Raw genomic sequence first — 141,464 nt, 5'->3', positions numbered from 1 at the left:
CTCTGTTTTTTCCCATGAAAGAATCAAGGCCATTAAATGATGCTTTTATGAGGTCCAGGGCCAGATCAAAAAGATTGGGGGACAGGAGTAAAGGAGGTGGCACTTTACAGGGATGGGAGATGAACCAAGGACCTCCTCAGCAGAGCTGTGGATACATAAAACTCACAGGGATTCAAGTGGAGACTGGGGAAGTTCTCAGAAGGGAGATTCAGGAATCAGTAACACACAGGGAAATTAATAGAAATTAAAATAGTTGTGAAGTCTTCAATACAGATCTTCCTGAAGTCCTGCAGTCCCCCAACCTGTCCTCTTTCTTCCATTAAAGTCCTTCCTGGTGCTTGGGAGGTGTTATGGATGCTGAAGATTTGTCCCACAGACTACACAAGCCTCTGGACTGAGCCAGTGCAGGTGCCCCATGGCTTCAACATGGCACCAGTCACGGATGGGGACCTCCAGCACACCCCTGCCAACCACATTCATGTATCCGAGAGGTCTTTAATTTGGGTTTCTTTTGCTTTTTCCTTTCTTTATGTGTTTTGATTCTGTCTATAGAGCTGAGAATGCCAAGAGACAGCTGCTGTGCTGGTGCTGGGCTGGGGCTTCAGCAGGGCCTTTGGTGGAGGGCACTGGTGAGGAGGAGGAGGGGAACAGCAGGCACCTGAGTTAGTGCTCTGGGTCCTCCAACCCTGGGGCCACAGCAGCACAGGAGCTTCCAGCCTTGAGATATGGAGGCAAGGATGTGCCAGGCTGGCTCTGTGTTGAATGCATTGCTCAGCAAGAATACTGGAGAGGAAATAAATCAGCCCCTGATTTACCTGGGAGGACAGATACTTCTTCCCAACTGGTTTTTAATTTGGACTCAATTTCCAGACCCGGCTGTTCAGATGTCTCTGAGATAAGTGATCTGTGTAACATTTGAGTCAAACAGGATTTTCCTTCTTCACAGACACCAAAGCTGTGCTCTCTAAGTGGATGTTCCAGCTAATGAGGTGTTAAGTGTAGAGAGAATCACAAGTACTTGAGGGCAGATCCAGCTGGTAGTAAAACCAACAACCAGCACAAAGATTGTCCTCAACTTCCAAGAACAGCTTCAAAGACATTGTCGTAAGGGCAGAATCGAGGGAAAACTTGGGAAATAGAATCACAAAAATATGTCCTTATGTTATGTGTAGCTGCATCGTGTTGCTACACATGCTCCCTCTCCTTGGGCCAAAGGAGGAGACTGATGACAAGGGACAGGCAGAAACAGTGGCTTTTAGCATGCAACAAGGGGACAAGTGGGAATGGCCCCAGAGTCCTGAAATACCAAAGTTTGCTGAAGAAATATTCACAGAAGATGCAGTGGATTCTGTCAGGGAGGTTTAGCACAGGTATCTGCTCCCAGGAGCAGGGATGCTGTCTGGGTCTGAGCTACATGCCTTGGCTCATCATCAATCAGGCACCCTCAGCAGTGTCCTCTGTGCTGCAAAGGGACAGGGTGAGCCTTGAAGCCAAATTTATCATCTGCCCACTTTGTTTGCCTTTGGAACAGCCCAAAAGCCCAGCTGCACCCACACTCAATAGCCCTGGTCTCCATCCCTCTGCAGTGGAGGGCCCTGCCAGTTCCATCTATCCTCTTGCTCTGTGCACAATGGGCAGTCCAGGAGCAGCAGGACCATCTGGTACAAGGATAGAGGGGATGCACAGTCTCCTCAGTGACCTGGTCATCTGGACACTTCCACACCACAGAACCAAAAAATCATGATGGTATTCTCTGAAAGGCACTTTCTTAGTGTTACAGTGTGGACACAGGGCTCTGCTGGCACATCAGATGGACATCAGGGTTAGGCAGGAAGCCCTTTAAGGAGCTGGAAGAGACCAGAGGCAGAGCAGCATGAATGTCCCACAAATGCAATGTCAGGACACACACAGATGTCTTATGAAGGAATCAGCATGCAGGATGGAGGATGAAAAACATGTAGGAGAAACAGCAGGTTACCTCAAAGAGCAGCCTGTGGCAGATGACCTGCTGGTGGACATTCCAAGTGGTGCTGACAGGTCCACAGTGCCTCAGGGTGGGTGTACTGCCACTGCCAGCTCCAAGACTCACCCAAGGTAAGGAAATGCGGGATTGCAGGAAATCCCTTGGAGGGTTTCCAGGATCTGGCCAGACACAGCCATATCCATCCCAACCTAGTGGTTCACAGAGGTTCTTATCACCACCTCCAGGATTTATCAGTATCTCCTGAACTAACCTTCTCTGGGACACACGTTATGCAGCAGCAAAAGGAACAACTAACTATTCCTCAAGTGCCTGAAACCATATGGATATGGATATGGATATGGATATGGATATGGATATGGATATGGATATGGATATGGATATGGATATGGATATGGATATGGTTTGGTGGCCATGGTATTTGGTGGAAGTTTGGCCTTGATCTTGGAAGTCTTTTCCAACTTTAATGATCCTGTCATTCTATGATTTTGTTGCTGTCCCACTGCTACAGGTGGGTAAAGACATACCTGGAGCAGGACAGACCTCAGGATCAGGGATGGGAGAGCTGGGAGAAAGGCTTCAGCACCAGGACTCTCACTGCCACTCAGCATGGGACAGCACTTGGTATCGGCTCAGCGAGGTCACCAGTGAATGGAGCTCTGGGAATAACACAGGACTGGCAGATTGCCAGCATCTCTCACAACACCGGGGCTTATCTTTAATAATAACAAGGACAGCACCCCCACTTTGCTGGAAAATACCTGCGTGGTGCTGGGATCCTGCATCCTTAGGACTAGGCATCCCGCGGGAGCTAAGCTGTGTTATCTGCTGGAGGGGGATTACGCTGGGAAAACGGCTCGTTGGGGATTGTATATTAACAGGATATGCTCGGCTAGTTGACAGGAAGCAATAAAGTAATTTGAAGGAGACTGGGAGAGAGTGTGTGAGTTCCTGCGTCTGTGTTAAATCACGGCACTAGATAAGCAAACAGCGCGGCCCCGGAGCGGGGGAAGCGCTGCCAACAGGGACAGCGCCGGTGCCAGAAACCTCCAGGAGCTGCCGGGAGTCCAGCTCGAAGGCGGTGTGGAAAGCAGTGGGATTGCAATTACAGCTCTCCCATCCCTGCTCAGGGCTCCAGTTCTGCAGGATCCTGTCTCTGTCACCGCAGCACCGCACGGATGCAGGAATGGAAGGAGAGCATCACTCAGCAGCCCAGAGCCCTCCGTGGCTGCTGCCTGCAGGAGCCCAGCCCACTCGCCTTTAGCGGCTCCGGGAAAGAGCTGCTCCTCCCAGCAGATCCAGGCCTGCCGGAGGAAGGGGAGGAGAGCCAAGACAAGAAATATGTGCACCAGCAAGGAGCGACGCGGCGCGAGCTGCTGAGTGAAGGGCGAGCCAGAGGCTGCTGTGAGGATGAGGGGAGAAGGGGTTGTTGGAAAACATCAGGCACTTTGCATTTGGCAACTGGCGTGGCTCTAAGCGCCCTGCGCGGATCCTGCCCGGGGGAAGCAGAGCCTGCTGCGTGTGTCAGCCAGCACAGCACCTGGCGCTCAGCCTCCCACGTCCTGCTGCACTCACACACAGCAAAATGTCAGCAGCGTTTCTCGCTCTCCTAGAGGCTTTGCTGGCCTCCAGGAGGGGATGTTCGATGCCTTCTGATGCAATCTCCGATCCTTTTCATCAGGGATACACTTTCACACGGCGGGTGATTGCCCAGGAGCTCGCTGCCTGCCACAGGATATGAGCTCCATGGCACCAACAGCAGTATGTCTGCCTTTGGTGGAGGCTCAACACACTCAAAGTGTTCTCTTCAGAATAAGAGATGTAAAAAGTCACATGTGCCACCTTCCACCAGAGGCAAAAAAATCCAGCCCTGAATCTGGATCAGTGTCAGACCTTTTCTCCCATGTCAAGGGCTCCTAGCCAGGCTGATGGGCAGGAAGTGGGATGGGGCTCGGAGCAACCTGGTGTAGTGGAACGTGTCCCTGTTCATGGCAGGTGGGTTGGAACAAGATGACCTTTAAGGTCGCTTCCAACCCAAACCATTCTTTTATTCTGTGAAAGTTCCCTTGGCAACAGTTTATGCCAAAACCTGCATCTCACCCTGAAGTGTGTCATGCTGCCCTTCTCAGAGCAGGTCTCCTGGTGTATGAAGCACTGTCCACTGTGCATCAGGCATCCTGAGCCTGGACAGGATGTTTTTCAGGGGATGAACACTGGAAGCTGAGGGCATGTTTCAGGTGGACACCTGCAGGCACTGGAAGATAAGTCCATGACAGCACTTTCCATGAGCATGTTGGTTGCATTACATGGGCATCATAAGCCCTTCCTGCTGAGGAGGCAGTGGTGACTGGGACAAGCGTGGGGATCACTGGTACAGATTGTCAGTCAGACACAGTGAGGTAGGGCCATGACCACATGTTCTTCATCTGCTTTTTCAACATTCCCTTCCTGATCCCTGCACTGATGTTGGATCACCAGTGGAAGGAGTCATGATGTTCTTGTACCCCTCCTTGCTCCCATGCACCTCACAAAATTTTTGGAATAGCCCAGCAGGACAAACCCAACTTGTTTCCCTGCCTGTGGAAGAACTGCTCCAGCTGGCTCTTCCAAATGCAGCCAGGCCAGCCACAGCTTAAAGTTATCTGATGGTCACACTCAGCAGCCAAACCCCCAAGTCCTTCCCACAGACCTTTCCTGTCACAATCTGGATGGCCCAGGCTGTGCTGAGCCAGCTGGCTCGTTGGGTGGGTGTGTTGGTAGACTCCATAGCCTGAGATGACACCAGGAGCTCAGGTGATGTGCTGTGCAGACCTTCCCATCCATGTCACTCAGCAAAATGATGTGGGTGGCCTGTGGTGCCCTCTGGAGAGGTGGTGCCTCCACCCTCCCCATCTCTCTCAGTCTGTCACTGTTTGTGTCTCACACTGTCTCACCCTGGAGAGCCTGCCTCGCACACACTATCCAACCTTCATCACCAGCTTGGCACCAGGAGTTACCCAACCTGCTCCTGAGTCATCTCTGCATGCAGCAGAGAATAGAAGCCTTCAGATAATGGACACAGCCATTGTTATCCACCCCCATCAGAGGGCTTGGGAGCTGCTTTGGAGCTCCCCAGGTGGGAATTACCTGCACTCCTGCACTCCTGCTTCACTCCTGCATGCTTTCCTCAGCCACATTCTTGGAAGCTTGAGGTATCCTGATGGGATGGCCCAAAGCAGCCACATCCAAACCTCAGTCCCACTCCTGCCTCCTGAAGAGACCTGAGGCATCCTGATCCTCTTTGCTTCTCCAGCACTTTGTCCTCATTCCCTGACATCCCCACCCAGCTGCAGGAAAGAGATGTTCTCCCACTGCATGACCCAACCACCTCACGGCAGAATTGGAAGGGCTCCTGGAGCACTGGCTCCAGGCCACCAGAGAGGAAGGACCACTCCCTGGACTGGACTGGTGCCATGCTGGAAGAAGAGACAAACTGCCTTGGCTGCAGTAATTAAATCCTTCGCCCAAAAGAGAGAGAACATCCCATCCTTCCCACTCTCCCTACAGAGCTGCAGTGTGCAAGTTTCTGGCATCACTAGACGAAGACATCAGTCCTGTCCCAGGAGACTTCAGCTGGATTTAAGTTGCTTGGGCTCTGTCCTTGCTGTGTCCAAGCCTAGGCAGAACTACCAGCTTCTCTGAGTCAGCTGTCCAAAACCACCTACCATGCTGGCCTAACCTTTTGGATCTGCTCACCCATGTCTGAGCACCTCAGCGTGGCTGCCCTGAACCTGGAGGAGCATGGAGTGATTTCCTGCTGTAGGCTGACTTGATTTAGACACATAATTGTGCTCACCAATCACAAAGGCTGCAGGATGGGCAAGAAAAAGAACAGGCAAACCCATGGGAGACAGGACATTTGCTGTCCTGTAGCATCAAGAAGTGGATATCAATGTGTGCTATTTATTGAGTCAGCCCTGCTTCCAGAAAGGGACAGGTGTTTTCTCCAGACCAGACTAAAAGTATCCCTTGGCTTTCCCCTGTATTGGGAAGAAACCCAAGTCCTGTTGGCCTGGCTCAGCTTCTGTGGGATCAAGCACCATTATGAGCCTGGTGGCTGCCCACCTGGACAGGTCATCTCCATGCTCTTGCAGCCCCACCAGTTCCTAGCAAGTCTCCACTTGTCAAGGCACCACGAAACCCATGTAGGGTGTTTCTCTGTGCTCAGGGAGCCAGCATGGCTCTTCTGCCCAGTGGCACCAGAATCTCTCCCTGCCCATTTCACTCCCATCTCATCCCTGGGGGCCAAGACGGGGGGCGGTGTCAGCACTCCCACAGTCCCCAGCAAATCCATCTCCCCCTCCCCTGTAAACCCACCCCCCTCCCCGGCAGGGCTGTATTTCCCGCCCGCCTCTGCACTGGCGTGGCTTGGCCTTTCTTCCTTTTCATCCCTTTCTGCCTCCCTGAATGCGCTTTGGTTGCTTTGGCGGCGCGGGGCAGGGAGAGCCGCGCTCCCCCCTCGCTCCCGGGGATCCCCCCGGCAGATGGGGCCGCGATATGAATGTGCACACAGTGAAGCCCCTAAGAGGATTTGCTGGCGCCCCTTTCATTGCGAGCCTTTGTGTGCTGCTCCGCTGCGGTGGGACGCCCCCGAGTTCTCCCCCGGCTCCTCTCTCTTCCACTCCAGAAGAAAAGAAAGTGCCTATAAAGGCCTTGTTTGTCCGACTTGTTTCAGGGGACCATATTGCTGTAGGTGCCGCGGGTCCGGCGTGACAGCGTCGCCCCTTTGAGAGCGGGTGACGTGCGGCTCCCTCCTGGGAGGGTCCGAGCGGCGGCTTAGCGAGGCGCTGGGAAAAAAAGGTTTCAGTTGCATTTCAATGTCCATTGAACCCTGAATCCCCGGCAATGGTTTTTCCAGAGGCTCCGCAGACAGACGAAGCCATGGAGGAGGAGGCTGGGAAGATGTTTCGTGGCCAGCGGTGGGCGAAGGACCTGCTAACCCCCCAAAATGCCATCCCGGAGACCCGAACAGGACTGGCAATGTTGCTTTTCCAATGACACCTAGTGGTAAAGACAGGAAAGGAGGAAAACGTCGGCTGGATTTTCCTGGCTCAAGCACGGCATCTCCCGCTGCGGCATTTTGCCCTTTGTATGGCAGCAGACAGCCCCCAGTGAAGAGGGAAGCAAAAACAAGCTGCACAATAGCCGCGGCAGCCCCGAGATGTCAAACAGCCCACCCTGAAACGTGCGCTGCTCCCTGGGCCTTGTCTCGGATTTGCAGGGGCCCCGGAGCAGATGTCTGGGCTGGAAATGGAAGCACACACAAGCTCAGCTATTGCCTCCTCACTCGGTCTGTGCTCCAACATGTCCCCACCAGCTGCTCAGAGGCAGGTACGTGACAGAGATGTCAGGCCTGGGAGTATTTCCAGTGCAAGCAGAGCGCTCCCACTGTGTTTTCCATGAGCCACAGGTGAAGTGACCCTGCACCACAGAACGTGGCTTCCAAGGATGCTCACAGGGCATCTCACCCAGCTAAGGTGGTCCTGGCAGGGGGGTGATGGGGTGGCTAAGGCTAAATAACAGCCTGGGCTGCTCACTGTTTAACCAAAGTGTGTTAAGGTGTTGGCAAGAGCTTCCACAGCTCACCACTGGAAAATCCACTCTGGAGAGCACATATGGGAGAACTTGGCCATAAGGGTCTCCACTACAGGCTTTCAGAGCAATTTCTTACTGTTTACTGCACAGAGCATCCACACTGCTGGACCACGAGCTGCTGACAGCTGATGGATGCTGCCCCAAGCCAAACGAGCCCATGGAGCCTAAATCCCCTCTGGCACAGCCTGCCTTCTGCAACAGATAACCGTGGCTTAACTCAAACAGGTTGCCCAGAGCAGCTGTGGCTGCCCCGTCCCTGGAAGTGTTCAAGGCCAGGTTGAACAGGGCTTGGAGCAACCTGGGATAGTGGAAGGTGTCCCTGCCCATGGCAGGGAGGTGGAATAAGATGGATTTTAAAGTCCCCCCAACCCAAACCCTTCTAGGATTCCATGACTTGGCACACAGGGCATGCAGGAAGGATGCACCTGTGGATGCATCAGGGAATGAGGACTTCAGGACCACATTGACAGCAGGAAAAAGAGACCAGGAGTACAGACATGGAAGGTGGTTTTGGTGCTCCTGAACAGAGACAGAGCAGCTCTAAACTCCACCAAATTTCACAGCCCATGCCAAATGGTTGTGCCAAGTGATTGTGCCACACTGTGAGCAGCCAGATGTGCAGCTGAACCTGATGCACTGGGCTGGAAGTTGATCTTCAGCTGGAGGCTGAAAATTGCAAGAGGAAACCGAGGACAACATTCCCTGTCTCCTGTGACAATAACTTCAGTCCCTTGGAGCACTCCTAGATAGAAGCAATGTTGCAGCAAAACCATGATCAAGGGAAAGCCCATCCACATTTTAATGCTGGCAGGGAAAAACTGAGCAAAACTCAGCACACAAACTGTGTTTAAATATGAAATACTTTGAATCCAGAGTCACAGAGATAAAACGTGTCAGTAATAAACTGGAGATGTTTTCTTCTGCCAGGACTCGGGGTGCTCAGATGCTCTTTGTAGAGGTCCTTGGAATCTCCAATGCACAATGTTCAGGCTTATCCAATGTTCCTGTAATGAATTTTACTAGGAATAAAAGAAAACAAAGGAAAAGGTTGACAAAATGGAGATAGAGCCACACAGAATATATGAGAACACAACGTATGGGAGCCATAGGATGATGAAGAAGCCTGTCCAAAGGAGGAGGACAAGCCTCCTGGATAACCCTCAGCTCACCTTTTTCTTCACACTCATGCTTTGTATCCTCCCCTGAGGTCCCAGCCTGGCAAATGCCAGGAGCATTCATCTCCACTGCCTTCCGGGACAGTCATTGGTGGCTGCATGTTGGAGCTGGGAAGGCAGAAGGTGCTACAGCATTTCCCAAACTCTCACGGCGTTTGTTTCTCCAAAAAGGCTTTTCTTTCCCCTCTTCCCCTGCCCAGTGAGGATTCAGGCATGAACTGCTGTTATCAAAATACCTACAGCTTCAGCTCCTTGCTTTCCACAAGGCTGAAGGACACATGTGTGATGGAGGTGGAGACTGAAGGACTGAGGCAGAACAGTCTGGCCTTGTCCTGAGCCTGAGGACAGAGTTGGAGCAGTTGTGGTAGATCCACACAGATGATAAAAAGAGAAGACCACCTACTCCTGGCCACCCAGTCTGCCCTAGGAGACTATCCAGGGCCAGGAAGGGCCAGTTGATCCTTGCCTTTCTCCAGGGAGGAGGCACCAGGATGGCCCATGCTCATCCTGAGGGACCATACTCCACTGCAGAGAGCTGGTGACACCAGTGGCAGGATCACCCTGGTGCTCTGCAGAGCTCAGATATTGTGACAGGAGCAGAGTCCAGGTCTCAGTGGGTGCTGGGGGCTTCCCACTGGTGGTGCCTGGGGCCATGCACAGCCTGGGGGCAAAACTCTGCACAAATCCCTCATGTTCCCAGAGCCTGATCCTCTGCCCAGCCCTCGTGGACGCCCCCAGGCTGCAGGGCTGGATGTGTGACACAAGGTTACCTCGCACAGCAGAGAACACCAAGCCATGCAGTCTGTGGTGGGGTTACATCCCTAAGAGTCACTCACTCAGGGACATGTAGGGCTGTCCAGCTGTCTCCCAGGATAAGCAGGGTTGTCCAGCTCCTTTTCAGGACTTGCAGGGTTGTCCACCTCCCTCCCAGCTCCTGTGGAAGTGCTGCCAGTGACCTACTGCTGTTCCCATTGCCTTGGTGACTACACATGCCAACATCACCAGACAAAAGCTGTCCTGGCACATAACGGGAACAGAAGAGAGCACTGGACAGCATCACACAGCCCCTGGGGAGTTGCCACCCAAGCACTCATACTGGAGCTCCAGTCCCTGCTCTTTCCCTGTGAAGGTTCACAGATAATCCTTGTTCACAAGCCAGATGGGAATTCCAGGTATGTGTCCATGCATGCTACATGCATTTCCTCAGGGACCCTTCTTCTGCACATGGCCATGTCTTGCTGTGCTGTGGGTTTCAAGCAGCCATACTTGATTTTCCCCCCTCTGTATGTAAGTGCAAGATTTTAGGGCAGCATGAGGTTATTGAGAGCAATCCTGGCCTCTTCCCTCTGTCCTGCCTGCCCATCCTGTGCATGGCTCTGCCCCTGCATGCTGGAAGTGTGTTGTGCTCTGCATGGTGCTTGCGTGGTTTGTGTTGGTGCCTGTGCCTGCCCTGCATGATAATTCGTGCAAACCTCACTTTTTGTGAGGCACATGGGTCATGTGTGACAGGATGGGGCTGGGGGCTTGTCTCAGCCTCACAGGGGTCTCAGCCTGCACAGCAAATCAAGGGCTGAAGCCCACACAGCCTTACAGTGAGGAGGGTAGGACAGGGCTGTCCTCCCCACGGGGAAACTGAGGCATTTGGGATGGGGGGGTCACCGAGTCTCAGTTAGTGCCAGGAGCCAGTAGTGAAAGAAAGAAAAAAATGCTTTCCTTTCCTTTTTCTTGCAGGACAGAGAAAACTGCTGGAGAGCAGAGCAGGACTGTGTGGGGCTCTCCCAGACCGGCACTGTCACATCTTCAGCACTGGTTGGAGGATTTTGTCAAGAGCCTGGTCCTGTATCACAGCAGAGGATCCCCAGCACGGCAGAACAACCCCAGCACGGCAGAGGATCCCCAGCACGGCAGAACAACCCCAGCATGGCAGAGGATCCCCAGCATGGCAGAATAACCCCAGCATGGCAGAGGATCCCCAGCACGGCAGAACAACCCCAGCATGGCAGAGGATCCCCAGCACGGCAGAACAACCCCAGCATGGCAGAGGATCCCCAGCACGGCAGAACAACCCCAGCATGGCAGAGGATCCCCAGCACGGCAGAACAACCCCAGCATGGCAGAGGATCCCCAGCACGGCAGAACAACCCCAGCATGGCAGAGGATCCCCAGCACGGCAGAACAACCCCAGCATGGCAGAGGATCTCCAACATGGCAGAATAACCCCAGCATGGCAGAGCATCTCTGGCACAGCAGAGCATTCTCGCGAGCACCCAGTGTCAATGGGTGGGAGGAAAATCACTGTTTGGATGAAGCACTGAACTGACTTCATAGCGGTGCATCCCCCAAGGGGTTAAGGACATGCAGTGGGCCAGGCAGGGCCAAGCCGCGCTCCCACCGGTCCCTCCCGATCCCCTCCCACCGCTCCGCCGGGCGCAGGAGGGCGGGAGGCAGCGGGAAGCGGAGCGGAAGGAGCTGAGTCCCGACGTCCAGGCGAGCTGTGCCTGGAGCTGCACCAGGCCAAGCTTCCCATCCCGCATATCCCCATGGAAACCCCGGCCCCGCCCGATTGTGGGTCACTGATGGCCGCGCAGATCCAGAGGGGCGAGGGGGGTTGTCGGGGGCCGCTCCCCGACACCCAGGGGCTCCTGCCGAGGTTGCCCAAGCTGCGAATGGGCGAGGGACGGATCCCTTCCCCCCACCCCCGCCCACATCCACCCCGCTGCGGAGCATTAGCGCTCCCCGGCAGCATCCCCGGCCCCCTGCCCAGCCCCGGCACCATCCCAGCCCCTCCATCGAGCCCGAGGTGCGTGGGGTGCCCCACCCGGGGGTTTGCAGCCGCAGGACCGCCCGCACTCCACACTCGGTTCTGCTGGTCGTTCCCCTCCTGCGCTCCCCTCCCAGCACGAGCCCCCTGAATGTTCCATTTGAAGCTAATTCCGGCTGAAATCTGGTTTGCTTTCCAACGTTGCTGCTTTAAATTGGAGAGATTGACCTTGTAGCAGGAGGTGACATGCAGATGCACATCAGCCGCCCGTCAGCGCGGCGGCGGGGGCTCGGGGGTGCGGAGCCGCCTCGGGGACAGGCCAACTATTTTATGAGTAATTTAATATCTGGAACACAGACTTTTCATTCCCAGAGATCTGCTGGGAAAGAAAGAGCCTTTCTGCAGCCCAGCGAAGGCTGTTCCTCATAAGGAGGCAGAGCAGAAAAAATAGGGCTGGGATTTAACCCCTTGGTGGCCAGTCCAGTGCAGAGGTTCCCAGCTCCCCGTCCCTGCAGAGGGGCCAGGAAAACCAGGAATTCCCTGCACAGCTCAGAATGGGAGACAAGCCAGGCTTCTTTTGCTCAGGGCAAAAGAAAAAATTGCTGCTTTCCATTCAAATTCAAATCCAAGCCTGAGTGAAGATAGGGGTAAATAAACAATGGCACTGAGGTGAGATTTGGGGTAAGAGCTGGTGTCTGAACTCTTCCCTGTCCCAGCCTGGTTCCTGCTGAACCAAACTCCACAGGAGTCCTGCTGGGGATGGGATCACCTCCAGTGGAACCAGTGCACCTAGAGGATCCATGCAGGGAGCTCCTGCCCTGCTGACAGTGAAATCACTGCATGTGACCTCAGTAACCACCAAACTTGAGTTGGTGCTGCTGCATCCCGTTGGTGTCTGCAACATCCCAGCGAGCACAGTCCAGTGCCTGTCCCAGTAATGCCTCTGCCAAGAGCATTCCAGCATCCTGGTACAGCACTGAAACCACACTAATCTTCCCATACAGCTTTTGCTTGAGACTATGGTTTGGAGAACGGGAGGGAAGGAAGAACATAACAGCCCCAGCACCTGTATTTCACTACACAACCTGGCCCAAGGGCAGAGGAGGTGGTGGTTGGGAGCAGCAGTGACTGTGCCTCAGAGCCATGAGGCTGAAGGGAAGGAAACCTCAGGCTGTTCAGGAGGAAGCTGCTGGCAAGGGAAAAGCCTCCCTGCACCTGGGAGCAGTCTTGAGCTCCGGGGGAGAAGGGCTGTTTGCAGAGACTTGCATGCAAGGCTGCTCCAGGAGGCCATGCTGGGCAGCCTGGCTGTGGCTGAGGCTGCCAGCAAGGACCAAGACCAAACAAGGATGGTTTGGGAAGGGCTTTTCCTTTGGCAGCACGTACTGGAAACTCATGGATTCAGTGCAAGCAGATAACACCTTTGCAGGCTCCCCAGCATCTGCCGGCGATGTTTGACCAGACCGTGGAACTGACATCACTGACTCGACCTCACTGACAAACAGCAAGGTCGTGCTTTCGTGTCTCCAGCTCAGCTTCATTTCCACCAATACTGACAAGCACAAGCATTCTCCATTGCACTAGATCCTGCCAAAGTCCTGCTTATGCCAGGAGAGGAGCTTTGGCACAGAGAAAACTTTCAAACCCCAAGTTAGATGATGCAGGAGAAACCTCCATGTTGTTTTCTTGCTGATCCCTGTTGCTGATCCTTGTTACTCTGTGCCTGGAAACAGAAAGACTTAGTTTTAAAACCCTGACAGGTCTACCAGTATTTGCCTACATCTTTCCCTCTCTGTCCCCCTCAGCGACCTCCAGCACCAACAGACCAAAGCACCCTACAGCTGCTTGGCAACCCTGAGACTCCTGAAGTCACCTTGAAACACCTCCTACCCCAACTTCAGCATCTGCTGAACATCTGGCGGCCTCGTCCTGGGCACAGTCCAGCCCTTGGTGGAGGCCTGATGCCACAGGTGAGGGTGACAGCACCACCTGGTGAAGGGCTGTGGCTGGGCCATGGGGAGGCACCGCAGCCACCCTGAAAATAAACTCCAAAGGGAGCGAAGGGGAGCAGAACAGGCATGTCAGGACAGAGCTGCAGAGCAGACACGGCATGTGCGGGCAGGGGGAGTGTGCACAGAGTGGGGGGAGTTTGCACAGTGTGAGCACACATAGAGCAACATGGATGTGCATGAACATGTGTGCAGGGCAAGGGTGTGCCGGGCAGTGAGTACATGCACAGAGCAGGGTGAGTGTGCACAGCGGGGGCATGCACAGAGCAACATGTATGTGCATGTGCACTCGTGCAGAGTGCACAGAGCAGCCAGGTATTTGCACAGAGCAGAGTGAGTGAGTCTGTGTGCACAGTGCAAGTGTGCCCAGAGCAGTGAGTGCATGCACAGAGCAGGGTGAGTGTGCAGGTGTGCACAGGGTGAGTGTGCAGAGACTGCTGTGAGTGAGCACACACAGCATACACAGGAGTGTGCCCAGAGTGCTGGGCCACATCCGTCTGTCCTGGGTAAGAACAGACCCTGCAGGTCTTTTCCTGGGGTGCAGTCATGCAGGGTTGAAGCATGCTGGGCTCAGGTGCTTGTGGGGAAGGTGTAAGGAATTAATTAAATATGCAAATTGGTCCCTTCCTGAGTGACAGTGACCATGACACTGCCCTGACCCACCCTTATCACCCACTACACTGACCCTAACCACGTTTCTCTCCAGCCCTCCTGATAATGGTTGTGTTGTTCCAAGATTGCTCTGTATTCTACAAATGAATCTTGGACCTCAGAGCAAAATGAGGAGGTTTGGGAACAGGGCTGGATCAAAGCTTTGGTGTCCAGCAACATCCCAGATGAAGCTTCCTGATGCCTACACTGGTCCTAACACATGGGGTTATCCTATGTCAGAAGAAGGACATTGCATTTGTCTCCATTCAGTGTCAGTGGGCTCCTGCCAGCTCATTTTCCAGCCTGTCAGGGCTCTTGGAATGGCAGCCCTCGTCTCCAGTGCATCCAATGCTCCTTGGTTTGGTGTCTCCTGGCAGGAGATGTAGCTTGTGTTTAGTGTAGTGCAGCTCTGTTTTTGGGGTTGCTCTTGTCCTTCCCCTGTCCTGCTGTTCCCAGTTTTTATGGGATGCTTCATCTCCAGCTGTGAAACAACATCAGTGTTGTGGCTGCGTTTTAAAAGCCACCCAGGGAGACCTTCAGGTCATGACACCCAACACCTCTGCCTCAGCCTTCTTGGAGGAGCAGAGGTCTAGGGACATGGGTGGCTGCACACCAGGGACAAAAGCCACAGATTTTGCTGCAGGAAGGATGAAGCTCTGAAGCGGCGAGGAGGAGGAGGAGGTATGGACTGGGCTGGAAATGAGACTTCCTAATCCTGCCCGCTGCGTCCTTCCAGATCTTATGGGCAGAACTGAGCCTCTCGCTGCCGCTCGGCCCCTGGGGCTGTGCCCGCCCAGCCGGTGGGACGAGGATAGTCCCTCTGCCAGGTGAGGGCTGAACCAGTCTCCAGTGCCACCTGCCGGCAAATCACCCCGAATAGGAGCGGAAGCCTCCAAGCTGGTCACAACAGCTTCAGTCACTGTCCTGCGCTGGGACAGGGACACCTGAGCAGCCCAGAGCTGCCGTGGGGCCCTGGACCTACAAGCAGAGCCGGGCAACTCAGTGGCAATGCTCCATAAAGTCCAGTGCATATAGGACCCATCTCCCTAAGACCCTTTTATCATCGTCCTCGCCATCCAGCCCCTTTCAAATCTCAGACTCACACAAAAATTCTCTTTTCTACATCCTGAGTGCCCTGTGTCCACCCCTATGGACTGGGTTGTGGTCTTCAGACAACCCACCCACCCAGGTAACAATGCTGGGTTGTCACCTGTTAGAGATGTCCTTGGGCTGCTCAGCTTTAATTCATCTGAATGTCTTTGGGACCATCAGCTCTACTGTTAATAAGGAGATCTCTGGAAGGGCTTGGCTGTGTGATGGGACATGCATGTGCCAGTTCTCTGCTGCGGTTTTGGGGCTGTATGGGGGTAGCTGTGTGCTCCACACCACTCCCATCATAGCATCAAGCTGCATTCCCCACACACACTTTGTCACAAGCTTTGACAAATTTCTGTAGATCTTTTTGTCACCACCACACCAAAAAAAAAAGTCTCAGAGAAGCTGGGTCCCCAGACTGTGCCACTGTCAGGACCCTCCAGACCAGCACCATCTGCAGAATCTCCCCATCTACCACAAGTACCCAGTGGCCCCAGTCATGTCATATGTCCTGCCTGCCTCTAGAGGCCAGGCTGCCTCTCCATGTTTTCCTAACCCTGAGCTGGGACTCTCTGGGTGGCTCTAGGAGATACTCAGCCTGGTGTGCTGCAGGAACTGCATGAGTTGTCTGGCTCTGCTCAGCAGTAATGAGATCCTAGTGAGCCTGGGCTGCACCAAGGAACTGGGAAGCAAGGCCCTGGGTTATATGTTATATGGGAGGGGAGAAAGGCAAATCCTAGGCAGAAAGGGATCAACAATGCAAAAAGCTATCATTTAATGTGTGAGAACAGCAGCAGTGCACTTAGGGCACTGATTCAGGAGCAAAGAGTCATTTCCAGGGGAGGCCTCAGCCCTACAGGGACTGTAGAGGTGGGCTGCAGAGACACCTCCAGTGGGCTAAGCCTCAGGGAAGATGAGGAAGCCAGAGAAGATGCTGTCAGACCCCTCGATCCCCACCAGGGAGTTCTTCTCCGTTGGCTCCAGCCAGACAGACTCATTCATTGCCATCTTGAGGACCACTCCACCCGTGGTGACCTGGAAACTGTTGTTCACATAGTCACAGAAGGTCACCACATTCTCACCCCTGCTGCCACCTCGGCCCTTTTTGACATTGAGGCACAGGTTGCCCCTGGAGGTGGCATGGTAGGTGAAGTAGTAGATGCCGGGGACGCGGCAGATGAAGCGGCCGTAGCGGTTCTCGTAGCCGCTCTTCTCGTTAGTGATGGTGCGATCGAAGCGGACGGGCTGCTCCCGGCGGGGGTAGGAGCTGATGCTCCTGGAAGCGGAGAAGGCAGACTTCAGGGTGGCCTTGTAGTCACCGGAGTCCCCCGGAGGACCAGGTAATCCAGTGAGACCTGGTAAACCCTTTGCACCCGGGGGGCCCCTGGGGCCGACCTTCCCAGGGTACCCTGGTGCTCCCGGGTCTCCCTTCGGCCCGATGTCTCCTTCATGCTCTGCCTGGCCAGGGAGTCCTAGGAAGCAGGAGGAAGAGTCACCCACAGGTCTGCAGAGGGGGGCCAAGGAGGGAAACCTGCCCTGGGGTGTGGGTCAGTGGAGACCCCACCAACTGGCAGCTGTGACACACTTTGCTGTTGTACACCCTCCCTCCCCAGGTTGCTCCAGGTGCTCCTGTCTTCCTGGTCCCTTCTGTCCCTGAGCATCACCCCCACCAGACAGCACCTCAAAAGAACTGGTGGAAATGGATTGCTTTCCCAGGACCATGTGCCTGACACTGCCTTTTTCTGCTCTCAGCATTCACAAGACCATTGTCTTCCCCACCTGCAGCCTCCTCCTTACCTTGCTCGCCCTTTGGGCCATTCTCCCCATCTCTGCCATTGCTGCCAGGCTGTCCTGGTGACCCTGGGATGCCTGGAATGGTGCCGTAGGTCTTGCAGAGCGTGGCACTAGCAAGCTGCCCTCCAGCCAAGCAGATCAGCATCACCTGCACGATCCACATCTGCATGGGCACAGAAGGGTGTGGAGGGGCTTGCCTGGGTGGTGGGGGCTTGGGAAAGGCATTCTGTGCTGTTCTGAAAGATGGTGGCTGGAGGAACATCTGGGTAATATGATCAGGAAGGGAAAACACCTTACTGCAGAGCCAAATCTGCTCTCCTGTTGGCCTTGGAGGGAAGGACCAGTCCCTTTGGGCAAGGCAGGGCTTGTCAGTCTCTTGCTGTCTTAAATCCCCAGTTCACAAGTCCCCACACCTTCAACTACATGAATATCTGGGACAGGTTATACCAGAGGTCTGATGTCCAGCCTGACCATGCTGCTCCCCTGGGGGAGAAATTCCCTGTCCCATCTCAGGACCACACCTTCAGGGTAGAATCTTCCCCCAGCCAGGGCATTTTCATCATCTGTAAGGGGATGGCTCTTGCCTTCCACCAGGTCTGAGGGACAGTGTTAGTCCTTCAAGATGCCAAACCTCTCCCTACACTTGGCAGGTTCCCCTATGTCCTGCCACATGGCTGCTCCATCCCAGAGATGTTTCTATATCTAATCAGTGTTACTGGGACAGTCATCTGTGATTCCAGTCCCTGTGGTCACACATTTCTTCTGCTCTCCCTGCACCCTGCAGCTCAACTCCTTCCCCCAGCTCCTGCTCTGGGTGCATGTGGATAAGCATTTGGGCATTTGGGGCCTGTATCTGGATATCACATCACCCCAACCATACTCTCTGGCCTTAGGTGGACTTTCCCAGCACTGAAATTTGGGTACTGGCAGGACAAGAGGTTGGTGAATTGGATCCTCCAGCTGCAGCAGCTCTGATTTGAATGTGGCAGAAACAACGACCAAACCACAGGCTCCCAGTCCAGGTCCACCAGAGGACAAGAGCGGGAGGGCACCCCCAGGGAACATTTCAGACTGGTGGCCAGTCCCTCATCACTCCTCTGGGACTTTGCTATCTCCCCTTTCATGTCTCCTTTCTCCCTGGCAGAGCCAGAGGGGTCGAGGTCCCATCAGGGATCTCCACCCCCAGCCCAGCAACCCCACCACTCTCTTCTGCCACAAGCCCCAGGGAAGTGCTACGGATGCAGATGACTGTCACCCTGCTGGGGCCAGGTTCTCCATGTGCTCCTGCCTCTGTGGGGTGCTGGAGGCTCAGTGTTATTCTTACCTTGAGCTCCTTGTTGCTTGGGTGGGGAGATGGAGTGGGACACACCAGCGTCCTGCCTGGAAATGCCTGTGAGAAGAAGCAGAAGTTTGCTGCAAGGGTTGTTGTGAAAGGATCTGGGACACATCCCTTTTTTATCTTTAGCTCCTACCCTTTTTTCTGTGACAGTTTCATATCCTCCACAAATGCTGTTGTCAGCTCAGCAGAACAAGCCATGCCCAAACAGCCCCTGGGTGCCCCTGAGTACAGCTCTGTCCTGCAGAGTCCCTGAGTCCTGCTCAGGTGTGTGTCCCCTCCTTGCTCAGGACGTGAGCTCCAGACAGGTCTGGGGTAATCCATCGGTGCTGCAGGAATGTGCGTGCATTCAGCCAACCTCCCCCTGGCTGCTCTGCACATTCCCAGCTCTGCTGGGAGGTTCCAGCAGGCCCAGGGGATGCTGCAGGGCTTCAGCATCCATCACCTTGAATTCGTGCCCCAGGCTCTCCTAAATGTTGTGCAAGGGGAGTGATTTACCTTGTAGGAAAAGCTTTCCCAGCCCTGCTTTCTGCTGCTGCCTTGCAGAGGTGAAGCACAGGACATCTGAGGAGGTGCCCTCCTGTTCCACCCTACAGTGTGTGCCACCAGGAGGAAACCCTGCTGGGTTTCGTTGGGCTCTGCAGCATCCACAGCCTCCAGGAACATCTTTGGTTTGGGTCACGAAGCAGGGCTGGGACCCTAGGGATGTCCCACCCTCAGTGGTGTGTAAGTGGGGTTTGCTGCATGGTCCGTGCCCATTTGCAGCTGGATTGCATCCACTTTTGGAGAAAAGGGAGTATCAGGGGCCTTACTTGGAGGACTCTTGGTCCCCCCTTGGTGGGGGCTGTGTGGGGGCACAGGAACCATCCCCTTCCTGCAGGCAGTGCAACCAGTGCTCCTACCCCCCACCCCAAGCAAGGCCAGACTGTGGATGGTGTGTGATGTCACTGATGCTGAGCATGGCTGAGCCAGTGAGGCCTCAGGGACTTGCTGATGCCTTGCAGGTGTCCAGATGTCAAACACACGCACATGTGCACACCACATCCACTGGGCTCCACCTGCAGAAAGGTAAGTCATGGAGGAAACAACACACTACATCAGGCACATGGGGGAAGGTTTTATTGACACTTTCCACAGCCAGATCATGGCTGAACCTGGGGCAGCCCAGCTGGGGAGAGGAGAGAGGCAGAGAGACCCTTGAGGTAATGTGGGGTTATCAAGGGGATACACATGGCAGTGCCAGCAGGATGGGGGACTTGGCACCATCACTCTGGGTACAGATGGATGCAGATGTGTCTGTTACTGCCCCATTTAGTGGCTGACAGTGCTCGGTACCCAGACTGAGGGGTTGTGTCTGGCTGCTGGGCCTTCTCACCCTGCAGAGAAACTGGGAGCAGCAGCAACAGCTTGGCAATGAGCAATGTGTTCAGGGCAGGATGTATCAGGCAGGGTGCTGCGGTGGGCCCTGGGGATCCTTTAGTCTGGGAAGAGCAGGAACCCTGAGAAGACGCTGTCGGAGTTGGCGATGCCCACCATGCCGTTGTAGTCATTCACTTCCAACCAGACCTGGTCCTCAGCAGCCAGGCGGAGCAGGGTCCCCCCCGAGCTGACCTGCATGGTGTTGGTCTTGTGGTCACAGAAGCTGGCCATCCTCCTCTGGTTCTTGTGCAGGATGACACAGAGGTTGGCTGTCTGTGAGGTGTGGAAGACAAAGTAGTAGAGCCCAGGGAGTCTGCAGGTGAACTTGCCCGTGGTGGTGTTATAGTCATGGTTGGTGTTGGTGATGACGTGGTTGAAAATCACAGGGATATTCTTTAAGGGGTGCTCCTTGGTCTGCCTAGTCACTGAGAATGCTGACTGGTGCTTCTGCTTGTAGCTGCCTGGCATTCCTGGCTCTCCAGCCAAACCCATCATCCCAGGTTCTCCAGGGGCACCAGGAGGGCCACTGGGACCCTTCTTGCCTGGCAGCCCAGGGCTACCTAGTTCCCCTTTCATGCCCTTGGGCCCTCGTGTTGCAGGAGGAGCTGGGATACCTGTGGGGTGGTGGAAAGTGAAAGGGAGTCAGTGGCAGTGGCAGGATGCGGGGCGGGGCTTTTTCTCCAGCTCCCCCCCCTCCCTCCGCCCCCCCCCTCCCCCGACTTGGGAGAATGCTGTTGCCTCTCTCCAGCCTGACCACAGAGGATGCTCTCCCCAGCCTGCAAAACAAGGCAGACAGCCATGACAGACTCAATGCCCCCTCTGCAACCTCCTCAAATGTGGTTTCCCTCCTCCTCACTCACCTGGCTCCCCTTTGGCTCCCTTCAGCCCATCCCGGCCATCCTTGCCCGGCATTCCCGGCATGCCTGGCAGGCCTGGAGCACCATAGCAGTTGTGAGGGGCATCTCCAGTCACAGCAGAGCCCAGATTCAGGAGGAGGAGGGTGAGAGCCAGATGGAGCTGCTCCCAGAGTCTCAGCTCCATTTTGGTGTTCTGTAATAAGGAAAGGGAAAGAAAGTGCTGGAGTGAGGGGCCATGTCAGGGTGGCTCCCAGGGCAAGGAGAAAAGGAGGCTGGCTGCTCCAGGAGCACCTGGCTGCCATGGGTGTGCCCTCAGTCTTCCACCTATACCAGCTGCCAGGCAGTGGGGAGGTGGATTTGTGGAGATGAACCCTGTGTCCATCACCAACCCCAGGGCAGTCCCTGATGGCAAAAGATGGGTTGGACTTTCAGTCTGGATGGAGCCATAAGGTCTGTGGTACACATTGCCAGCTCCAAGCCCTCTCAAGCCCCTGGTAATGCACACACCACCATGAACTATCACACTCTACTGCACAGAGGTTGAAGCTCCCTGGACCCAGCTGATCTCACCCCTCCTTCAGCAGCAGCCTCACTGTCCTGGCTCTGCCCCTCAGGATGAATCCTGTCAGCTGGTGCATCCCACCTCAATGAACTGTGTGCAGCCTGGCAGTGCCTTCTCCTCCTCCTCCTCCTCCTCCTCTCACATTGACCTCCTCACATTCTCCTCTGCTCCAGCATTGGGCCGTATGCTGCTGGACCCCCAGCCCCCTGCAGCCCATCCTCCATGCATGGGCCCTGCAGCTCCTCTTACCTCTGGTGGGGAGCAGGGGATGGGACCCTGTGCTGCTGGTCCCTCTGGCCACTGCAGTTGGTGCCTGCCACCACAGCACGCGGGGATGGTGCCCTGACACCCTCACGGAGGAAGTCAGAGTTAGGAAAGGGCCCTTGGGGACCCAGAACCCGTAACTGTCCCCAGCCAAGTTTCACATCCTTCTGCCTGATTGTTTTTGCTGAGCGAGCACTTTCTTGGCTGTCCTGTGAAACCCGCACTCATCCCACTGCAACAGGAAGGGCTGGGAGGACAGTGGGAGGACAAAGCTCTACCAAGAGATGTGTGACAACCATCCCAAGCCACCTAGCCCTCCCCAAATCACCTGCTTTCCCCCTTGCTTCACTTGTTTCTGAATGGAAGGGCAGCATGGGGAGCAGAGCCTCTGGCCAGCTCCATAGAGATGCCTGAGGCACAGAAAGCCTGGTGCAAGGCCTGGCTCTGAGGGAAGATGCTGTATCCCTAAATGGGACTGGAGAGTGTTGTCTGCTTGAGAGTTTCTGACCTGCACCTTTTCCTGTGCTTCACCAGTACTGCTGGGTTCTGGACTCGGTGAGGCCCCAATATCCCTCATCAGGGTGTTGCTTTTCACAAGTGGCCTGGCCTTCTTGCTGCTCCAGGAATGGTGACATTTGAGTGCCCAATGTGTGTGTAGCAGCTCCTCTGAGGAGCATTCCCAGGGTATGGCACCTGTGTGTCTTCCCTGATGCTTCCCAGCTGCCTGATTCCTGCCCAGCTTATTATACCTCCCACTCATCTTACCTCAAGACCCTCACAACTCCACCATCATCATCCCACAACTCCATCAATTACCCTGATACCCCTGTCCCTCCTTGCTGTAAGGCTGGAGGACCATTGCTTCCTTTCACCTTCCTGGGAGAGTCTGGTTACAAACAGGGGTCACTTGAGCTAGGTACATGATCTACTCCTGGGTTTTCCCTTGCAGGACAGCTACCTTGGGCTCAGCAGAGAAGGACATACATAGCCTAATCCGAGCTTTCTCATGCCTTTCAGTAAATGTCAACTCTGATTGGACACTCTATTACCTCCTGTTCTCCCTTTGCAGTGCCAGGGACAAGGTGGGATTGCTTCTTTCCCGGGACAGCTTGGGAATGAGTCCAGGATATTCACGGTTTGGGGAAGATGCATGAGTAGAAAAGAAAACTCAGTGATCTGTGGTGAAAGCAGGTTTTATTTATACTGTTGGGGAGGATGTCACAGAATGTGTCCCAGTGCCAGGAAGGCATTTGCAGTGGTTAGTGGAGCAGAAGCAGTGGCAGGCAGTGATTTCCCACTCCGGAGCAAAGTTCCACAGCTGGTGACAACTGGGACCCTCCAGGGTGGGGTTTAAAAGCCCAGGAGGAGAAAGAGATGAGAGTCCACTGCCTCTAGGATAGAGTGGGCAGGCTCAGCACAGAGGTGACTGCTATGGTGGTGACCTGCAGCCAGCTGTGACATTGGTGGGAGCACAGGACCCATCTGGACACTCAGTCTGGGCCATCCCCATGTGCTATGGCATTAAACCATCCCAACCCATAGAGGGAACACCCACGCAGACAGACAGCCCATGATGCCCTGAGGGTCTGTCAGCCTGTCTGTGGGAAGAGCATGAAGCCGCTGAAGACGCTGTCTGCCTCAGAGCTGCCATAGGTTGTGCTGCCCTGGGCAGGGTCAGTGGTCACGGACACCTGGTCGCCCCCCGCCAGGCTCAGCACGCTGCTGCCCGAGTTCAGCTGCAGGATGCCATGGCTGTTGGTGTTGCAGAAGCTGACGATGCGCTCCCTGTTCTTGGTGATGCTCAGGCACAGGTCGCCACTGGAGACCACCTGGTAGGCAAAGTAGTAGAGCCCAGGGGTGCGGCAGGTGAACTCCCCGGTCTGGGGGTTGTAGGAGTTCTCCTGGTTGGTGATGATGTTGTCAAACACCACTGTCCTGCCCGTGGATCTTGGGGACCTCCGTGAGGCAGAGAAGGCAGGGCGTGGCTGCTCCGAGATATTGCCAGCTCTGCCCTTGTGCCCCTTGGGCCCTGGCTGCCCTGGGAAACCGATGAGACCAGGCAGGCCATGAGAGCCACGGTTCCCTGGAATGCCAGGAGGTCCCGGTTCACCTGCATCCCCTTTGGGTCCCTGGATGCCCGTCCTTGGCGCTGGTTTCCCTGGGGAGAGGTGGTGAAGAGGAGCACTTCATGCACATCTGGCATCTCCCAAGCTGCTCCCACAGCCCAAGATGCTCCCACCAAGAGACTTCCAGGCTCCCCATGCTGGACATCCCAGGGTTTCCCTTACCTGGGTCTCCTCTGTCACCCTTCTGTCCTGGCCTCCCATTGAGGCCAGGGACTCCAGGGAAGCCATCCTTGCCATCTGGTGCCCGGCACACTCCGTCCTCCAGCAGGGCCATGCCCAGCACTGCCGCCAGGGTGCTGGTCACCAGCCAAAATCCAGGTGGCATCCTGCCTCCTACAAGCACAGGGTGGGGAGTGGGGGATGGAGGCAAACACACAGACCTTGGACACACACGTGCAAGTGCTCTCAGCAGATGCATCCACAGATCTACCACACTGCCCAATACAGATCACCAAACACCACATGCAATGGTGGAAATAGCTTCCTGGAAGGATTCTGAGGCTGTTTCCTTGTGTGATCTGAAATAACTGATGTCACTGAAAATCTCTGGCACATCCATGGCTGAGCTGTGGGATTGGAAAGCCCAGGATGTAGAACATGGCACAAAGCCTGTGCTGCATGTCTTGGGGATGGGTGGTGGCACCACCGATGCACATAGAGGATGTTTATTCCAGTTTTGGGGGAGAGGCACAGATCTACAGGGCTGTGTTTCTGTGGGAGAGCACAAGGGAGGAAAGGATGCACAGAGACACATCAGGGATAAACAGGAAAGGGAAAACAGGCAAATGGGATTCAAACCTACAACACATGGAGCTGGGAGGAGAGATGTCCTGAGCACACAGACCTATCCCCAAGCCTGAGGTACTCTGCCCGGGACAAGCCTGCAAAGCCCAGTGGTATCCACAACCACATGGAGCAAGGACAGATTCTTGCAGCTCCCTCCACCCCTGCATCGTCTTCTCCCCCTTTTTCTATTTTAAACCCTTGTGGAGGTGGAAAGTGAAGAAAGAATGAGGCCAGGGAGCAAGGTCAGGAGAGTGGTGGCAGATGAGGAGTGTGTCCCCAGCTGTTTGGGGTGACTTACCTGGGTGCAGGGTGTGAATACAGACCAGAGTGAGCAGCAGCTCAGTTTGCTGAAAGCTCTTCCCTGGGAGCAGGGAGGAAGAGAAGCAGGGTGGGAGAATGTGCTTGCATGCACAGTGGTTTGCCTGGTTGGGGAAGGGATGTGCTAAGTTTTACTTTCTCTATACAAGAAAGAAACTTGTTCCCCTTTCCGTGCTCCACTCTGGCTGTGCTGAAAACAGCTTGGTCAGCAAGAGTGCGGGACTGCTGGGTGCCCACCCTGGCCCAGCAGCACAGCTCCCACAGCAGGGACTGGTGGGGACTGGCCACAAAGCTACAGGACAGTGGAGGATGCCCAGAGGCTGCCCAGAGTGATGCCACAGTTCTGCCCCTGCAGGAGGGGACAGGTGATGTGAGCACCAGGTGTCACAGCCAGCCAAGGGATGCTCAGGGAGCCCCAGGGATAACCCTTGAATGCTCCTGGTCTGGGTGATGGGCAGAGTGTGTCTGTCACTGGTACTCAACCTTGTCATGGTGGCTGCTGGGGACTGACCCCTCCAGATACCCACCTGGGCACTGCAGCCTGATAAAGCAGGGATTGTCAGTGCTCGTGTGGCTCAGCAGGACCTTGAGCACTTGGGTTGGATATTAGGAATATGTTCTTCCCTCAGAGGGTGGTGGGCACTGAACAGGCTCCCCAGGGCAGTGGGCACAGCCCTGAGGCTGCCAGAGCTCAAGGAATATTTGGACAACGCTCTGAGGGACAGGGTGGGATTGTTGGGGTGCCTGTGCAGGGCTCAGAGGCTGGACTCAATGGTCCTTGTGGGTCCCTTGCAACTCAGGATATTCCATGATTCTATGATCTCCTTCCCACTGCCCTCTCTTCAGTGCTTTGGGGACCTTGTGTCTGTAGTAGAGTGGGAGAAGATGGGGCTCTCTGACACCAGTATTGCTCCCAGTCTCCTTCAAGAGGCTGTGCCTTGAACCAGACAGATCTGGGTAACCCCAGGAGCTGTATGGCCCCATGAGACTGGACAAATGAAACACCAACACCTCATAATACAGAGCACAAGGAATTAGTCAAGTGATGTGCATTCAGCTCTGCTAGAAATAAGCCCCAAAATGCCACCAGTGTCAAAGCCCCATAATGTCAGGGAGTGAAGGGTTCCACGATGATCCCAGCAGGTGAGCATCCTTGGGATCCTGGGGACCAGCCAGGACATCCCATGGGGGACACAGTGGGTGGTGAGGAGGGGCTTTCTGATCCATACCCACCCGGAGTGTCCTTTCAGGTGTCCTGTGGCAGCTGCTCTGACCTTCATGAGAAAGAGGCATTGTGGTCCCTGAGGCAGATAGAGCAGCATAGGGTTCCCAGGCTGGAGCTGGGGCTCAGGAGAGGATGTCCAAGGAAAGAAGGTGGTGAGCAGGCCTGGGATTAGGGTGACTCCAAAGTCCAGAGGCGCTGACAAGTCCCCCTTTCCCCCCTTCTTGCCACCTCTATCAGTCCCAAGTAAGGTGTTGCATCATCCAAAACAGCTGAAAAAGGGAATGACCAAAACAACCCTGAGTCCATTGCCACTGGCAATCTGCCACTGAGCTGGTCATTAATTCATTGAAAAGGTGCCTTTTTAATGTAATATAATACACATTTTTAATCAAAATGTCATCCCATAATAAATCAGATGCCCAGAAGAAATGCAATTTTATTTTATCAGTAGAGTTCCTCTATCAACCAGACCTGTAACCGTGTCAAGACAAGATGACAGGTGAGTTTGAAAGGACCTACCTTCACCAAACGGTGCTTCTGGACAGTAATTGTATTTCTGCCCTGTTGCCCTTTCCTAATATACAGCCCAAATGAGACCACTCCATCATTTCATCCAGGATTGATTGATGGCAGTGTCCTTGTGCTCCTGTGTCTTTTGTCTCCTGCTGTCCCTTTAACCCCATTTAAATGCTGAATTATAGGCGCTGCTTTTGGGTTTCCAGTGTCTCATGGAAGCTGGTGTTGGTCCAGGTGTTCCCTGCTCTGGTTCCTTCAGACTCCTGGGCAGTGTTTACCCACTCACTTGACCTTCAGAGTTGCTGTGGTGAAGTCAAGCTTTCCTCTCACAACCCCTGAGTATCTGCTCCTCCTCCTCCTCCAGATCTGCAGCTGGGACATCACAGGCTGGTTTGTGTTGGAAGGGACCTAAAGCTCATCTTGTTCCATTCCCTGACATGGGCAGGGACAACTTGCACTATCCCAGGCTGCTCCAAGCCCCGTCCAATCTGGCCTTGGACACTTCCAGGGATGGGACAGCCACAGCTTCTCTGGGAAATCTGTGCCAGGGCCTCCCCACCCTCACAGGGAAGGATTTATTCCCAATATCCCTTTTAGCCCTGCCCTCTGGAGTGGGAAGCCATTTAAACTGGCGTCCGTGGCTCCAGTGGTGCCGACTGCAAGGACCCATGGATGAGCACTGCGCGGTGCCATCCGGGAAGCTCCTGCAGACCACAACTGGCAGCCCAACAATGCCTCCAACCTGGCACCCTCGTCCTTGCCGTTCCCACCGGGTGTTAGTGGGAGCCGAAGGTTGCCGGCACGGCAGCGAGGGGACACGCCACGAGATGGCACTGCTGCCTCAGCCGTGCTCCGTGTCACCTGCTCCTCTGCCCAGAGAAGGCACGGGGAGACCCCTTCGGGGTCTGTGTGTTCGCAGGTGTCCCGCAGGATGTGCAGGGGCAGAGTGAGCACACGGACACACCTGCCCCAGCACCGCCGATCGCACGTCGGGAACCAGGATGATCGACCTCCCTCCACACAGCCACAAACACTCCTTCGCCGAGGTGGGGGCAGTTTGGCACCCCCGGAACCTGGGGGAGGGGTTTTTCTCAGTGAGGAAAGGACCCCCATGGTGGGAGGTGCGAGGGGTCGTACAGCCCTGCCAGGTTCTCCCTGCTGAGGTGGATTCAGCAGTGTCCATCCAGCAGCACCACCACTGGCAGGCTCCAGCATGGAGAAGGGGCCAGGCGAATGCAGGGGAGCCCCAGGGGACAAGGAATGGGGCTAAGCCCAAGTCAGAGTAGAGTGGGTGCACCTGAAGTAGCCAGAGGATGTAGATGCCCTTTAGAGCCCCAGGTGTCACAAAATGATCCCCAAAGAAGATGGTGCCCTGGATTTTGGAGAACCCAACCACTCACATGATTTAGGGCACTATCATGGCCTCCTGGCTCTGCTGTACACCAAGAACTTTGCTCCAGAGGATTTTTACCCTGAGCAACCCTTCTCCTTTCAGTATGGGTTCAGGATGAGCCATGGGGCAGCACATTCACATTCTGCTGCCCTCCCAGCTGGTGCTGCCAGGCAAGATCAGTCAGTGCCATCCCAGCCTTGCAGACATTCATGGAAGAGCAGTGACCCCGTGAAGCCTCCCGCCATGTCCCCAGTGCCTGCAGGCACACACGAGCTGCCTGACAGCAGACAACAGGGAGAGAGATGCTGCTGTGCTGCCTTCCCTGCTGGGGCTCCCCAGGGCGCTGAGCGCTGACAGGCAGGCGCTGCCAGAGGAGGAGAAATCAGGGAGCTGGCACCTCCCTGTCATCGTGCAGGAGGCAGCACGGAGATCAACAGTGCTGGCAGGTACCACATACATCCCTGCTGGCAGTCACCAGCACCCCTGTCAGCCCCCTGCACCCACTGGAGGTCAGGGCAGCTCAGAGCACCCACCTTTCTGCAGCCACGGGTGGCTGAATGGTGCCTGAATAACCACACAGGGATGTTGGAGCTGTTGAACTGGGCTGTCCCAAAACAGAATCATAGAATCACGGAATCATTAGGGTTGGAAAAACCCTCTAAGCTCATGGAGTTCAATCATTAACTCAGCCCTGCCAGGGCCATGTCTCCAAGTGTCACATCCACATGTTTTTTGAACTCTCCCAGTGATTGTGACTCCAACACTGCCCTGGGCGGCCTGTTCCAATGCCTGACAGCCCTTTCAGTGAAGGAATTGTTCCCAGTATCCAATCTAAACCTCCCTGCTGCAACTTGAGGCTGTTTCCTCTTGTTCTGTCACTTGTTAACTGGGAGAAGAGACCTACCCTCACCTGGCTCCACCCTCCTGTCAGGGAATTGTGGAGAGGGATGGTGCCCTGGAAAGATTTCCTGAGATGTCAAGTGAAAATCAGGCTGCAAGGCCACTTGCCACACTGTGTAACTGCCACACGTCTAAAATGTTTGAATTGCTGTCCCATGGGATGTGTTATTCCTATGATGAATCCTTGCACAGAGCAGGTGTGAGGAAGAAAGACAGGTATGTGGTTTAAAAGCCAGGACTTCAGGCTCCAGCCCTTGCTCACTGTCTCCTGTCATTGCTGCACATCCCTGTCTGTTCATGGGATCAGAGGGGATAGATGAGTACTAAGCAGCCCTGGGCAATGCTGGGAAAGCTTGTCCCATCCCTCCCTCTCTCGTTCCCTGTTTCGGATGTCAGGGCTTGTCATTATTCAACATCTATTGGTTAATTTGGCTGATTGTTACCCTTTCTTTAATGTACCCGTTATTTATTTATTCTCTGGTGTAACAAGCAGTTCCAGATTGATCACTTTGGCATGTAAATGAGCTGCTCTAGTGCTTGTCACTGAAATTTGTAGATTGGGAAAGTTTGCAATCAAACACAGCCAGAATCTAAATTACAACATTTCAGGCAATAATAGCAGGGAGAAGACAGGAAGGATGTGCCATAAATAAAATGGGATCAGATTAGGGTGCCCAGAGCTGTGCTGACAACACACCAGAAGTCCCAGGGTGAGCAACAGCAGTCCTTACTCTGCAGAGATGTGGTGTCCTGGCAGGGCTGGCTGGTTCCCCCAATAGAGAAGAGCAAACAGAGGAAGCTGGAGAAAGGACTTCAGGGATCTCCAATCCAGGTCTTTGTACATGGCACGACTATTCCCAACCATAGACGAGGGTGGAAGTAGCTTTGCCTACCTGAGTCTTGAAACTCCACAAGGACAGAGATCGCCCATCCCTCTGGTGACCTGTCTTAGGGCTGGACCACACTCAGCTAAGGAAGCATTTCCTAATGTCCATCCCAAATCTCTGAAGGTTCACTCTGTAACCACCATCCTGTGTTACGTCACTTGGTATTTGTGAGATGTGTTTGACTCTATTTCCTTGCAGTTGCTCCCAAGCAGCTGCAGCAGTGATCAGCTCCCACCACAGCCCAGCGGGGTGACTTCCCCACTGTTGATCATAAGGATGAATTATTTCCTTGGCTTGGCTACAATCCTGCTGGTGTAGCAGTTTAGCTTGTCTGTATTTTGCTCAAATTCAGCCTGGTGCCCACTGATTCCTACCCCAGCCTTCCCTTACTCCAGCAGGGAGTCCCCAGCCTATTCACCCCAGGAGGAGAGTCCACAGTATCTTCAAAACATCCCCAAGGGTTTAAAAAATGGTTTTAAAGGCCATTTCTACAAGGCAACTGAAAAAAAAAAACAAAACCAGGCAAATTCTGGTCCTGCCTTCCTTCTCCTCCTGGCTTTATGATGGGCTCAGGAGATGAGGCTCTGAGATAGACCCTCGACATGGCTGAGATTCCCTTCCAATCCCAAGTGATGGCCATACTGAGGGGAGGCACAAGGTCCCTCTGTCTGGGCTGTGTGTTTTGATGTGTCACTTCTGGGTATGTGAGGTTTGCACTCTTTGGGTGCAAGATCATCAGGAATCCCTCTGCTAGAGAGAGTGCTCGTTCCAGTGGAGTGGGAAGGGCCATGCACCGGTTTGCAGCAACGTTGTGCTTCCCACTGGGCTGAGATAACCAGCACAGATCCTTCCTGCACCCTGCACACTGCACACAGCCAGACCCTGATGGCTGCCAGGGCATCATGTTCCCTTCCCAGACTGATCTGCATACCATGGCCTGGTTTCCCTGACGTTAAGGCCTTGAAAATGGAGTAGAAGTTTCCTTCAGGTGAGTGTCAGTGTTAACTGGGTCATGGCAGCTGGAGGTCTGTGTCGGCTGCAGCCTATTACACCTCATTTCTATTACAATGGGCTTTCCACAGTGCCTTCTCCGGGATCTCAGCTTCCCTCGGACTGACCTTGGCTGCTGGATCGATCCCAGCTCCCTTGTCACGTCTCCCCAGTCTGAGGGTGGCTGATTGCTGCTCCTGAGGCTCCAATTCCAGTGCTCCATCAGCCAACCTTCCGCTCATCATATTCCCGAGGAACATTCCGGCCGTGCTGTGCAGAGCCAGGCCGGATGTTTTCAAGGTATTCAGCCTGTGTTAGGTTGGAGGTCACGATGCCTCTGTGTCCCTGTGGTGTGAAAGCTGAACATCTCTAGTGGAAGGTGTCCCTGCCCATGGCAGGTGCTTGGAATGAGGTGGTCTTTACGGTCCCTTGCAATCCAAACAATTCTGGGATTTGATGATCTGGGTCTAGTGAGCACAACTTCAGCAGCTCTGATTTTCTCAGCTCTTTGGGCTCTGGTTCCTCAGGCAGAGGGCAGCAGAACCTGGTGTGGTCCACACGCATCCAACATGCTCTCAGGAACTTCCATCAGCTCAACACCTCACTATCCTCCATGGACAGGTCCCAGGCTCTGCTTCCACTGTGCTCCCTGTGAGTTCACCCTCCTCAGCCACCTCCATTGCTTTCTCAGAAGGACTGAGCCTCTTCCCAGCCTGGATGAACCCTTTTCCACTTGCAGTGGCATGAGCTCCTCAGGGTCCCCTCTTGCTGAAGTCCTCTCTGCAGACAGAGGTCCAACCCATGTCCTTGCTGCCAACTCAGAAGCAAATAGATCAACATCTCAGAGGCAATTGCAGCCCTCACCGAGTCTCCATGTGGGGGCAATGGTGTGGCAGGCCCAGCACTGACCCTCTGGCCTGGAGTTACTCTTCACTCAAACTTTTAATTTCAAAGCTGCACTGAGGAATGGGAAGAATCCCAGCTTCTAATTAATTACTGAGTTCCCTGTAATTGATGCAATTTACTGCCAGTGTGTCTGGTTTATTACACTGTGGAGAAGGTCACTCTGAACACAATTTTGCCAAACACCCCAGTGAGTGACCGTAAGCCCTGAAACAGCTCCACTCTTCAGATCCAGAGAGGTTTGCACTGGGTGGCAGAAGAAGACTGTGGTCCTGTGCCCCATGTATGAGAGCACAGTGGGGACCCACGGTGGAAGACACAGAATGCTGGAAGGTGGCTCCCTCTGGAGAGTGGGTCCTTGTCCTCTGGATGTGTAGGAAGAAATTGTTCCCTGTGAGGGTGGGGAGGCCCTGGCACAGGTTGCCCACAGAAGCTGTGGCTGCCCCATCCCTGGAAATGTCCAAGGCCAGGTTGGATGGAGCTTGGAGCAACCTGGGCTAGTGGAAGGTGTCCCTGCCCATGGCAGGGTCTGGAACTGTATCGGTTTTGAGGTCCTTTCCGACCCAGTTCATTCTGGGATTCTGTGATTCCATGATCTTACCTGCTGAACATAGAGGTCCCAGCAGGAGAACAAGCACATGCAGGACCCTGCAGCTGGGCTTCTTATGATGTTTCACAGGACAAATAGGAGGCATTTTTATTTCCAGTTCAGATTCACCCTTTAATGGGACACATTTGTTTGCATTAGCCTTCACAAGCAGGTTTCAGGAGGCTCAGGATGGGCAGTGGGATTTCTAAGGAATTCTAATCCTTCCAGTAATCCCTGAATTTTTCAGCTTAATTTATTTGGGGAAATAAATGAAACTTCTCACAATGGTACAAGGAGATTACAGTTTATGCCTCCCATTTTAAGTCCTGAGCTGGATAGATCTCCCTAATACCCTAAAAGCCCATATTGTTGGCATTTGTGTCTCTTCTCAAGTGTCTTCTGTACAGCTCTAATGTATCATCCCCTGGGCAGGGCCATGTCCTTCCCCTTGGAGCTCTGCTGATGGGCCTAGCCCAGGCTTAGGAGGGGATTTACTGAGCCCTTGAAATTGTCTCACTCACTAATTAATGATCAGGTTTCAGATCCAAAACATACACTGCAAAAGTGCATTTCATTAATCTTAATTAATGATTTAAATACTTGGAAGCCTGTGTGATTGATGGCAACTCTATCAACTTGCTTTGGTCCCTTGGCATCCCTGTCTCTACAGTGGGGATATGGGCACAGACCTTCCCTGCTTTCCCTTTGCCTGCTGCCCCCAGATCCAGGCTGGGCACCATTCTGGAAGGTTTTAGATGCTTGATCACAAAGTGAATGAGTGACAATTCTTGTGCTAGACAGGACATCTTCCCTGCATTTAAACTCTCCGTGTCCGGGTGTGCAGCCACAGCAGCAGAGCACATCAGTATCCAGGGCTGGTGAATAACAGGCCTTGCAGGCCACTGCTGGGAACAACTGGGCAAACTGGGCAAGAAATTGTCCTTCAGACCCCTACAAAGCACCATCCACATCCCTGCAGGGCTTGGACAACCCATGGGGCACAAAGGGAGCTGTGTGCCACCGCACTGGAGATAGCACCAGGAGCATTTCCCTGTGCTGAGATGCTGAGGAAAGACTGCCCATGAGATGCACACATACAGCTCTTAAACTGCTCATGGAAACGTGAATTAAGGGGTAAGGACCCTCCTGCATTGCCAAGAACTGCTGCTGGGTGTGAACTTGGAACCTGCATCCTGGACCTGCACCCTTCCTGCTGGAAGGGCTCTGCCAAAATGTGCTCTCCCCTACCCCTGGCTCCAGATGGGGTTAGGATAGAAGTAACTATCACTTAAACATCAGAGGGTGTGACAAAAGCTCATTTGCACATCCACAGAGGAGCACCAAGAGACAATAGCGGGAGGAGGAACCCAAAAAGCACTCTGGGGCTACTCTGAGACTCATCACAGGAGAGCTATCAGGCCATCAAGTATCAGTCTCCAGAAGCCCAGAGGAGCACAGTGCCGGGTAGGAACCCAGATTACAGACTCCCTAAGAACAACCACCTTGTCCAGGGCCCCTTCAAGATCTGTCCCAGCAGAATCATCAGCTCCTGTGTCGAGGTGGGAAAATCATCAGTGGGAGCAGCTCCGCAGGTCACCTCTTGGACCAAGAGAGTTGATGCCTTGGGGCATGAGACCCATCATGGGATGCAGGGGAAGAGCAGTTTTGGAGTTTTTATAGGTAAACTGGGTGTCTGAGTTTCTGGAGGATCCGCATTGCGTGTGTGTGTGTGTCTGTGTGTCTGTGTGTAAAATACATATATATATATGTATACATTATCTCTAGTTGACCTCTCTCCTGCTCAGCCAGAGAGAGGGACAGGATGTGGCTGTTTGGTGCTGTTGATGTTCATGTGGATGCTCTGAGTGTCTCTCTCTGACTTCTGTGGCCAGACAGGGACAGGTATCCAGTTCTACAGGTATACAGGTATAGATGAAGTACATGTGTGTGCCTGCTGGGAACAGACACCTCCAGCCTCACTGCTGGCTGGACCTGAGAACAGGCAGCTGGAGCACCTCATGTCATTCAGCTGATGGATTCAGCCTAATATGTTCCCACTAACCAAAAATACTGAAACCAACAATTTAAGGAATAAGAGTTTGGAAATCAGCACAGGAACCACCCACACTTGTCTCTGCTGTGGTTACAGTGATCCTGCTGTGGACTCTGAAGCATTGCATCTCTGGATATACAGACAGGGAGAGAAAAAACTTTTTTGGACAGAAGACCAAGCAATTCTGCCTGTGATGTTGTTCTTCCAGGAGATGAGCATCCTGCTGCTCCTCTGGGATCCCACCAGCTCAGTGCGTGACACGCAAGCCTCTCTCTCAGCATCCAGTTCTTTCGTGGTTTGGATCTGGAGATGAGACACTGTTGTCTGCAGCCCTGCACTGGTACCTGCTTGATTTTTCATTGAGATCTGGCTCCTCAACAGCAAAATCCTTGTTCGCTCTCTGGGCTTTACCTTCTCCCAGAGGAGAATCAGGAAGGTGTGATCCCTTGCTTCCAGGAACTCTGATAAAAATGTATTTATTAAAGCCCTACTTCCCTGAGTGATCAGATTAAACATACTACTCTGTTTCTGTCTAAAACAAGCACATTTTTGCCCATCTGGTGAAGGAAGAGCCTCAAAACCATTATCCAAAGGCTGCTGTCAGTTTGGACATCAAAAGCTCAGGGTGACAATCCCAAATCAATAACATTTTCTAAGTCAGGCCAAATTTGAAGTCTGTAACAGTTTTGGAGCAGAGCAAGGGCTTTACCAGGGTGCCACTGGGAAGCATTTTTAAATTTCTGGGAGATTTAGGGACACTTGACTATAGATGTCATGTAGGATGGCAGCATTTCCCCTGTGCCTCTGAGGTGTCCTGAGCAGCAGCTACAGCCTTCTGCCAGCCCTGTGTGCTGCAGCTGTGCAGGGATGGGGACCTTTCCCTCGTGTTGTGCCTCAGGGCTGTGAATCTGACAGCCTGGGCCTTGGGCTGTGCTGCATCTCCTCACCCTTTATTAAATATCACACTTGGCTTTTGGGGCTGATTAATTTCTAATCAAACTGTGTTTGCCAGTGGCTGTCTCCAAACCCCCACGGCTGCACTGCTGAGGACTCCTGTGTTTCTGGAACCTCTGAAGCAGCATTTGTGTGCCTGTCTGTCTCAGCTGTGCTCTCAGCAGAGCTGATCACAGAGACATAGAATCCCAGAACAGTTTGGGCTGGAAGAGACCAATAATCAATCAGTCAATCAATCAATCAATCAACCAATCAATCAATCAACCAATCAATCAATCAATCAATCTCATTTCATTCTATCCCCTGCTATTGGCAGGGACATCTTCAACTGGACCTGGTCCAAGCTCTGTCTAACCTGGCCTCGAACACTTCCAGGGATGGGGCAGCCACAGTTTCTCTGGGCAACCTTTGCCAGGCCCCACCACCCCTCCCAAGGAAGCAATTCCTTCCCATTATCTAACCCAGGCAGTGGGAAGCCACTCCTCCTTGTCTTGTAACTCCAGGTCCTCTCCAGCTCTTGAGGCTTCTTTAGACACTGGAAGGGGCTCTAAGGTCTCCCTTCTCTTCTCCAGGCTGAACAACCTTAGCCTGATCATGACGATCCCATGATCCTCTAAAGGGATCATCCCATGAAGGTCCTTTTAGGACCACAGCCTTCTTCCAGGGTTCTCTGGGCCCCATGCCTAGAAGTGTTCCAGGCCAGGCTGGACAGGACTTGGAGCAACCTGTTGTAATAGAAGGTGTCCCTGCCCATGGCAGGCAGTGGAATGGGATGAGCTTTCACACCTCTTCCAACCCAAAGCATCCCAGGATTCCACGATTCTGCTGAGTGCAAACTCTCACTCCAGTGTCTTAGAGCCAGGCTCCAGGAGGAGGAGCTGCTGTTGCCTGATTGTGCTCAGGGAGTTATTTGGATCAGACTGAGGACAGATTAATCATCTGCATGCAAAATGGTTTCCTTGTGCACAGCTGGCTCACATGACAGATAAGGGAATCAGGGAGCTGGGGAGGTTTATTATACCTGAGATTATAGAAGTGTCTGACAAGTGTTTACGGGTAAGTCAGGCAGAAGTAACGGACCCTGCGTGAGCAGCCACAGCAGGGAAAGGCACTGCTGGGATGTGATTCCCTTGGTGACCTCAGGACTTGGCAGCATCAATGGGCCACTGGCCAGGGAGGAACACAGGAGGTTTCTGAGGATGAGGATGGTGCCCAAACAGAGCTCCCATCCTGGATGGGCTGTGCTGGTGATGCTGTTTCGTGGCACAAGTGACAGGGCTATGTCTCCTTTCTGTACCTGGTGCAGGAACATTGAGCTCCTTTTCTGGTAGTCCCAAACCTTCTCACCTGCTGCCTGCACCCCTTCCTGCCTCCCTTCCCTGCACAGCAACTCCTGTGACAGATGCAGGCGGCACTAGCCAGGGAGAAGAGCCAGCTCCAGCTGGGCGGAGGAGCTGGAAATAGCCTTTTGTGAACCATTTTTAGCAGTTCATTTGGAGATGTGTTTTGCCAGCAGAAACTTCAGCATGCTGTTTATCCCTCTTAGGGGAAGGCTGTTATTACTGCAAAATGAAGCAGTGTGGATGTGGCTCCTCAGCAGCTCTGAGCTGGTGATGCAGCAGGAGGGATGCAGCAAGCACAGAGAGAGGCTTCAAAGTGCCATTATTAATTCATGTTCACATTCATTGAAATAACACCTTCAATTGTGGCTAATTCAGCTGGGTTAGCCACTTGGTGCAAGCAAGGGGCTTACCAGGGACAGGGGCTTGTGGGAAGGAGCACACTGGCTTTGTGAGTGCAGGTCCAGGCTTGGTGAGCAAAGCCAGAGTGAAATAATACTGGTTTGGGACCCTGGCAGTGCTGGTGGCTTTGTAGCCTTCACATCCCAGTTTCCAGTTAGTGTGCACAGTGGTGGAGTCATTGTGACCCTGTAGAGATGCCCATGGACATGGATATTCACAGAACATCTGTCCTGTTTCAGCAGGTGGGACCAGTTTATCACTCTGTGGGTGTGACCAAAGCTGTGCACTCTACACCCTCTATTCATTTCCCAGGAACTGTTACCAATGGACCATTTGCAGCAGCTGCTCAGGGCACATCTGACCCCTCAGGGCGTGAGCTGGGTGTGAAAGACACCTGTGAGATAAGAGCCATGATAAGTCCCTTCCAGGAAGTCATTAGCACCTCCACACCCAGCCTGATGTGTCATGTCTGCTAATGGGCTATCAGTGATTCTAAATACCCCCTGACTCACAGAGTGAGATTATTCATTGCCTAATTCCCTGCCCTGGGGGAGGGACTGGGTACTCCCACCTGGACCTGAAGGGACATAATCTTGGGGTTTGGGGCTTAGGGAACCACTCATTGGGTCCAGAGGAGGAGCAGAACCTCAATGGGAGACCACCACTCTCCACCAGACTGTGACTTCATCTGCACCAACAAGTTTCTCGCTTCCTTTTACTTTGGACTTGGGGGAACCACGTGGGGTTCAGCACAGGGGCTACAAACCCCTTTGTGTTTGTGCCCCAGGGTGCTGGGTTACATTTCTGGGTTTTGTGGCTTAAAAGCAATTTCTTTTTGTGCTATTGCATTTATTGTAATACTGTTATTAAATTGTAACTCTGACCTACAATCTCTTTTGTGTTGGGTTCGTTTCTCCTGCCGGTTTACCTTTAAACCAGCACAACATCTCAGATCATCTCTTCCACCCTTTCAGCCTCCCTCAGCTCTTGTTTCGCAGATTGCACCATAGGCACAGTTTTCTTTTTTTGCAAGAAAAGGGTTATTTAACCTTCAACCCAGTCCCCCATCCTATGGAGGCTACAAGGAGATTCCCACTCCATAGATAGGGTGTCCCTGGTACCACGGGTGGGTCCTGGTCCTGTGCTGGCCCAAACCCCTTGTCCTCTGACTAAGGGACTAGTGCAGGGCACAGCAGGGAGGTTGCATATGTGTGCCTTGTGTGTTTGCACATGTGTGATGGGAACATGACGTGTGGGAGGAGCTGTGGCATCCAGACACACAGGGTGCCCAAACATGCTGTATAAATACAGGTCCAGAAAGGACAGGCACACACTCCCATGTGTATATACACCACATACTTTCCTCTAGATCTGTCACTGAGGATTATAACTCAAAACAGAGTGGCTTTTTATTTCTAAAGTATTAAAACCAGTGGAAAATGTGCCCGTGACAGTGGATGTGTTTAGCACAGGTGTTTCTGCAGCTGACCCACAGGTCATCTCCCTGCCTGATTCCTGGCTGTTCTGCCAACAGGGCAGAGTGAGGAGAACTGGTCTTGATGAACAAGTCTTAGGAGAGAAAATTTCATGGCAGCCCTGGGATGCAGACTTCATGGCACCCAGTATGCCTCCTGCATGCAGCAGGGGCAGGATTTTGGATACTAGCAGCAGGATGCTCGTGCCCACCCTCTCCCGGCCAGCCATGGAAGACACCTCCCATGTGCTCCATTGCTTTGCTCTTTTTGCCTGCAGTATCACCCTGACAGCACCAGGGATGACCCAACCTGGTCTCCCATTGCCAGCAGCAACATCAGCATTGGACATGGAAAGGGAGCAGTTTCTGGAAGACTTTCCAAAGTTGTGGTGCCCAACAGGAGCAGGGTTTGTGATCTGACACCAGTGCTGTCACAGGGGAGGGACAGGACAGTCCAGCCATGAGCAGTGATGCAGCTAAAGAGGGAGGGAGGAGAAGGAGGAGGGAGGGGGAAGCATCCTGCATTCCCTGAGGGGTTAAACATCCAGCCCCATAGACAGAGGGGATTGGGAACATGCATAAGCCACACTAGGGAAGAGTTCAAAGAGGGCAGTTTGTCAGACTGCCCCGGGAAGGCTCAGATCCACAGCTGCAGCAGAGCTGGGCACAAGGCGCTGCTCTGGACCCAGCACAGCCAGGTGGGGACAGCAAATCGTTCCAAAAGCACTGACTGACAGCATATTTGCATTGTATTCCTGGCCTTTTCTGGTGTACTAATGAAGGGCTTTGAGGCATAGCAGGAGCAAAAGCACAGCAATGGCTGTTGGAGGAAGCCAGTGCTGAGTGCTCAGTTATTGAATACATTATTTACAGGAGAGAGCAAGAACTGTGCTCAGTGATGTCAGTGCAATGCTGGCGAAAGGGGGCTCATTTCACAAACATGCATTTTAACAAGGCCAGAGGCAAGGTCACACTTATCAGAGGGGCTGCATCCTAGACAGCAGAACCCTTGGAGGGGGATTGAAGGTTGCAGAAGGCCAAAGGTGCTGTTCACTGTGGTTAATGGGGCAATTGAGGTGCTTGACTGAGCAAGAGGTGCCATGGAGGGGGATCTGTCCTCATTCCTGAGCCCTTGCTAAGATGTAAGGTGGCCACTGGCTGTGGCAGTGTCAAGGAGAGGATATTTATGGTGCCTGTGCTGGGTTCAGCAGGTAAATGGGCTGGTGAAGGCCAAGCATGACCAACTTTGTCAAAGGAGGCCAAAGACAGACCCTCCAGACCCATACTTGTATTACCTGAAGTGTCACTTCGACACCAGGGCCACAGAGGTGTTATCTGAAACCCCGCACAGTCCCATCTTCCCCATCACCTCGTCCCACAGCACAGCCAGAGCACTCCATGGAAGGCAAAGCAGGAGCTCATTCATAAAGTGGTGGCAAAACGTAGTCAGGAAGAGGCACAAGAACCTGGAAATAAAATGTCCCCAGGGGAACAAAGCTTACAGTGCAAATATGGATATTCCTGTCTTCAAATACATCTGTTCCTACAAACCACTGTGTGTTACTCACATATTACCACAGGTGGATGTGCACTCCTCCTGATCCCATTCCTCCTGATCCATGTGCATGGTAATAAGAGTTCTGAGGGCTCTGGGACCCCAACAAAAGTAGGACATGGACCTGTTGAAGTGAGTCCAGAGAAAGGCCATGAAGGTGTTCCAAGGACTGGAGCCCCTCTGCTCTGGAGACAGGCTGGGAGAGCTGGGGGTGTTCAGCCTGGAGAAGAGAAGGCTCCAGGGAGACCTGAGAGCCCCTTCCAGTGCCTAAAGGGGCTCCAAGAGAGATGGAGAGGGACTTTGGACAAGAGTCTGGAGTAACAGGATGCTGCCAGAGGGCAGGGTTAGGGTTAAGGTTAGGTGAGGATGGGGAGGCCCTGGCACAGGTTACCCTGCGAAGCTGTGGCTGCCCCATCCCTGGGAGTGTCCAAGGCCAGGTTAAATGGAGCTTGGAGCAACATGTCCCTGCCCATGGCATGGAAGGTGGAATGAGATGAGTTTAAGATCTCTCACAACTCAAACCATTCTGTGAGTCTGTGATTCCTGCTCCAGATCAAAGCATAGGGTGGACAGGATAAGTGAGGGGAGGCCAAAGCAGAAGGAGTGAGGGCAGGGAACGAGGGCAGGGGACAGCATCCCTTGATCCCTATGGCTGGATGGATGCAGGGATGCAGGAGATTATCCTTTATCTTCCCTCTGCAGCTGGAGGCCACGTGCTGTGCAGTTTGGAGGGGAAACCATCAATGTGGCCATTTGAGCATGGAGGTAGGACTCATGATCAGGATGTCACCTCCAGGGAGATGTGGGTGATGCTGATCAGTGACTGGGAAGCTCTGGCTTGGCTCAAGTGTCAGCTTGAGGCACCTGGAGCACCAAGGACCTGTTCATATAGAGGTGCTTTGCTGTGGTGGAGTCCCTCTGGCACCATGGAGGTTCTGCATCCCTTCCCTCATGTGATACCTCTCCTCTCTCAGACCTCCATTTCTTGCTGCCCAAGCTCTGAAGAGCTCCAGATCTCACTTCCCAGAGATACAGCAGAGCTCTGCTGCTGCAGAAATGGCAGCTTTCATGGCAAGCTAATTCCGGAGTCACTAATTTAATGATGATTAATGACAGGTATACCACCCTTTCCTTCCTCCTTTTATCGATTGGGAAAAAAAACCTGGAGCAGAGCCGGAGATTAATTAATTCTCTCAAGTGGAGGGGAAAGTAATCAGACTGAAATCAGATCGAATTTAGGACTTGCGGGTGAGCAGGGGGATGTGATGAGTGCCATGTAAAGGAGAGATGCCCCAGCCTGTCGGGTTGGCACAGACAGGGTTGCTGAGCAGATTCCCCTGGAAAGGAATTCAGTGCCAAGACTGACATTAGCTTGGCCACGATGCTCAGGGATCCTTTTCTCTGCCCTATCTCTACTTTGACTCCAGAGCTGTGTTTCTCTTTGCTATAAGGCTGCATTGCAACATCACATTTGCATCTCCCTGGAAGTGTTCAGTGGGGCTTGGATGGGGCTTGGAGCAACCTGGTTTAGTGGAAGGTGTCCTTGCCCATGCCAGGGGGTGCAACGAGATGAGTTTTAAGGTCCCTTCCAACCCAAACCATTCCAGGATTCTGTGATTCTATGAGAATCAAAACTGGTTAAGCTGCCACAGAAAGGTGCATTTTGCATATCTGTATCACCTGAGATTGTTTAATTTTTGTTTTTCATGTTTGCTTCACCTGGGAATCCCAGGGTAGGACTAATCAAGGCTGGAGGGGTTAATCTGCCAGGTATCAAACTGTGTTAAAACCATATATCCTCCAAGAATATCTATTTCACCTTGAGAAAATATTTCCTGCCCTCTTTCCCTGTGAATCAGTTTATTAGTAGGGCAGGACTGAGTCTCAGAGCTTGGGGCTCCAACAATCTCCCAAGTATTGAAGCATGACTAATTGGCTTGTGCCTACCATACAAGGGATTTAAAACCTGTAACCAATTCAAGCACTGGTCAGACTCCCAACTGCTTCATCTCTAATAGCATTCACACTCAGCCATCAGCCAGGAGATATTCGAGGGTCTTTTCCTTTGCAGTCCAGGGCAGTGTCACCTCACGTTAAGAGTGGGACCATGAATCCTAAACCTGTGACCCCAGAAGCAGTCACTGATGCTGTGGGAATGTTGATGTGTTCATAAAGGATGAGAGAAAGTTTTCTGGTGAAATCTCCAGTTTGGTCAAGGTTGTGTGGGTGAGGTCAGGTTGGCCTGAGCCAGCAATGCACCCTTCAGTGATGTGGGGGCTGTCCTCAGGTGGGCTGCATTAGGAAAAGCACACCTAACTTGCCAAGGAAAGTAATTTTCCTCCATACTGAACACTCAAGGAGCCACAATGGAGATTATTTTGGCCATTCTGCTGCATGAAACATGCAGATCCAATGGAGGCCACCAAGATGGTCAGGATGTGGAACACAGGACAAAAAGAGACCAAAACGACACCTGTTCAGCCTCAAGAAGGGAGAGATGGGTGAGGTCCAACTGCGTCTTTCTCTGCCTTATGTGGAGGCTTTAAAGGAGGCAGAGCCAGAAGTGTAGACTGAAAGGGCAAGAAGACACAAGGACACAGCTTGATGGGAAAATGTAAAACACTTCTTCCCCATAGGAGTGTTGCAGCTGCAGTATTCCCAGCTCAGGGAGTTCTGGGATCCCTGTCCTTGAAGGTTTTCAAAACTCAGCTGGACAAGACCTTCAGCAATAAGACCTTCAGTGTGATGCTGGGAGGCAATGGCACCAATGGCACAGCCCCAGTGACTCCTGGACTGGCTGTTAGTGGGATGCAGGTGAGGTCCTGGACAACTCAAGGTCTGTGGGGGAGTGCAAGGCAAACACAGTCTTGGGAATGGTTAGAAAAAGAGACAAGAGCAAACTGTCAGCCTAAATACTGCTCCTGAACCATCAGCAGAGATTCATTTAATAGAATTGTAGAACATCCTGAGATGAAAGGGACCCACAAGGATCATCAAGTCCAACTTCTGTCCTTTCTGACACTCCAACAATCCCACCATGTCCTTGAGAACTTTGTTCAAACACTGCTTGAGCTCTGTCGGCCTTGGGACCATGACCAGTGTCCTGGGAGCCTGTTACAGTGCCTGATCATCATCTGGGGAAGAACCTTTTCCTAAGATCCAGCCTAACTCTCTCCTGACACAGCTCCAGCCATTCCCTTGGGTCCTGTCACTGGTCAAACAGAGCAGAGATCAGAGCTCCCCCTGTGCTGCTCCTCAGGAAGATGCTGCAGACCCCAAGAAGGTATGACCTCACTCAGCCTCCTTTTCCCTAGGCTGAAGAAATCAAGTCACCTCAGCAATTTACACACTTGCTGCCTTATACACCCTGGAGACAAAGGTGGTGGAGTTTGCTGGAGATCTGTGGGAACACCTTCAGGGCAGGACAAGGAGCAGGTGTGAAGACAAGGAGAGAGGCACAGCTTTTTGTAGACTGGTACTGCTGAAAACAAGTTCAAGCCAGACCTCTTGTGTCCTGTCACTCGTGCCACCACCCTCAGACAACTGTGCAATGTTTAACAAGTCATTTTCTCCCATGTTTTGTGGCAAGAGCAGAATGACTTCAGCTTCTGTGTCAAGTACTGCTCTCCAGTCCCCAGGATGACTGGGAGATCTCACTGCTGCATGCCATGGGGATGGTGAGGGACGGGATTGTCACAGCATCCCTGCCCTGCTCTCTGCCACACAGCAGCAGGAACTGGCTTTGAGTTACTGTGCTCTCTGAGAACCCTCACCGGGGTTGTGAGTGACTCACTGCATGGTGACTTCAGCTGCAGTGGTGCAGAGGGGCTCCCAAATGGGTGTGGGTAGGCTTTTCTCAGCTGGACTCTGGACAGGATGTGCAGAAGAATCATAGAATTTTTTTAGGCTGAATAGGACCTCTGAGATCACTGAGTCCCACCATTGAGAAAGGAGCAGAGGGGAGGCTGGAATGAAGCTGGGCAGGTGGAGAGAAGGAAGGAAAGACCATCCCGGTTTCTGTCTGACATCCAGTACTCCTGCCGAGGGAAGGAGGTCCCTGGAACACCAGTGCACAGAGACAGAGAGAGCCCTCCTGGCTGCCTCCTGCAGTTCTACCCTGGTTACAGGCAATGCAGATCTCAGTAAGGACTCTGAGTAGCCTGGTCTAGTGGAAGGTGTTCCTGCCCATACCAGGGGGATTCCATGATTCTGTAAGTCTAGAAGGGGAACATGTCCCTGAGGCTGCTTGAAACCCACCTCCAAGAGCTCATCTCAACCTATCTCAGCCGTGACCAGTGCAGCTCTCTGAGGTGGCCAGTGCCTCCCCAGACGGCCTGTGCTGCTTCCTCCCTCCAGCACGGAGCGCTGTGCCTGTCGGCAGGGCTGCCTTTCGCAGAGCCTCGGGACAGGAACAGCAGTGACTTGTCCCTGCCCCGCAGGGGCCCGTTCCCCGTGGGGCGCCGGCAGGGCCGAGCAGCAGCTTCAGGACCCCGGTGGGAGTCAGCGCTGCCCGAACAAGCAGCCCAGATGTTCCTCCTCCTCGGGCTTGGCTCCCTGGGGCTTGGCACGGGAGCCTTGCCCCTACTCAGAAGGGGGACGAGTTGATAATTTATTATTGATTGTCAGGAGTGGGGAGTGCTCTGCACGCCCCGGCAGATGCAGGAGGCACAGGATGCACAGCCTCTCCCCGTGCTCCTGCAGCGGGGCTGCTTTGTGGTAACAGTTTAATAAATTGAAAGACACTGTTTCCATTCTATTGGTAATTAACTGCTGCTGCTGTGTTCCCTCCTAATTGTCTCTATTACTCCAGATAAAACTGAGATCAATAGAAACGAAAGTCTAAAGGCTGGGAAAGTTGCAATTAATTAATTATCTCTCTTTTGCATGCATCTTCCGTCTGCTGGTAATCAAACAAACCTGGCTGGTTCTCATGCAGATCCTGGGCCCTCCATGGCTACTCATGTCCTGTGGGGACTTTGCATGGGGCTGGGCAGTGTGTCTTGGAGCAGAGAAGGCAAAGGGACAGCTCTTTACTGTGCCATTACATGTCTCCCTTTGCCTCTCCAGGATGGGTTCCACAAGGGACCACTTATCTGAGCATGGAGGCTGCTTGTCATTCCCTCAGGCTCTGCAGTTTGTGCTGGGACACAAGCACTAAGAACCACCTGGAAGGCAACAGTGCCTCTGACACATCTTCTGTCAAGGCTTATCACTGCCTCTGAGCGGTGACTGTGAACAAGGTTGAGAAGAGCCAGAATGTCCCTCTCCTTTAGCATCTGAGCCTCCCTCAATCTTTGGCATGGTCCACGACACATGGACTGAACCACCTTGCTGCCAGTCTCTGGAAAGAGCCAATGTCTAGATGCTCTTTAAAGGCTGGACTATTTCTCCCACTCCTCCCAGCTCTGCTGCAAGCAGAAAGTGCTTATCTGGGATGCAATCAGATTTCCACCCAAAGCTGTGTCTGCTGGATTGGGTCCAGAGAAAGGCAACAGAGCTGGGGAAGGGTCTGGAGCAGCAGGAGCAGCTGAGGGAGCTGGGGGGGCTCAGCCTGGAGAAAAAACAGGCTCAGGGGGGACCTTTTCGCTCACTGCAACTCCTTGAAAGGAGAGTGGAGCCGGGGAAGGGTCAGGCTCTGCTCCCAGGGAACAAGAGACAGGACAAGAGGAAGCAGCCTCAAATTATGCCAGGGGATGTTCAGATTGGATATTTGGGAAAATTGCTTCCCAGAAAGGGTGATCAGGCACTGGAACAGGCTGCCCAGGACAATGTGGAGTCACCACTCCTGGAAGTTTTCAAAAAATGTGTGGAGGTAGCACTTGGGGATGTGGTTCAGTGGTGAACACGGTCATGCTGAGTTAATAGTTGGACTCAACTATCTTAGAGGGCTTTTCCAACCTTAATGGTTCTATAATTGTATATAATTTTATACACATCAATGCCCTGCTGTAAGCAAGGACAGCAGCAAGTCTGATCTGCAACTTTTGCTGAAGTCGTGGCCAGAGCTCTCCTGTGCCCCTGGAGGCTCTCGCAGGAGGCAGCCTGGGGGAGAGCTGCTATTGAGAGTGGACACTTAGTAAGGATTTGTTTCAATCCAGTGTTTATGCCAGGGAAAATATTGCATTCCCTGGTGTCCTAGTTCAGCAGGAGGGACCAGCTAACCCTGTGTGGGGGTGATCAAAGCTGTGTATTCTACCCCCTCTATTCATTCCCCAAGGTCAATGGGCCATTGGCAGCAGCTGCCCAGGGAGCCATTATCACTTCACACCCAGGCTGAGAGGGGTGGAGCTGCTAATGGGCCATCAACAGCTCAACACCCCCTGGCTCCCAGAGTTAATCACCCATTGTGTGAGTCCCCGCCCAGGGGGAGGGACTGGGTGCTCCCTGAGGGTACATAAGTGGTGGGTAAGAAGACCTTGGGAACTTCTCGTGGGATCCAGAGCAGCAGCAGGACCTCGACAGGAGGAGATCCCCGCTCTCACCCAGACCACAGCCCTCACCTGCACCAACAGGTTTTTCTTTTCCTTTTGCTCTGGACTTGGGGGAACCACAGGGGTCTCAGCACAAGGGCAAACAAACCCCCTTGGGTTTGTGCCCCAGGACACTGGGTTATACTGCTGGGGTTTTGTGAGTTGAAAGCAATTTCCCTTGTGTGTCAGTGTTGCTATTGTAATATTATTATTAAATTTTAGGTCTGACTTATAATCTCTCTCGTGGTGAGTTCATTTCCCCTGCTGGTTCACCTTTAAACCAGCACACCTGGAAAAGGTGAACACAGCAAACTTACACAAGAGCCAAGCCATTGCCACCATCCATAGTCACAAACAGGTGGTGAGACTTTATGACCCAGACCCAGGCAATGGGTCCTCCTGCCCCACTGCCAGACCCTCCCAGAAAGCTGCAGGATTTCTTCCCATCGTGTACTGGTGGATGCTGTCACATTTGCAGTGTCCCTGTCCATGTCAGAAGAGTGGAATGAGATGGTCTTTAGGGTCCCTTCCAAGACAAACTTCTCTGGCATTCCTTTCTTTCTCCATGCTTTGAAGTGCCTGTGGCTCAGGATGCAGAGGGAATCCCTATGGGAGGGTTGATGCATGGTTCCTAATGTCCTGACATCTCATCTATATTCTCCTTGCAGAATTGCTCTCTGTGCTTTTTCATATTATTTGCTTGGATGTGGGTTCTGCTAAATTGTGAATTTAAAAAGAAAGGCTCAGGTGTGCTGTGCCGAATTTCAACACAACCTTCCCCTTCCACAACATGCCAAGGACCTGCCTCACCCGCCTCTCAGCACTCCTCCATCAGACAAGGCTTTGCAGGAGTGCCTAGTGCAGAGTGGCTTTGGTTCAGCTCCACTGTGAACTCTGGGCCACTGCCCAGCACAGCAGCTCCACTCCTGGACCATACCCATGTGTGAGGAGAAAGGTCTCCCTCAGTGTTGTAGTTTGGGATTACTATGTAAATTCTGTCCCCTGTCACTAACTGCCCATGCCAGCAGTTAACAAAAGAAGTAGTTCCTGCTGATCACTTGGGTGGGGGCAGGTTGTCTCTTTGTTTTTTGGGGACATGTTTCCATTCTTAGCTGGGCGGAACTCGGGAGCGGTGTGTGCGCTGCCCAGGAGGGAAGCTGCTCTGCTGGCACTGCTGGGGCTTCTGGCTGAGACGCTGCTTTTCTCCTCGCCACGGCTGTTTCTCCTGGTTCCTGCATCTGGGATCCCGGCCCCTGCTCCGCTCTCACCGCCGCCTGCACCGCCACGGCCTGCCCGCCCCGGCTGGGGCAGTGACCCGGGAGAGAGAAGGTTGCAGCTGCTTTTGCAGGACACGTGGTGGTTCTCCACTTTCAGCTTTCGTTTTCCTTCATCTGGGACAAGAGACACAGAGTTCATCTGAAAGCTCACCACGCGTCTGTCTCGCTGGAGAGGGACTGGGAACTACTGGGAACTCACTGCGCAGCCAGCCGGGCTGTGACATTGACACTGCTTGAGTATAACCTTCCTCCCGGAGGAAAAACCTGCTGGCTTTTGTTGTTGTTTGGTTATTTGTTTTTGTTCTCTCTCTTGTGGTGTTGGGGAAGTGGTTTGCACTAGTCTGTTTACATATATATATATATATCAGTTAAGAACAGTTATCTTTCTTATATTAAAATTCCTTTTTTCTTAAATTTGATAAAGAGTGGTGTGATTATTGTGGAGAAGGCCCCTCCCCCGCTTGTGGGTAAACATTTTGGTTTTTCCCCTCAAACCAAGACACTCAGTCTCCACGGGGCACTCTGCAGTCTTGTCCTGTGCTTGGTGCAGACCCTTTTAGACAAAGTGGGCCTTTGAGTCACCCTAATCTCTTAATTTTCCTTTGGCAAGGTTTTCTCAGCAGTATCAAAGGGATCTTTTCCAATCTTGTGTGCTTATTTTGTTGTCTAATGAAGACGTGGAGTTGGCTGGAGTTTTAGTGTGCCCAGCCAAGTCCTGCACATTTCCAGCTTCTTCTATGGCACCTTTCCTCTTCTTTTGGCCATAAACACCTTCAATATTTTGGATTGCAGAAACAATCCCTGAGGACACGGGCTGCAGCTCCACCCCATACCACCTGTGGATGTGATTCTTCCCATTTTGTTGTCCACCTATCCATACCTGATTGCTTCATCCAGGTCTCCTGAAAAGTACCCTCTCAAAGAAAACAATGTACCTTGACCAGGAATAAAGGAGAAACTGGACCCCCTGAGCTAAGACCAGCTCTGTGCAGTCATGGCAATCAAAGAATCCCAGACTAGTTTGGGTTGGAAGGGACTTTAAAGCTCCTCTCATTCCACCCCCTGCAATGGACACAGACACCTTCCACTAGACCAGGTTACTGATTATAGATATTTGCCCCAAAAGCACATTCACTGCACGTGGACTGGTAAAATATTAAGGCAAAGACAGGATATTTTTGCAATGCTTGACAGGTATCAAGGGAGAGAACTGACAGCAGGCAATTTCTCTGGGGAAAATTCTGGCTAATCCTTGGAAAAAGTGGACAAAACCTATAGTACAGAGGGAAAATAACAGCATCTCTGGCTGGGGGAGCTTCATCCTGACCTCAGTTACGGTGACAGATGTGTCAGGCCTGACTGATCTCAACCTGTACATAACTCCAGCTGTTTCAGTGCTCCGGCAGGGAAGAGAATCAAGAGACTGAGTTACAGGAAGGAAAAAAATTCTAAAGGAGAAAAATGGTTTCTGGCCCTGCAGGTGGCCAGCAGGACCTGACAAAGAGATGCTGGCAGGCAGTGATGGACCATCCCTTTCAGCCTCTCTGGGGGATGCTGTTAATTCTGTCTGTGATGCAGACCTGCATTTTCAGCACCACGTTGACTCCTTTCTTGACCCTTTGCTATGGAATTAATCCCAAACCTCTTTGTCCCCTTCTCCCTGCTTGGGAACCCATTCCCCTTTGTGTGTTTGTGAATCTCTTAATTTCCCGTGTCACAGTGGTCACAGGCAGTTTATGCAGATTTTATGTGCTAACAGAATTGTCCCTGAAATCGGATAATCCTTTTCCATATTTAAAAGTTCGTGGTCTCCTTTCTTGCCCCTGGTTGCGTCAGGCCAAGGTCCCTGAGCTCCTCCACTCCCCAAATCCTGCCAGCACTGCTGCCAACTGCCAGAGCTGCAGATAATGATGTAAGTAAGATCTTAACACTGCCTTGTACATCTCTGTCTCTGCTGCAAACGCTCTGTCTGGTGCATTGTGTGCCCGCATTAGCCACAGACTATTGGGAATCAAATTAGATTAGAGGAAAAAAGAGATATCAACTACCCTTGATCTCTGAGGTTTGAGACCAATTGTTTGCGACTAAGATCTTCACTAAGCCTGATTTGAGAGGCACATATAATTTGCCTGGAGTGAAACAAATTAATGGAAAAGCCTCTCAAATGAGGTAAATCCATTTTGGGGTCTTGGTCACGCTTGTTACTCCATAACTGCCTCTGCCATCTTCCAGGATGATAAACCACACTTTTAGAGCAGCACTGGGCTACTTCAGAAAATCTAGAAATGTAGGTAGTGTTTAAAAATCTGTAAAACGTCTCCATTGCTCTGTGTTAAGGTGGGGAAATGCTCTTTTAAACACTGAACAACAGCACTGATAGGTTTTAAATGTCTGCTATGGTTACACTGCAAAATGAACCAGTTTCTCAGAAATTAAGAGTAGTGTCCAAATGCAGAAAAGAAAAATGTGCCCACACTCAGGCAAATTAAGTGTCAAAGAGCAACTTATTAGCAGCTTAAAAACTGAGAATGCCACTTCTCTCATACTTTCTTTAGGCGATCAGGTGGTCATGAGGCTGTCACCCCTCCCAGGTTATGGTGTATTAAAGGAGGACAGGAGGAGCACATGGCTCCACAGAAAAATAATAATAAACCTTTGCAGGATGTTCTGAACATCTCTTTCCAAGAAGATTCCCTCACCACAAGGCCTTTTCCAGGGGATAAACATGAGAAAGCTCCTGTGTTAAGGTGCTGTGGTTCAGCCCTGTAGACTGATAACCACCTCAAAGAAGAGAAAACCAAAGCTGGGAAGAGATGTCCAGTTCCATGATGGAAAAGCTCATTGTCAGGAGCCCAGGAATTCTGGCAGAGTCTCAGGCTTGATAGCATGTTTGTAACAGCCAAAGGAGGTGCTGAAAGCTGAGGCAGCAATGCAACTCTATTCAGAATGTTTGGGTCTGAAAAGGAAAGAGAAAAGCTGTAAAAAAAGTCAAAATTATGACTGGCAGGGAGATAAAATGGCCCTGAGCCCATGTGCTTGACATAAAGTCATTCAGATGGAAAAGAATCCCAAGCTGCACATGATAACAAGCTCCAAATTAGCAACACATGAAAAGGATCTTGGAAGCCACATAGGGCTCCCTGATAGTAGCTTGAGACTGTCCAGCAGAAAAGGCAAATTCATTAAGTAAAATACTGAGAGCAATGTGGAAACTTTGATACAGCTCCCATGAGTTGAACATCACAGGCAGTTCTGGCCTTGGAACCCAAAAATGGATTTCTTACAACTAGAAACAGGGCCAAAAGAGAGAGGTGGGATGATGGGAGAGGCAGAACAGGTATATGAAGAGGTGGAATGTATGGGAATATGGGCTTAGGGAGAGAGATGCTTTGGAGATCTGTGCAGTCCTCCTGGTTGTGAGATGATGAAGGGTTGGCAGCTGGGAATGGAAAGGGATGTGCTTCTGGAGGACAGCTCTGCCAGAGGTGGTGGGCTGGCTCGGGGGGGGTCCTTGTCCTGCAGGACTGATGTGCTGCTGTGTGTTCCTGCAGTGTGTATCACCAGTCCCCCTGCCAGGCAGAACCCTGGTGGTTCTGTGCTGGTCCTGGACCTGACCTGCACCACTGCTCCATTGAGACAGTTTGGGCTGGCAGCTACAGCCTCCTCGGTGCCCCACTGTGCCCTGGAAAGGGACTGGGAAAACACACACCATGAACAGGTACAGTCCAGCCAAATCCATCTGCTGAGTTTTCTGGGAAAGTGATTCCCCGAATTGTTCTTTTCTGCAGATAATGAAAATTAGAGAAGGGATTGTAAATTGCTAACAGGAGAGAAGGTCTGATTTCTCCTGCACTGTGTTGATGGAGCTTGCCAAGCCCACACAGCTCCTCTCTGGGTGACACTGGGGTGCATTGGCACCATCCCAGGCTGGCAAATACTTTTGCAGGGCTCCACATGAGAGTAGTCTGATCTGAGCTGAGCCCCTCTTGACCCAGGACAACATCTCACAGGCTTGGAATAGATCACTCAAGAACCTTCTTCATGGATCCTGATCTCTCCTGGGACCAGGCCCCCCCCCACTGGGACACAAGCCAAGAAAACAGATCCTGTCAATGCTGTGCCCACAGACTCTGAGCTGCCCAGGACAAGGTGCCAGTGTGGCACAGGAGGTGTTCCCAAGTTAGGGCATCACCAATGCTCTACAAACTTGCCCTAGTCCCGCCCCCATCTCTGGCTCTCTGTATCCAGGTGAGCAGCAGCTCCCTGTCTCCAGATTTAAGACATGGTTGTGAGTGTATATGAAATTCTAATTTGAAATCCTATATCCTTTGTGCTCCTTGTTTCCATCCCTTCTGTCAGCTGTACCCCATCCCCACTTAGCCTCTCTGCTCTCCTAAATAGATTCTGCTTCTGTCAGTCTGTTCCTGTGACCCCTGGTTTGCTTTATCTGACACCCCATCTCATCCCTGTAGACTTCCCCGAAGCAGAGAGGCAGAAATTCAGTGTCACAGCTCTTTTCAATCCTGCTGTACCTGTGTCCTCCTTTGCTGATCCTCTGGCTCTTCCCTTCCTGCCTTTCCACTCCTGCCCATCTGCTGCCAGTCTCTCAATTCCAACTTGTTCTCTGTTCCCCCAACCCCCATGGACATTCCCTTCCTTTTGCTTCACACCTGAATCACAAACCCCTAATTACTCCCACTGTGCTCCCCTCCTCTGATCTTGCTGTACAATGCCCTGCCCATGTCTTCTCCTCTTTCTTTCAAATACTTTCTCCTTCTCTTCTCATACTCTTCCTCCCCACTTCCCCTGACAAATACTCCCTTCAAATCCCAGAGGTTTGGAAGGTTTTGCTTGGCCTTGACTCACCCATCCTCCCCATCTCTCTGGGACCACCCTCCCTCCCAGCTGTCCCTTTGGTAACAGGGCTGGGGCTCATTAAAACATCAGAATTATAGCCCTGTCAAGAAATACCACGTAAAGAACAGAATCCTGGCAGCTGATCTGCTGGCAAATGCACAGTGAATTTTGGAAACAGCAAAGCCCTTTGTTTTGTTTCAGTGCCATAAACTGATTCCAGTTAGTGGGTTCTGTGCTCCTTTCCCTTCCCTGCTGCCCAGTCAGTGTCTCCCACAGTGCTCGTGGCACTGGTGCAGGGGGCCCTGTGAAGGAATGTGGTCACTGACCTGCATGGGAATGCCACAGCATTCCATGCAGACCCGAGGCCATGGGCTTAATGCTAGCTTAGAATGAAGCAATTAATTTTCACAGCTGAAAACCCTTCACATTTCATCTCATTTTGCAAAAAAATGCTGATAAAGCCACAAATTCCACAGGGAAAAGGGTTATTTTGACAGTCAGCCTTGTTTGCTCTCCTCCCAAGCAACACTCCCATCTCTGACAGGGCAGAGCTGCATCTCCCCTGGCACAGCATTCCAAGCCCAGGTTGTGCCTCTGGGAAGCGGTGTCTGGTCCCACCGTGCACTTACAGCATGAGGACACTTCCCCCCTGTGCTGGAGAGCTGCAGCTCACCCAGCCAAGCCCTCCTGTGCTGCAGGGAAGACGAAACCTCTGCAGCAAAACCAGGGCTGTTTGCTCACAAATACTCTGTTTTGCAAAGGAGCCGAGTGGGGAGTGGGGATGGGAGTACTTGAAAAGCAAATGAACTTATGTTTTATGCTTTTTAAGATGTCTAACAGAGTACAAAAGTTCATCTTTAATAGGAGGGCAACAGAGTGCTTAGAGCTGCGGTTTGACACAGATATAGAGCTCAAATGCCTTTGAAGTATCTTCTGATTCCTCATTCTGCCTGAAGTAACTTTAGATTTATGCAGCAGATGGGAAATAGTCCCTCGTTACGTGGCTCTCCAGTTCAGCGCTGACTCTGAGATAAGGCAGACTCGCTGCATCTGCACTCCTCAGAAGAGCTCTTAGTGCTTTAGTCTTCAGGGGCCTGAGTCTGTAGTTTGCATATTTTTTCCTGTTTTTCTCTAAAATTAGTCTTGATAAGTCCAACATGTTGTGAGCATCTTCAAAGGAGAATGAGGAGGAGAAAAGTTTGTCTGTGGAGTAGAGGTGATTCATTTCAATGCGTTTGAAAACAGCTTTTTGTGTGTGGGGGAAGAGCTTACAGAGGAGCACCAGGGAACGGCCTCGCGGTGACCCCGGGCTCGCACACGCTGGCTTTGAAGGAGTCACTAAAAAAGCTTTTCTGTGACTCTCCCCACTGCAAACCACACCCTCAGCCTCACCGAAGTCTCTGCAAGGGGGAACACTCCCCAAGAGGGCTGCAGGCAGAGGCCACACAGGCTGAGGATGGAGATAGGGCTGGGAATGAAGGTGGAGATGGGGCTGGGGCTGGGATTGGGGCTGGGGCTGGGGCTGGGGCTGGAGATGGGGCTGGGGCTGGGGCTGGGATTGGGGCTGGGGCTGGGGCTGGGGCTGGGGCTGGAGATGGGGCTGGGGCTGGGGCTGGGGCTGGGATTGGAGCTGGGGCTGGGATTGGGGCTGGGGCTGGAGATGGGGCTGGGGCTGGAGATGGGGCTGGAGATGGGGCTGGGGCTGGGATTGGGGCTGGGGCTGGGATTGGAGCTGGGGCTGGGATTGGGGCTGGGGCTGGAGATGGGGCTGGGGCTGGGGCTGGGATTGGGGCTGGGGCTGGGGCTGGGGCTGGGGCTGGAGATGGGGCTGGGGCTGGGGCTGGGGCTGGGATTGGAGCTGGGGCTGGGATTGGAGCTGGGGCTGGGATTGGGGCTGGGGCTGGAGATGGGGCTGGGGCTGGAGATGGGGCTGGAGATGGGGCTGGGGCTGGGATTGGGGCTGGGGCTGGAGATGGGGCTGGGACTGAGGATGAAGAAGGGGCTGGGGCTCACACAGGCAGCTGAGGGGATGGTGCTTTCAGCTCTGAAGAGCCATTTGAGTGCCTGGGAGAGCAGAGCCTGCACACAGGGGCAGCTTGCAAGGCAGTGGCCACTCAGCAGTGCCAAATGATAAGAGGAAATGGCCTCAAGTTGCAACAGGGGAAGTTTAGGTTGGATATTAATGATTTTTTTTTCACAGAAGCGGTTGTAAAGCATTGGAACAGGCTGCCCAGGGCAGTGGTGGAGTTCCCATCCTTGGAAGAGTTCAAAAACACGTGGATATGGCACTTGAGCTTTAATGGTGAACATGGTGGTGGTTCTGGGCTGATGGTTGGACTTGATCTTAAAGGTCTTTTTCAACCTTAACAACTCTATGATTCTATGATTTTCTTGCACTAAAACACTCCTTCATTCATCCAGCATGGTTAGGACAAGGCTCATCAGTCCTAAGGAGTGGTTTTTCTCCTGGCAATTAGTCCCAGAAAAGCCCAAACCCGCCTGACTCAGAGTGTTCCCCTACACAGGGTGGTCACTGATCCCAGAAATGGTTAGGACACTCAGGTGCTCTCCCAGGGCATGGATCCCATTGTGCCTGGTAGGCGCAGGATGGGGCGGAGTGATGATGCCATGCCAGTTGTCTCCAGGAAACCTTGTACATTATATCACAAATTAACTGAAGTAATTGAGGTTGTGCAAACACCATTTATCCTGGCAGGACTTGCAGCTGTGACAGAATTGGCTTTGTTTCCAGCTTTGAAGTTTTCCCCACTGACCAGATGCTGAGGGTTGTGTTGTTTACCTTCCTGCAGAAAGGCATCCTTTCACAGATAACTTGGCATTTCTCCCTCTCACAAGATTACCTGGAATACACTATGCTGGAATGTTGCCCTCCTCATATCCCACCCAGAAACTTTTGAAGTCTCCCAGCCCCTTGCTCCTTCAGGGAGCCAGCCAGATATGTGATTCCTGCTCCCTGAGATGGTGCTGCAGAAGCCACTCAGCCTGGGCAGCCAAAGGTGTCTCACAGCCTCCTGAGGTCCCAAGGCTCAGTCACCACTGCAGAAGGCAAGTGGTGCTGTTTAGGAGGAGGCTGCCTGACACCCCTCTGGGATATCCACTGCTGACCCTTCTCCTGGGCTGCCATGTAAAAACTGCAGGGTATCATCTATCTATCTATCTATCTATCTATCTATCTATCTATCTATCTATCTATCTATCTAATCTATCTCTATCTATCTATCTATCTATCTATCTATCTATCTATCTATCTATCTATCTGTGGCATAGCACCATGCCCTGGGCTGCAGAATCAATTGTAGAATCTCAGAATGGGTTGGAAAGGACCTCAAAGCTCATCTTGTTCCAAGCCCCTGCCATAAGCAGGGACACCTTCCACCATCCCAGGTTGCTCTAAGCCCCATCCAGCCTGGCCTTGAACACTCCCAGGGATGGGGCAGCCACAGCTTCTCTGGATAACCTGTGCCAGGGCCTGCCCACTCTCACAGAAAAGAATTTCTTCCTAGTATCTAGTCCTAATATCCTAATACCTAACATCCTAATTCCTAATATCTGGGATGGGCACTTTGCATATTCACTGCTGCCCCATTCCACCCAGATCATTCCAACCTTCTGCCCTTGAACCTCACACTGGAATTGTGCTCAGCCCAGGTATCTCATGGGCATCCCTGAAATTGCTTGTTTGAGTGGGAAGGGGATGGGGGCTCACATATTTTGAATGATTCCTCTCTCAATCCATCTCCTGCAATGTTTATGCCTCTCTCTTTGTCTCGGGTGTTCTGAGCAGGTTGATCGACACAGTATTTATGACTTGTTTGTACAATAATTGCTGCTTAAGATAAATGATTCATAAAGTCCTACCATGCTCTTGGAAATGGTGTAAACAGGGAGAGCAGCTGGAGGACAACAGTGGGATGCTAATGAGGACCACCATGGGGAAGTAAAAAGATGGGGAGGAGGGGGGCTAATCCAGCCCCTCATGCTGGAGAGCATCCTGCTTCCTGTGCTCACCTGCAGCACAGGGCAGAGCACAGACTGCCCAGCCAAGCAGGGCACCAGTCCTGAAACAAGGGGTCTGCAAGAGTCACTGTGAACCATGAGGGCAGGAAGGATCTGAACCTTCCCCCCAGGACAGAGGCAGGAGACAAGGTGGGCAGCTGTGAGATGTCAGGAACGAGCAAGGAGACAGGAGAGAGGGCTGGACAGCCAGCCACAGGGAGCAGGAAGCAGACTGTCATAGGGGTCACTGACCCTCCAGCTGAGCTGAGCCCCTGGAGGAGCTGAGGAGGTGGCTACTGTAGAGCAGGAGGAAACAGGCGCTTGCTCCACCTGCTCCATGTGGCTGTCACCAGCCTTCTGGTTCTGTCTGTAACCCTCCACGTTGACAGAATACCATGGAGGAGGCAGAGGGGCAAAGAGCAGGGACAGCTCTGCTTTCAGGTGCCCAGAAAACACCATTGGGAGTGGAAAATTGTTGTTCCACATACCAGCATATACACTTTATATGTCTAATGCTAACAGGAGGAGGCATGGTGGATTCTGGGTGGGAAGTGCCCTTAGACCAGTCTGAGGACAGGCTACAGAACAGCCTTCTGAGGTCGTGTTCCTTTGTCAGGGAGCTGCATGAGGATGGGCAGGTGACCTGCCTCGGCCTCACTGCTCTCCTCTGGGTGCCCAGGGACTGTGGGCACTCCAGAGAGGTCTCCAAAAACATTCTTCAGAGCAACACTTGGAGGAGACTATAGGGGGAGCCCCCTATACCGAGCTGGGTTGTGGACTGGCGGTCAGAAGAGCTCAGGCACAGCAGACATCAGAAGGCTTGATCAGAAGGCTCACAACTTAGGAGTTTATTCAAGATAGGTTAACAGACAGTTCTCATAGCTCATAGTAGAAGAAGTTAGTTCCTATTACATCAGTAGATCTAGATCTGACTCACTCTCACATCCTAGTAAATCTCTCTCTCACACAGTAATGTCCACACCTTTTATGCATATTCACATCCAACATGCCCTCACATAATTGGTTAACCATTCACCTTGCATACACCACAGCCTTTCATTGGTCACAAGCCACCACACATACTCCAGGTAGCTCTGATCTCTTTAAGGTAGAATTCCAAAACAGCTTTCCTTAAGGAATGCACTTACACTCACCCCCACAGGAGACCAGTGCTAGGCAGCACCTGGAAACAACTCTGAAGAAGGCAAGAAGGCTTATATGTGCTGCACATCCCCCATGGCCACCATCAGCTGTGACACAGGTATCACCCCATGGAAAGGCAAAGGGCTTTCTCTGCTCTCTGTTCTCCAGGCATCCATCCACTAACAACAGAGAGCAATCTAAGGTGGTGTATTATTCAGCCTCTCATTGAAACTAAAAGCTGAAACTGGCCATTCTCTGATCCAATAAGAACAAGGAGAAACACATTCCTTTACTTTCTACACAACAACTTCACGAGGGCTGAAGCAGCCAAGCCCATTCCTGCCAGTACCCATCACTCTGCTGCTGGAAGTTGATGGAAAGAAAATGCAGTGCTAGTGCTGCAGTGGCTTTTTAAGACAAAAGCCCCTCAGTGCTCACACCCTCCAGGTTAAGCAGAGGCTGGATAAATGTAAGTAAAAATCAAACACATGTAGGAAGAAGATGGACTACAAATAACAAGCTCCCTGGGACACCCCGTGCAGAAACTCCCTCCTGCTACAGCACAGGACTTTTCCTATCTTGTGCTTCCCAAGTGGTAAGAAGATGTGATGCCCCAAAACTAGAATTTTGGGCTGTGTTGTGGCAGGACACCACCTTCTGATGGCACTGCATCCAGAAAGCTTCCAGTCCCCAGACCTCAGTGCTGTGGCCCTTTGCAGAGCAGCTGGTGCATCCTCATTCCCCAAAAAGGCCCCTGACACTGCCAGAGCAGACAGTGATGGTGACACTGTGTGCTTAGCAGGGGACAGTCCTTGCCTGCTACAGGTGGCCAGTCTGGGTCAAGGTGCAAGCAAAGGTGAGAAGCCAAGGCACTTCTTGATTGCCAAGATGATCTCGCAAACCTCACCAGGGGCTGGATCTCAGATGCAATGCAAGAGCTGAAGTGAAACCCTTTCAGACTGATTCCCTTTCTGAAGGGCTCATTCTGTTATGCAGACATGTGATACTCTATGATTCTGTGTGAGCTCCAAGGCTGAGAAGAGGGCGAAGCATGGAGCTTTGCTCCTGGACTACCCTGGGACCAGAGGTGGGGGAGCCTGAGGCAAAGGGGCTTGGTTTTGGGGACCTCTGCCCTCTGCTCAGCTGAATGCGCAGGATTCTGAGAACATCCAGATAACAAGTAACAGAGCAAGAGGAAACAGCCTCAAGTTGCACCAGGGGAGGTTTAGGTTGGATATCAGGGAAATTTTCTTCATGGAAAGGGTGATCAGGCCATGGAACAGGCTGTGCAGAGCTGTGGTGGAGTCACTATCCTTAGAAGTGTTCAAAAAATCTGTGGATGTGGCACTTGACAACATAGTTTAGTGGTGAACATGGCAGTGCTGGGTTAGCAGTTAGACTCAATGATCTTAAAGGGCTTTTCTAGCATTAACAATTCCATGATTTGATGATCACTGCAGCTGCACCAGCCCGCCACCTCCAGCCCTCTGTGCCATTAGATATAATACTGGGAGAGGACAAGAGATGGCAGCAGCCCTTACTGCTGCCAACATCCCTGTGGGAAGGACAGCCATCCCAGTCCAGACTCTCCCAGCCCCCTCCAGCCTGGGACAAAGGTGAGAGGTGACAGGTGACACACTGCTGGGGGTACCTGATGCAAGCAGGCACCGAGGCACTGTCATGTCCCTGTGCCTAGTGCAGGGTTTTCTTTTGAAGAACTGAGGCTGATGCTGAGCAAGAAGAGCATCCGTTATCCCAAGGCAACACTAGCCTGCAAATCCAGGACTTAGCTGTGCTTCCAGGGAACTGGAAAGCCCAGCCAGACACCAGGATTTAGCCTCAGGAGAGGGACTAAGCATCATGCCTAGTGCTGGCTCTACTGAACCCCAGGAGCCATAGGAGAAATGAACAAAATGACAAACTAGAGGGAAATTAATAGAGCAGAAAATTTGAAATGATGTGGAAATAATTCCCCCAGCTTAAGGAGAGCTGCTTGTATGCTTAATTCCAGAACACAACTGTTTTCATGTTGCTAAATTACAGTATCAAAGTGAGGGCCCCTGCCTGGAGCTGATGGGACATGGGGACACTCCCATGCCTCTGGCAAGCTCTCCCACCTGGATCAAAGTAAGAGCTGGGATGACTCAGATTTGCCATAGGGTAGGGTGGCAAAGGCTGTGGTGGCTGTTTTGGAGAAGTTCATGTGCTGCTTGTTGCCTTCAGGAAGATTTGTCCCGTTAACTTTTCATCCCTAATTTGGGGCTGCCATAACCAGCTGAGGGGGAGGGCAAGGGGATGGGGACTTGTGAGGGGCTTGCTGACTCCTTCCCTCTGCTCCTCCTCTCTCTGGGGATTTCTGTCCACTCTGCTATGCACAGTCAAGGTTGGGAGCTGAAGGACCCAAGAGCAGCTTCACTGGGAAGGGAGGAGCCGGACACTGTGGAAGCCTCCTGAATCCACCCACTGGGCAGGGTCTGGCCCCAGCTGTGGGGAAGCTGCGATGCCCTGACATGCAAAGCTTTCCCATTGCCTGAGCTGTCTGCAAGCACATCCTGTGTGTCACAGCCAAAGAGAGGACAGCACCAGAACCCCGACTCTGCCCCTGCAGGACCTGTAGGACTGGAATGAAACTCTCTCCCTGGGAACATTCACAGTCCAGATATAGTATATGAGGACACTTGGGCACAGGCCAGAGAGGGCAGAGACTGTGATGGCTCTCAGAAAAAACATGGATCCATGAAAATGGTGCTCCCTGCACTCCAGCCCAACCTGGGGATCCCCTGCTCAGGCTTGGTGGCAGCCCATGAGTATGAACTGCCAACAGGTGCCAGGGAAAGTGGGCATAGAGAGGATGTTCTCTCAGATGCTGAAAATCTGTTGGGAAGTCCCTGAGGAGCCTCAGGGAGTGAGAAATCAGCTTGTTTCCTGACAAAAGAAGTTTTCAAGGTGTCCTTTAGGCTTCAGAGAGCAGAGTGAGATTGATCTGTGCTCAGCCCCCCAGAGAAAATCACCAGTCTGGATTTTCTCTTTCCTCACACATAAATGGGCAGGAGCTGCCCACATGTCCCTGCCAGCAGAGCCGGGAGCAGGCAGCGCAGGAAGTGGGGAGCAGGAACACACACAGGGCATCAGAGCCACATCCAGCCCTGTCCCAGAGTGAGGGCTTGGTTCCCCCTCTCTTTGCAGCAAATACAATTGTCTACAGACTCCCGATGTGCTGGGTGTGAGGGGCATGGACAGGGTTGTGGGAAGGGGAGCAGGGGTGTCCTACCTGGAGACATGGCCCCCAACTTCACTGGGTAGAGTGCTGGGAAGAGGGAAAGCAGTTTATTGTTGCTGAAGCTCTGCAGACCTGCCCTGTGCATGCTCCAGTGCATCCCCCACTGCACACACTGACCACACAGACCTGCATCCCTGATGGGACACTCCCAGTAGTCAGGAAACTGGGGTGGCAGCTACTCTGCTTCACTGTACTGGGCATCTGGGCAGCACATCTGGAGAGAAAATGTTCACTATCACAGGGATGCTGCAAAATGCCTGGACTCAAATGGGCGATGTTGGAAGAATCAACTGGCATGGTCTCTGTCTTCCTGCTGCTGAGTTACAATGCTTCAGGCACTCTTTCTAATCAAGTTAAGTGAAGAAATTCAGTCTTCCTGGGAAATACCTGGGATTCCCAAGGCTGCATCCGCAACCCAGTTCATCCTTGCCTGCCCTAGTTTCCTCATGCTCAGTGCTGCATATTCCCCCAGCACAGGCAGCACAGTGCAAGCTGCAGAAATTCCACTTTTATTACAGCAGATGGAGTCCAAAGCCTGGAGGCCGTGAGGAAAGGAGTGTGCCTACCATCCTGTGCAGCCACAGCCTGAATGGGGCTTGCCAGACACCCCCCAAACCACACCAGGGCACAGTGGAACCATCCTTCTGCATAGCCCCAGAGTGAACATCTCTGCTCTGATAGCCTGGACATGGACAACCAAAGCTGTCCCCCCATTCACCTGCTTGCACACCAGCTGCTTATCCTTTGCTACACAACTCTCAGCTGCATAGGATGGCGCTTCCTCTCTGGTTAGAACAATGTCAGTTCCAAACCCCTCAAATTTCCCACCTGTATTGGATCCTCTGGAGCATCTCCTGTGCTTGGGTGGCTGCAGCTCGCATTGCCTCATCAGTATGTCTGCTGTTCCTCCCTCCCTGCACTTGTAGCATGGACTGATGGGCCCACTGGCAGAGTCACTGTTCTGCCCCCAAGGGCCCCTGTCTCCCTTCCCCGGAGTTCTGAGCCCCAAACTGGGCTTGTCAGGGTCAGGGAGTGTGTCCGAGTGTGGTGCATGACCAGTGCATGGCAGATGAACTGCACTACAAATGTAGAGAAACCCCCCACACACACATAGTGAACCCTCTGTACACATAAATGGCCCCAATCTGAAGTGCAGGAGATGGAAAAATAACCTGGGATTTAGGAACACCTCGAGGTATTATCACTACCCCATGACAGACATGGAGTCTTGTTACCCCTGAGGTTGGGTCTAGGAGAACAGGTGAGGGAACAGGAGGAGCTGCAGCTTCCATGGCAGGACCACTGTACGTAGCACAGGAAGGGTCTGGATTTGCACCATGGATCTTGATCCACAAGAATGCTAATCACTGGCAGCTGGAACTGGAAGAAGGCAGACAGACCCTAAAGCCTGGCCACAAAATCCAAGAATGGATAAATTCAAATGGAAAAATAATGCCTGAACCATGAGGTGGGTAATATGGTTGGGACAGTCATCTCCCACCAGTGACTCGAGTCCAGCAGATGTTGGAGGAGGAAAGCCATCTTCACCCCCGTGAAAGCCTCAGTGTCCTGGGACAGCCAGGCAGTGAGGGGTGGAGGGGCAGAGGGAGAGGGGGCAGAGTGATGAACCTTCTCTACCACTGTTCCCTGGGAAGCACAGCCCTAACCTGCTGCCCGAGCAGCCCCCGGCGGCCGCGGGATCCTGGCTGGGGAAGAACAAGCCCCGGGAGCTGTAGGGAGAGCGTGTGTGTGTCAGAGAAACCCCTGGCCGCTTGCTGTGTTGTGCCAGCAATAGCGTGTAAAGCGCTGTCTGTGCGAGAGGAATCGCGTGTCAAGTGCTCCCCGGGGCCGCGGGATCGCTGCCGCCTCCAGCCCTGCCCTCCCCGCGCCGAGACACAGGCAGAGCCGCGGAAAGGGCTGCGAGCGGCAGCGCAGCAGGCAGCCCACCCACCGGCAAAGGAGGCAGCAGGGGCTGCAACCCTGGGCACAACTCAGGCTGCCCCAGATTGGTGATGGGCTCCCAAAAACAGCCCCACTGAGACAGGGGAGGCAGTGGAATTTGGGGGTGAGAAGTGGGTCAGTGCATTTAGGCTGCTCATCTCAGGTCTCATCCCATCATGGCTCCACTTACTCCAGCAGACTGGCTTATACCTGCTCTATGTTGGAGGTCATTCCTGCTCCAGCATGTTGCCTCCCCTCGGGGTGTAGTCAGGGGATCAGGGAAACTGTGCCCTCAGCTAAGGGTCACGGAGATGGCAAGCATGACCCACCCATGCCACTACCATGTCTCGAGCTGCACCCAAGCAGTCACAGCACCTGTGGGCAGACAGAAAAGTTTTCCCTGGAGCCAATTGCACAATCTCTGTATGGCACTTCTTGTAGGTCAAGGAGGGCACCTGTAAGAAAGGGCAAAGCTTTTCCCAGAGCAAAACAGCACTAGAGAGTATGCACTGGATTGTTCCAGCAGTGAAAGGGCAAAAGCCCACAGGCCTGAGAGTTTGAGGTGCTGGGGCTGTCATGAAACAAGGTTCAGCCAAGGATTTTTGTTGGAAGGGCTCCCTGGAGATGCACAGTCCAGCCCCCAGCTGTGAGCACAGCTACTTCAAAGTCAGGTCAGGTTGCCCTTGGCCAACTGAGAGCTGAAAATTTTCACTGGAGCAGATTTTCTGGCCCCCACTAGGACTGCCTTGGAAATTTTAGGTACACACATGATTGACAGCACAGGTGCAATTCAGAGGATCAAAAGGCGAGTTTTCAACTGCAAAATTACCCACCCCTTTCTAGACACTTGAGCATTTAAATCTGTGCAAAATTCTGGTGCCTGTGATGCCTCCTCCAGCTGGTTGTTTGGGAAGGAGACAATCAAGATCTTGCGGAGCGTGAGCCACACCCTCATGTGTGGATGGAGCTAGGGAGGAATGACTGCTCCTGCACACGGAAAGCTGAGGTGAGTTGGGATGCACAGAGTCTCAAAGCTAATGGTACATATCAGCTCCAAGGTTACCCTAGGAAAGCACAGGGACAAAGAGAGACACAGAGGCACTGCGGTCTCTGCTGTGTCCGCTTCTCCAGCCCCACAGAGCAGCTCTGCAAAGCCTGTTAGCTCTCACGTCCCAGGTAACTGAAAATTTGAACAGTAGGAATGTCCTTGCTAGGTACAATTAGCTGCTTGAAACAGCCCAGTGAAATTCTCCGGAGCCAGGCCTGGTCATTAGGAAAATCATCAGGATCTTGCTGAAGAGAGGGCCTTTATCAGCCAGTTCAGGAGCCAACCCTGTGTCCCTGGAGCAGAAGCAGGAACTCTGTCTTTGGTGCAAGAGGTACCTGGTTGCACACCTTGAACCATATCCTCCAGACCAGGCAGAGTCTGATCACCTCTTCCCTGAGCAGTGCTGCTCCATCTCTGACCATGCCCTGTCCCAATACATGGTGAAAACCACTCTGCTTTTGGCATGGGAATGACCCATGGGAATGCCAGCTTAGGGAGAGGGAGGAAGGCCTGCTCACTGTAGAGTAGTAGGGAAAGGAGGAGGACAGCGGTGACAGGGACAAGAGGGAGGGCGAGGTTGGGTGGCTGCAGGCAGGAGCAGCGAGCAGCAGGCAGAGGCAGTGGCAGGCAGCGGGTGGTTAATCAGCCGTCTGCTTCCGTGACTGAGCTCGGCATTGGCAGCAAAGAGCTCTGGAGAGGAGAAAGCCTCTGGCTCATGAAAGAAACATCAGGGCTAATCGAATCCGGGTCCAGCCCAGCAGCACGCGACAGGTCACGGCGCCTCATTCATATTTCATGCTTTGCCCCAGTTCAGCAACATAAAGGCCAGTGCAAAAGGTGGAGGAGCTCTGCCCTGCATGGGGAGGACCCCAGGACCGTGGTGGGAGCCCAGAGGAGTGGGGAACCAAGGGCTGAGCCACCCGTGGTCTGGGGCTGGGCTGTGGAAGGGCAGCTGGGACTTGCCAGTGAGCCACTGGTGTCCCAGGTAAGCTCAGGTCCGTGCTCACTGTTTTCTGGTTCTGGCCTCTGCAGGTAAACAAAGCGTGGGACTCCATGGTTACTGGAGGCTTTTCCTGATCCCTCATTTTGGGCAGTTGCTCCTCAGTGCTGTTAGCGTTGGGTGAGAGCCCAGGGAAGTCCACATTGGTCATGGCTGTCAAGATGAGAAGACAGCGCCCATGGCAGACAGTCTGTTTGCCCCCAAAAGCATCTCTTTAGGGGCTTTACCCTTGTCTACAAGAAATTCTGAAGACCCTACTGCTGTGAGGTGAGGTAGTGGGGCACAGATCCCATCAGCAGGCACAGTGCTACTGCTGGTGTTGGAGATGCAGATTACAGGCAGGATCCTGCCCATGGCAGGACCTGGACCAAGGTGCTGGAGCATATCCAGAGAAGGGCAATGGAGTTGGGAAGGGGGCTGGAGCACAACTCTGATGATAAATGGCTGAGGGAGCTGGGGGCACTCAGACCAGAGAAAAGGAGGTTCAGGGGGATCTCATCATCCTTTACATCTACCCAAAGGGAGGTTGGAGCCAGGAGGAGGTTGGTGTTTTCTCCCAGGTACATGTGCCAGGGGAGGTTTAGTTTGGATTTTAGAGAAAATTTCTTTGCAGAAGGAGTTGCCAGGAATTGTCACAGGCTGCCCAAGACCATGATGGAGTCACTATCCCAGGAAGTGTTCAAAAACCTGGCAGATGTGGTACTTGGGGACATGTTTTACTGATGGCCCTGGTAGTGCTGGGTTAATGGTTGGACTCAATGATCTCAGAGGGTTTTTCCAACCTTAATGATTCTGTGATTTTGGAGTGTCTGCTGCACAGTGAGGGCTGTGAAGATTTTGCACCCAAAATCCCAGCAGGAATGGCAGAGGGAGGCATGCAGGGAAGTCAAGGCTGATGGAGCCCATGATCAAGGCTGATAAGCAGGAAGAGAGAAAAACAGGATTAAAGGACAGACAAACTGGAAGTTAGACAAGTGGGCAGGCAGCCATCCCCATTCCTCTTGGAGCTCTGACAAAAGGCAAAGAGCATCAAGACAGGAAACTCCCATTTCAGCTCCACTTGGCCCTTTCCTGGTGCTTATCCCCAGTGTGCCCAGACCAGTACACCAGCTGGTGGCAGCTGGTGAGCCTGACACTGGGGAGAGCCTGATGCTTTTCCCTGTCCTGTGCCGGGTTTCCATCTCTAAGTAGCACTTTCTGCTTTGGTCTTTCATAGAATCATAGAATCATTAAGATTGAAAAAGCCTTCCAAGACCATTAAGTCCAACCAATAACCCAGCACTCCACCACTAAACCATGTCCCCAAGTGCCACAGCCACACACGTTTAAAGCTCTTCAGGGCTAGTCATGCCACCACTGCCCTGGGAAGCCTGTGCCACTGCCTGACCAGCCTTTCAATGACAAAATTGTTTCCCCTGGTGCAACTTGAAGCTGTTTTCTCTTGTCCTCTCTTATCCTTCCATGTGGCTCAGGGATGCCATGGAGATTGCATGGAAAAGCAACTGGTTTTGGTGGAAATACCACTGGTGCTGGCTCAGAGCAACCTATAGTGGTCTGCAGGACCTTCCATCCCTCCCACCACCCTTCCCTCCCTGCCTGGCTTCCACTCCTCCTCTGAGCCATTGTCAGGAGCACAAAAAGCAGCAGCAGCAGCTCAGAGATCCTCACATGATTCAGCCCTCCACAAAGTGTGTCTTGTCCACAAGCCACATGTCCTGACCCCATGGGCTGTGCTCCAGGAGGGACTGGGCTGCCTGCTCAGCCAGGCTGGCGGTGAAGGCTCCAGGAAGAGAGTACAGGCACATGCCAGGGAAAAATCTGGGAACCCCTGTATGGCACTGTTACCTCTCTGGGACTCCACCCTGCTCTCAGCCAAAAGCCATCTCCTGGGCTCCCAAAACTTTCCATTTAAAACTGGTGAGTCATTTCAGCATAAAGAGATCCAAAGGCATTCCCAGGCAACTTTGCCCAGCTCTGTGGTGCCACGGCGTGACTATCTTCTCCCTAAAGCAGATCAGTCTTACCACAGGAAGATATTGAGGCAGGAACTTTGGCAATCCAGGCTCAGGGGTAACAGAGCCATGCAGGAGCAGAGCAATGCAGGAGCAGAGCAATGCCACCACAGAGAAAGAGCTAAGGAAGGACTGGCAGCAGCAACTGCCGTGGCTGGGGCTTGTCAGACATTGCCACAAGGCTGTGGCACCACTCACCCTCCTCCCAGGGCCACAGAGGATGCTAAAATGCTCTGGAGTAGTGATTGAAAGGGTGATTGAACCCTCCAGACTCCAAGTCTGCCACAGGTCTGGGGTGTAAGGCAGCATCCCACAGCGGGACCTGTGCATGGGGAGAGGTCTGGATCAGCATCCCCACATGTAGCCTACAGCCCCAAGGGGCTCACTTGTGGGCAAACCCAACCAGGGAGGTGATCCAGGGCAGGGTGTACCTGTCTTGGCCCCACAAGCTCCACCCTCACCTATGCTACCCAGGGAAGACACTGAAACTGCAATAGGGGAAAGAAGGGCTTGGGCAAACAAACAAAAATACCTGCAATTTTCTGCACAGCATCTGCAGATGAAGCCTTCCCTACGTCCTCATACATTGAGTGTAAACTCATGATGTGTCTGCTGCACCTGTTCTCCTGTCCTATGCTCCAGCTTCCAAAACCCACACAAAAACACAGGCTCACTGAGAGACAGCCACAGCAAGATCTGTGGGCAGTCATCACAGACGTCTCCCATGGACACTGAACATTCTTAAAGAGCAAGGAACATCACACCCATCTGTAATGCTGGCCCTTGAAAACCTGTCCCGTGTGCCAGCCCTGGGTACTGTGGTGTGTGCTGTTGAGCCCTTTTCAATGGCTCTTGAATTCCACACCACTCCTCCCCACCTCCTTGCAAAACACTGGGATTTTAGAGAGGCTTGAAAAGTGAATGTGAATATAGACATAGCAGACCTGGAAATTGAGAGCAGGAGGATGTAGGACTCTAGAGAGAAGCAACTGGCACAGATTCACTTGTTTTCCCAAGACTGTTTCACAAGACTGGTGGAGAACTGGGGGCGAAGCTCTTCCACGAGCTGCTTCTTTTCACCCCAACAGCTTTTTCGTCAGCCTAGGAAGTCCTCATAGAATCACAGAACCATTTTCCTGCCAGACTTTGTTTGCTGCTCCTTCAACTGTCATCAGGTGACTCGGAGGTGAGTTCGGAGGTGTGGCTTGCTCGTTAGCAGGAGATTGACAAGGCTTTAAAAACATTTCTAGGGAGTGTCCTGGAGCACTGCGAACAGGAGCGGGCAAACAGGGGCGTGGCATGGCAGTGAGGGTGTGGCATGGCAGTTTGTGGGCAAACAGGGGCGTGGCATGTTAGTGAGGGTGTGGCACAGCAGTTTGCGGGCAAACGGGGATGTGGCACATCAGTGAGGGCGTGGCACGGCAGTTTGTGGGCAAACAGGGGCGTGGCACGGCAGTGAGGGTGTGGCACGGCAGTTTGTGGGCAAACAGGGGCGTGGCACGGCAGTGAGGGTGTGGCACGGCAGTTTGTGGGCAAACAGGGATGTGGCACCTCAGTGAGGGTGTGGCACGGCAGTTTGTGGGCAAACAGGGGCGTGGCACATCAGTGAGGGCGTGGCACCACAGTTTGCGGGCAAACGGGGTTGTGGCACCTCAGTGAGGGCGTGGTACGGCAGTTTGCGGGCAAACAGGGGCGTGGCACCTCAGTGAGGGTGTGGCACGGCAGTTTGTGGGCAAACAGGGACGTGGCATGGTAGTGAGGGCGTGGCACGGCAGTTTGTGGGCAAACAGGGACGTGGCATGGCAGTGAGGGTGTGGCACGGCAGTTTGTGGGCAAACGGGGGCGTGGCATGGCAGTGAGGGCCTGGCATGGCAGTTTGTGGGCAAACAGGGGTGTGGCACATCAGTGAGGGTGTGGCACGGCAGTTTGTGGGCAAACAGGGGTGTGGCACCTCAGTGAGGGCGTGGCACGGCAGTTTGTGGGCAAACAGGGATGTGGCACATCAGTGAGGTCGTGGCATGGCAGTTTGTGGGCAAACAGGGGTGTGGCACCTCAGTGAGGGTGTGGCACGGCAGTTTGCACGGCAGTTTGCACAGGCAGGGCAAACAGGCAGGGCATAAGCCTGGGTATTTTTGTGGGCTTTTTTTTTTTAACCTTTCCTCACAATTCAAGGCAGTCATGCCTTCCAAAAAAATGAAAGCTGTTGCTCCTGTTACCTGTAGAGGGGTGTCAATACAGACAGAACCCTCTAAAAAAGATGCAGCCACTCAGGCCTCTGGCTGCATAGACTGTTTGAGCCTGGAACTGCTACCAGAGGACAGTGTGAGAAGCACCTGCATACGATGTGAGCAGGTGAACGATTTGCTGAGGGCCCTAAATGTTGGCCAGACCCATCCCATGGGGAAGTTTGCTGCCTTCCTGGGGCCAGGGTGAGGGATATTACTAAAAGACTTCCTAAGCTTATTCAGCCCTCAGACTATTACCCGCTGTTGGTTGTCCAGGCTGGAAGTGATGACATCAATAAAAGGAGTACCAGGGTAATTAAAAAAGATTTTAAGGCAATGACCTGATCACTTCATGGGACAGGAGCACAGGTAGTAATTGCCTCAGTTCCTGTGCTAGCCGGGATGAATGAGGAGGTAAATGAGGAGAGGTTTAGGAAAGCCCAGCTTACCAATAGGTGGCTTAGGGGAGGGTGCTATTGTCAAAATTTTGAGTTTTTTGATCATGGGGCAAACTCCATGTTGCCCGGTCTCGTCAAACCAGATGGGCTTCATTTATCTAGGAAGGACAAAAGAACTGTAGCCCATAATTTGGCAGGGTTGGTTAGGAGGGCTTTAAGCTAGGTTTGAAGGGGGAAGGGATGGCAACTGGGCTCTCCAGAGATAAGCCTGAGGGTGTAGAGCCCGGGTTGAGAATAAAATCAGTGGCCCAGCTGAAGTGCATGTACACCAATGCACACAGTACGGGAAACAAACAAGAGGAGCTGGAAGCCACAGTGCGACAGGAAAACTATGACATAGTTGCTGTCACAGAAACATGGTGGGATGACTCAGATGACTGGAGTGCTGCTATGGGGGGCTACAAGCTCTTCAGAAAGGACAGGCAGGGAAGGAGAGGTGGAGGGGTGGCTTTATATGTTAGAGAGTCTCTTGACTCTGTTGAAGTTGAGGTCAGCAGTGACAAGGTTGAGTGCCTGTGGGCCAGAATCAGGGGCAAGGCCAACAAGGCTGACACCCTTATGGGTGTCTGTTACAGACCACTCAACAAGGATGGTGAAGGAGATGAATTGTTCTACAAGCAGCAGGCAGATGTCTCAAAATCTCCAGCCCTTGTTCTTGTGGGTGACTTTAACCTGCCAGATATCTGCTGGGAGCTTCATACTGCAGAGAAGAGGCAGTCAAGGAGGTTCCTGGAGTGTATAGAGGACAATTTCCTTCATCAACTGGTAAATGAGCCTACCAGGGGTAAGGCCCCACTAGACCTGCTGTTTACAAACAGAGAGGGGCTGGTGGGAGATGTAGTGGTTGGAGGCTGCCTGGGGCACAGTGACCATGAAATAATAGAATTTTCAATCCTCAGGGATGTAAGGAGAGCCATCATTAAAACCTCTACCCTGGACATCCAGAGAGCAGATTTTGGCCTATTCAAAGAACTGATTCAGAGCATACCCTGGGAAAGAACTCTTAAAGGCAAGGGGGTCCAGAAGGGATGGACATGTTTTAAGAAGGAAATTTTGAGTGCACAGCAACAGGCTGTCCCAGTGTGCCCAAAGGCCAGCCGGAGGGGAAGACAGCCAGCTTGGTTAAATAGGGAGATTCTGAAAGAAATCAGGGATAAAAAGAAAGTTTACAGACTATGGAAAAAAGGGCTGGCTACTTACAAAGAATTTACAGATAGAGCTGGGTCATGCAGGAAAAAAATTAGGGAAAGAAAAGTGGAATTTGAAGTAAATTTGGCTATTTCAGTTAGGGATAACAAAAAGTCCTTTTATAAATACATTAATAACAAAAGGAGGGGCAAGGAAAACCTCCATTCTCTGTTGGACTTGGAGGGAAATATAGTTAAGGAAGATGAGGAGAAGGCTGAGGTGCTTAACACCTACTTTGCCTCAGTTTTCACCAGTAAGACAGGTGGCCCTCAAGACAACTGGTCTCTGGAGCTGGTAGGCAGGGAGAGGGAGCTGAATAGCCCTCCTGTATTCCAGGAGGAAATAGTTACTGACTTACTGAGCCAGCTGGATCCTAACAAGTCTATGGGACCAGATGGGATCCATCCCAGGGTGATGAGGGAGCTGGCAGAAGAGCTTAACAAGTCACTCTCCATCATCTTCCAACAGTCCTGGCTCTCTGGGGAGGTCCCAGATGATTGGAAGTTGGCCAATGTCACCCCAATCCACAAAAAGGGCTGCAAGCAGGACCCTGGCAACTCCAGGCCTGTCAGCCTGACCTCCGTGCCTGGCAGGGTTATGGAGCAGTTCATCCTGAGTGCAATCACACAGCACCTTCAGGGTGGACAAGGGATTAGACCCAGCCAGCAGGGGTTTAGGAGGGGCAGGTCCTGTCTGACCAACCTGATCTCTTTCTACGATCAGGTGACCCACCTGGTGGATGAGGGGAAGGCTGTGGATGTGTCTATCTGGACTTCAGCAAGGCCTTTGACACTGTCTCCCATAATATACTCCTGGAAAAGCTGGTAGCCCATGGCCTGGACAAGTGTACCCTCTCCTGGATTAGGAGCTGGCTGGAGGGTCGGGCCCAGAGAGTGCTGGTGAATGGAGCTGCATCCAGCTGGTCACCAGTGGTGTCCCCAGGGGTCTGTGTTGGGTCCAGTCCTGTTTAACATCTTTATTGATGATTTAGATGAGGGGATTGAGTCCATCATCAGCAAATTTGCTTATGACACCAAGTTGGGAGGGAGTGTCGACCTGCTGGAAGGCAGGAGGGCTCTGCAGAGGGATCTGGAGAGACTGGAGAGATGGGCTGATTCCAATGGGATGAAGTTCAATAAGGCCAAGTGCAGGTCCTGCCCTTTGGCCACAACAACCCCCTGCAGTGCTCCAGGCTGGGCTCAGAGTGGCTGGAGAGCAGCCAGGCAGAAAGGGACCTTGGGGTACTAATTGACAGGAAGCTCGACATGAGCCAACTGTGTGCCCAGGTGACCAAGAAGGCCAATGGGATCCTGGCCTGGATCAAAAATAGCGTGGCCAGCAGGCCCAGGGCAGTGACCCTTCCCCTGGACTCTGCCTTGGGGAGGCCACACCTTGAGTGTTGTGTTCAGTTCTGGGCCCCTCAGTTCAGAAAGGATATTGAGGGGCTGGAGCAGGTCCAGAGAAGAGGAACAAGGCTGGTGAAGGGACTGGAGCACAAGCCCTATGGGGAGAGGCTGAAGGAGCTGGGGGTGTTTGGCCTGGAGAAGAGGAGGCTCAGAGGTGACCTCAGCACTGTCTGGAACTCCCTGAAGGGAAGTTAAAGCCAGGTAGGGGTTGGTCTCTTCTCCCAGGCACTCAGCAATAGGACAAGGGGGCACGATGGGCTCAAGCTCTGCCAGGGGAAATTGAAGTTGGATATCAGAAAAAAATTCTTTACAGAGAGAGTGCTCAGGCATTGGAATGGGCTGCCCAGAGAGGGGGTGGATTCACCATCCCTGGAGGTTTTTAAACTGAGCTTGGCCGTGGCACTGAGTGCCATGATCTGGTAAAGGGACTGGAGTTGGACCAAGGGTTGGACTTGATAATCTTAGAGGTCTCTTCCAACCCAATCGATTCTATGATTCTATGATTCTATTATTCTATTCTAAGGTTTGGGTTGGAAGGGACCTTCAAGGTCATCTTGTTGCATGCTCTACCATGGGCAGCGACACCTTCCGCTAGACCAGGTGGCTCCAAGCCCTGTCCAACCTGGCCTTGGACACTTCCAGGGATGGGGCAGCCACAGCTTCTCTGGGCAACATGTGCCATGGCCTGCCCACCCTCACAGGGGAGGATTTCTTCCTAATATCTAATATAAACTTTCTTTCAGTTTGATGTCACTCTCTGCCCATGTAAAATGTCACCCTCCTTTGTTTTTAAAAGACCTCTTTAAATACTGGAAGGCCACAATGAGATTTGCACAGCTCCAAGCTGTGAGAATAAAGCTTTTGTCAAGCTGCACCAAAGCCCTGAGACAGAGCAGGACCAGAAGCCTGAGGACACTCAGAAAGGTCAGGGAAGGCAAGGAGTCCTGTGTCCCGAAGGCAGGATGAGTCCCTGTGCCAAGGGAGTCATGTCAGGGTCTTGGCTGCTGAAATGTGGATGTGTAAAAGCTGAGGAAGAGCTCTTGTCAGTGGTGGAAGCAGTCCTGGGAGAGGATGGAACTGAAGGCACAGCTTTGCAGTTGTCAGCCCCAGTGCTGGAATGCTCATCAAAGCTCAAGGAGCTCCTACAGCTCACCCCAAGCATTGCTCAGCCCAGCCACGTCTCTGTCCATCCTGGCCTCCCAGAGGTGGGCCTCTCTGACAGCTCTCTGCAGAGAGAAAACAAAACCAGCTCCCCCCAGCCCAGAGCTCCTCCTGGCTCCCCGGGATATGTGTGTGGGGAATTTCAAAGAGGCTGCAAGTCTGCTTTTCCCAGGAAGGAGCTTTGTCTGCCATCCTCTTGCAGACAATGCATCGTCCCTGTCACAACTGTCCTCAGGCATTGCCCTGCTCAAGGGGCACCATCAGGGAGGTGAAATCCATCAGAATCACAGGATCTGAGATTGGGACAGATCCTACCATGAGCAGAGACACCTTCCACTAGTCCAGGTTGCTCCAAACCCTGTCCAACCTGGCCTTGAACAATTCCAGGGATGGGGCAGCCACAACTTCTTGGGGCAACCTGTGCCAGGGCCTCAGCACCCTCACAGCCAAGAATGTATTCCTAATATTCAATTAAACCTTTCAGTTTAAAGCCATTTGCCCCTTATCCTATCACCACACGACCCCTGATCACCACAGATGTTTCAGCACCCTGCTCACTGCTGTCAGGAGGCTGGGAGGAAGGTGAGGGTGAGGTGGTGGAAAGCTTTCAAGGAGCAACTGAACACAGTGTCAGGAGAACAGGTGAGCTACAAGACATCTTGGGGTCACTTTTCTCCAAGACAGTGTCTCCAGGCTTGTTGCAAGCTGCAAGCAAAGCTTTGCCCACAGGAAGCCGTCACAGGTCCCTTGTCCGTGCCTTCTGGACATGTGCAGACACAAGCTGAGGCTGCCACCGTCCTGCCTGTGGGGGCACTGCTGCCTCACACGCTGTCAGCTCTGCACAAAGACTGTATGAACAGCAGCTCCTGGTGCTGGCTGCCCTCTGCCACATTTGGCTGAAACCCATGGCTGCTCCAGGAGATGCAGGACAGGTACAGGTGGCGAGGAGGGATGTTGTCTATGGCTGCAGGGCCAAGCCCTTGCTGATAAAAAAGGTGGAAGGTGTGGAAATGTCTCAGAAAGCTGTATGATAACGTTTGAGTGCTTTATGTGCAGCATTTTTCAAGGAGTTCTGCTGCTCAGAGATCTTTCAGTGCCTGAAAATTTCACAGGATGCACCAGGCCTGCTGAAAGGGACCTCCAGGTTCTCTCGTGTTCATGGTGGGGCTGTCACCTGTCACAGGTCAGGTTGTGCTGTATCACCATCTTCCCCATTCCATCCCGGGGTGTGGTCCATGCTTGCAGAGCATGGCTGGGGTCCTGCCAGCCTCTCCTGACTCCATGCTCTTCTGCTGCCTCCCCCCACCAGCATGGACAGGTAATCCCAGGCCATTGCAAACACAAGTGTGTGGTGGCAGCTGCACAGACACAGTGTGGGCACAGGACCCATCGTATGGAGGGGTGAGAGCTGAGCTTCTGGCTCAGGTGTGGGAGCAGGACTTGGAAAGCATGAGGGAAACTGAAGCAGGAACAGCACTGAGGAGACTCACACCTTCCATCAGGCTGGATGTCCCCAAAACCCAAGTAGGCTGTGCTGAGAACCACAAGCCATGTCTGTGCCTATTCCCTGAAGTCCCAGAGCATTAATGAAGAAGTGAACTGAAATCAAAGTGCCTGGAAAGGCAAAGAATCAGGGAGAAAGGCCAGCTATTGGTAAGAGCAAGAGGTGGTGCTTTTTTTGTGTGGTGAGATGATGCACAGAAATGTGCCCATGGCCAGAGAAGGGGCCACACTTCAGCAAGTTCCATCCTCTTTTCATCTCTCTGAGCAGAAAAGCCAAAGATTTCAGTAGAGCTTTTGTTTCCTTTGCAAAGCCTGTACTCAAGAAAGCTTTGCCTCTAGTTATGAAAAGCCCTTTTCTACACCAGGCACAGGTTGCTCTGATCTTTTTCAGCTACAGGCCCACTCAGACCTACCTTGACTTTCCTGTGCTCCTTAGATCCAGTTCCTCCTCCTGCCTCAGCTCTTCCCAAGTGTGTCAGCCACATCCTACTTCACCCAAATCTGTCCTAGGCACCTTCCTTTTCCCACTACCCATCCCTCCATCTTTCCTGAAGAGCACCATCACTTGTGCAAGGTGCTCCCGTACGATGCCCTCACCTCCATCAGGGCTCAGTGATGGAACTGTGCCAGTGGAGCAGGCAGGGTTGTCTCTCCTCTGAAGTATCTGGAGTCAAGGAGGCTGTTTTCCTGCTCCCAAGACCCTGAAGAGCCCAGAGATTTCCAGGTCCCCAGGTTTGCTCCTCCCTCCACATCAAAGAGCACAACCTTTTTTTAAAGCCCTGTTTGAAGATTGCTGCTAATTTTTGGTATGCAGGCAGTGGTGTTTGGCTCCTGATTGTTCCTGGAATAAATGCTCATAGCATTGCTCTTAAATGATTGGAGACATCCAATTTTAATCTTTTATTCATAATCTTCTGCCAGCTCAGACTTAGAAAAAAACATGTAAATTCAAAACCTGCGAGAATTGAAAATTTCATAAGTGCTGCTGACCCTTCTCTGGCAGCTCTGAATGTGAGAGAAATAAAGGAATTGTAATAAGGAACCTCATCTTTTGATAACAGGTTTACAGAAGCCAGGTGTTAAATGGGGCTTCATCCCTCCCTGCTGTGTGTCCATGCAGGATGGGGGTCAGTACTGGCAGAGAGTATAATCCTGCTGCTCCTGCCTCTCTGTCATCTCCTGCATCTCCATCTCATCTCTGCACTGAGGTATGAGCTCACCTGGTGACTTTGGGACATGCTCTGCCCATGTTGCAGCTCCCATCAGTCACCAAAGCACATCCACCCAAACTGTTTCTGTCCTCCCACATTCCCTCAGCTCCTGTGCAGGCACAATGACCTTTGCTCCCCATTGTCTGCACCTCTTCCCTCACCTCTACTTTTTAGAATCATGGAGTATTAGAATTGTGGAATATCCTGAGTTGGAAGGGACCTACAAGGATTATCAAGCCCAACCCCTGGCCCTGCACAGACACCTCAGCAATCCTACCCTGTCCCTGAGAGCATTGTCCAAGCACTCCCTGAGCTCTGGCAGCCTTGGGGCCATGCCCACTGCCCTGGGGAGCCTGTTCTGTGCCTCTATGGAAAGAATTTTTCCCTGAGATCCAACTTAAACCTATCCTGGCACAGCTCGATGCCATTCACTTGTGTCCTTGATACAGCCATGGTTTGCACAGTTCTGTGCTTGGGAAGGACATGTTACTTGCTGTTTCCTGCTCAATGCCACCCCCTTTCTCCCTCTGTCCCCCTTCCTGCTCCCTGCAAGGGTCACTTTTCAGGGCAACTTTGTGAGGGGAAGTTCAGAATGGGGGAAGGAAATGAGACACGTGGTGAGTAATAAGAAATCTTTAAGAGTAAGTGACTGTAGGGTCAGGCAGACATCAGTGAGTGCTGAGAACAATTTCACCTTCTTTCAGTATCAGCAAAATGAAAGTAATATGTCATGGCTGGGATTTGAGACCAACAAGTTCCAGAGCCTTTACTCTTTTCACAAGTTCCCCATGTGGTGTGCAACCTCTTAGTCTTTTTAACTCCGTAAACAATTTCTTGGTTTTGTTTTTGTTGGTTTTTGTTTTGGTTTTTCTTTAATTCCAAGGATAAACAGGACAGTGTGTAGGGAAATACTCCCAGATTTGCTCCAATCTTTCTGGCACTTGCAGATCGTTTGCAGTTCCCTTCCAGAAGGACCAGCATAATTAGAAGATGCAGAAACTGTGCACTGGGATTTCCCAAAACACAACTGCCAGGAGTTTTCACTCAGGAAATTTGAGAAGCTCTGTTGTTTGACTGTCTCTTGGGGATTTTTGGCAGCCCACTCAGAAGATGAGGTGTAACTGTGCCTGAGTTGCTGGGTGAGGGCCCCACAAACTGCTGAGGGATGAGGGTCTCACATTCTGCAAAACCTCACATCCCAGACTCCATGGGCTGGGACACAAGTCCCTGAGGAGCTGGGCTGTTGGGACAGCCCCTGGCACTCCCCTCTGAGTGAGATGTTTTTGGTTGCATCCCATGGACCAGTGAGACTGCCCTGAACTTGCATCATGTAACTGGAGCTTAAGTCAGGCTGCTTAGTCCAGGTTCCCTTTTACACCTGAAGCGGAGAGGAAGGAGATGAAGTGCCATTCCTTCCCTCCTTTTCCTGTTACCGCAGGTGACTGCTCCTGGGAAGCCCTCCCAGTCTGAGACCTGCCTTTTTGCTTTAAATTCTGCCCCATATACCCAGCCATGCAGCAGAAGTCAGGGTTGCCAAAGTCCTGGCTCATCCCTCCCCAAGCCTGGCTTGCTTGAGGTGGGGAGACACTGTTCTGATGGCAGAGCAGGCAGTTCTGTCATCCTGGGATGAGCTGTGCTGCTATCTCACTCCTTTATGGTGGTTTCCAAGACATGACCTATGGGATACATCAAAACCCACGCAGAACTTACCCCATAATCCTTCCAAGGGTTAAAGCAGCAGCTGTGGCTGATATTTCTATCTTACATCAGATTATCCTGAGTAATTTACTTGGACATAATGCTAAATGACTGTGCTAAAAGCGGAGAGAGATGTTGTTTTGGGAATACAGCCTTCCTTGGCAGACTGAGCTGGTGTGTGATCAGACAGGAATCGTATCAGGAAATCTGAAGGCGAGTTCACCATCTGTTCCTGCTGGCCGTGGCACACACCTGACCCTACCAACCTGTGCCAGGCTGCAATGGGGTGGGGTGCAGACCTGGGGTGGGCACTCCACACAGGGCCCTGCAGGGGCATTGCAGGTCCAGACTGCCACCTCCAGGTACACACAGCTCACAGAGCCTTACTTGCTGATGGCACAGCCACACTGGGCCTGGGCAGCTGGAGAGGAAATGCTTTGGAGATGAGTTACTGGAAGCTGGGGGTAATGTTGGGTGTGAGTAGAAATGAAAAGCTGTTTTACTAGGCAAAAACAGCTCCCAATGGTGCAAGTTGGAATAAAAGTCTCTTAGAAGGAAGAGTGAAAATCCTGATGGCTTTTTTGATACAGAAGGGGGTTTGTTTGCTGGCATAGATGAGCCACAGTGTCCATCACTTTTGGGATGGAAGAGTTTGCCTCTTGACCAGCCCCTTCACCCAGACATGTTCCCTAAGTTCCTCTCCCCAAGGGGTTTGTTGCTGAGCCGGTTCCTCTCTCAACCATTGAGGTCCTGGCCCCAGCCTATCCAGATGGGACACCCCCTGTGTGACAGCTGGGCTCAGCTTTGGGAACACAGAGCAGTGCAGGAGGTCTGAAAATATGGCCCTGTGTCCTGGAGAAATGTCCCCAGTGATGGGCCTTTGCCAGGACTGCCATTTCATGGCAGTTTCTTTAAAAATGCCATCCTCTTGCCTTGTCTTCCTGGGGGCTGTGAACAGGGGGCTGCCCTGGGTATGGTCCTTATGGTTTTTGACTAAGTGATGGTATAGTAGCTATGGGCCCCTACCCACACAGAGCAGTGGGTGCACACCAGCCTGGTTGAGTGCCCCTGCCACTACCTGATGGGAGGAGCCAGGCACCAGCATTGATCCTTCCATGGATCAAATGTTTGTGTCTGAGAAATGTACAATAATCTTGTGCATTCTGTACAGTGTGGACACTGGCTTTATTAATAACTGAAATAAATTAGTGAAATGTGTGTCCTTGGTGAAGTGTGACAGGTCCCAGCACTCCCAGGCTGTCCCACTATGCCCAGTGCCAGCACTGGACCATGAGCAAGGTATGATGTGGTTGCTGTCCCTGTCTGAATGATATGATGGGAGTGTGAGCAGAATCTGCTCAGCTGTTTGCACTGCACAGGTGTGTGGAGGGCTGGGATGAGGTGACCTTCAGAAATTCCTTCCAACCATATTTATCATACTATAGTTTGTGTTGGAAGGGACCTTAAAGTTCATCTCATTCCAACACCTTGCCATGGGCTGGGACATCTTCCACTGGACCAAGTTGCTCCAAGCCCCATCCAACCTGACCTTGGACACTTCCAGGGATGGGGCAGCCACAGCTTCTCTGGGGAAAGGAGAAGGGTCAGGGTTATGGGGATAGGAAATGTCAATACTGAAATGGTGCAGGCAAGGGGGAATGCAGAGCACAGGGCTTGTAAGCTCAACCCTCAGCACAGGGAAGACTGCCCAGGAGCAGCTTGTCCAGCCTGGTGGCCAGTGCTTCTGGGAAGGAGGCACCAGAGAGAAGTGTAGAACAGAGCACTGGTAGGAAGGAGGCTCTGGATGGGCTGTCATGATAACCTGACAGAGAGGTGGGGCAGGAAAGGCCTGGGAGGACTCAGCTGCACAGTGCCATGGGCAGCCAGGCTGGCCTTTCCCCAGAGCCAGGGTGGGGAGCAGAGTTGGAGCCTGGAAATGGTCACTTCCATCCCTGAAGGGCTGTGAGCATGCACATGTTTACAGCCAAACCTTAACTCTAACCTACCCTGTGCTGTGGTGACCTTTTGACTTTATATGGCAAAAAAAATATATTCCTTTCCTGAAAACATCCTGCGACTCATATGCTGGTTGGCAGGCTCATTAACTCATCCACAGCTAAATACCCACAGGAAGAGTTTTACACAGGCTCACCTACAAGATATTTCAGCTCAGACTTCAGGGAATGAGGCCAGAGGTTTGACTGGTTTGGGTTCTTTTTTTTCATTCTTTTAAAAAAAATTCTGCATTTCCAGAAGGTAAGCCTGGGTCTGGAAAAACCTGCAAGAGACCCCTGAGGTTCAGAGGAGCCTTTGCCTACATCATCTACTGCATGAGAGGCTCCTACATAGCAGTGACTTTGTGGATTTGGAGTCTTCTCCCAGCCCACAGCACAGCACCCCACCCCAGGAAGCCCATAAATCATCCTTTTGGCTCTTCCCTGTCCCTATGGTCCCATCCCATGGATACTCCTGCTCCACAGGGAAGCATCCTTCATGTGTGGGAGGCTTTCTGGAGTGAGGAAGGTGGTGGCTAGCTGAGCATCCCAGTGCTGGCCCCCCTGAAGCAGCTGAGGAGTCCTCTATTCTCACTGCAAGTGGTGGTAGCTCTGTGCAGACCAAGACAATAACAGGCAAGGAGCTGGTTCATGGGAAGAAAGATTTTTATTGTCCAGGAGGAAATGCACACTCTTGAACATAAAAGGCAAACCCTGCCCCTCCATCCCTGCAGCCAGGAGTAGCCCAGTGACTCCACGCTGCAGGATCTGACTCATGAACCACCTGGAAAGGGGCCATCTGGCAGCTCCCAGCCTCAGATCCTGCAGTCCACCTGACCGGGGTTGCCCAGCAAACCCCAAAGACACAGGTCTGTGGAACTGGTCTGATCTCTGCTCTTATCACTGTGTCCATGATGGACTCACCCTCCAGGGAGTCCCAAATATTGGGAAGGAAGGACACAGCCAGCACCCACCACTCTGTGCTGCAGGGCTTGGGCTGACCTGTGTCACATGCTGGCTGTAGAGAAGGAGTGCAACAGGGCTGAGTGCAGGACACAGGGTGCAATACAAATGAAACAACACATTGCATCTGTCCCCCGGTACAAAAAGCTTCCATAGGAAGAAGTAAAGTGCCCGCCATAGTCAGAGAATCCATCAGGACATAAGGGCCCTGCATGGAAAGCCAAGCCAGCCCTGGAAAGGCCACTTTAGCCAGGATTATTGCAGCTGAGAAATGGCTTTAAGCCCCCCACCCCCACCCCCCCTTGTGCCCAAACTGCCCTGGGAGGAACAGCCAGGTCCTACCACTACCTGCATTGGGGTGATGCTGGGTTTGCTGTGCCAGTGCTAAGGATGGGGTGCTGTGGGCCAGGCTGGACCCTGGCAGTGAGTGTGGTTCCCCTTCAGCCCTTCTCCTCCTCTCCAGCCCCCACTCCCCAGTCAAGTTCCCAGCAGATTTTTTTGCAGTGAGTTCAGCCCCACAACTGAGGCTTCTGTGCTTTGAGACCATTTTTGTGTACTTAACTTCCTATTTCAGTAAAACAGTTCCCAAACCCATAGAAAATTCTATTTACACCCAAAAGAAACTTTCCCAGGCCACAGCTTGCCCCTCTCCCCAGTTATCTACAACTCTGCAGCCAGCTCAGCCTCCTGGGCCAGCTCCACAAGTCTTTGGAGGCCATGGCTCAGCACCAGGCAAGCTCCTGGTGCTCCCAAAGAGATACTCCTGTGGGGGAGAGGAGGGCTGGAGGACCCATCACCCTCTCAGTCACCAGCTGGGTAGTGCTGGAGATCCTCTGTGCCCAGAGCCCCTGTCTCCAGACACAGGACTCAAGCAGCTGTAAGTGTTGGCAACCCAGCATCCCTTGGCACAGGCAGCCTGGTGATGGCACACCTCTTGGTTTCTCTAGGACAATATAAAAACAAAGAACAGTTTGGCAGAAGTTTCTCTGTCCCTCCATCACATGGAAGATGGGAGCAGTGTCTCCCATTCCTCTCTGTTCTGGGGGAGACCAGGATGATCCTGCTGGCAGAGAAACCTGAGTTTGTGGCCCTAGAAAAAGTGCCTGGGATGCCCTGGATGGCTGTGCTGGCTCCAAGGAGGAGCCATGCTGGTGGGTTGAAGAGGTGGAGAGTGTCCTGCAGCACCCTGGGTCTTCTTGAGGCTCCAGGCAGCAGGCCCTGGACAACTGTCTTACATGCTGGGAAGTCTTCTTTGAAGGCAGAGCCAGCTGTTCCTGGCATTGCCACCTCTGTACTCTGTCCCCTGCTCTCCTGTGTTTGGTAGAGGTGGACCATGAAGTCACCTGGAGGCTGGTGCAGTTCAGGATGTCCAGGCTGGAGTACACTGGGAGGTACTGGGAGCAGGCCTGTCTCTGCTGTGTGGTAGTTTGTGGAGCCCTGCTCAGTTCAGAGATCCAAGGAATAGCCCAGCTGCCCAATCCAAAGGAGCTGTGTGCCACTGCAAGCCTGGTCCCACTGCTCCTGGTATTGCTTATATATCAGATCCCACTCCACCTGCAGGTGCAGCTGGGACCATCCCACTGTGTGAAGGGGCTGCCACCTGTCCTGCATAGTTGTGTGGAGACCCCCAGTCCCACAGGGACATAGTAGAGAGGCATGAAATGTCCCTAGCCCACTTGGAAGGCTGCTCCCTCCTTCAGATGAGGGAAGGAGGCAGCAGGACCACTGAGGTATCTGGAATGCCATGTTTCCACCAATCCTGAAATCAAAGAGATGTCGGTAGGGCTTCAGCTCCTGGTCTGGTGCCCCTTTTCCTGCTCACCACCCTGCTGCCCCTTTGCCAGGGTAAGTGTTAAGGAGTGACCAATGTGGGTCTGCAGAGCTGGTGATCAGAGATGTCTCCTGGGGCCATTTGTGTTCAGCAGTTGGGATCTCATGGCCTGGATGCTGCTCAAAATCTTCTTCTGGTGGCCCATCATGGTGATGCCCAGACTCCGAACATCCCTGGAGAACAAAGACACTGCCAGACAAAGACACCTGTGCCAGGCCCATGGAGACAGCTGCACCCCACAGACCAGCTTGGGACCCTGGGCCTAGCTGCTCTCCACTTGCCCATCAGCACAAGTCTGGTTCTGCTGAGGGTCCCTGGGCATTGTCACAGGCTGCCATTCCCTTGGACACATCCTCCTGCCACGGCCACTGTGACAGCCCTGGGGGAGCAGGAGCAGGAGGGGGATCCCTCCTGACAGGCTGGTAGGTGACAGGATCAATGCTCTGAAATTGGATTAGTTTTAGTGAGATGCCCTCAGATCACTCAGTCAGAAAGACAGATGGATGATGAGCCTTCTAAACTCAAAAGCTTCCCTGATGTGCATGAGAAACAAGGGTCACTATGAACTCAATCCTGCAGCAAAGGCCCCATGTACAGCCCCCGACTGATGCACATGACAGCCCCTCTGTCTGTCTTCCCCTTCGGTGCCTCCTTCTCTACCTGCTGCACCTCAGCCGAGGTGTGCTCTGGCACATCCTTCCCCAGCCACAGGGACCACCATCCAGCAGCTCCAAGCCTTCTGACAGGGAGCAAGTCTCCTTAGAGGCAGAAGAGATTGTTTCCAGCCCTATTACTAATGATAACAGCAAGGGGTGAGGGACGTAAGCCTAAGGTAGGAGCAGGTATAAGGCTAGGAGCAGGTACAGTTGCCTTCTTTTCTGCTACTGCTTGGATGGTCCAGCCTGGAAAATCCCCAGACAGGTGGGAGATCAAGCTCCTTACAGCAGGAAGAGCAGGATGGAAAGATACATCTTCTCCTGCTCTCATTACTTAATCCAGCCTTGGTCATGTGTCAGTGACCTTTCACTCCCCCTGAAGCCTGGATAGTGCCTCCCTGCCTGGCTGCACTGAGCAGGGAGCCAGCCCTGTGCCCAAGGGGCTGGCAAAGCTCCAAGGTAACCCCTACCTCCTTTTGTTTCCAGCTGATCCCAGAGAAGCTGTGCAGTATGGCACAGTCACACTCTGGTCCAAAAATGTCTTTTGCAAAGGAAACAAAGGTGAGAAGCACAAGGAGTCAGCAACCTCCTGCCTGACCTGTCTGTGAAAAGGAGGTTGGGTTATGTGACCTCCTGAAGCACCTTGCAACCCAAATTACTTATGGGCCCCTGGTAACATTGGAGACCCACCAGAGAGCACCAGAGGTGACTTGGTGCTCACCCCCTCTCAATACAACTCCCACACCTTCTCTCAAAGCTCAGCATGGCCCTGGGCATTGTCCCAGGCCTCAACACCATTCCCGTAGGAATGTGTGTCTGGCACCAGAGACCAACTAGACAGAGCCAGCCAAGGCAGAATGGTCACTGTTTGGAGCTAGTGGGTTGGTGCAGGGACACTCAACCAGTGCTGTTTGTTCCCTGGTACTCACTCGATGTTCATGCGCATCACCATACCCAGGGAGGAGTACCCAGCCATGGCAAAGTTGTCCCGGTAGTGTCCCAGCCGGATAGAGTCCAGCCAGTCCTCCACAGTCAAGCAGGTGGTCAGGTCGTGGAGACCCCTGTCCAAGCGTGTTTGGGTGAACCTGGGAGCAGGACAGAAGACATTAGACCAGGAGGTGCTGGTCTGAGGTGACCAAGCTGTGAGGTGCACTTTCTGAATGCACCCACAGAATCACAGAATCACTAAGGTTGGAAAAATCCTCTAAGATCATTAAGTCCAACCATTAACTCAGCACTGCCATGTTTACCACTAAACCATGGACCCAAGGGCCACATCCTCACATCTTTTAAATCCTTCCAGGGATGGTGACTCTATCACTGCCCTCAGCAACCTGTGCCAGTGCCTGACCACTCTTTCCATCAAGAAGTTTTTCTCAACATCCAATCTAAACTTCCTCTGTCACAACTTGAGGCCATTTCCTCTTGTCCTGTCACTTGTTCCCTGGGAGAAGAGTCCAACTCCCATTTGAGTCCCCTCTCCTGTCAGGGAGTTGTAGAGAGCAAGAAGATCCCTTCAAGCCTCCTTTTCTCCTGACTGAGCACCCCCAGCTCCCTCAGATGCTCCTTGTATGACTGACTCTTCAGACTCTTTCCCAGCTCCCTTACCCTTCTCTGGACAAGCTCCAGCCCCTCAGTGTCTGTCTTATCATGAGGGACCCAAAACTGATCCCAGGATTGGAGGTGCCTTACTAGTGCCCAGCACAGGGGGACAGCCACTGCCCTGGTCCTACTGGCCACTATGGCTGTTTCAAGCCAGGTGTCATTGGCCTTCTTGGCCACATGGGCACACACCTGTGACCCTGCAGGTCCTGCAGAGCAGGACAGAGAGAGCTCTCCCAGGCTGGTAATAGGAGTGACACTACTGCATGGGCACTGCTGCACATATTTGACCTTGGCAGGGGGATGCCATGGTTGGGAGTGAGGTGGTGAAGTGCAGGAAACTTCCCACTGCCCACCACAACCTGTGCCCGTGGGCCCTGTGCATGTCCATGGTCCCAAGGGAAGCAATTGGTGATACAGTCGAGCAGAAATATCCTTATTTAGGCCCACATGCTTTGCCCAGCATCAGCCATCAGCCCCTGTCAGTGGTGGGCCAAGAGGCCCTCACCTGTTCACAGTGGCCGTGCACTTCAGGTTGTCAGGGTTGCGGATCAGCTTGTCCAGGATGCCAACGATCTGGGAGAAGCGCGGCCTCTCACTGCGGTCCTTCTGCCAGCAGTCCAGCATGAGCTGGTGCAGGGTGCTGGGGCAGCCCATGGGGGCGGGCAGGCGGTACCCTTCCTCCACGGAGTTAATGACCTGGAAGGAAAGCACACACTGCAGTGGAGCTGCACCCCCCCCCCCCCCCAATTCCCAGCCCCTGAGATGGGAAGGTCCCTGAGTGTGAGCTGTGGGGGCCATCAGATGGGGAGCAGAGGGGTGTACAAAAGCTTCTTGCTGAACAACAGTTCAGCTGTGTGCAGTCTCTGTGCAGAGCTGGCACCCTACGTGTACAGGAAATCACTGCTATGACAGCAGAGCTATTTAGTGGTCCAGTGGCCTAAAATATTGCAGCTTCCATCCAGCAGACAAGGCACGAGAGCTGCACCTACACTTGGTTGTTCTACAGCCAGGGCTTGCCATTGATCAGCAAGGCTGGAGAAAACCCTGCTTGAAGGAATTGTGTGGAGGAGGTAGTGTAAGCCACTGCATTCACACTCTGCTGTCACTAAAGCCATTTCTAAAATAATAAAAACACTATGAAAAGAGGGAACTCTCAGGACTCCCAAAGCAGGGAAAGTTTACAGTCTCTGTAGGTAAAAAAAATGGAGTCCTCTGGTTCTGCAGAGTCAAATACTCATTTTAATGCCTCCTTTTGGAAATTTTTACCTCAGGCTGTAGTCAGGATTATAATCTACATTTCCCTACAGATTTTATGCTACTCTTGAGGTAACAGTGGCCTCACATAACTCAGACAAGCTCAAAGCCTACAGCTGGGAGATGCCAGCTGGAGCTTCTCTGTAGCCTCACCTGGGCAGTGGAAGGGATGGACCCCCAGCACTGGGACGGGCAGGCTCATGCAGTGAGACTGCAGTGATCCCAGGGAACCCCTGACCCCTTCCAAAGACTAAGAAAGGTGGCACAACATGTGCTGAATCTCTCCTGCCAGCAGAAAGACTTGTCCAGAGCAGCAGGCAGGGATGGGGGGTCCCATGGTGCACACAGCCAGAGTGGCAGGGACCTCCCTGCCTGCTTTCATACCAGGGACTTGAGGCAGTGTCCCCAGGAACTGGGGAAGATTGGAGAAGTCCAGGAGGTAGGTCAATATATGAGTTCTGATCACTTGGATCACCTTCCCAACAGCAGCCAGGAGCCATGGGGCTGCAAAGACTGTGCAGTGCAGGGATGGACAGAGCTCTGCTGTCCCCACAGAGGGGACAACACACACTGTGCACAGCCCTGTGGGGATGCAAGGAGAGGCAAGAGTTGAGCTTTGGGACAGTTTTCCCCAGCCCCCTGCTAGGCTGGCTTGGAGCAGTGCAGCAGGAGGGGCAGGCTGGTGCCCACGCTCCCCCGTGCCCACTCACATCGCGGTTGGTCATGTTCCAGTAGGGTCGCTCGCCGTAGGCCAACACCTCCCACATGACGATGCCGTAGCTCCACACGTCGCTGGCCGAGGAGAACTTGCGGTATGTGATGGCCTCCGGAGCTGTCCAGCGGATGGGGATCTTCCCCCCCTGGGAAAGTGAGCAACAGTGAAGGCTCAGAGCAGACAGGGCTCAGCATCCCAACCTCTGCATCTGGGACAGCCACTGGACAAGCGAAAATCTGAGGTGGCATTGCCTGGAGGTGTATGTGAAGGAGGACTTAAAGGTTATTTCCAGTAGAGCAAGGAGAAGAGTGTGCTGTTTTACAAGGTCTTCCTGCACAATTATGTCCCTTGGTGCTCAAGAGATAGGGATTCCAAGTGATGAAGTGGACCCCAGGGCTACCAAAGCACACAAGCACTGAGCTGACCGTGGGTGTGGGCAGAGAGTCTGACTTAAGCAGACAAGGAAAGTGATGGATTGTGCTCTCTGTCCATCCCTGCTTCAGCAGGCAAGGACTGAAAATGTCTTGAATTAAAGGACAAAAATCAGCTGAAAATGTGGTTGCTAGCCATCTGAAGAGGAAAGCTGTGGTGTAGGGAACATTGGGTGGGTTCCCAGAGCACCTGAGGCAGGAATGGTATGCCTGGGAACCACTTCCAGGTATCCCTGCATAGGGAGAGTTGCCTCCACGCCACTGAGTCCTGCCTGCTCTGGCACATGCCTTGATAGGGATTGAAGATAAACAACATGTCCTTTCGGAGAGTCCCTCTGAAGAAGTAATCTCCTAAGCAGGTCAAGGACAACAGAGAAGGAGCACAAGTTTATGAACACAAAAGCATCCACATTTTCAGGGTACCCCATCTGACAGCTCGCCAGAGATCCTGCCTTTGTTACTGCATCCTTGTGGTTCAGCTCTATTCACACTGCACCCAGTCCTCCTCCAGAGCAACCAGCTCTGCTGTGTTCCATTGCACCAAGATACCTCAAAGTAGCAGAAACCAAGCAGTGGGAACCTTCCCTAAAGTTAAATTATCTGGAATAGCCTCCGATTTCTTGAGATACCAGAGGGAGCAAGTGAATGCAAAGACACGCACACAGTGTGTGCCTCTGGTTCTCTTTTCCACTTGGCTGAAGCCAAGCCAAAAGCATGAAGGCCACATTCTTCAGGCTGGGCCACTGTGCACTCATCCCTTGGAGCTGCAGCTGCTCTGGGGCAGGCTCTGCATGACCATCAGCTACCCCAAAGCAACCTAAAGCTCTTCCTGTTCCTTTTGGCCCTTCTGAGAATTGATGCTCAGAATTCTCAGCTGCAGCTCCAAACTGGCCTCCATAAGGAACTGTTTGTCCACCAGAAGTGTGCCATGGGAGCACACAAATTCTTTTCATAGCCAGAGAAGAGTAAAAAGAGCTCTTTGTATTTAATATATGTATTTCATGGAAATGTATTTGATTTTGCTTCTGTTGATCTCCCATGGAGGAGTACATCAAGCTCCAGAGCTGTCAGGTTGTCCAGAAAAATCTCAAAATGGCTTCATAGACAAAAGTGTTCTACATAAAGCAAAATCACAGGTTGCAAAACTAATTCCCACCTTTTCCACATCCATGAATGAGGCAGTCATATGTTAAAACTATCATGTGGCCACGATACTGAAGAGTGGACCAGGACATTCACCTACGGACCAATGGCTCTAGGACAACTGAGGAGTGGGTGGAGTTACAGTGTAGGGAATGACTCCAGTGGGGACATGTAGGCCACACACACCCACAGAAGTTGGTCAGGGATGTTTGATCAATTCCCTGTCCCCCATCCTACTTCTCTGTTCAGTGCACAGTCAGTTCTGGGATGTCCTTGTGTGAAGGACAATACATTATGGCTCAGAAGTTTTTTGGGTTCAAGCTGTTGGCCCAAATGTCAGCAGTGAGATGACATCACCATTCCTGCCCTACTTATTTTGACTTGAGTGTCTCTAACTTTTCCATCTGTCAGTGGCCTGGGACAGTAACAGTCAGTAAGGACCAACACTGGGAGCCACTCACCGTGGTGGTGTAGGCAGCATCGGGGTCATCCTCCAGGATGCGGGAGAGGCCGAAGTCAGACACCTTGCAGACCAGGTTGCTGTTGACCAGGATGTTGCGGGCAGCCAGGTCCCGGTGCACGTAGCCCAGGTCTGACAGGTACCTCATGCCCGCCCCGATGCCACGCAACATGCCCACCAGCTGGATGATGGTGAACTGCCCATCGTGCTTCTGGAAAGGAAAAAGCCCAGAGGTTTTCACTAGCATCCTATTGCTGCTGTTGATAAACGAGCCCCCCAGTGCCTCTCATCCTTGGTTTAGTAACTCCTCTGACCCCAGTGCCTCCCACCTTCCCCTGCCCACTTCCTGCCCTCTCAGTGCCCCTGATACACGCTCAGGCAGTTGTCCCTGCCTTTTCAGTATCACTCCAGGGAGCCAGACATGAGGTCTGGAGCCTGTGTCTGCTAGAGAGGTGAGAGCCCAACACGCACAGCTCTCCCACAGGGCTTGCAGTGGCTGTGAGGTTGAGGAGCAGGAACCAGCCTTTCCTCCAGCTGCTCAGCCCAGGGGAATGTGCAATGAATAAAAATACAAACTTTCTCCTTACCCTGAGGAAGGTGTCTAGAGAGCCATTCTCCATGTATTCAGTAACAATCATTACCAATTTGCCTGCAGAAGACAAGGGAGGTCAAATTAGCAGAGAAGTCACCTTCCTCTGGGAAGCCCAGTGCCAAGTTTTTACTGGGAGAGACATGAATGCAGGCCTGTGGGTCTCCTGCAGCCCCGCAGAGTGGTCTCCCCCCTGCATTGGGCAGGACTGGCACAACAGTGGGGATGTGGCAATAACCCAGGCAGGTACCCCCCCTCCCCCAGGTGCTATTGATGTGGATAGGTCAGCTTTGTTATCTTGCTGAAATCTGCATGCCATTAGCATAATGCTTTACATCAGAATGTGCCTTTTTGAAGGAGGGCTTCAAATTATGATTCAATACAGGCAGCCTTTAAAATAAACGCTACTGAGTAGGACATCTCCCAAACCAATAACCCTGACCTGGTGCACGCTGCAGAGCAAGCTGTGGCACTGCCACTGGAAAGTCTGTCCTGTAAGAGACAGCACAGGGATGGGTGGAGGGCACCCCAGGTAAATGTACATCTGAAAAGTCATTGGGGCAGCTGAAGTATGGAGTGCACCCAAAGTGAGCCCTGAACCCCATCTCTCTGGTTTCCCACAGGGAGATACATCCTGGCTTGACCCCATCATACAGTCCCTTCCCTGCCAGCCACATACTCCTGGTCACCACCCCCTCCAGGTGGATGACGTTGGGATGATCAAACTGTGCCATGATGCTGGCTTCACTTAGGAAGTCCCGTCTCTGCTTCTCCGTGTAGCCTGACTTCAGTGCCTTGATGGCCACGGGAATCTCCCTCTTCCCTGGCAGCTTCAGGCGGCCATAGCACACCTCTCCAGACTCCCCTGCAAGACAAGGGAAGGGGAGGGCATGGAGAGCTCCTCAGCTTCTTGCACCCACATATGCAACACTATGAATCATCCAGTCTACCAATATACTCACAGCCCATATGGATTTCACTGTGGATTTCAATTCCCTCCAACCCCTCCAGGATTCAATCCCCTAAAAGGATTGCCCAGCTCTGGTTTCCAATGATGGAAGGAAGAGAACATCAGAAACCACCTCTCTGCTGCCTTTTCCTAAAGGCATTGGGCCAAGAGCAGTGATTACAGTGGCACTTGCTTTATTGCTTTTAAAGAACAAATTTGGGAGTCTCAGAGCAGCAAGAATGACCCTCATCAAGGCTTCCTCATGCTGATCTGGGTTAAGCCCTTGGGGTGCTGCTAGTGTAGCACCAGCTCCATCTCTGCCCCATGCTTCCCTGAAAGCCCTGTTTCTATGCAAAATTCGCTTTTGTTCTGAAAATTTACCATTTCGCTTACAGTTTCATTTGCATCTTGTCACCCCAGGTTTCAAAGCAGGGTGGCATGTTGGAGCACCCACACGGGACAGGCTGAGCCATCTGCTGTGTCAGCCTGAGCTGTCGGTGCCACACCTGCTGACAAGCAGCTCTCTGCACCAGGCTGTTTCCAAAGGACTCATTTCACACACCAAAGCCCCCACTCTATCCATGGGTTTGAAGGATTAGGTGCAGATAAAGCCCCACTGAGCACGTTTATGGTCCCAGTGGGCCACCGGCACAGCACAAGCTCAGATCAGGAGTTTCCCTGAGCAGACATGATGCAAAGAGGCAGCTGGGCCCCAGGACTCACCAGACCCAATGACCTTCTCGATCTTGATCCGGGAGGCCTCTATTTCTCGGGTGAACTCACGCACGGCTTGGCAGGGATCCTCGTAAGCGTGGGGGTCCACATAGAACTTGGACTCAGGGAACTTCACTGCCAGATTTCAAGGAGGAGACAGGAGATCAGCTCTCTCAGGCATAACCGAGTGGGAAGGAGGGGCACCCTGCAGCTGGGTAGAGGATGGGCAGGACCAGGACTTCAAGGGTCAAGAGACTGAGGAGTCACAGAGGTGCAGTCCAAGGAATCTTAAGTCACTCTTTGGCCTAGCAGTATCCTCAGAACAGTCCAGGACCTGGCTACCCAGGTGTTCTCCATGTGATTGCCCTTCTGCATCACAAACCCAAACCCACACTCCTGCTGTCTGGGATGATCCTGCTTCAGTCTCATCACACATTGTTCAACCCTTCAATCCCATTACCAGGATGCCCCTGGAACCAGAGCCCCCACTCAACTCTCCTAATATATGTTCCCAGAACCAGGCAGGAGTCAAAACCCTTCCCCCTGGAAGTCACAGCAGTGTCAGTGGGTAAAAACCCAGCTCTGTGCCCATCAGTGGGGCTGGAGGCCTTCACAGGGAAAGTCCTACCTTGCCCATTCTGATAATGCATCTTCTCCTCATCAGAGTCCTGGAAAGCCTTGCTGTACCCGCAGTGCCTGCCACAGGGGGACAAGGGTCAGAAGAGGTGTCCCTGTCCCTCACTCTCACAAGCATCCCAAAGGAAGGGTGGAAGGCAGTGCATGCCAGACCTGTGGGCAGCCCAGGAGGAGCCAGAGGTAACACTTGACCCTACACCAGCTACATCCTTGCATCATGCTGGACTGACACTTTGTCCTGGATCAAGGTACTTTCCAGGTGCTCTCCAAGGGTTGGCAGCTGCAGTCCTTTTGGTCTCCACCACATGCCTGGCTCAGCCATGTAGCAGTCTCCCTTGGATCTGTCTTATGGAGTGCTCTCCATTCCTGACCTACACCCCAGCCCACCCAGTTAGCCCTCATACTGGTAGTAGTACTGCTACTGGTATTGCTAATGCCACTGATAGTCCACATGTATATATATTGACTTATTGCTATTCTGCCTCCTGGCATGAGGGGAAGATCTGGAGACTGCCTCTGCCTCAGGGAAAGTGGTGACCCCTAAATGAAGTCTCTTGGCTGCTTCTTAACCCCTGATCCGTGGGTGCTCTAGACAAATTGAAAGGAAAAAGTTCTCCTGTCACTCCTGTCCCTCTTGGAAACCACCATAAGACCCCACCAGCCTACAGAAAACATTTACCTCTTCTTGCAGATCAGGACCACCAGCAAAGCAACAAGGCCAGTGATGAGTGTCAGGCAGATCCAGACAATCGTCATGGTGTCATACCGGAGAGACACTGGGAGAAGCAGGGTAGGTAGGAGGTGAGATGGGTGTGGAATGGTCTGCTGAGCTCAGAAATGTACCTACAACAATGGTGTTGTGGTCTTCAAAGATAAAACACTGTCCTTGTCCCTTCCCAGCTTTGGGCTTCTCCCAGTGTACAGGGACCATTTACATGTGGGGAAACTAAGCAGGGAGCTAAGAAAGCCATGGTGACACAGCAAACAAGGACAGAGGTCTTCTCTGCCCTAACTGCTCTGTCCTTCCTCCCTCTTCTTTCTAATGTTTATGCATAGAATCACAGAAACACTGAGTTTGGAAAAGACTTCTAAGATCACTGAGTCCAACCATTAACCCAGCACTGCCAAACCCATCACTTGACCATGTCCCCAGGTGTCACATCCACATGCCTTTTAAACACTTCCAGGCGTGGTGACTCCACCAGTGTCCTGGGCAGTCTGTTCCAGTGGCTGACCACTCTTTCAGTGAAGAAATTTTTCCTAATAACCAATCTAAACCTCAACTGCTGCAACTTGATGCTGTTTCCTCTTGTTCTGAATACCTAAGGAGGGCAACCTCAAGCAATCCTTGGAGGCTGAAATACCAGGAGATGTGCATCCAGGCTCCCTTCCTGTGTGACAGAGGAACAGTGGCCATGGAGAAGGGCATCACCATCCCCATGCTGCCTGCCCCACACTTCCCACAGCTGCATGTGCTCACCTGGCTTCCCAGTTTCCACCTCCACAGTCTGACTGAATCTTCCGCAGCCAGCCGAGGTGCGAGCCCGAACCTGGAAAATGTAGCGGGTTGCAGGCTTGAGCCCAGAGATGGTGGCAGTGGTGCTCTTGGATTTCAGAGTCGAATAGCTCTGCATTTCCTTGTCCTGGGGAAAAACAACACCAAAACCCTCACTGCATCAGCACAGCGACCACAAAGACTTTCAAAGAAGCCCTTTGTGCAAGGCTGGCTGATGGCAGGGCCTGGTCAGCATTACCTTCTCATAGTACTTGATCTCGTACTCCAGGATGATTCCGTTGGGCTGGTCTGGCTCTTGCCACAGCAAGGTGACACTGTTCTGGCCTGTGCTCTCCTGATGCACCACCACCACCTGTGATGGAGCTGGGGATGCAGACACAGCATGTTAGGTGCCTGCTGAAGGGGGTCCTGTGGTGGGGGACAGCAGGAGGCAGCAGCATGGAAGGGTGGAACTGGAGCCCCAGGAAGGACACCTGGTCTAAACCAGGTTTTAGTTTCAATTAAAGCCATGTGAAGACAAGTGCTGTGATGGGGATTAAAAACAGGCTTTTTCTTGCTTCTGCTCCCTCAATCTTTTTCTCATGGAGTGAGCAACTCTGAGGAGATGAGAAAGGCAGCACAGGCAGGAGGGAACACTGGTGTTTTGCTGTGATCTGGAGCCAGAGAAGGGTAGTGGGTTTGGAGGTCATGGAGATCCTAACAGGACTCTGACCCCTCTTGCCCAACCTGGGGTAATGGAAGAGGGGGAGAGGAAGAGAGAAAGAGGAGATGATAAATGCTCAGAGGGGCAGCCAGGGTCTGAGCATCAGTCTAAAGGTGTACTGGGTGTGCTTTCCTGCCCTGGGATACTTGTCACCTTCCCAGGCCTGAGCTGGGAGCCTGTGAATTGGTTCTTGTACCTGCCATGCCCCAGCTGGAGCTGTCACAGCTGGAGGAACCAACTCACCAGCCTCTTTTCCCACTGAGAAATTTCCCCCTGGAAGTTCCCCAGAGAGTGCAGTGGGTGCTGTGATGGGCAGGTGCAGCCATCAGGTGCAACTCACAGCAAGGGCTCAGGCACCTCTTGTATGACAAACTGCTGGGGAGAAAAGGGATGTGGCAGCTCTGGGGAAGACAGAGCTGCTGTGGCTGTGGTTGTGGCTGCAGTGCAGGGGTGTCATTGGAGCAGCACAGAGACCAAAAGAGGCCCCAGGGACTGCAGAAGCAGTGGGACGCTAGGGACTGAAAGGCAGCGATTTTAGCTCAGTTCACCTTTGGGCTGCCTCCTCTGAGAAGCAGAAAATGCTGTTGGTACCCAGTACCCTGGGCAGATGGGACAGAGTGGGATGGTGGGAATTAGTTAAAATCCATGACCATGTGCAATGCCATTGTTCCAAACAGCCCCAGGGCATCTGTGCTGCATGTGCCTCATCCCTTGCTCAGCCACTGGGGCTGGGGGACAAGGATGACCAGCACCCAGCACAGGTAGGACCCCTGTGCAGTGCAAGGGTCCCGCAGTACCCCTGGAGGGCAGGGATGCTCTTCTGTGTGCAGCAGCTGGAGCACTGCCCATCACAGCAGATAAACTACCAAATTCCCAATCCTGCTGGTTTCACAGCACCTGCAGCACTTTGCAGCAGAAAGGTTGAAATGGGAATATTCAGCACTTCCTGAGAGCATCTCACTCTCAGACATCAGGCTGAGGCAGCTCATCAGTACTTGGAGAGATTGGTAGGGATTGAGTCATTGCCACGTGCTGCAGAAGTGCTGTGGCCTGGCATTAGTGACAAAAGAGCCTGTTCTTGTCCCAGCCCTGAACTATTGCAATGAGGCTCCCCAAGTTTCTCCCACTGGCACTCCTGCCATGAAAGCAGAAGGGGCTTAGCATCATGGGAAGTTTCTGTGGGGTCATTTCAAACAGGAGGATTAACAAGGAGTGCCAGTCCCTTTCCTGATCTCTCTGCCCACAGCATGCCCCATGGTAAAGGGCTCTGGAAGATGCCCAGGCGACCCTGGAGCAAAGTCCTGTCCCACCTCAGCAGAAAGGAGAGGGGACACATCTCCTGGAGGTCCCAAGCCCATCACCAAACCAGCTCCTCTCTGTTAGAGCAGGTCCTGGCTCCTGCAAATACTGGTTGGAGCAATGTCAGAGCAACATCAGCATCACCCATACAGGCAAAACGCAGAGGGAGGTGTCTGCTCCTCCTACCTGCCTGGTTTGTTGTAATGTTGGCCACTGCAGCTCTCCTGGACTCCAGGCTGAGGTCAGAGACGCCGTTGACGGCCTCAACCCAGAAGGAGTAGTTGGTGTGTGCCAGGAGGTTGGTGACAGTCAGTGCTCCCTGCACCAGGCTCATCTGCTGCGGGACAAAGCGGATGCCGCTGCCACAGCCCTCGCACGGCCCCGTGTCCCCCGCGCAGCGCCAGCACTGCACGTTGTACACGATGTCGGCACGGCCCCCCTTGTCCAGGGGTGGGCCCCACTCCAGAGTCACCGAGGTGCCATTCACACTGGAGATCAGGTTCACAGGAGCAGAGGGCGGGCCTGGAAGAGAGGCAGAGGTTAAGGCACAGCAGGTGGTGCTGGGGTGTTGGGAATAGAGGCGTGTGGGACCAACAGAGATGTGCCTTGGTACCTGAGCACACAAACAGTGCTGCAGGGAACACAGACATGCCCAGAGAGGGGTATGCTCTCAGCACAACACAGGAAAGACACAGACAGGGCTCAGGATGAAATGTCATGGAGGTAAGATGCTCTGGCTCAGGATGCCAAATGCTAGACAGCAAGAGCTGCTCTGGGCGAAGCAGGAAGCAATGGTGGCGCATGACATTTTTGGGGAAGAGCCAAGGTGTTGATGAGCTGTATCTGCTCATCTAAAGGAAAGGGTAAACTCACATTTCCCAGAGAGATTAATAAACCTGGGGGGCTATCCCTTAGAGAAACACAAGTCAGATGTTGCTGACCTGTCTTTCACCCTGACCTTAGCAAGCAGCCCCACACCCTTCTGTCCTCCTGGACCAACTACAGAAAGGAGGACTCCTCCTGGGATGTCCTGGTCCCCTTTTAATAGCACTGGGCCCCTCAAAGCAGAGAGCTGAGATGACACCATATTTATTTGACCCTGAGATTGGCTCAGTTGGTTAAAACTTGGTTGTAATAATGCCAAGGTCATGGGTTCAATCCCCTGTGTGGGCCATTGACTTAAGAGTTGGACTCGATGATCCTTGTGGGTCCCTTCCAACTCGGAATAGTCTGTGATTCTGTGATTTATATGACAAGCCATAGTTACCACTGTATACCCACAGAGAAGGAGAGCACAGCAAAGCTGGAGCTGCCCCCATGGCTGCTCAGAGGTGTCTGACCACTCAGTGCACTTCTGCAAAGGACACCAGCAAAGTTTGGAGCTTTGGGTGGTGGAGGGGAGGAGTGTGTTGGTCCCTTCTCCCAGGGAACAAGTGACAGGACCAGAGGAAACAACCTCAAGTTGTGCCAGGAGTAGGTTAGATGCGGTATTAGAGAAAATTTCTTCACAGAAAGGGTGGTCAGACATTGGAACAGACCACCCAGTGCAGTGGTGAAGTGTTCAAAAAACTTGTGAATATGGCACCTGGGGACATGCTTTAGTGGTAAACATAGTGGTGCTGCTGGGCTGACGGAAGGACTTAATGATCTTAAAGGCTTTTTTAACCTTAATGACTCCAAGATTCTAAGACTCTGGACAGGGATGTTTGGAGAGCAGGATGGCACAGGATGAGAATGACACAGAGGCAGTGAGGGAGTGCAGCTAAGGGAGGTCTCAGCTCATGGCCAGAGACTCAGGCCTCTAGAGCACCTTGGGCAGCATACACAGGGGCAGGGGTGAGCCAGGCTCAGCCAGGGAGCAGCTCCTGTGTGCAAGGACGTGCCCCCTGCCCCACTGCAGCATGTGGGGGTACCAGGGCAGGGGGTACCCAGAGGGTACTCACGTGTGCAGGCACCAGGGCAGCCGGGGCAGGGGGTACCCAGGGGGTACTCACGTGTGCAGGCACCAGGGCAGCCGGGGCAGGGGGTACCCAGGGGGTACTCCCGTGTGCAGGCACCAGGGCAGCCGGGGCAGGGGGTACCCGGGGGGTACTCGCGTGTGCAGGTACCAGGGCAGGTGGGGCAGGGGGTACCCGGGGGGTACTCACGTGTGCAGGCACCAGGGCAGGTGGGGCAGGGGGTACCCGGGGGGTACTCACGTGTGCAGGCACCAGGGCAGGTGGGGCAGGGGGTACCCGGGGGTACTCCCGTGTGCAGGCACCAGGGCAGCCGGGGCAGGGGGTACCCGGGGGTACTCCCGTGTGCAGGCACCAGGGCAGGTGGGGCAGGGGGTACCCAGGGGTACTCCCGTGTGCAGGCACCAGGGCAGGTGGGGCAGGGGGTACCCAGGGGTACTCACGTGTGCAGGCGGCCGACGGCGGATCCTGCACTGCCCGGTAGAAGCTGCTGTCGCAGCGGCACACACGGGCTGCCCGGCTCTCCGAGTGACTGTGCAAGGGGCATTTGGCACACAGCTGGTCCCCAGGGGCCGACTTGTAAAATCCCAGTTGGCAGGCTGCAAGGGGAAGAGCAGAGGTCAGAGGGATGTACTTGGAAGAGGAGCCTTCCACAACTCAGAGAATCTCATCAGCACAAAGCTGGACAGTGCTCTGACAGTCATGGCGTGAGAAACCAGCCCTTCTCCCCAGTGCCTGTGTGAGTCCTCTCCAGCTGTCCAGCTGCAAACTGGGCTCTGTGAAAACTTTTGTCTGTCCTCTGGGCTGCACCTGCTGCTATCTTGGCACCTGGTCCTCACTGCTCCACAAGCAAACTTGGGTGCCTCTGCCACGCCTGAGCAGCCTGCAAAGCTCTGGGTGTTCTTGTGCCTCTGCCTGCTGTCCAGAGCTCTCCCTGGTGCAGCCACTGTCTGGCCCAAGGACAGGGAGCCCACTGCCCAATCTTTATGAAGGGACAGAGAGGACAAATGAGCCAGCCTTGAAAAAAATAAGTTTTTTCTTACAACACAACCTGCCTGCAGTTCCTCTGCCTCCTCCTGGTGCAAGAGTTCATCCCACACCTGGGCTGGCATCGCAGTGCTCCATCTCCCTCTCCCAGCAGCCTCTGGGGTAGATCATTTGTCACACAAACAAACAGCTCATCTCTCGTTAGGAAAATCAATTTATTCAAGAGTGACATGTGGCATGTCATATATCTGGGGGCGGAAGGATCTGCCCTTTATTGCAGATTTAGATTCCAAATAAGGAAAACAGGTTCTGTCTGGGTCCCTGTACTCATGATGTACTTTTAGGATCAGTTCCAGTGATTCAAGGATTATTCCTGGCTCTGACTCATCTCTGTTTTTCCCACTGAGGTAGTAATGTCTTCATTTTCCTGTCTTTACCTCCAGTGGACAGATCTGCATATAGCCTCAATTTTTGCTTCCAAGCATGTAGAAGGGCTTTGTTTGTGATCCACATTCCTGGGGAACTGGGTCCCTCTATGCTGTTTGTTTTCTTTCTAGGTGCTGATTCATTTTCTTTTTAATAACACTTCTTTCCTTGCCACGCATCTCCCTGGACTGCTACCAGCATATTCCACATATCACACATTGCACAGAGCCTTTTCATAACTAAGCTACTTCAGTAAAGGCAGCTGAAGGCAGTGCTCCAGCCACATACATCCCTGGTGTGGGGACCTCTTACTGGTCCTTCTTCAGTCTCTGTCTCTGGTTTCTGTGGCACTTTTGCACCAAGTGCTCCATTAATAGCAGGGCAGCAACACCACCAGCAGGATGGTGGTTCATGTGCTGCATGTGCCAGACGTGGTTTCACAGGTTGGTGTCGCAGGTTGGTGTCACAGTTTGGTGTCACATCTTGGTACAGCAAGGGCGAGCAGTTCCAGAGTTTGCTCCCAGACACTTGCTCCTCCACTCCCCAAAGAGCGTCAGAGCAAGGTGCAGAAATGCCCAAACTTGAGTATGCCAGACTGTGGTGTTGACTGGTCATGATGATACCTCACACCAGGGACTCTCTGCCCTCGCCAAATGCCCCCTGATGCTGCAGCACCCTCTGGTCTGCAGCCCTTTGGTTTTGAGTGTAAGGCTGAGATGAGCACTGGTACACTGTTCTCAGGTGGAGACAAATTCGAGAACATAGCCAGCTGGTGAAAAAACAAAACAAAACAAAACAACAAAAACCCCTCCCAAACAACAAAATAAATCTGTAAGAAAGAAAATAATTTCCCAATTTTTCCATGTGGGAAAGGATGAAGACACAGAAAGGACACAGATGGGAGCTGAGCAATGGGACAGCCCTAGTTGGTCCTGGGCAGATGCAGGTCAGAAACTCCTGCCCTCAACTTGTGTGAATCTCCCTTGGACCTGCAAATCACCATCATCTTTATCCATGCAGCAACCAGTAGCCAGGGACTCATGATTCCGTAGGCACTGGAGTGGTTCCCTCAACCAATATTTAATTAAGGGCAGAGAAATCAGTGCTATCTCAGGTATGGAAAGACAAGCAGCAGGAAGGATGGAAACACGAAGTGCAGCAGATTTGCACAGAGCAATTGTAATCACTTAGCATTTAATGCTGTAAAAAACCCATTAATTACCTGTACCAATGAGTCACAATTATTTTAGATGCACTCAAGGGGAAAATTATACTAAATGACAAATTGCAAGTAAATTTGTGCACCAGGGCAGAGCCATAGGAAGCCATCTCCTGGCACATGGACAGCATGAGCCCACCAGCAGGCCTGGGGAGCACCTGGGGATGGGGCAAGCACTGCTCAGGGAGTCATGCACCTCTGGGCGCCTCAGTGCTGCTTCAGAGGGAAGCAAGACACACATGCAAAGCCTTTCACAGGCATAGGAGAGGGCACCAGGTTGAAGCTCCTCAAGGTATGAAATCCCCAAAGTACAGAATGCTCTGGAGTGAGCTCTCTCATGCCAGGCCAGTGGCACATGGAAGACCAGGACCTCCCGGGTTGGCTGTGGGAAGAATAAACAGCAAAGAAGGAACAAGCAGAAAAAAATCAATCAAATGCACCAGGTATAAAATCCAATGGGCTCCACAGCCATGGTTGGGGAGAAGCCTCTCAAATCCAAAGCCACCCACCAGTGAGGTGTAGAGTGGTTGCCCCACTGCCTTCAATGCAGTCCATACTGCCACCTGCCAGAAGTGCCCTCCCAGGAGCCCTGGAAAAGGTAGGGTTTCTTTTTCTCCCATTGTTTCTATGTATTTGATACCCTTGCTCTGCATCTGAGGATCTCAGATCCTGCCTCTCTGTGAACCACCAGAAGTCCTGCTGCTGGTGTCCTCCTGTCCCCAGTGCCACTCCCAGCCAAGGCAGCCTGTCCCTGCTGTTTTATCTCATGGTGTGGTTTTGCAGTGCATGTGGGACAGTAGCAGCCATTCACCTGCCACTCAGCTCAAGACTTGCACACCCTCACTGAGCTTGCAGCCTCTGCAGACTTGGCTGGTCCCAGGATCGCCAGTAGAGCCTACAAATCCCACCACTAAACCTGTACTTGGCAGAGCACATCTCCACGTATGTTGCATAGGTGAGTCCCCAGTGATCAACCTCAAACCTGTCTGGGTCAGTTCCATGGGGCTTCCTCTGATCTCCCCACCCTGCACAGCCCATCTCGCCTGTTTTCCCTGCCCACCACACCCATTCTCACATGTCCTCTGCCCAAGGGAGTGCAGGTTTGTCTCAGGAACAGTGAGTGTGGGGAGGGATCTGCCAGCCATCTGGAGTTCGGTCCATTTGTTTCCCTCCTTCTCCATCCTCTGGGGACAGGACAACATCTGCTAATAAGCTGGCAGAGCTCGGGAGATGACGGATGGACCTGTCAAGGATACGCTGGCTGGGAACAAGCTGCTCTTCTCACTCTGAAGTGGCTGTCTTGGACTAGTGCTCTGCTGGTGCCCCTGAGGGACCACCAAGGGCTGCTTTTGTGGGGCTGCAAGTGCAAGCATTGACCTCATGTCACTCCCTCTCAGCTCCATCCTAAGCCCACGAGGTTTGGGCAGGGTGAGGGCACAGCTGAGAGGGTGCCATGGGGCAGCTCTGTGACACCTGTGCCATGAACTGCCCCCTTTCCTGACCCTTCAACAGATCTGGGCATCTGCAAGCACCAGAAGAGCAGTCATGTACCTCCCTTTGGCCATGCTGAAAAGAGATAGAGATGGAAATAAAGGTGTCACAGACACTGTGACAGCCTTTAGAAACAGGCACCAGTCCCAGAGCCCTCCAGGCTGTAGAAGCTAGCACAGAAAATCCAGCTCCTTTCAATCCACTTTCAGCATGATGCCTCCAATCTCAGCTGCCATATGACACAGGCACTGAAACAGAAGCAGGTTATTCTCAGTCATGTCTTAAAAAGAGGCATCTGCCTCAGTGGCCAAAATTTTGTGTTTTTGCAAGGCTGTGCTCCCCTTTCCCCAGTCTCAGACTGGCCCATGCTCCTGGTCTGTAGATCATACATTGCTTCATGGCCCTGCTGATGTTCACACATCCTCTGTGTGCTCTTGCCCCTGCACCCCCTGGTCACTGCCTTACCTCTGGAGCCTGAGCACCACATTAGCCTGACTACAACCCAGCTCCCACCCTGCAGCCCCTTTCCATAGCTCACAACCCCTCCTGCTCCCAGTACAACCCATCACACCATTTCATACCTGAACTTTTCTCTGTCATCCCAGACTCCACCTCACATCACTGCTGCTTGGGCCTTATTTCCACAGTTAACCCATCTCACACTCCTTTGCATCCCTGAGTGTTTCAAAGGGGTAATGGGGGCAGTTTTTCACCCATGAAGACTTTGCAAAGCCAGCAGAACCCTGTGCATCAGGCTGCCAGCAAATGGCATGCGCTGCAAAGGACGTCCTGCACCCTTCTTGCTAACACTCAGACTTCACTGCCACCAAGACAAGTTGTATAAGGATGGTCCTGTTCTTCCAAGTAGAGAAATTCCACTTGGAGTGCCGGGCAAACGGGAACTTCAAAGATCATCCAGCTCTCCCGCCCTGCCATGGGTTGGGACACCTTCCACTAGAACCAGATTACTCAGAGCCCCATCCAACCTGATTTCAGCTCTGTTGGAGACACACCTGACTCTCTTCTGCTCTTCTTCCCCACCTCTTTAAAAAAAATAAAGAAAAAAGAAAAAAAAGAGAAGAAGAAAACATCCCAATCCCAGTTTGCTAAAAGTGCTGCTTCTGCTGCCGGGTGCAAACATCCTTCTGTGGGAGTGGAGGTGATGCTGTGCAGCCTTGTGTAGGTGAGACAGCTTGGCATACCAAGAGCAAAGGCTTTTTTATAAAGCTTATCTGGTGAAATGCTACATCTTGCAGGAGTCAGATGGAAACAGGCAGCCTAATGCCAGAATTAGAAAAAAAGCTGTTTCCCAAACTCAGTCTTGTCAAAGAGTTTTAGACACAACTATCCAAAGCTTCTGAAGAAACCCCATAGATTTCATCAGATCAAAACCACACCCAAAAAACACAGTCTAAAGGAAGGAGTGGGGCCAAATGGGAGCACCCCTGAAGGTGACAAAGCTGAACGTAACCCTGCTGTGAGGCAGAAAGGAAGAAAGGACACACAAAACACTAAGATCTTCATCCCACCACTGGCAGGAGCTGGAATGCAGCTTTGAGGGGCATGTGAGACCTCTCACCATACCCATATGGCTATGGATGTGTAGAGGGGCTGAGCTGTAAAGGAAGGGTTCCCAGTTCTCCAGCAAGTGAAGAGTATCATATGGGCCAGCACAACACTCACCAACGCACAGCTGAACCCCACCAGCCTTTGAATCCCTTTCTCCTTCATGGAGAAGTGTCAGCAGCAGCAGCTTGTTTTCAGAAGGGGAAGACATCACACAAGCAGTGACATGGGTGGGATCTGGAGCTCATGCCAAGTACAGAACAATTTTTTGGCAGGGTCCTACTGCTCTGTGGGATGAAGAGCATCTTTCCCATGCAAGACAATCCCACTAAACCTCTGAATATGCTGGTGGGGAATTTGAGGTCCCCAGCCCTGCACTGTGTTACACTATTCCCAGTGTAAGGACTGGTGCAAAATTCCAGGTCTTTCTTGCAGTCTGTCCGTGTCCAAACTCTCCAACAACAGCTTCCCAGGCATCTGCACATTGGAAATCCAGAGCAACAACCTGTGTTCATTACCTGAACTCAGCCAATTCTGTGGAAGAGTTCAAACAAACAAACAAAACACCCACATTCCCAAACTGGTTAATGTCTTTAAGTGCTGCCTGTTCTATTCATAACAGCCCAGCTGCACTTTGGCACTTCTTAGAGGGGCCACAGAGACCTACTAAGCACAAATGACATTTGTTTCATCCCCATCACTACCCTGAATTCCAGCCTAGCATCATTCTCACCCCTTATCTCTCTCAGCAGAGAAACAGAGAAAACTCAGAGGAAAAGTGGCAAACAATAAAATATTCAGCCAGGAAAAAAAACGGTGTTATTTTGTTGGTGGGACAAGGGCAGGTCTGCAGGTACCTCTGTCCTTTTGTTTGTTCTTTACTGGAAAACTAAATAAATGGGTTTAGGTGCTGGGGTGCTGCTTTGTTTTATTTTCCAAATGATTGCAAATAGCCACTGGGTTTTAGAGGAGGGAGTGAGGGTGCTGAGATATTGGGATCACCTTGTCCTGCCCCAGCCTTCTCCAGCATCCTCCCTGGGCTGACTCAGACACACACACAGAGCAGCACCTCTTGGAGCCAAACAGACCAGCAGCTGGGGCTGTGACTATGAGCTGGAAGTCCTGGTATAAAGCAAGTGTGAATCTAAGGATTCCATCTCAGGGCTGGATAACCCTCTAGGGGACCAAGTGTTTCCTAATGAAAAAAAATGAAAGGGAATAGATTTTGATAGATTTTAGGAAAAGATTCTTCCCTGTGAAGGTGGTGAAGCCTGGGTATGGCTTTCCAGGAGAAGCTGTGGCTGCCCCAGCCCTGGAAGTGTTCAAGGTCAGGTTGAATAGGACTTGGAGCACCCTGGTATAGTGGCAGAGGGTGGAACTGGATTAAATTTAAGGTCCCTTCCAACCCAAACCTTCCTATGATTCTATATTCCTGCACAGTTCTAGCTTATGAGTTTTGGAAAACAAACTGGGGTTTAGTTTTAGAATGAAGAGCTTTGGGATAACCAGAAGGGGCTATGGTCTCACCAGCCAGTACTACCTGTATTTTACAGAGCATCTGATGGCCTTGCAAACCACAATGAAAACCTTGACAGTCACTTACTTTCTTTGAATCCCTTGTCTGGCATCAGTGAAAGGACACTTGCATAACTCCCACAGCACCACTTCAGAACTGTTTCTGCTCCTGCCCGTGGGAGTTTTATCTTGATACACTCTCGTCCCCATCTCTGTGGGGGACACCCAGGGCATTGGTGCCATCACTTCTGGGAGTGACAGCCTGGTGCCTGGCCAGCAGCCAGGGATGCTCAGAGCAGGCACCACTGAGGTGCAGCACCACCACCAGTCCTGTGGTTTGGACCTGCCATGTGTATGCTGGGACTTGTACAGAGATTCGTCTAGAAATCCACATCAGTTTGCAAAGAATTTGAAACATATTCCAAGATGCTTCCTTAGAGCTGCAATGACAATATACTCATTAAATCATAGAATCACTGACTGGTTTGGGCTGAAAATCTCATCTGGTCCCATCCCCTGCCATGGGCAGAGACACCTTCTGCTAGCCCAGGTTCCTCCAAGCCCCATCCAACCTGGCCTTGGACACTTCCAGGGATGGGGCAGCCACAGCTTCTCTGGGCAACCTGTGCCAGGGCCTCACCACCATCACAGGAAAGAATTTCTTCCTAACACCTAATCTAAATCTTTCCCATGTCCTTGTACAAAGTTTCCCTGCCCCCTTTTTATAATTCCCCTTTTGACACTGGAAGGGTTGACTTGGATCTCCCCAGAGCCTTCCTCAGGATGAACAAGCCCAGCTCTCTCAGCCTATCTCCATTGCAGAGGTACTTCACCTCTCAGAGCATCTTTGTGGCCTCCTCTGGACTTGACATACATTTTGACAGACATTTATCTGTCACCTTAAGATACAGTACATGTGCTTCCAGACTGGACCTAAGGGAGGATGCAATGGACCCAAGGCAATGTTTGTTAAGATCTCAGGTTTGCTATTTGGCAAAGACATCTGTGACCCCCAGGCACATTTTGGGGGTCCTTGTGTAGTTCAGAGTCAGGAAAAAGGGATTTTACTTGAAGTCAGCCCAGCAAGACCTGTGTCCTGTTTTCAAGAGAGTAGTCTGTGCCATGAAGATCATTTCATGTGAAAACACAATGCTCCGAGCTCATGGTTGCTCTGGGATGGAGGAAAAATTACTGTTAGGAGAAAAGGGAAGAGAAGCCTGAGACTTCTCAGAGCATCTCTGACTTTGGAAGGAATAAGGAGTTTGGAGAGAGAAGGAAACAAAGCAAGGCTCCAGTGGTCTTCCATAACCCACTAGACTGTCTTTCCTGCTCCCTGAGTGCTTCTCCACCCCTCTGCATGCAAGTAAGGGAGCACAGGTTGTGGTCTCCCTGGGTAGGTACCCAAGACAAGCAGTATCCCCCTGTGCACTGCACTGGGCAAAGGGTAGTTCTCCTCATTCCCAAGGACAGAGACAGCAGGTCACATCTCCACCTTTCCTTACCTTCCAGTATCAGCATCTGGACCACATTGGTTCACACAGGTTTGCTGCTGTGGCTGCAGGTCAGTGTCCAGCCCAGCTGGAGTCCATGACTCTCACCTGCCTTCCCCTGCCAGTGGCTTCACCCAGGACATTTTGTCCCCAAGTGTGTGGCCAGGCTGTGACCACCAGCATGGTACATGGGTGATGGTGTTTCCCCTCCTCTCACACCATTCAGCTTCGCCCCCTTACTCCACCAGCTGTGGGACAATCTCCACTGACTTTCTTCATAAAAGTCCATGGATGTAAAACTGTATTCACAAGCACATAATTACCAAGCTGGGTATTTTCTCCTCTTAATTAGCAATGCCGTGGTTCTTTAGTTCCTCGATTAAAGTTGCCCACAAGGAAGGTTTAAGGTACATTAAATCTGCTGATTTGTTCATCAGTGTGAATCCCCCCAACTGGAAAAAATTAACTGGCTTCCAGATTGCTAACCAGACTCTCCAGATCCATTTCCACCAGCCATGTCTCACAGGAGACAGAAGAGCCCAGCAGTCCTTTCCCTACTCCCACCTCTCCTTCAGTTTGGGAGCTGGAGGGGAAAGAGCAGTGGCAGCATTCCTCTATTCTCTTGTCCAGAGGACAAAGGCCATTTCTTGGCTAAGGCAGAACTGGGTAAAGGCCAGCCCAGGGCCAGATCCTCATTCAGCCACACACAGCAGACCCATGTTTGGTGGCTGTTCTCACTCAGCCTGTTAGCACCCATCCTCATGTGCAAATGGGTTGATGGAGCAGGAATTAGGAATTGGTCAGTTGCTGCTCCCCCATCACTGTTTTCCATCCAAAGGGAACAGCCAGGCTGAAGGCCCTGAGCACAGCAGAGGGAAAGCAGACAGAGGATAAGATGCCTGTTCCCAAACTTTAGACAGAAATTTCTGAACCACTCCTGAAAGTCATAACATACCACAAAGATGCTCTTTGGAAATGGCATTTCTGCCAAAGTCTCATCCACCTGCTCTCACAACCAGGAGGAAGGCCTGTCCCTCTCTTACCCTTTTCCATTTGTTCATTTAAAGACAACACTTCCTGGGACATTCTGTGCTCCTGGAGGTCTCCATGGCTGGATGCTGGATGGGTTTGTGTCAGCTCCCATAGAGCAGCACTGTGATCTGTAGTCATGGCACTGTCACTGATGCTCCTAAACAACTCTCTGTGCATGTACAACCTCTGATCAGCTGAACAGGTTTCAGCTCGGTTTGAAGTTTTGCTCCCTGATAGCTGGTGAGAGATGCAGCCCAAGGAGTACTTCAGATCCACCTCGAAAGGGGGACCCTGATGCAAACACCATGGATTTGCCAAGGTCCATCCACCAAGGCCAACCAACACAACATAAAATCTTGGTGGCTCAGGGCCTGGCAGCCCTTCCCAAAAAGGGGATGGCAGGAGCTGGTAGGAAGGATGTGGTTGAAGAGCCACTATCCTCACCTGCCTGAGTCTCTCTGTCCACCTCTCCATCCATCCACCCACAGGACATGGTGCACATCCCAGCTCCCAGCCTTTGTGGGGGTTATGGATCCGTCCCTTCCCACAGAAGTAGACCCAGGGTTAACATGCTCGCCTTTCCCATCTCTCTAATTGCACTGACCTTATTGAAATGGGTATCTTATTTGTCCTGCACAGCAGCTGCATATCAATAAGGTGAATTATGCTGATTGCCTCCTTATCTGATAAATAGCTGGGACAGATCCTTTTCTCTCCTACTCTTGCTTATTCTACTGTTTAGGCAGAGCAGTTGCTATTTGCTGTTTGTAAGAGATGTTAATGTGTCGTGTGTAGACTGATGAATTTCAAGGAGGAAAGAGCAACGAGTCTGAGGCTGTGGGTGACGGGGTGGGGGAAGCAGAGTCCTTCAGAACCTTGAAACCAAGGGAAAAACAAGTGGGGCAGCAGGGCTATACTGTTCCATGAGGGGTTTCATCCTTGGGATGGCTGTGGCAGAAGATGCTGTGGGGTTAAATGCTGGGAATTTTAGGTCCTGTCAGATCCTAGGGTGCCATCAGGAGCTGTGGGATTTCCTGCCCAAATCTGGTTTTTGCCCAGTAAGGCACTGCAGTGTATGTGCTCAGTCACAGCTGGAGAAGAGGATCCTGTGCCTCTGAAGAGGAATTAGGCAGAGGCATTAGGCGCAGGTACAGGGGACAAATGTCTGGTGTGATGCAGGGCTGTGACATATCTGATGCCAAGCCAGCTGGCATCCTCTGGTGGTTCTGAACCTACTGCCCTTGGGCTGAGATCTACCTCCCTCAATCCCATGGAAACTGCCCCTCATATCCTTATGGCAAGTGGCAGGACATCAAAACAAGGTGAAATGTGTGCATCCCCCTGACATAAGGGCAGAAGTCAGAGATCCCAGACACCATACTCTTGCCCCAAAAAAGTGGCATCCAATGTGATAGACGACAGCAAAGGCCCATCCCTGGAAGTGTCCAAGGCCACACTGGACTGGGCTTGGAGCAACCTGGGATGGTGGAAAGTGTCCCTGCCCATAGTGGGGGGGTGGAGATAAGCCTTAAGTTCCCTGCCAACCCAAACTAGTCTGACTCTATGACTCTGTAAAGGGGATGAGAGACAGGGAAGTTCCCTATGTTCCTACACATCCTTCTACATGTCACACCTCATTCCATCCTTCCCAGCCCTGTGGCACAACCTTCCTTCTCCTCTGAAGGGCTGAGAACAGCTCTGGCTATGGTCTGGATTCCTGAGCTGTCCTCCATCACTCTGGCAGGTCCTTAGAAAAATGAAAGTTAAAGAGGAGGGGGAGAAACCTCCACTGTTCAAACATCTTTAGCTTTGACAAATAAGGCGTCCAGCTGTGAAAGGCAGAAGGAAATTAATTTGGAATCACATTTTAAACACTGTCATAGAGGCAAAGTATCTTCTCTCTAATTTCCACACATTCCCCCACTCCCCCGCCCAGGCAAAAAATGAATTTCCCTGATATTTATAGAAAGATTATTAGGGCTACTAGGAGTGATTTATATCATCTCATCCCTGTGACCGAAAATGAAAAATTGCTGGGGCGACAGCCACTGGAATCCTGCTTTTGTTCGCCTGACAATTAAAACGGCTAATTTCCAACTCCAAGAGATCCACAGGCATTATAAATCACTCCAGAAAGGCATTTTTCAGGCTGAAAAATGAACTCTGCCCAAATCAGGCACAAGATCAGAGATTTCTGTTTGCTTTTGTGTATAAATATATGTACTCCTGCTCCACACCCACCCACCCAAGGAGATGCAAGGAAGGAGGTGCTGTCCCAGCTCACTTGATGTTGGGTCATCAAGTTGTGTTGGGAATCAGAAAAATGGGACAGGGAAAACAGGAGGAGGAGAAGACACTGAGGTCAGAGAAAGCCTAGTGACATTTCTGTCCTGTTTCTGATGCCATAAGCCCTGAAGAGTTTTGCTGGGTCTGGAACCATCTCCATACAGAGGGGTCACCTGGGGACACATGTTTGACCACACTTCCTCCTATGCCATGCCTATGGCAGGAGTAATCCCACCAGAAAAAAGCAGGAGAGCACAGCAACTCTCCCACAGCTTTGCTCCCAGGAGAGAGCTATTCTGCCTGAGGAATCACAGGAAAATGAGGCAGGCAGAGCACATCAGTGATGCCACAGCTTCCCTCAGCCTCCTGGCTTTGGGATCTCCTGGGCCAGAGTCTGCAGTACAGGACTGCTGAAGGAGAATACAGGGAAGATGTGTTTGGTTCTTCTGAACTAACTCGTAGCTTCTTGCAGTGGTGGGGCTGGACCCAGCTCTCCAGGAGGTCCTTGCTGGTGCCCCCTCCTACAGTAGCATGTGTCTGGCCCCACACACACCTTGCACTCACTCTTTAACATGATGGAAGACCCTTTCTGAAATATTAGATCTACTCCAGAATAACTTCCAAATCAATGGTTGCAGACAGGAGGAGGATTTTTGGAGGGAAGCATTTATTCTGCCCATCCTGTGTAGCTGGGGACCAGTAGGAGCCAGTGTGGGTCCCACCAGTCCCTAGATCTATTCCAGTTCAGCGTCGGATGTCCTAACCTTGAGTCAAGTCTCCCTAAGACAAATCCTTCACTTGACATTTCCACGAAACTCAAACAAAGGCCCCGCACTCATATTTGTGCTGCTCCCCTCACCACGTCCCATGAAGGAACCAAGAGCAAACAAATCTGCGAGGAGGGCTCTCCCGAGGAGCCCAGGCTCTGTACACACATATCCCTGTGCCAGCCGTGACTCTGCTGCTGGTCACCCCTCTTGCTTATCACAGTTTGTACAGGCTTGCAGCCTGCCCAGAGGCACAGAGGGCCCCCGGGAAGGCTCCCCGTGCCGCTGGACGCAGGGCTATGCAGCATCCCTGGGAGGGTGAGGGATGGACACAATGACCTTGCTTCTTTTTGCTTTCCTCCCTTTCATAGCCCGGCCAGCAGTAGGGTGTTTTGGGAGGCCAAACAACACATTTTGGAAGCATGAAGTCAGCCAACAAAGGCTTGGGCAGCCCTGAGGCTCGCAGAGGCTGGCTGTGCCAGTTTTTGTGAAAAGGCATCTGTCATCAGCCCTTCCCCAAAGAGGCAAGAGCCCTTCACAGCCATCCCTCCCCCAGGCAAGAGGCAGGGACTCACCCATGCAGGAATCGTGCTGCTCTTCATAGCCAGCACTGCACACGCACTTCCCGATGGGCACCAGCCACTCTCCCTCGGCACTGCAGTACATTTTGGGGGTGTCCCTCTCCTCCGAATGGCCCACACACTCTCCCCGCACTTCCACCAAGGAAGATGAGTCTGCCCCAGTCACAGCCTCGGAGAAGGATGCCAAGTTCCTCACTGTAGCCGGACACTTCTTGTAGTACACCCGCACTGAGACGATGGCGATGCACGCACCTATGTCCTGGAAGGCCAGGTAGAACCCCCTCTTGCTCAGCGGCCCCACGCCCCGCACCTCCGTGTTCAGCTTTAGGCGCCGCACCCCCAGGTCCACGTTGGTGAAGCTCTCATCTGCTGCAATCGTGTCAATCTTCGTGAACTGGCTCTCTCGGGTGCTGGTGCCCAGGTCCCGGTCAGACTCCATGTAGTAGAGGTTGAAGGTCTCCTTGCAGGTGCCCAGCACACCTGGCATGCTGTTACAGTCCCTCAGTGTGAATTTGATTTCTGCATAGACCCGCCGTGCACCATCCCGCTGAACCCAGTTGGTCCGCAGCCAGTTGTTCTGGTTGGGGGTCATGACATTACAGACCTGGTAGGTGTGGATGGGGCTGAAAAACTCATCCATTTCATTGATTGAATCCCACTGTGGGACAGAGAGAGAAGAGGTCATTCCAGATGTCCCTGACCACCAGGTGAGCATGGAGCATGCAGGAGTCTGCCATCTCCCACCCTAGGACGAACTCCCTCTGCTCCTGTGCCTGGCTGGGAAGTCACTGCTGCCAAAAGGCAAAAGGAAATGAGGAGGAGTAGACTTTAACCAGCATGATTTTGGGCAGTGACTGTCACAGCCTACCCTGATGCAGTGCTGTGTGAGGTGCACCCTGTTCGCAGGCAGGAATGCCTGCATGAGGCTGATGTGCTGGCAGGGGCTCCAGACCCTCCAGTTCATGTCTGTGAGTCCCTTTTCTTGGTGCTCAGCCTCTCATTTGCAGCTGCAGCAGGAACGTTCTGTGTGGTGCTTCCTTGCGTCTCCTCTGGCTCATGCACTGTCCATGCACAAACTAAACAGGATGCTTTCCATCTGGAGAAGGAGTTTCAGGGCGGACAACACAGGGTGAGGGGAAGCATGCAGTGAACACACGACTTCCAGCATGAAATGGGGCCCCCTGGGGGCTCAGAGCCCCCTTCTTCCCTGCAAGGTGATGTCAGTGTGGCTTCTTGGTGTGAACACACAGTGCTCAACCAGAGCCTGGATGGGGGCTGGCTCTGGGAACATAGAGAGTCATGGCTCGACAGCTCAGGGGTGAAAATTCCATGTTGCAGGTTGTAGCAAGCAGGATTGCAATGGAGGGTGGTCTGGCTGAGTTTAGGACAGGGACATGGGTGTCACACAAGGGAGGGATGCTTAGTTTTAACTGATGTGAAGTGAGTAGTGATATTTGGAATACAAATGAGTTCCATAGCCAAGGAACAAGTAAAACTTAGTTGTTGGGACTATGAGACTCTTCTGGGGGCTCACTCTTGCCTGTCATCTCCCTCTTGAATCTCACCAACCCCCTGCCAGGACTCACAGACCTTCTCTGGGAGCTTCCCACCACCTCTTCAGCTCACGTTCAGCCCAAACGAGGCACTCTGATCACACTCCAACACATGGGTCCTGGACCCTGAATTTTTATGGGAAAAGAGGAGGAGGAAGAGGAGCAGAGAATTTCAAGCCTTCTGACTTTTCCCCGGACTTAGAAACAGGCTGTGAAGATGCGTGAGCCCCACCCTCATGCTGAAATCCACCTGTGAGGGCAGCCCCAGACGCAGCACTGCAGAAGTCACAGAACATGCTGGCACTGCTGCAGCACCTGCTGCTCTGCCTTCCAAATCATTGGCCCCCTCCTCACCCCAACCTCAGCACCCCCTGTCTGCACCATCGTGGGGTCCTGGGAGCCCCCACCTCAGCACCGTGTGCACCTGTCTGTCTGGGCAGACTGGGGGAGCCAACCAAAGCCCCCAACCCTGCTGCACAGAGCAGGAAAATAAATCTTCCAAGCAGCATTACAGCTACATTAAAATAAACTGCTAGGCTTGGTCTGGCAGGGCAAAACTGGTATTTTGTTATGTGAGTGTTGACCTGTGTTTCATTACAGACACAAAGCCAACAGCAGCCCCGAGAGAAGGATGCTCATCCGAGAGCAGGTGAACCTGAAGCCTTCGCCCCAGTGACCATGGGACCTGACAAGGATGCAGATCCACTGGGACAGACACTTGCCAGCCTTGGTGTGTGGCTCCCAGCACTGCAGGGACAGGACACAGCTAGGAGAGGGCAGCACACCTCCAGAGCATGAGAAATACTGGAAAGATGTACCAGTGATACCTGTAGGACAGCCCACTCCCTTCCCCACTGTCAGATGGGAATGTCCCTCCTCATTTGACCTCCTTGACCTACAGCTCTGGGGAGGTGTTGTGGTGCCTTCTGCTAGTGTGAGCAGTCGTTTCAACGATGTACATCTTCAAAACTCTGCCAGCATCTTGCATTTAGGAGAAAACTCTGCTTTTCACTCCTAAAGAGCTTAAAGCAACCTGAAAGAGGCAGAAGCCCCGGGTGCAAACTAACACAGAAACTAATTTCAAGGGGAATATGCTGGCAAAGAGGGAGAAAGTCGAGTCACTGTCAGGGGAAAAAAGTGCTTCTGGTTCATTTAAAAAAACCCTTGTCTTCTGAATTCCAGAAATGCCCAGGTTTGTCTGAGGATTGCTGAGCTAAGGCAGACAATGAGAAAGGTGCCAGGCTACTGATGTGCTTGGCTGGAGGGGTGAGGGCAGCACCCCTCAGCTTCTCCAGCCAAAAAGACGAGCTGTGACACCCAGGACACTCTCCTGCTGTTTGGCCAGGGCATACAGTGGTGCTCAGAAGTGTGGGCAGCATCAGGCATGGCACAGCCCTCTGCCCATGGCTGCAGGAGCCACTGGCTCCCTCATCCCACACCCACCTGTGCACATGCTGAGGCTCTTCAGAGGTTGTGGAAGTCACTGTCAAAATTAATCAAGCACACATTAACACAACATTTGTTTCCTGTCGTTTCCCTGCTGAGTTTCCCAGGGGGGAGTGAGGCAGAGCCGTGCATGGAGGAGACACACGGGGCGAGGGCAGAGGTGGGGCTGAGCAGGGATGCCACTCGACCTGTGCCAGCTCCCCTCAGCAATGCCTGCGGGGCAGGGCTCCTCCAGGAGTGTCCGGTAAGGGGAAGATGAGGTGATTGGCTTCAGCTTGTGTGGTTGCTTTGGGTCTCCAGACATTCACATCTTTCCCAAATCTGGCAGAGGAGACACAGCTCATGACTGTAGTGTCCCCACACCCTTTGGCACTGCCAGAGCTGGCAGCATCCTCACTGCTAGCAGAGCAGAGGGACATAAATATTCAGCTCCAAGAATGGGCTACAGTCGGCATCAGGGAATGTGCTGGCCTGCAGGGCAAGTGCCCTCTGACCATGGAAACACACGGGGGCAGGCAGGCCACCTGAACCTGTGGCTCAGAAGCCATAGGTGAATCTTCCCAGCATGTCACAAGGCAACTGAGGTCCAATGAGCTCTGCAAGTTCCCAGGACCTGTAGGGTATTTGGGATCACAGAATGCTTTGGGTTGGAAGGGACCATTTTGTTCCACCCACTGCCATGGGGGTCCACTAGACCAGGGTGCTCCAAGCACCATCCAACCCAACATTGGACACTTCCAGGGATGGGGCAGCCACAGTTTCTCTGGGCTACCTGTGCCAGGGTTTCCCCACCCTCACAGAGAGGAATTTCTTCCTAATATTCAATCTAAATCTACCCTCCTTCAAGCTTAAAGCCATTCTCCATTAACCTGTCATTGCCTGACCTTGCAAAAAGTCCCTCTACTGCCTTCCTGAAGGCTCTTTTAGACACTCTCAGGGGAATGGGGGAGACGTGCTTCAGGAATTCCCATGACTGGAGAGGTTTTTCTGTTCACATTAGTTACAGGCTCTGTGGGCAGGGCAAGGTGTCTGTAACACTGGGTGCCATTGGGTGAAGAGTGTGGGCCCTGTGCACACCCCTGGCATCATCAGCTCTTGGCTGATGGGTTGAAGTGGTTTTATTAGCCACACCTCAGCTCAGCCCCACCACTGCGATAAGATCCCCCAGTGAGATGGAAATGAGGACATCATAATTAACATGGTGAACAAACGTGCTGGGGGGGACATGATTGCATCTGCATTCAGGGCTTTTGCCTAATAGTTTAAATTAAAGTCAACACCAGTTATAAAAAAATTTGCCAGATTATGAAAGGCAAAAGATGCAAACATCAGATATCTGGGCAGCTGTGCAAGGTCTTAGAAGTCTCCCAGGGCCTGTGTAGCATAGCAGAGGAGAAGGAGGAGCAGAGGACAGACTGCCCCCCTGGAGCAGCAGCTCAGCCTCCCACCATCCTCACAGTGCCAAGGGAAAAGGTCTCCCCAGTCCTGGGACAGCTTCCAGGAGGCATGCCAGGTCTGCCTGGCATAACAAAGCTTTTGTGACCACTGAGACATCCAGCACTTTCCTTCCTGGTGAGCCACAGCATGTCACCAGGAGCTGCCAGGTCCCTTGCACCACTGTCATTGGGAGAGGAAAAAAAGAAGGATGTTATTGCAGCTATAAATCATTAGATGGGAGGCCTTAATGGAGATAATCCCCATGAATTCAGTCACTGCTGGGGCTAAGGAGGGATTTGTCAAGCAGTTAACTACCCTGAGCTTCACTGAAGGTGATTAACTCCTGGTAGTGACCAGCATCTGGGGAATTAGCAACAATCCAGCATTTACTGAACAAGCACGGGGAGATGAGCTTTTATCTCAATTACTAGTTTAAATCTTTATTTTCTAATATTCTGTTCCTACCCATCTTTTTTTTTCCCAAAGAACATTAATTTCACTGCAGTCTGAGCCATAACTTGCTGGTTGTTATTCCTGGATCCAGGCAGAGGCCTCAGCTTGGAAGAGAAACCCAAGAAATGCAACAAGGACATCAAAGTGAGGGAGGGCAGAGACACAGCCTGGGCAGATGGGAGAGCCCCAATATCTCTTGCTCTGAGGAGAAAGAGATGACCCTGAAGAGGATTGAAATGGAAAGGAGACAGCACAGCTCAGACTGGGGCTGGTGTTTTACAGGGTGGGCTTGGGGCCTTGTGATAGACAGGGCTCATCCCAGCCATGAACTGGTTGTTGGCTGCAGGGCCAGAGCCAGGCACAAAAAGTCCCCTGGTGCACAGGCTTTGCTCTGCAAACAGCTTTTTCCCAGGGTATTTACAGCATTGTGAAATCCTCGTCCCTGATGCACAAACACTGCTGGGAACACAGTCCTACAGGCTCGTCTGTGCTCTCAGCTGGGTGTTTCAGCAAATCTGCTGCCTTTCTGACAGTCTTCTCCCTGAGCACTGTAAGATGAGGGAGGAGCACTCTTGGCTAATTGTGCCCAGGGGCCTCAAGATACATCCATTTCCAAGGAGCAAAGGGGCAGAGATGAGGAGCTGCAAATCTCCTCTGCAGGTCTTGGTGCTCCCACCAGCAAAGCCAACGCGGAGCATGCCAGGTGGGATTGTTGGGGATTATGTTGGACTCAAGGACCTTTGTGGGTCTCTTCCAGTTCAGGACATTCTATGATTCCGTGATAGGTTTTGGAGCAGACGCCTGGGTGGCAGATGCCCACCAAGTCTCTGGGCTGACCCCAGCCCGTGCAGTGAGGGGGTGTTGTGGGGCCAGAACACGGAGGTGCTGATGGGTGGCAGATGCAGAGGTCATGGGCAGCATGTGGGGGGCCTTTCTCAGCACTCAAGGTACTCCCATTCTAATAAGCTTTTGCAAGGCATCATTCAAGCTCCTTAGATACCCTGTGTCTGAACAAAATAATTTCCTGTTTGACTTTGTAAATCAAAGTAGACGATACAATAATTATTAATAATATGTTGACTTATCTCATCAGTGTTTTAATTAGTAAGTAGAAAAGCAATTTGCAAAGGGGCTGATCAGGCTCCCTCTGACCCAGCAGGTCATGTGCTGAGCAAGGAGAGGGGAGAAAGAGGCACTGGGGCACTGGGACGTTTTGCTGGGGAGAACTGGGATATGGGAACCATGGGAGGGGAAGGGGCAGCCTCTTTGACTACACTGATAAGAGTTTAATTTTCATTGCAAAGGGAATTGTTCTGGGAAAGGAGCAGGCTGCAAAGCTCCTGGGAGCCCTTTGAAGTTATAATTGAGAGGAGCTGCAGCCTGTGGGACAGGGATGCTCCCTGTGACCCTTCCGCTTCCTGCACGTGTCTCTGGGATGGAGGTGAGGGGGGGTTCGATTAAACCCCTGAGCAGCAATTACAGCCAATTACCCCTCAGTTAATTGTCTGGCAAGAAAAAATGTCAAAACAGGCCAGGCATGGCTCCCTGATGGTCTGACACTGCCCAAGGCCCATGGCTCTGCTGACCCTCGCTGTGCCCATTGCTCCCAGCCCCTGCTTCTCTGCTCTTGCTGGCCCACAGTAAACCCAGAAGAGAAATATCCTTCCAGTGGGGCAAGTTCTCTTTTCCCACAGGTGTGATGAAAACATCAGGACTTTTCAGATCCTAACCTTCCAGTTTTGCAATGCTGATGCTTTGGACTGTTGCCCTGACTATCGGAAGGCGTGGGATCTCCCAGCCCAGAGGAAGAAACCTCTGAGGCTGCTTCCTTTTGTCTGGCATTCCCAGAAGACCCAGAGAGGTGGGACAGGACCTGCAGGTGCTGGAAATGCAGGCCATGGGGCAGTAGGGAGTGAGCCAGCAGACATAAGTCCCCTTCTGAGGCTCCTCTGGTTGGGCAACAAAGGCTCTGTGCTGCTTAGTGTCATGCTAAGACTTAGGCAGAGATACTTACCTCCCAGTGTCACCCATGTGGTGGCCCTGGGGGGAATGGAGAGATGAATAAAGCAAAACAAACATGACTTCAGCTGGGGAGCCCGGCTCAGCAATTCTCTCCCTTGGCAGGAGGATGCTGTGTCTGTCCATAGATGGAACAGACACACTGTGAGTAAATCCTGCTCCCTCCAGCACCCAGAGCATGCTCCAGTGTGGCCAAGGCAGAAGAGCTGGCAAGAAGCAGGGGTGGGGGGGGCCTGCCACCAATTTTTCAGCCAGAGTACCTAAATTAAGGAAATGGCAGCACAGTACCTTTATAAAATACCATCAACTGAGCCCTACCCAGCCCAGGGCTTACAGAGCCACAGCAGTGCAGTGGGCAGGGACAGTCCCAGAGATACCAGAAGCACTGGTCACAGATGGTGACCAGCAAACTCAGTCTGTTTCTCAGGGCAGAGATCACACCAGATCTCTCTCATACGAGCCTGAGTCCTGCTGTAGGGGCTGCTCAGGAGACATCTGCTCAGTGCCAAATCATCAGCTCTGAGAGTGAATGTCCTACAACAGCTTCTCTGAGACACCAGTGCTCGATTCCATCTCCTGGTGATGGCAACTGGATCCAATGCAAATTTACTACTCAGAAAGGACCTGGAGATGAAGGAGCAGCAGGAAGGTAAAGGAATGAAATAGTCTTTCAGGATGATGTGATGCAGTGGCCCATGAAGGAAGAACCATGGTCCAGAGAAGTATTCAGAGCCATTAAAAAACATCCATCTGGAAAAAGAGATGCAAAATTGTTTGTGCAAGAATGTAACATCAAAACACAGGACTCTGCGTCACAAGCTGGGCAAAAGCACAGGGTAAATGCAGAGAGTTAGGGACACAGCAGCATGTCCAAAGTGTGGCTTTGGCATTGGGTGTTATATAACACCTGATGTTGTAAGTCTTTCCCGTTTTTGGCATCCGGTATTGCAATTTATTGTTATTTCTTATTATAAGAGATGGAGACTTCAGGTGTATGAGTGTTCAGTAATTGCTGGTGAAGGGCTGCTGGGATCTGCTGTAGAGGAGGAGCACAGCAGTGACTGCCCTGAGACCCACCCCCAGCAGCCTGCAGTCACATAATGCATGAGATTTGACAGCCCAAATGGGTTGGCACCCTGGATTCATCCCCTGGATTTGTCAATGTACAGAATGTGCTGCACCTTAACCACCTATGGAAGTCCCTGATGTGTTGAGAATGAGGCTCCTTTGGGCTTAATCTTTTGTCTGCTTTGGGAGTGCAAAGCCCTGCCAGGACAACCAGCTCAGGTGTGGATTCATCTTCACCCAAGTCCCCTCAGTGATGCAATGAGTCCCACCTTCATGACAGCAAGCAACAGGCATTAGGATGTAGTCACAGAGGCATTGGGAGAGCTGGACTCATGGAAAAGGATCCAGAAGGAGAGTCTTGAGCAGTCTGTGAGTAGTGGAGGACCTGACTGTGGGGAGGAATTGCCTTGGGAGCCTGAAGGGCAGAGCACTGGATGTAGGCAAAGGGAAACAGCCCTGACTCTCAGAAAATCCCAGAAAAGACTCACAGAAAAATTCTTCTTCCCAGGGAAGCAGAGGAAGCCCTGGGCCCTGACTCCCTGAAGGTGTGTTGGGCTTCTCCAGGATGCCAGAATTTGGCAGAAATGAGAGGACAGCTGAGTAGTGACGGGACAGGGATCCACACAACCAAGGCCAGCCTATGGATGATGATGAAGAAGCCAACAACTGCCTCATCCAGGAAGTGGCAGAAGAAGATCCGGTGGCTGGAGACCAAAGTCAGGCAAACCCTCACAGCTATGGCTTTTTAACAGGGGCCTGTTAACAGCATCACCACAGGACCTGGAGGATTTACCAGCACCAGCAATTTTGCAGCTAAGTATGTTTTCTCCTAAAAGCTGGACTGCTCTGAGAGCTGAATGAATTGACAGGTCTGAAGGCCTGTATTTATGCAGGAGATCACATCAAATTAGTTCCGCGGTCCCCTCTGACCTTGTACCTCTCAATCTATCACATTCCCAGGATACTCGTCATTGCAACAGCTAACTGCTAAAATTAGAGCTGAGTTAACGATTTAATATATTTACATATACAATAAAGTCTGATAGGAATCTGATCACTGGTATTATTATGAATTCGCCGTTCTGATCACTCCTGCTCAAGCAGTGCAGGCACTGAAAGTCTCAAGCAACAGATCAATGAAAATTATTAGAGGCCTGGGAAGATTTCTGTGGGAGGTAGAATTGAAAAGATTAGGACCGTTTAGTTCAGAGAGAGGATGAAAAAGAATGGACCTGAAAAATCAACACAGCAGCAACAGCCAGGTAGGCACCCCAATTTTGCACGTTTTTTGCCTGCATCAAGCCCCACTGTGCATTGCAGTTGGTCCTGTGTGTTTTTATGGGATTGTTTCTGTTCTCTAAATGAATGAGAAAAATGCTTCCAGCCAGGTCATTCTGACATCTGAAACTCCCTATTTCCTGAAAGCTGCTGCTGCAGGAAACCTTGGACATGGAAATATAAGTGAAGGGGGCATGCAGACAGGATCAAGCCAGTGGAAATGGCAGGCTCACAAGGGCATCACCACCCTAACATCCCTCCCGGCCACATCACAGGGCTGTATGTTTGCATCCCTGGCCCCCATAAGGAACCATGCACAGGGGAGGCCCCCCAGAGCCTTTTGCCCTGTTCCCACAGAAACTCCTCTGATTACAGGTGGTTGGGAGATTTCCAGTGATTTGTGGCTGTTCCCTCTGATGCAGTGAGGAATGAAATGCATTCTTAGCATGACACCCAGCCCTTGAGCACCCTCAAAGCTCAGGACCTGGTGACAACATGGCCCCTACCAGGGGACATGGAGGTTTAAATGGTATTTCCCAAACAGCTGCATCTCACTACTAGTCTTTCAGGCTGGCATTTTCCCAACAGACTTGGTCTCTTTGTCCTGTAAGCACTGACCTGGGGCTGAGATGTCCATACCCTGTTCATCCCCTGACTCTCTGCCACAGGGACCCATGGTGACCTGTCCCACTGGGTTCCCTCTGTGCCAACAGCCACTTCATACTTACCCCATGTGAGGGATAAGTCATCCAGCCCCAGTCCCCTGGGATTGTTGACGTGTCTAGCAGGTTCACTGGAAAACACAGGAACAAAAGGCTGTGTTAGAAAGCTTTGTCCCCACCTCCAACAGGTGAGCAACTGAACCACACATGACACTTGTTTCAATGTCCCTCGCTGCCATTCATCTGCTGACAGGGACTGCCTGGCTGGATATGAGGAGAGGGAGCTGCAAACAACAGGTTGGAGGGGATGCAAAGCAAGGAGGGGCTGTGTAAAGAACCTGCCAACACCAGGTTGTCAACCATTCCCACCCTAGGCCAACACTGATGCCACTGGAGCATCGTTCCTCAGTTGGACGCTTCTCCTCTGGAAGCCCTTTAGGCTCAGCTCCCTCCCAGCATCACTGGTTTGAAGTCTGCACTCCAGCAGCTGCTGTAATTGCACACTGCAGTGCCCGGCTCCAGCACAAAGTGACCCCCCATGGGCCTGGCAGACACCCCACTGGAGAGGTCCATCAAAGCCAAGCCTTCCACATCCCTGCCACCACCAGGAGTCTGGCTAAACGAGGAGCCACAGGCAAACTGCAGGAAGAGGAGAGCAGCTTGTGTGGGGGGAGAAGTGAGGACTCCTTTGAATGTGCTCAGGAACCTCTACCTGGTTTCTACCTGTGCAGTGTCAGCAGCAGGGGAAAGCAGGGTGCCATGGCCCTGCTGCCTCGGACTCATCCAAGCCCCACACCCAGATCCCACAGCACCAGCAGAGGAGAGTATTGCCGATGCCTGATAACCCTCTAACTTGCTCAGCACCTGGGAAAGGAGCCCAAGCCTCAGCTCCACAGTGCAGATACAGAGGAAGGGAGGCTTGAGAGAGGGTGCCCTGATCCTTGGGAGGGAGTGCAGTGGGCACCAACACCAGTGCCCCAGTGCCTCATCACCCCTTATCAGCAGAAGACTCCCACAGGACCCCCAAGTGTCTCCAGTTTTCCCCATTCTCTTTGTCCTGCAGCCACCCAGTAAGATCAATTCCACTTGGGGTGCTGCATCCATGATGGCTGCCTTTTCTCACCCTTCAGTAGCTTCAAAGTGGAGCTAGAGGCACATTGTCACAGCATCCCTCTGCAGCACCAGGTCTGGGTTGGTCCATGGGTTCTGGGGCGACGCTGGTCTTGGTGCAAGGACCAGCTTGTCCCAGTGGGGACAGGGCACGTCAGGCCAGTGGCTCCAGCCCTGGCACAGCCCGGGCTCAGGGTGAGGCTGGTCCCTGCAGCCTGAGGAATGGGTGTCACTTTCATTTACTATTACCAGGCAGGGAAGGAGAGGAGGGGAGAGAGGAGCAGAGACGTGAGCTGGCTGTGAAACACCCATACGTCATGCTCCTGACAGAGCAGATTAGGAGCTTTTGAGGCATTTATTAATGTTAGCAGAACAATTTGAAAGAATTTCCAGCGTTTCATGTGTGGCTCCATTGGCCCAACAGCAGGCCGAGCCCCTCCACTCCCCGCACAGCACTGCTCCCACTGCTAAAGAGGCCCCTTGCCCTCAGTATGGAGTAATTACCTCGGAGATCTCAAATCCATTTTTATTTGTTATTGTTAATCTGAAGATTTTCTGCCTATTTTCCCTGGGTAATTCGCCCAGCAGGAGCCCAGGCTTGGGAGTTTCCCTGCTCACAGTGCAGGAGCATGGTCCTGGTGACCCTCAGCAGGCAGGTTGCAGGGAGGGGAGAGTTTTCACAGACCTTCTGTCTCCCCCGACCATGGTCTCTGCACCCTCTTTCCCACGCTGAGATCCTCTGCAGTGGATGTGGGTGCGGGTGCCTCCCACTGCTCCCCAGGCAGCACAAGGAGCCTGCACAGACTGGGATCCAGTGGGAGCATCATGTTGTGAAAAACGATGCTGAGACCACATAGTGAGGTGTACCCCAGACCTGTTTGCAGAGTGGTGTGTGGGACATGAAGCCGGCTTGCCACACCCCATCCCACCATGCTGACTATGTGGTTGTCTCACAGACATGAAGGAGTTGTCTCCTTGTAGATTGGTGCCCACCACCTTGTATCCCTGCATCCTACCCGTGGTGAGATTCCTCATGCCTCTTTGCAGGAAGAGGTCTAAGTTATTTCTGTTATTCCTTCACCAGCATTTCAGCCTAGTGCTCAGGAGTCCTGTGCATTAAGTGCACCACAGCAGGCACTGCACAAACATAAAGGCACTGCATGTCCGAGAGCTCTCGCGTTAGGTCCTGGTATAGCACACACGTCTGTGGGTATGAGTGGCCATCCAGCAGCACTGCCACATGCTGTGCTCGGGTATGGGGAGACTCTTCCAAACCCCAGCCTGTTACAAACCGGGCTACAGTCCAGCTCCAAAGGGAACCCACCGCAGCACTGCGACAAGTTCCTACCCAGACCCTCTCGCAGGTCATCTGACTGCGCTGCTTCTCCGGGGGTGATGCTCAGAGCCTGCCCTCAGTGCTGGAGGGTGAGCGAGACCACCACAAAAGATCCCTTTCTGTTGAAACATTTTTTTTCAGAAAATGTGTCGGTTTGGGAGACCCCTCTCCTACAGCTGGGCAATTCTGTTTGATGTTATGGACTGTCTGCACGTATCAGTCTCAAACTGCGAGCTCCATTTTGTTTTCCTGAGCACCATTTTGTTGTTCCTGTATTCTGTGCCTTGGCCTTGCCTCAGCGTATTGAGCCAAAACACCAGGAGGTGTGAGTGGAAATTCTCACCGTGGTGGAAAAGCTGTCAATCCTGATTGCCTGTTCAAATGGAAGCACCTAGAAGCAAGCAGGTCGCTTCCCAGCACCAACTGAGGTCTGGGGACAGAGCCTCATTTAAGACAGACCCTCCTGCATGGGGTAATGGTGCGTGAGCAGTGCATGTTGCAGCCTCATAGATACAGATCAGACAGGAGTCCAAGAGGAAGTGTAGGAACCTGTATATGATATATATATATGGTACTTATACCTATACTTTTGGTTTTGGATCTGTATCTATATCTGTATCCATACCCCTATCTACCAAATTTTAACACCGCTTGGGATGAGTGAGGAAGCTGAGGCAGGGACTAGCAACCAGAGGATGTGCATTTTTCCTGAGACCACCTATCTCTTGTCATATATCTATACTGATATTTTATATCTATATCATTTATATCTATATCAATATCTATATTAATATCTATATCATCTATAAAGAGTGCATGCTCAGAAGCCCTTCCCACCCCTTGCACTGGTGGCCACAGCTCCTGCAGGGATGTATTGCATCCCTACAAAAAGATGTGTGGGCACCTTGGGGTTTCACATTCAGGCATCCTAGGCTCAGGAATGGGCTCATGGTATCTAGGGCAGCCTGTGGATCTTCAGCCCACCCAGAGCTGCATGGTGGGGTGGTGGAACAAGTCTGGGGCTGAGACGCTGGGGGATGTGCTGAGCCCAAGCCTCTGGAAGAGCAGTGGGGGACCAAAGAGAGCTCTGAGCACCTTCACTAATTGTTAACCCACTGCAGTCTTTCCCCTAATTACTCCACCATCTCCCTCCTAGGCAGGGGCTTTGTAGCGCAGGCATGGGGAGGAAGGGTCAGTGGGAGCAGCCCTGTTCCCTTGGGCTTCAGTTCCTCTCCATCACAACTTCAAAGGCCTTCCAAGATTCACAGCAAGGCTCCCCCCCATGCAACAACGCCTTTTGCATCAGTAATTAAACTCCTATCAGCGCAGTTTGACACTCCTGCTCCCCACTACCCAAAGAGCAGCAGGCTCAGCTCTGCAGCTCCAAGTGGGTCTGCACCCCCCACACTGGCCCCACTCCATGGGGGAACAACACAGGGAGGGTTACCCACAGCGGGAAGAAAGTTGGGGTATGGGAAAGGGGCAGGGAGAGGCTCCATGAGAGGAGGGGAACAAGAGCCAGTGGCATTCATTTTCTGTAAGCTCTGACAGGACTTTGAAGGGGCAGGTGGGGCCAGGGTGGGTCAGCTATTTGTGTCCCACCGTTTAATCCAAGAGCCCGCTGAATAGCCAGCCACGACCTTTCCAACTCCTGAGGCAAAGCTGAGACACAAAGCTGTGTCTTACTGGCCTTGGAACATGGCAGGGAGAAAGGAAGGGAAGCTTTGCTTTCAGCTTCCTGGTCCCTGGGACAATATTTATCTTTAAGGAATGAAAAATAACCATTTATTCTCCAACACAGCAGGCCATGCACTGGGGCTCAGAGGGAGGAGCAGCAAGCCTGGGAGGTAGGTCAGCTCTCTTCATATGGGAGCTGTGCACAGGGGATGTGCCCCACAGATCTGGGTCGGCACCGCAACAGTGGGTGCTGCCCTGCCAGACCAGAGACCGGGTGCAGGTGAGAACTGCCCAGCAGCGGCTCATCCACGAGGCTGCACGTACTACAGACACAGCGGGGATGGTGCTCCCCTCGGCCGCCGGCCTTGGCTGCCCAGAGAAGGAGTTTAGAAAAACGGTGTGGGTAGGTCTGAAAAATATCACCAAATCCAGCAGGAATGTGGGATTTCCACACTTCTGGAATTGTGAGAATCAGGTGGGGGGGGTGGGGGTGGTGTAAATCCAAAACAACCAACCAACAAATACACCCCCCAAAAAAAGAAGCCAAAAAGAAACATTTTCAAATGAAAGCAATGCTCTTTTTTGGCCATGCCCTAATTCCCATTTCAGGATTTCTTCTCAGACCTCCAGATTGTTGCTATGAACTTTCTGTATTTAATTTTATATCATTTCGTAATGCATCAGGAGCAGTAATGCCCATAAGGACTGCCCAGAGGGTCACCCCTTTTCACTATACCCAGAGCAGCAGACACTTTGATGTAGGAAGAAAGCTTGTTTGTTCAATCAGTGCTAACAAAAAGCTGCAGTTCAGGTTTTAAAAATAAAATTATCAATCTGATCCCTCCAGCCCCTGCGTGATATCATGTAAGATAATGTGCAGCGCAAGAGCATAACCTGTGGTAGGGCTGAGGTGTTGTGAAATAATGTAAAAAATGAAACGAAACAAAACAAAACACCCTGAATAAAGTATTTCTAAGACTAGAAACCTTGAAATTATAGGGCAGGTTTTTTATTTCCCAGAAAAAAAAATAAAGCACACATCAAAAACCAAACAGCAAAAGGATGTTCCCTCTCAAAACTACAGGTGAGAAAATAGAGGTGTAAAATGGTCGTGCTTCCTGCTCGCTTTGAGACTCCTGATGATTATCTGTGGTGGAACAGACAGGGAGAGCTGGGCACACTGGCTTAGGAGACCCGAATTAAAGCCTATACGCTCCCCACTGCTGGGTAGGGTGTTACAGTACTGGTGCATACCCCCAGTACTGGTATGTATTTCCCTGGTACTGGTGTGCGTCCCCGGTCCTGGTGGGTATCCCCAGTACTGGCATGTGTGTCCCCAGTACTGGTGTGTACCCCTGCACTGTGGCACTCACAGGTTTCAGTGCAAGCAGTGTGTGATCAGAGCTGGACATAAATAGCTGAGTGGAGACATCAAACCCCCTGGGCTGTCGCAGGGCTCAAGGATGGGTGCATGGGGCCAGATGCAGGGCTCAGAGAGAGAAGTGAGCCTCTGCTTCAATGTTGCTAGTCCAGGAGCTCATGCCAGTGGGGAAGGAGCTCTTTCGGACTCAAGGTGTGGCTGGGCTCATTGTAATTCAGGGCAGAAGCCAGAGGAGGAGGTGGAAAGGCTCTGGGGATGGGGGGTGAGAAAGGTCAGGGAGGCAAGAAATTCCATGGAAACATCTGATGTGAGCAGAGGAAGGAGCAAAACTGTGACAAGGCTGGGGAAGGGGCAGGCACTGGGGTCCTTGCAGCCCTGGATGAGAGCTTGGCACAAATGGTGTCCCCCCAGGTCTGGATTTGGCCAACTGGGAGTCACACATGAGTTCTCTCCATCACTGTCCCCAGCCTGAAGGATGGCAAGATGACATAGCCGCATCCCTCAGCAGAGAGGAGCCCATGCCTTGCACAGTTATTCCTTGGCATCTCATCTGGCTAAAGACCTGTGAGAGCTGATCCATTCAACCGCCATGTCAGCAAAGGGTGGCTCCTGGCACCCCTGACCACTGTCCCCAAACCTAGAAGCCTGAGGAACAGGTAATGGACCTGTATCCAAACTGGGACTTCCCACCAAGCTGCAGCACAGGTACACGGACAGAATAAACACCTCATGTCACCAGTAATGCAATACCATGTCAGCCTTTAAAAACAATAGGGAAGTTTTCTAATACAAAATACATCTCATCTACTTGCAGTCAGCAAAACCTGTGTGGTACAGACTCAAAGAAATAGGAGTCGTGTCCAGAGGGGTTTGCCCAAAAGTCCTTAGACCAGCTGTGTGTGTGGTGTGACATGGCCCAGATGGCCAAAACCTGACTCCCTCTTCTCTTTTCTCACATCTGTTGGGTATAATAAAATTGACACAAATGTGTTTTCAGCTTTGGCCTGAGGTTTCTGAACTCTGCTGCATTTTTTTAGGCATTGAAGCTCATGCCAGGTAAGCTCCTGGCACCATCCCAGGTCCTCATCCTAGAGCATCTCACTCCCCACACATAAGCCGCATGCCCACTCTATTATCTCCTGCCTGTTTGGCATTTTGCAGATTTCTTACCCAAAACTGTCCCTTCCCATGCCACCCACTGTGACTCAGGTGGACCTGGGCTGGAGATCTGTACCTAGGTCAGATTCAGGAGTCCAGGAACAGGACAAATCCTGCACCATCCTGAACACAGCATGCTACCCTTCTCATGAACCCCCCTGTCCCAGCAGTCCTGGCAAAGATTGGAGTGTTATCCTCTTTGGAATCCTCACTAAGGAAACATGGGTTTTACAAATGTGCTCGCTTATCTGGATTATCTGGAGGGGCTTTGCATGGCAGTTTTTCAGGCTTTTGGATGCTTTTTCCCTAATTTCTATGAGGATGTCTTTGCTCTCACATCAGTTGGCCACCCTAAACCATGCTGAGCTGTTTGTACCCCAGTGACATTTTTAAAGCAAGATAATTTCTTTTAAAGGCTTTTGCCTTTGCTCTCTTAAAAATAGATTTCTAAAATGGAACATTTTCACAGACAAAAATACCAATGCTAACTGCGTTTGAGGGGACAGGCTGAATATCTCATACCACTGGTAATTAAATACCACAAAAGTCCTTAAAAATTGCATGGGAGGTACACAGCACAGAAGGTACTTCATCCAAGGAAGGATCTGTGGGCTTGTGGCATTGCTGATGCTGGGATGGAACTGGGATAGAGCTGATCTATCCAGCTGCAGCCAGTGTTGTTGCCACTCACTGATGTGGCTAAATAAACATTTTAAATACAAGAAACTGAAGAGAGAGAAAAAAATACCACAGGCACAACCATGATGCCAGGGCTGGAGGTAAAAAAATATCCCAGAAGAGAATCTGCAAAGCCCAATCTGCTCGTCCTCACGAGGGCTGCACGGCGCACAGGTGCGCTCAGCACACTTCCACCGCCAAAAATATGGGCTCTAACCCTGCAGGAAAAGCCTAACAAGAACAAATGGCTGGAAGGGGCAGCCAAGCAAATTTGTATTAGGGAAAGAGGAGGCCAAGCTTTAAAGGCTGGGACTGATGAGCCCATGGAAGGGATTATTAAAGTCAGGGCTGGGTCTGCCTTTGTCAATGTCTTCAGAGAAACGGTGAATACTTTGCTGGATGAAATCCCTGGGCCAAACACATTTCATCAGGTTTTACTGGTGTGCCTGGATCTGATCAATTAAGGAGTAACATCTTTTATGTGGTTATTTATGACTCTGGGTGCCATGCATCAGCATGGGCAGGACATGGCAGGTTTTGTTTCATTTTGAAGGAAAAATGACTGCCTGATCCCACTACTCACTTTTGAACTCGCAGGGCTGAAGGAGTTAATCGCTTCCCTGTGACATTTTGAGTGTTGGCCAGACAAACAGACCGGGTTAGGAGAATGAACTATTAAAAGTATGAATAGAGTTATCATATGAATAGATGTGCCCCTGGAGATAAAGGCAGCACCAAAGGCTGCCAGCAAGGCCAGCAGGGACGGGCAGAACACAGGACCTGACTGGAACAAAGAGCAGAGGTATCAGGATGTCTCAACGAAACCAACACTTCCCCAAGTTCTGCCCGCCGGGACCCAAGCGCCAACCCTGGCGGGATGTGTGGGACAAGCTCTCCTTCCCTCCCTCCCTCCCTGAGCATCTTTTGGCGCTGGAGTTCATTGTTGAGTTGTTGCTTTTCTTTTAGGTAAAATATTTTCCTAATAATTTCTCAGCAATCGAAAAAATAGGGAATTCTTTCCTCCCTGTAGCAACTCATTCGGTTTTCAGTTGTACTTAAATTTGACTTCATCAGATCCATTTCCACTGTCACCAAAATGGGTGCCCATTTACTGTCACTGGACACAAACCCCTCACGATTTCAGGAAACAAGAATTCAAGAACGAAAACCCTCACAGAGTAAGTGTGTTTTATGTGCTGCTGTGTTATTTTTCAGCAAATTTGGGGGCTTGATTTTCAGAAGTTTTATAAACTATTAAATCAAGAATAATGGAAATGAAGATGACACCAAAAACATATCCCTGTAAGCCTACCTAAAATTGTGCTTTATTGGCTTTATATACATCAGCATTTTGGCAGAAATAAAAAAATTAGACACCCCCAATTTTTTTTCTTTTGCAAACATAGCCCAAATCAGGTCCCTGTTTGAAAGTAATGCTTCTCCACCCCCCATTACCAAAAGTCTGTATGCCTAAAGTCTCGTTTCCTATTCTTACGGAGGAACACACATTCCCACAGCCTTTTGAAAACGGAAAAGGCAATTTCCTCTCCCTTTCAGCGCTTTGCTTCTCCCGCAGCCCCGACTTCAGCATTGCTGCAGAGGGGTAGGAAAGTAGCATTGAATGAATGTGTAGATGAGTTCTTACCTCTTTTTCTGTTTGAGCAGAAGGGCAATTAATGAGATTACAATGAGAGATTAGTGGGAGACATCGCTATGAACCCTTCCTCTGGCCCCGATTTGGCAGCGCGGCAAGAGGATGGGTTTTCCTAAGGATCCTGGTGCTCTCCCACACCCCATCCCTGTTGAGTGGAGGAACAAAACCAACCCTGTGGTGCCAGAAGACGAGCATCTCCCTGTCACTGGCTCCTCAGAGCGTGCCCTATACATCAGCCCATCCCTGTCACCGGCTCTTTGCCTCGGCTGTGCCCCAAAATGCTGGGGAAGAGTCCCAGCTGCCCCTTCCCTGCCGCACCATGTCCCCATTGCGGTCCCACCCGAGCTCACTCGCAGGCCACGGGCTCAGTGCTGTGGTGGGGGAAAAGGTTACCCACCTCACAGAAGGAAGGCAGAGCTGATCTGGGGGCATCACCTGGGAGGGAGGAGATCCCAGCAGCGGCATTTAAGTGCCATTTTTTGGCAGAAAATACAATTTTCTTACCCTCCCATCCAAGCTCTAAATTGTAGTAACTTCTGCTTTTCTGATTTTCTTCCAATAAAAAAATTCATATTTTATTATTTAAATTTAAATCATGGTATCATATAAAATATCCACTTTAATATTTTCACCTGTGCAACTCAGTGTGCAGTAGTTTAAATATTTTAATCTCTCACATTATCTTCATATTATTGAAAATAACTTTTACACCTCCCTGCTCTAAAGCAATTTAACAATTTCAGACAATTCTTTTTTCAGTGCTCCAAATAAAAATCTTCCACATCCTGCAAATTTTCACCCCTCTATAAAAACCTCTCAATACATTTTGCAGTGGCTGCTGTGCTGAAATGGGGGATTTCCCATGGAATGATGATTCCCTTTTCCTCCTATTTCTTGGGCACCCACCACACGCAACATTGAAAAGAATAAAAAATTATGATCCTAAAACTTCTTGGAACAAATGTTTTAGGAAATAGGAAGGTGCTGGACGCTCCTGGAAGAGGCAAAAACTAGGACTGACGCTGTTTTGGGGGGTAAATACATGTTTTTATACACCAATTGCCTCCCGATACGTGCAGGAGAAGCGCGGCTCACACGGCCTGAAATTTGCTTTGCGGCTGTAATTTTCTACCCTGCAGTTCTCCAGCCAGTGTTGGGTTTGCTGAGGAGCACAGCCAGGGATGCAGGGCACGGAGAGGCTGTGGGAGCAGGCAGAGGTGACGGGCAGCAGGGATCCCCTTGTGCCATGGCTACACCTCCACACCGTGCCCACGCACTCCATGTGCTGTAGGAATGGGGTAGCCAAACCTGGTACAACTGGAGAGTGGGAGACACCAAGACTGGGCTGCGCTTTGGAACGTTTCCCCACGTTTCCAGTCCCATCCCCGTGCCAGGGCGCTCAACGAGCGGCACCACAGCTGCCCCAGAATGGCTGCTGCTCCCAGCCCATCCCAGCACCCTGGGACACTGGGAGCTGGAGGAGCCTGCAGCCATACCCAGCTCCACTGCCTGTGTTGCAGGGCCTGACTGGTGCTGAGCTGCCCCATCCCATGGCACAGCAGAGCCCCAGCTTCCACAGAGACAGGAGCACCCTCGGGGTGTCAGACAGAGCACCACCAGCGTCCTTCAGAGTCCCACATTTTTTCCTGATGCCACCCAGCACCTTCTGCTCGGTCTAACCGAGATCCAGCCTGCTTGGTCTGTCCCAGAGCCCAGCTCATCTGCAGGCCCGTGCATCCCCTGACCAAGGCTGTTATTGAGGATAGCTTTTTTCCAAGTCTTTTGAGAAACATGCAAGTCTTTCCCAGCCGGGGGCAGAGAGACAGTAGTCCAGGCCTGGATGTCCATGCAAACATCATAAAACCCACCCCAGCAATCAGTGATCTCCTTGGCAAAGAGCCCTGGCCTTGTTTGCCCATGCCCAAGGTCCGCCAAGTCCAGGCAGGGTTGTTTGGTTTTGTGCGGCTGCAGCGCCAAGAGCTCAGGACAGCATGGGCAGCATCCTGCACCATTGTCTGCCCGGAGCTGGGGGTACAGGGCAGCATCCTGCACCACAGAGCAAAGGCCAAGCAAGGGCTGGAGGTGTCAGGGTGCTGGGGCCCCATCCTGCACCCTCACAGCCCATCCCCAGCAAAGCATCCCTCTGCACAGGCAGGAATGCTGATAGGAAAAGGAGCAAAAGGAGTCCCAGGAAGCGGGCAGTGGGTAGAAAATGGGGGTAGGAACAGCAAATAGCTGGAAATGGTGCATATAAGTGAGGAAGATGCTGATGGGTGTTGGAAGATGGCAGCAATCACAAGGACCTGGCCCAGCACGGTGACACAAAGTGCACAAGGCACAGCGGTGCCAGTCCATGGGCCTCAGCATGCCAGAGGGATGGCAGGGATGCAGGGTCAAGGAGAGGTGCCACTGCCAGCTCAGGATAGGGACACCACCTCTGAGGCTCATTGCAGAGGGCTGTGCTGTGGCTCTCAAGCACAGCAGAAGGGAGGAAGGATGCTGCTGCCACTGCCAAGGACACGCTCGGGAATGGGAACGGCAGACCTCTGGTGATGAAGATCAGCAGCCCAGGGAAGCAGCCGTGCCGCTGCTGCCAGGGCAGAGGGAGGCAGGAGAACGGGCGGGTGGCAGGAGCTGGAGCAGCACTGCCAAAGCTGAGGGGGCCTGAGATACCAGAGTAGGGACATGGGCAAAGGCCAGAGATGAGGGCAGCCGGCGGCATGGTAGAGCAGCCAGGTGGAGGGAGCAGGCCTGATGTGGCTGACACCAAGATGTCGGGAGAGGAACCCTGGCTGCATCCCTGCTTTCCACTTCAGAAGTTTCCAGCCCTTTCTCTCACGAGAAGTTTCCCACCTGAGTGCCCTTTCCAGCTCCCCACATCCTCTGCACACCTTTCTGTGCCCACCCGCTCGCTCCATCACAGCCCACGCTGCTCGGCCAACATGCACGGCCCTGCGTGCGCTGCTGCCAGCTCCAGCGATGGGGATCGACATGGCTGAGCTGGTGCCGGTGTCCCTGTCCCCTCTGCAGCCACCCCTGCGTGCTGCAGCAGAGCCCTGGCAGGGGAGGGAGGCAGAGCTGCCGGCATTGCTGCACAATCGGGTCCTCCTGCCCAGCTCCAAAGTTTTGCCTCTGGTGCAAAAGCTCTAGGACCAGTAAACTCAGGCGGGCAGGAACCTGGAGCTGCGCTCCCCTGGGAGCATGGAGAAGCCAAGCCCGGCAGGGCTAAGCCCATGCGGACACATCCAAACAGCCGCAACCACCCCGCGGGTCCCCCCAACACTGCCCCGTCTCTCCAGGGCCACCCCGGTCCCTACCTTCGCTCGTGGTGGCAGAGAGGCAGGCAGCCAACGCGATGACGATGGAGAGTGAGAATGTCAGATCCCCCTGTGCCCATGCCATGGTCCGGCGTGGCCACCAGGCTCGGGACGGGGCCACCTCTGTCGTCCCAGCACCTCTGCGAGCGAGCTACCTCTGTTCAGAGCTACGGCACTCACCGGCTAATGCAAAGGCACTTTGCGCACATTGCTCGCAGCCACACAGGCGAGCGAGCAGGGAGGGAGCTGCCTGCCCGTCACCGCTCGCAAGCCAATGGGCTGGGTGGGCTCTGCAGCGAGCCCCCCTTCCCGCGCCACACGCGCACGCTGTACCCAGACCCAGCATCCGACTCGGGCTCCCACTCCCCAGTTTCGCTCATTCTCCCGCCCTCGCAATGCTCCTGCAGTCGCCTCTGCTTTTCGTGCCGCCCATCCCTCTTTGCTGTTCTCGGCCGGCTGCGGCGACAGACCAACTTGCAGCCCTGCAGGGGTCAGGTGTGAAGGGGACGGGGTTACCCATCCGTCCCAGTGTGCATGGAGAGGAAAACCACTTGTAAGTGCTCCCCTTGCATGTCTGGGGAAGAAAGGCAGTAGACCCTCAACCCGATGCTTTCCATGGCACGTTGTTCTGGGATAGACACTCTCTGCTTGCCCTTGACTTGGGACAGTGGGAGTAGAGGACAGCAGGGCCAGGACTAGCAACACCTTATTTACAGCCACGTTGGCCACCTGAGAGAGGAGCAGCCTTTTCCAAAGCAGTTTGAGACGATGAAGCAGTTGTGCTGGGGGGAAAGACCAGACACTGGGCAAGGATGCCCTGTGACAGGGCCCTTGGCTTCCTGAGAAGCGCAGGGCATCCTTTCCACAGCTTCTGCATCCCTCCTGCTTGAAGTTGCCAGAATTACCAAGCCAGGTGAGTACCTTGCTCAGCATTAAACACTCGACATCTGTCAACAGACCCCCTACAGCGGCCACGACTGCTTCTCCATCTAAATGCTGAACAATCACTAATACCTGCCTGTGGTAACCACAGATGCTGACGCCCACCAATGCCATGTGCAGGGGGTTATTTGCTCCTTCCTCTGTGTGCTCTTGGCCAGGGAGCAGATGTGCTGTTGCACCTCTCCCCTGTCCTGGGAACTCACTCCAGGATGAGGCACACAGGGTAGGACATGCATCCTTCTGCGTTGCCTCTGTCAGGCCATCCCTTGGATAAAGCTCACCTCAGGCTTGCTTAGTGGGGTCAGGGAGGGAGGGAGTGTTACACACCTTCCATTCCACTCTGTATTCCAGTGTGTTCCCTAGAGATGCTGCACCCCATGCCAGGGCACCCCATGGCACTACTAGCAGCTTCATCCTGAGCTGAGAGGGGCTCCCTGCCCAACTCACAGCATGTGGTGGCAACAATTTCTCATTCAGAATGGATGAGAATTGTGCCTGCAGGGACACGTCTGCACCACTCATCACCAGGACCTGGGAATGGCAGAGGGCCTCAGGTCCCTTGGGGTGTTTCACTCTGCCTGCCTGGGAAGCTGTCTGTCCGGAGACAGTGCTGGAGAGATCCTGTCATCAGCAGTATCATGGCATGGGCTTGCAGAGCAGCTTAGGCAGGAACACAACTGTGGCTCGGGAGAATGCCAGACGTTCCCAAGGCAGCTGACAGAGTCTGAGCAGTGCTGTTGGGCCAGGGCTGCAGCTACACAGTGGTCTTTGCAGTGGACCTTAGACCAAAAGGGTTAGGGCTGATGGTCTCCCAAATCACACCAAGCCACCAGGAAGCCCCAGGTGACACCCCAGTAGCTGCATCCCTGCAGAGAGAGCAGATTTTCTACCAGCTATCACATTGCTGCTCTGACCTAGACATCAACTTGTGCTGAAAGGGCTTGTCACCACTTCGTGCTGGATCCTTCTGCTCCCTGTTCCCGGTGCCCAAGTAGAGCCAGGCATGACAGAGGGACAACATTCACACTGCCACCATCGTCTGCATGGCTTTTGTGAGATCCCACCTGCAGAGCTGCCTCCAGCTCAGGGGTCCCATCAGAAGGATGTGAACTTGTTGCAGTGAGTCCAGAGGAGGCCACAAAAATGCTCCAAGGGCTGGAGCCCTTCGGCTACAGACACAGGCTGAGAGAGCTGGAGGTGTTCAGCCTGAAGAAGAGAAGGCTCTGAGGAGGCCTTAGAGTCCCTTCCAGTGCATAAAGGGGCTCCAAGAGAGCTGCAGAAGGATTTTAGACAAGGGCCTGGAATGACAGGACAAGGGGCAATGGCTTCCCACTGCCAAAGGGCAGGGTTAGTTAGGATATTGGGAAGAAATAATTCCCTGTGAGGCTGGGGAGGCCCTGGCACAGGTTGCCCAGAGAAGCCCTGGCTGCCCCATCCCTGGAAGTGTTCAAGGCCAGATTGGACAGGGCTTGGAGCAACCTGGTCTGTTGAGTGGGGATTGAAATGAGACGGTCTTTAAGGTCCCTTTCAACACAAACAAGTCTGGGATTCCGTGATCTCTGTCCCAAGCTCTGGAAACAAAGGTCTGGGAAGGCAGAAGCCAACTTTGGCCTTGCAGGGCTCCCATTGCCATGCTCCAAAGTAACCCTGCAACCTTTAACACAACCCAGCTGCCCATGCGGACTCTCCAGTCCCGTGATGTCATCCCAACTTCATGTGTCACAGGAATTTGGGTCCTCCAGTCTTGCAAAGGTGCCAAGAGCTACCAAATAATGCACCTCACCACAGCTTTTGGCTTTGCCATGACCCAGGGCACCAGAGAAGCTGTGCTGTTTGGGCACTGTCATAGACTGTAAAGCAGCTTTGCAGGAGCCAAGACACAGTGACTCCACAATAGCTTGCCCCAAATCCATCCCAGGGAATGGAAGGCCACTCAGATGCACTATCAGCTCTGGGATGAGAGGATGATGTGTAATGGGGTGTCTGCAACCAGTGGTGGGTGCAGAGGGTACTGGGGTGGTGTGAACTCTGTACCATAATGAAGTGCACACACACTGGGCACCGATGGGGTGTGGGGTTAGGAGCAGACATCCTGGTTTCCTTGGACACTTGGTTTTGTGGTCAGGATGTGCCTCATGTGCATAATCAATGTGTGTGCATGGAAGCTGAACACTGTCGGGGGTGTGGGAGCTGGTACAGCATTAAACACTTGAGAAAGAACATGGGATGCTCCTGCATGGGAATGCAGACCTCTTCCATAGTCACAAGGCATCCCAAGAACCCCAAACAGTTCAGGAAACAGAAGCACAGAGGGCATCATGCCAGGATTCCTGGCCCGTCTGCCCACCTGCATCCCTGCCAAGGCTCCCAGTCATGTCTCCCTGGCCTGAGCCAGGGCCCACCATGTGCCTGCCAGCTGCCCCCCACCCCACCCCACTTGGCTGAGTGCTGCTGCCTCTGCTCCTTGGTGAGTCTCTTGCCACATTCCTCAGCCATGGTCCCACACTGGGCTGTCACGAAGATGGGAAGGATATTTATAGATGTTGCAGAGAGAGGAGAGCACAGCTCTGACAGGCAGGATCAGCAAAGGACGGGAGCCGAGCCTGGCTGTACCCCCTTTTAGCCCCACCCAGGTCACTGTGCATTTAGCAGGGAGACCACAGCCTTCTCACCAACTTGGCAGCTCAGACCCAAGTGGTTGTTGCCCTTTGCACCCAGGGATTGCCCACTGCAGCGCCGCAAAAGCAAATCTGTGCCTGGGCTGGGGAGGGCAGCTCTGCCTCTGGTGTCCTGGCACTTCTCCAGCACTTTCAGGCAATTCTGCTCCCCTGTAGTATTTGCAGGGCCATGTGCCTTAGGGTCAAGGCTGGTGGAGGCAGCATAGGTGGCAGTCATCAAGACAATGACACCTTCTCCACTCCCATGCCACTGTGTCAGGACACTAAAAGAGCCAAGGCTCCATGCTCCACTCCCCGCAGAGAAGGGGATGCTCAGGGCAGGGAGCAGAGCCCTGCTGCAGGTCTCTAAACCCTGACACTTGTTCATCTGTGTGTCCGCTGCAGTACACCCCTTTCCCAGAAGGAAGAGAGATGATGTGACACAGGTGCCCTGTACCAAGCTCAGTGTGCATCCTCGCCCCACTCATCAGGTTCTGGGAAGAGGACAAGGATGAGCCAAGTATGACCCTGAGCAGAGGTCCAGGATCCTCCCAGCAAAGCACTGCACACTGTGGGTGAGGGGACAGAACTCCTGAGGGACTTTCCCCACCCATATGGCCATGAACAATGCTCCATCCATGTCTTTTCCAGGCAACAGCCCTGAATTGAAGGACCTTTGAAACCTGGAATTTTAAAAGTTGGATTCCTACTGCCTTCCCCCCCACAACCCTGAGCCCACCACCCTGGCTCTATGGCAGAAGCCCCAGAGGTCCCAGGATAGGAGGACTCATGCAGGTGGGACAACCCCCCCACTGCACTTCCGTATTGCTGTGGCTTTCCCCAGCAAAACTTGCATTTTATGCCCCAGTCTGAGCTGTCAGCAATAATTCCCAGGCAACTCCAGTGAGCCACACGTAACAGTGCCTATGGACAGCCCTTTAAACTGGCATCTGCTGCATACACATGCTGACAAGTTATCCACATCCATGTAACAATTCACCTGAAGCAATCAGGGTGCTACATCACTGTAATTCCTTGTGCTGTGTCAGGGCCAGCTGCAAGGTTGAGGATCACAGGGAACATGTCTCACCTCCTCCCTGCCTCCTGGACAGCCTGACACATTCTCTTCCCTCTCCGGTGTTCTGGAGTTGTTCTTTTCCTAATGTCTCAGGACCTTTTCCAGCAAGATGCCTGCCCTGAGAAGCAGGTGGAGTGGTGACTTTTCTGCTTGTCCAGCACTTGCTGGAGCTCACCAGTATTCCCATCACTGCCTGGCCTCCTACTCGGGGGAGTAGTCACCAAGCCAGAACCTTTCATGAGATGACACAGCTGAAGATCTCCCCTAGTCCTTCAGCATGGCCAGGTGGAGGATGCTGTTCCCTTCCTTGTTATCACAGACAGGTGCCCAGTTGCCTCTATTCATGCCAGGGAAAGAGCCAGCCCTTGGTGTCAGTCGTGATGAGGGATGACTGTGGGAACCACTGGCCAGCTGAGCAATCAGCACCCGATCAATTCAGGTCAAGTCTGGGGAGGCCTGGCATGCCTCTCCTTGTCATTATCAGAAATGCTGTGTATTAATATCCTTTATATTAAAAAAAGAATCTTATCATAATTTTTCCTCATTGAAGGAGACAGTTTGGAATTGGAATTGAGACAAACACAAGCCAGGAGCACCAGCTGCAGAAGGGGAGAGTTTAAGAAAGGCCTTTTGGTAATATCCATCGTTCCCATATCAGTGAGGATATTAAACGTATTGAAATGCTAAGCAGCTCTTTAAAGGCTGTCTCTGATTTTCATTAAACAAGCAGGGGATGAGCAGGAGGGAAGGAGATGCAGCACTGTTCTCTGTCTAAGAAATTCTGATTGCTGGATATTAACGGCATTAATGTCCTTTTATCCAAGAGCACCAGGGTTGCACTTGCCTTCTTGCCTATTTTCTGTCTTGCTGAAGTGGAGCTAAGGCTCTGCTGCCTAAGGTGGGCACACAGTCACCATGGAGCTGTTAGGGAGCAGGGTTGTACAGAGATACAAAGCAAAAGTTTGCAGGGATCATGAGTTTGGTACCAGCATCTCCTTGCCCCACTATGCCCCAGCTACCCAAAAAGACATGTAAGGTCATGCCTTGGCAGCACAGTCTGGTCCTGAGAGGAGATGAGTATGAGCAGTCAGAGGTTGAGCCCAAGTGAAATCACCACAACAGCCCCAGGCCCAAGCTGGAAACATCACCTGAGGGATGGTGAGGAGTGAGTATATACTGCTGAAATGTATATGGCAATAAGTCCTGCTGATGCCCAGGCATTTCCAAGCATGGAGAAAAATGCTTCTGTGCCCTGTCTGAAGGGAGTTCAGGGGAATACCTCTGAGCCATCTCTACACCCAGTGCTGTAATGACCTCAGGGACCATCCCTAAGCTTCCCAAAGAGAGTCGTTGCTATGGGGAGTGCCAGAGGAAACCACCATAGCATTCAGTGCCCCAGCATGAGCCTACAGTGTGGCTGGGGCCACACAGGGACAAGCAATGATGCTTTGCTGGCTGAAGAAGCAGAGGTGCAACACAATCAAATCCAATCAGTTCAAAGACATATTACAAAAAAAACCCCTGAATCAGGTGCCTAAATGGCACAAGATCCACAAATATACCTCAGCACTCTTGATATCTCTCCTTTGACTTCCAGTTTCTAACCTTGGCATGCACATGGCTCTGTTCTGTATGGTCACAGAGGCCAAAGCCTCTGCTGCTATAACCACAGCTCTCCAGGAGCTGAGGCTTGAAGGCATCTGAAAATAACATAATATTGCCCATGGCGTTTGTGAGAGACAGCAGTCATGGAGGAAGGCAGATGACCCTCATCGAATGCATTTGGAAAAGAAATGGACACAGGGACAGCCTCAGAGCTCTCTAGGGAAGGGCTGGTACAAACAAACAGAAATTAGCTGGAGCTAATAAAACAGGGGCTGTCACAAGCCCAGACAGCACAGCATGTGTTTAACCCCAGTCTTCAGAGTCCAGCAGCTCCGATATTGCCAAAGGGAAAGCCTTTGTGGGCTCAGCAGTCAGTTTGAAAGGCTCAGACTTGAGGAAAACACAGAGACCTTGCAGGACAGCCGAGTCTGCAACCAAGATCACTATGCCTCACACATGGGACCCCAACATCCCCTGCTCTGGGACATCCCTCGTGTGCCTTGGACCCCGCTTGTCCTTCTTTCCTCCCAATTTATTCTACACTGTTTTCTTCACTCCCCTCTGTCCTTGCTCTCTCCTTTCTTGTGCTTGGTTTGTTCTGTCCTGTCTCTGGGGTTTTATCCCTCATGGACAGATGAACAGCTTTGTGACTGCCAGATGGCTGTGGCACCTCCATCCCCAGCCCCTGCCACCCACCACTGCCTCCTCTGTTCACATAGCCAGTCACCGGTTTCATAGAATCCCAAAATCCCAGAATGGTTTCTGTTGGGAGAGGCCTTAAAGCTCATCATGTTCCAATCCCCTGCCATGGGCAAGGACACCTTCCACTAGAGCAGGTTGCTCAGAGGTTGCTTTGCTCGCTGATAGATACCAGCTCAACTTCCCCCTGCCTGCACCATCAGGCGCCTCCAGCAGCAACAAGACAAGTGCCAGTCAAGGCACCCAAAAACCCTGTCAGTTGTGCTATAGATCCTCCACAGGATCAAATGGGACATGTTATTTCTTCTTGTGGTTTCTGGACAAAAATACTTAAGCCTGTCTCTGGACTCTGTCATGAGATGGAAAGGAGAGTAGGACAACCCACCACAGCCATCTCCAGTGTCCTGCAGCTTGCCTTGGAAGTATATTACAGCAAGAGTTAACACCCTCTGCCATTCCCAGCCTCTGGAGTCCAAACTAAAGATCTCGGCTTGGCCCCAAACTGCTGGTTCTAAGGACATAGACACAAGATGGGCAGAAAACACCTCCAGCCCCATCTCAGGCAACTCTTGCACAGCCAACAGAATGCTCTGGTGCTGCTGAAACTGTTGGCTTTGCTACAAGCACATTGTTTCTGCTGGAAGTGGAAATCTCAAAGAGACTTAATTACAGAGCTGGGCAGACCCAGGCATAATCCTTTTGAAAGCTGACAATGAGACACTGTCCAAAATTAATTTTGATGTTATAAAATAACCAAACAAAGCTGCATTTTAAATGGGCGAGTGATGAGGGAACAATAGTGAAACATATGGGAACACCCACAACCACTTCAAAGCCCAGAGAGGGGTTTCCTGTGCAGAGGGAGACATCGGTCAGGCAGGACCCGCCAGTGGATCAGCTCCCTGCAAGTGGCACCTGTTTACCTGGGCTATGCTTCCTCAGAGCTCTGCCTTTATCATCTGCCACTTTAGGGAATTAGGGAACAGGCCTCCAGAATGCAAAGATGGGGCTGGCAATGGCAAAGGCCAGTCCCAAGCCACGATATTCTCCTCCAGTTTCCGTTACACATCCTGGGTTCCCAGCTGCAGCTTCAAGTTTAATATTTTCTCTCTCTGACGACAAAGTTCAGCTGTAGCAGGAACTGTGCCACCAGCTGGGCCTTTCTAATATCCAGCATAGGTCTCTGTGTGTGCAGTGTGGAGCCTGCCTCCTGCCCAGGAACATTGCTTCATGTGGGATGTTGAATGCTGGAATATTAGGAAGAACTGAAACTATGCACCCAGGACAGGCTATTACAGAGAGCTATAAATAATCTTGTTACCTTGGGTAGCCTTGCAGAATTGCGGCCTAATTTCTCCAAACATCCACCCCTCCACCTTATTTAATTGAGATTTAGCTCCCTGTGGGATGTGAGGGGTCAGTGAAAAGCCCTTTGTCAGTTCAAGGGTCAACAGCAGATGCACAAACAAATTGAAATTTTGTAAAGAGAGTGTATTCACCTAATACCACCACAGGAAATAATTAACAGATTCACTTGGAAATTGTCTCAAATATAATCTATGTTTCAGCAGAAGGTGGCAAAGGATCAGGGAGGACACGGTATGTATTTCACATGGAAAGGACTAAGGTCTGGGAATTAGAA

The 141,464-nt window shown here is 52.3% G+C and overlaps 4 protein-coding genes across 4 annotated transcripts; all 4 read right to left on the bottom strand.

The window, feature by feature from the left end:
* Positions 1-16,054: 16,054 nt before the first annotated feature.
* On the bottom strand, positions 16,055-18,592 carry C1QB (complement C1q B chain). The gene is given in 3 exon segments (XM_071575555.1): positions 16,055-16,775; positions 17,101-17,260; positions 18,422-18,592. Coding segments are annotated over 3 exon segments (906 nt in total). The 3' UTR covers positions 16,055-16,200.
* A 941-nt stretch (positions 18,593-19,533) lies between these two features.
* On the bottom strand, positions 19,534-21,704 carry C1QC (complement C1q C chain). The gene is made up of 3 exons (XM_071575556.1): positions 21,521-21,704; positions 20,713-20,902; positions 19,534-20,466 (listed from the first exon to the last, which is right to left on the bottom strand). Exons 2-3 carry the CDS (start codon positions 20,891-20,893, stop codon positions 19,910-19,912), a joined length of 738 nt encoding a protein of 245 aa, XP_071431657.1. The 5' UTR covers positions 20,894-20,902; positions 21,521-21,704; the 3' UTR covers positions 19,534-19,909.
* A 1,008-nt stretch (positions 21,705-22,712) lies between these two features.
* Positions 22,713-24,894, bottom strand: C1QA (complement C1q A chain). The gene is made up of 3 exons (XM_071575692.1): positions 24,746-24,894; positions 23,824-23,994; positions 22,713-23,693 (listed from the first exon to the last, which is right to left on the bottom strand). The coding sequence occupies exons 2-3, from the start codon at positions 23,984-23,986 to the stop codon at positions 23,125-23,127; spliced, it is 732 nt and encodes a 243-aa protein (XP_071431793.1). The 5' UTR covers positions 23,987-23,994; positions 24,746-24,894; the 3' UTR covers positions 22,713-23,124.
* Positions 24,895-81,905: 57,011 nt separating this feature from the next.
* EPHA8 (EPH receptor A8) lies at positions 81,906-132,926 on the bottom strand. The gene is made up of 17 exons (XM_071576007.1): positions 132,842-132,926; positions 120,597-120,661; positions 110,609-111,272; positions 97,698-97,853; positions 95,486-95,821; positions 93,536-93,660; positions 93,262-93,424; positions 92,461-92,557; positions 91,774-91,841; positions 91,155-91,280; positions 90,162-90,347; positions 89,481-89,542; positions 88,895-89,104; positions 86,855-87,004; positions 85,396-85,586; positions 84,215-84,370; positions 81,906-82,802 (listed from the first exon to the last, which is right to left on the bottom strand). Exons 1-17 carry the CDS (start codon positions 132,924-132,926, stop codon positions 82,688-82,690), a joined length of 2,955 nt encoding a protein of 984 aa, XP_071432108.1. The 3' UTR covers positions 81,906-82,687.
* Between the last annotated feature and the right edge of the window lie 8,538 nt (positions 132,927-141,464).

The sequence above is a fragment of the Pithys albifrons genome, chromosome 22, assembly GCF_047495875.1.
Source record: "Pithys albifrons albifrons isolate INPA30051 chromosome 22, PitAlb_v1, whole genome shotgun sequence".
In the NCBI taxonomy this organism is placed as follows: Eukaryota; Metazoa; Chordata; class Aves; order Passeriformes; family Thamnophilidae; genus Pithys; species Pithys albifrons.
The sequence above is the reverse complement of the archived record's forward strand: the minus strand, read 5'-3'. Positions and strand labels throughout refer to the sequence as shown.

Excerpts from the sequence above, each read along its gene's own strand:
- C1QC (XM_071575556.1), bottom strand. The coding sequence starts at position 20,893 with ATGGAGCTGAGACTCTGGGAGCAGCTCCATCTGGCTCTCACCCTCCTC. Across the intron at positions 20,467-20,712 it reads GGGAGCCAAAGGGGAGCCAG|GTATCCCAGCTCCTCCTGCA; the intron begins GTGAGTGAGGAG and ends ACCACCCCACAG.
- C1QA (XM_071575692.1), bottom strand. The coding sequence starts at position 23,986 with ATGCCACCTGGATTTTGGCTGGTGACCAGCACCCTGGCGGCAGTGCTG. Across the intron at positions 23,694-23,823 it reads GGGTGACAGAGGAGACCCAG|GGAAACCAGCGCCAAGGACG; the intron begins GTAAGGGAAACC and ends ACCTCTCCCCAG.
- EPHA8 (XM_071576007.1), bottom strand. The coding sequence starts at position 132,926 with ATGGCATGGGCACAGGGGGATCTGACATTCTCACTCTCCATCGTCATC. Across the intron at positions 92,558-93,261 it reads GGTGGAAACTGGGAAGCCAG|TGTCTCTCCGGTATGACACC; the intron begins GTGAGCACATGC and ends TGCTTCTCCCAG. Across the intron at positions 85,587-86,854 it reads GGAACATGACCAACCGCGAT|GTCATTAACTCCGTGGAGGA; the intron begins GTGAGTGGGCAC and ends CTTTCCTTCCAG.